This window comes from Pongo abelii, chromosome 11 (assembly GCF_028885655.2).
Source record: "Pongo abelii isolate AG06213 chromosome 11, NHGRI_mPonAbe1-v2.0_pri, whole genome shotgun sequence".
In the NCBI taxonomy this organism is placed as follows: Eukaryota; Metazoa; Chordata; class Mammalia; order Primates; family Hominidae; genus Pongo; species Pongo abelii.
In genome coordinates, this window is record NC_071996.2 from 103,819,117 (window position 1) to 103,963,295 (window position 144,179).

The following is a 144,179-nucleotide window of genomic DNA, read 5'->3' on the forward strand; positions in this document are numbered from 1 at the left end:
CCCACATTATCAAGAGTAATCTTTTCTTAAAGTCAACTGATCATCAATGTTAGTCACATCTACAAAATACCTTTACAGCAATATCTAGACTAGTGTTGGACCAAACAACTGGGTACCATAACCCAGCCATGTTGACACACAAAGTTAACCATCATGCCCTGCCTGTCTGCCTGGGATTTCCCCCACATCCTCGCCTGACTGGGACCTTCTCACGCTTGGACACCAGCATAAAGGTCACATCTTCAGGAAGCCAGCTCTGACCCCTCAGCTTATGTAAGTGCCCACAGTTGTTCCCCTGGTAGCACCTGGTATTTTTCCTCAATTGCCCTCTTCCATTTCTAAGCACTTCTCTGTGTGTCTGTGTATTTCCTCATTGTATCTTTCTCCTAGTTGGACCTAAACTCCATCAGGGCAGGGTCATGTAGGTTTTAGTCACCACCGCAAGGCTGCTGTAGCCCACAGAGTGTCTCTGGACACATTAGAGAAAGGGTCCCTTCCTGCAGGTGGATGTGCCCCTCACAGGTAGGGTTTGGTGAGCAGAATGTGGGCTGGATGTCATCCCACTGCCTGGCAGCCCTTGTGCAGGAGTCAGACTGCACACCCAAGTGGAACAGTGGCAGATGGTGAGATGGCGCCCTCCACAGGGGATGGGATGAACGAGCATTCACCTGACACAGCTGTGCAGGGCCCAGGTTCTGGGATGCTTGAACTTTGCCCCAGGGACACCTAACCCAGAGACCCCTGATGGCAGGCAGCCCTACTAAGAGGACACATCAGAATCATCTGGAAGGGACATGTGTACCTTGTAGAAGCTTTGACTCAGTATAGCAGTCTGTTTATAATTTGAGCAAAGCTTTTTAAAGCCTGCTATTTTTTAAATTCCAAATACAGAGGATAAACCCTTGGGTAAACCCTTGGGCATGGGCCCAACTAGGAGCATCAGCCAAAAATAAAGACATTTCTAAACTCTCCTAATCCTTTAAAAGCCCAATTCATGCTGTGGGTAATACCTGAAACTCCAGCTGGCTTCGCCACCCCACCCACACAGTCCCCTTGGCCATGTGCATGCCGGGCCTCAGCCAATCTCTTGCTGTTTGGCAAGTTTGCCAGCTTCTGAATTGCTGTCTGGGCCTACCCTCTTCCAGGACAGGACGAGGCAGTTAGAAACTAAGCTCTGCAGCAGAGCTCAGCGCTGCCCTAGAACTGATCATGAGGGACATTTGAAAAGGCCATCATCTTAAATACAGACAAAAAAAAAAAAAAAACAATGACCCCAGGTAGGCATGATTTGGAAAAGGTGAGAAGCTGTAAGCCAGGGCTTACACGTTTGTTCTATCAATGGTGGATTTAGTCAACAAATATTTGCTGAGCCCCTGCATAAATCTGGTGCTGGGCAAGGCCCAAGGATTCAGCAGTGAACAAGATAGAGGTCCCTACTCTGGCTTTCTCAAAGGCCTACCAGCCGGATGCTCCTGGGATGAAAGGGAGGGAACAGCTTCAGATGCTTTTCTAAATCAGCTCAGGCAAAGGGTCATTGTGCCCACTGCCTCCCCGACTCCCCATAGGCTGGGTGTCCTAGAGTATGCTTTTAAAAATTCTCTTTTGGAATCTTGAAGATCATGGTGGATAGGAGGCAGCACTAGATTGCAGCTCCCACTCGGATGGACAGAGCAGTGTGTGGAGGCTCGCATCGTAATTTTTGCTCCAGAACGACTGCAGGAATAAATCAGGAAAGCCGAGAGAACCCACAGACCTTCTGAAGAAAGCACATTGCTCCTGCAGGACCTAGGAGACACCCCAAATACTTTGGGTGCCCAAACTGTGGAAGTGGGAAAGGGGGAGTGTCCATCCCAAAACACACACCATCACTGGGGAACCTGAAGATCTAGATCATGGGAGAAGATTCTGACTTCACCTGGAGCTGAGTCAATTTAAAGAGCCAAGTGAAATACAGGGGTAGAGGAAGTAGCAGGAAAAGCCCTGTGGGCTTGCTGGGTCCCCTAGCAAGCCATTTCTGCCTTGCCTCATGGGGTCCTTAAGGAGGGCTGTCAAAGGCCCTGGGGAAAGGCCAAAGGAGAGGAAAACCTACAGGTGAACTTTGAAACAATTTGAACCAATTCAGAACTTGGGGGAGGATGTGAACCGGGTGTGCAGACTCCACAGGTAAGGGAGGCATGAAAGCCCTAGTTGCTTTCACAGCTGGGAGACGGGTAGCCTGGGGCAAGTTCTCAGCCCTGCTTACCCACTGCCAGGAAACAGACTCGGTGCCATTAATGGGGCACAGTGGGAGTGAGACTGGCCCTTTGGGTTGTGTGGGAGCTGGGTAAGGCCTGTGACTGCTGGCTTTCCCCTACTTCCCTAACAGCCTGCACAACATGGTAGAGGCAGCCATAATCCTCCTGGGAACATAACTCCATTGACCTGGGAACTACACCCCCATCTCCCACAGTACTTGCAGCAAGACCCATCCAAGGAGTATCTAAGCTTAGACACGCCTAGCCCTGCCCCGACATGATGGTCCTTCCCTACCCACCCTGGTAGCAGAAGACAAAGAGTATATACTCTTGGGAGTTCTAGGGCCCCACCCACCACCTGTTCCTCCCCTTACTACCACAGCTGATGTTCTCTTGAAAGCGTCACCTCCCAGCAAGAGGCCAACTGGCACAAAAATAGTGCATTAAACAACCAAATCTAAGGACCCTCACAGAGTCCATTTAACCCCCCTGCCACTTCCACCAAAGCAGGTGCTGGTATCTACGGCTGAGAGACGCACAGACGGTTCACATCACAGAACTCTGTGCAAAGAACGCTCAGTACCAGCCTGGAGCCTGGTAGACTTGCTGGGTGGCTAGATTCAGAAGAGAGATAACAATCACTACAGCTTGGCTCTCAGGAAGCCACATCCCTAGGAAAAGGGGGAGAGTACTATATCAAGGAAACATCCCATAGGACAAAAGAATCTGAACAACAGCCTTCAGCCCTAGACTTTCCCTCTGACAGAGCCTACACAAATAAGAATGAACCAGAAGACCAAATCTAGTAATATGACAAAACAAGGTTCTTTAACACCCCTCAAAAATTATACTAGCTCACCAACAATGGATCCAAACCAGGAAAAAAATCCCTGATTTACCTGGAAAAAGAACTCAGATGGTTAGTTATTAAGCTAATCATAGAGGCACCAGAGAAAAGGTGAAGCCCAGTATAAGGAAGTCAAAAAAATGATACAAGAAATGAGGGGAGAAATTTTCAATGAAATAAATAGCATAAATTAAAAACAACAAAAACTTCAGGAAACAATGGACACACTTATAGAAATGCAAAATGCTCTGGAAAGTCTCAGCAATAGAATCAAACAAGCAGAGGAAAGAACCTCAGAGTTCGAAGACAAGGTTTTCAAATTAACCTGAGAGAGGAGAGAAGGAGACTCCCATATTGTTGCATATTGTTTTTACTCAGTACCTGTTTTAAGAAGAAACAAGGAAACAAAACCAAAGGCAGGCAGCCTGACGCCAGGCACCAGACCCAAAAACCAGGCCTGGGCCTGCCTGACCTTAGCCTGATAGTTAAAATTCAACCCATGACCAAGCAACTGATGTTATCCATAGATTCCAGACATTGTATGGAAGGACATTGTGAAACTTCTCGTTCTGTTCTGTTTCACTCTGATTACCAGTGCATGCGGCCCCTGTCATATACCCCCTAGATTGCTCAATCAATCATGACACTTTCATGCAAAACTTTTAGAGTTGTGAGCCCTTAAAAGGGACAGAAATTGTGCACTCAACAAGCTCGGATTTTAAGACGCTAGTCTGCCAATGCTTCCAGCTGATTAAAGCCACTTCCTTCACTATCTCGGTGTCTGTGGGGTTTTGTCCCCAGCTTGTCCTGCTACAAACCCAATCCAACAAAGACAAAGAAAAAATAATATGAAAATATGAACAAAGTCTCCAAGAAGTCAGGGATTATGTTATACAACCAAACCTAAGAATAATTGGTGTTCCCAAAGAAGATTAGAAAGTTTGGAAAGCATATTTGGGGGCATAATCAAGGAAAACTTTGGCAGCCTTGCTAGAGACCTAGACATCCAAATACAAGAAGCTCAAAGAACACCTGGGAAATTCATTACAGAAAGATCATCACCTAGGCACATAGTCATCAGGTTATCTAAAGTCAAGATGAAAGAAAGAATCTTAAGACCTATGAGGCAAAAGCACCAGATAAGCTATAAAGGAAAACTTATCAGATTAACAGCAGATTTCTCAGCAGAAACCCTACAAGCTAGAAGAGATTGGGGCCCTATCTTCAGCCTCCTCAAACAAAACAATTATCAGCCAATAATTTTGTATCCAGTGAAACTAAACATCACAAATGAAGGAAAGATACAGTCTTTTTAGACAAACAAATGCTGAGAGAATTCACCATTACCAAGCCAGCACTACAAGAACTGCTAAAAGGAGTTCTAAATCTTAAAACAAATCCTGGAAACACATCAAAACAGAATCTCTTTAAAGCATAAATCTCACAGGACCTATAAAACAAAAATACAATTTAAAAAAAAGGCAACAGGCAACAAATAGCACAATGAATGGAATGGTACCTCACATCTCAATAATAACATTGAAAGTAAATGGTCTGAATGCTCCACTTAAAAGATACAGAATCACAGAATTCACCGACCATCTGCTACCTTCAAGAAACTCACCTAACACATAAGGACTCACATAAACTTAAGGTAAAGGGGTGGAAAAGACATACCATGCAAATGGACACCAAAAGTGAGCAGGGGTAGCTATTCTTATATCAGACAAAACAAACTTTAAAGCAACAGCAGTTAAAGAAAAACAAAGAGGGCCATTATATAATGGTAAAAGGCCTTGTCCAACAGGAAAATATCACAATCATAAATATATATGCACCTAACACTGGAGCTCCCAAATTATAAAACAATTACTAATAGACCTAAGAAATGAGATAGACAGCAACATATAATAGTGGGGGACTTCAACACTCCACTGACAGCACTAGACAGGTCATGAAGACAGAAGGTCAACAAAGAAACAATGGATTTAAACTATACCTTGGAACAAATGGATTTAACAGATATTTACAGAACATTCTACCCAATAACCATAGACTATATATTCTACTCTTCAGTGCATGGAACTTTCTCCAAGATATACCATATGTTAGGCCACAAAACAAGCCTCCATAAATTTAAGAAAACTGAAATTATATCAAGCACTCTCTCAGACCACAGTGGAATGAAACTGGAAATGAACTCCAAAAGGAATCTTCAAAACCATGCAAATACATGGAAATTAAATAACCTGCTCCTGAATGATTATTGGGTCAAAAGTGAAATCAAGACGGAAATTTAAAAATTCTTCCAACTGAAGGACAATAGTAACAAAACCTATCAAAAACTCTGGGATACAGCAAAGGCTCTGCTAAAAGGAAAGTTCATAACCCTAAACACCTACATCAAAAAGTCTGAAACAGCACAAACAGACTATCTAAGGTCACACCTCAAGGAACTAGAGAAACAAGAACAAACCAAACCCAAACTCAGCAGAAGAAAGGAAACAGCCAAGATCAGAGCAGAAGTAAATAAATTGAAACAAAAAAATACAAAAGATAAATGAATTAAAAATCTTCTTCTTTGAAAAGATAAATAAAACTGATAGACTATTGGCAAGATTAACCAAGAAATGAAAAGAGAAAATTCAAATAAGCTCAATTAGAAATGAAAGGGGAGATATTAAAACTGACACCACAGAAACATAAAAGATCATTCAAGGCTACTGGGAACACTTTTATGCACATAAACTAGAAAACTTAGAGGAGATGAATAAATTCCTGGAAAGATACAACCCTCCTAGCTTAAACCAGGAAGAATTAGCTACCCTGAACGGATCAATAACAAGCAGCAAGATTGAAATGGTAATTTTAAAAATTACCAACCAAAAAAAAGTCCAGGTCCAGATGGATTCACAGCAGAATTCTACCAGACTTTCAAAGAATTGGTACCAATCCTACAGACGCTATTTCACAAGATAAAGAGAGAATCCTCCCTAAATCATTCTATGAAGCCAGAATCACCCTAATACCAAAACCAGGAAAGGACGTAACCAAAAATGAAAACCACGCAACCAAAAATGAAAACCACAGACCAATACCCCTGATAAACATAGATGCTAAAATCCTTAGTAAAATACTAGCTAACTGAATCCAAACACATATCAAAAACACAATCCACCATGATCAAGTGGGTTTCATACCAGAGATGCAGGGATAGTTTAACATAAGCAAGTCAATAAATGTGATACACCGCATAAACAGAATTTAAAACAAAAATCACATGATCATCTCAACAGACGCAGAAAAAGCATTCCACAAAATCCAGCAATGATTTATGTTTAAAACTCTTAGCAAAATTAGCATATAAGGGACATACCTCAATGTAATAAAAGCCATCTATGACAAACCCACAGCAAACATAATACTGAATGGGGAAAAGTTGAAAGCATTCCCTCTGAGAACTGGACAAGGATGCCCACTCTCACCACTCCTCTTCAACATAGTACTGGAAGGCCTAGCCAGAGCAATCAGACAAGAGAAAGAAATAAAGGGTCCAAATTGGTAAAGAGGAAGTCAAACTGTCACTGTTTGCTGATGATATGATTGTTTACCTAGAAAACCCTAAAGACTCCTCCAGAAAGCTCCTAGAACTGATAAAATAATTTGGCAAAGTTTCCGAATACAAAATTAATGTACACAAATCAGTAGCTCCTCTATACACCAGTAGCGACCAAGCTGAGAATCAAATCAAGAACTCAAACCCTTTTACAATAGCTACAAATAAATAAAATAATTAAAAATATACCTAAACTAAGAAGTGAAAGACCTCTACAAGGAAAATTACAAAACACTGCTGAAAGAAATCATAAATGACACAAACAAATGGAAACACATCCCATGCTCATGGATGGGTAGAATCAATATTGTGAAAATGACTATACTGCCAAAAGCAGAATTCAATGCAATTCCCATCAAAATCCCACCATCATTCTTCACAGAACTAGAAAAAACAATCCTAAAATTCATATGGAACCAAAAAAGAGCCCGCATAGCCAAAGCAGCACTAAGAAAAAAAAATCTGAAGGCATCACCTTACCTGATTTCAAACAATAGTATAAGGCCATAGTTACAAAAACAGCGTGGTACTGATATAAAAATAGGCACATAGATCAATAGAATGGAATGGAGAACCCAGAAATAAACCCAAATACTTACAGCTAACTGATTTTCGACAAAGCAAACAAAAACATACAGTGGGGAAAGGACACTCTATTCGACAAATGGTGCTGGGATAATTGGCTAGCCACATGTAGGAGAATGAAACTGGATCCTCATCTCTCACTTTATACAAAAATCAACTCAACATGGATCAAGGACTTAAATCTAAGACCTGAAACCATAAAAATTCTAGAAAATAACATTTAAAAAAAACCCTTCGAGACATTGGCTTAGGCAAGGATTTCATGACGAAAAACCCAAAAGAAAATGCAATAAAAACAAAGATAAATAGCTGGGACTTAATTAAACTAAAGAGATTTTGTGCTCAAAGGGAATAGTCAGCAGAGTAGAAGAAAATCTTCACAATCTATACATCTGGCAAAGGACTAATGTCCAGAATCTACAAAGAACTCAAACAAATTAGAAAAAAAATCCCATTGAAAAGTGGGCTAAGGACATGAATAGACAATTCTCAAAAGAAGATATACAAATGGCCAAGAAACATATGAAAAAAATGCTCAATATCACTTATGATCAGGGAAATGCAAATCAAAACCACAATGTAATACCACCTTATTCCTGCAAGAATGGCCATAATCAAAAAATAAAAAAATAAAAAAAAAACCAGTGGATTTTGGCATGGATGCCGTGAAGAGGGAACACTTCTACACTGCTGGTGGGAGTGCAAACTAATACAACCACTGTGGAAAACAGCGTGTGGAGATTCCTTAAAGAACTAAAAGTAGAACTACCATTTGATCCAGCAATGTCACTACTGGGTATCTACCCAGAGGAAAATAAGTCGTTATTTGAAAAAGATACTTGCACATGCATGTTTATAGCAGCACAATTCGCAATTGCAAAAACGTGGAACTAACCCAAATGTCCATCAATCAATGAGTGGATAAAGAAACTGTGGTATGGCCAGGTGCAGTGGCTTGTGCCTGTAATCCCAGCATTTTGGGAGACCAAGGCAGGTGGATCACCTGAGGTCAGGAGTTCGAGACCAGCCTGGCCAACATGGCGAGACCTGTACTTTTCTACTAAAAGTACAAAAATTAGCCAGGCATGGTGGCGGGTTCTGTAATCCCAGCTACTCAGGATGCTGAGGCAGGAGAATCACTTGAACCCAGGAGGTGGAGGTTGCAGTGAGCTGAGATTGCGCCACTGCCTCCAACCTGGGCAACAAGAGCAAGACTCCATCTCAAAAAAAAAAAAAGAAAAAGAAAAGAAGTTATAGTATATATATATATACATGATGGAATACTACTCAGCCATAAAAAGAAATGAATTAATGGCATTTGCAACAATCTGGATGAGATCAGAGACTATTAATTTAAGTGAGGTAATTCAGGAATGGAAAACCAAACAGCATATGTTCTCACTTGTGAGAGCTAAGCTATGATGATGCAAAGGCATAAGAATGACACAAAAGACTTTGGGGACTTATGGCAAAAGGGTGGGAAGGGGGTGAGGGATAAAAGACTACAAATTCAGTGCAGTGTATACTGCTTGGGTGATGGGTGCAACAAAATCTTACAAATCACCACTTAAAAAACTTACTCATGTAACCAAACACCACCTGTTCCCCAATAACCTATGGAAATAAAAAATTTAAAAAATAATAAATTTTTTTAAAAAAACTGAAAAAAATGCTCTTTTGATTTTGTCTCCTCCACCCCCAGGGTCTAGGAGAGTCAGGAATGTTTGCAGGGTCTTCTGTGTTCTTCACCATAACTGAAGCTGTGGGTGCAGCTTGCAGGGAGAGGGGCCTGGCCCCAACTTTGACAATGAACAGCCCAATCACACTGGAACAGATTTGAATGACCTGTGTGGATTGGTTTATGGACCTGATATGAGGTCCCTCCACCTTGACTATGAATTCTCTGCTCCTCTCTTCAGTAATTCTCAATGCATATGGGGGAAGGGACATATGTCAATTTAAAAGTCAGTTCACGATCCCAACCAGTATAAGGTTTTCATCTGGAAAATAAAATCACTTTGAATTTTCAAACAGAAAGCTATAGGATTTTTCTATTTATCAAAGGGGAATATTGATTTTAAAGGATTAAGAAATGGTCCTTCCCATCTGGGCCCTGAAAAGGTTGCAGGTAGGCCAACTACTGATTCTTCCAGCTGCACAGCAACCTTCAGCCAATCAACCGTCTCCATTTACCCCAGGTGTGCTATACCATATCATCACTTCCCAAGAGTGGCATGACCTGGACAAGGTTAGGAAGCCCTGCCTGTGGTTCCAGCCCTGTGTTGACCGATGTCATGGCCAGGACCCATATGGGGCTCGGGAGCCTTCTAAATGAGCCTAGTCCAAACTGAGATGTGCTGCAAGTGAAAAGTACACACAGCATTTTGAAGATGTAGTACCACAGAATTTAAAAACACCTCAGTAATAATTTTATATTGATAAGATGTTGAAATGATATTTTGGATATACTGGGTTAAGTATAAATCACTAAAATTAATTTTACGTTTTACTGTTTTTACATAGTTACTAGAAAAAATTAATGTTTTATACTTGGCTTCCACCTGTGGCTTGCATGGTAGTTCTGTTGGACAGCGCTGCTGTGGACAATCCCTTTTGCATCGTGACGTGAGGGAAAAAGGCAGAGGCACCGTCAGGTGGAAGAGATTTAGTTGCTGTGGGGAACCAGGAAAGGAAATCAATCATTTGATTAAAACACCTTCACAAGGTCCAGGATGTAAAAGTGAATACCAAGAAAGAAAGAGGGGAGTGGATAGGAAAGAAGAGAAGAGAAAGAAGGGAAGAGAAGGGAAGGGAAACAAAGAGGAAGAGAAGGGAAGAACAGCAAAGGAAAAGGCTCTAAACCTCATTAATTCCTCAGTTATCCCCCTCATTCCTGAGCCCCCCTAATGTCCCCAGCACAACAGACCATCCCACTTCTGCTCTGCTATTATATTTGGCTTCTGGAAAACCCCACTTGTCAGTTTGGTTCAGTTCAATAAGTACACTCTATGCACCTGCTATGTGCAAAGCATTGTGCTGGGCCAAGGAAGAACCACAGTAAATGGCACAAGTCCCTGCCCGAAGGAGTCCAAAGTCTAGTGGAGCGCCAGCTGTTAAAAGAGGTGATTACTGCACAAACTACCCAATGCTGGGGACCACATGCTGAGGCAGCACAAAGAACTGAAAGCGTTTATTCATCCAGAGGTTCCCTGACTCTGCCCCAGCTGGGTTGCAAGTTTCTCTAGAGCAGGCATCATGTTATATTTTGTCTGCATCTGTCATTGAGCTTCTTCTGCACTTAGAAAATCCTGACCAGTTGAAAAGGCTGGAGTGATGTGGTGGCTTTGAAATCAGATGGCAGGCTTCAAATCCCAGCTCTGCCTCTTAATAGCTGTACGTATGACCTTAAGCAAGATTTTCACCTACCTATGCCTCAGCTTCCACATCTGTAAAACAGCAAAAAGATCTACCTAGTCGTGTCTTTGTATTTAATGAGCTTAGCTCTATAAGTGTTTACCACAGTGCCAGCACATACTAACAGCTAAATGTTAACAATGATTATTATAATGACTATTGTTATTATTCCCCAACCAGTCCTTGGTGTTCCCAGCATCATGTTTGTTTTCGGTTTTTCTTAGCCTGCAACACCATCGTGGAGAAATGAGCGAAGGAAGACCTCTGATGGGGTCACAGGCACAGAAGGGGATAGGTGTCTGGGGTCTGGCAAGGATATTACAAACAATACTCCATTATTCCAACTTAATGTCAGCTGTAACTTCCCTTAGCCACAAGACCTGTGCCAGCCTCACCTGATTAAATATTAATACATTTTAATGCATTTGAAAAGACTTAGTACAGTTCTGTACTAAGATATATAAGATATATGGCAACGAATTTATAATTGTATGATGGTAGCTTTTTTGTGGCTGAAACTCTTAGACTCACTCCTTTTCAAGAACAAAGACAAAAGAGGTACAGAGAACAGACGGAGATGCATAATCATTTATACACTTATTCAACACATATTAATGGAACATCTAAAAAGTTGTGGCCAGGCACTTAAGGAACGGTAAAAATAAATTAGGGATCCTACCTCACAGAGCTTATAACTTAGTTTAATTATGTATGGCCTTATAATGAAAGCAATGCAAGTAGAAAGTATTGTACCAGGCACAGCCCAAATGCACTCTAATGGATGGTGATGAGGCGATGACATCCAGCTAATGGGTAGGATCTAGACAAGTGGACATAAAGAAAAAGAAACTCCAGGTGGAGGAAAACACAGAAGCAAAGGTGTGGGGCTCAGGAAGGAATCAGCTATGTCTCAGAATATAGACAATTTGGTTTGGCTGGGGGGTAGGCTGTGAAGGGGAAAATCTGGAGATACAATTAGAAAACTAGCCTGGATCAGATCTTAGATGGTGTATTAGTCTGTTCTCATGCTGCTAATAAAGACATATCCAAGACTGGGTAATTTATAAAGAGGTTTAATTGACTCACAGTTCAGCATGGCTGGAGAGGCCTCAGGAAACTTACAATCACGGCCTAGGGGAAGGAAACATGTCCTTCTTCACATAGCAAGAAGTGTGAAGTGAAGCAGCATGGCAGAGGTGGGTGGGGTGGGCAGGGGAAGCCCCTTATAAAACCATCAGCTCTCATGAGAACTCACTATCAAAAGAACAGCATGAGGGTAACCGCTCCCATGATTCTGTTACCTCTCACTGGGTCCCTCCCAGGACAGGTGGGGATTATGGGAACTACAAGATGAGATTTGTGTGAGGACACAGCCAAAACATATTAGATGGTCTTAAACATAAGTGAAAGCCTTCTTTACATAAGTTAAACATAGGTTTAACTTTACATAAGTCAAAGACAGGTTTTACCCTGTCAACTGCACAGGACTTTATTGTAATTTGATCAAGGAAACAATATAATCAGGAAGATTAATCTTGAAGACTGTGTAACATGAATCAGCATGAGAGAGAATAGTTGGGAAGCTGCTTTAATATTCAAGAGGTTGACAAAGGCTTGAGAGAGGTGGTAATGGAAAGATTCAAGGGACAGGACTTGCCCCCCAGCTGGATGGGGTGGCCAGGGAAGGGATCAAAGATAAGTCTAAGGTTGTGCTCAGGAGAGTGGGAGAACAATGGTGCCCTTAACAGAAGCAGGCACCACAGGAGGAGGAGCTGGTTCAAAGGGAACATGGTGACCAGGAGTTTAAATTTGTAGCCTAGCAGCCAGCCAAGGGATATATCCAACAGGCAGTTAGTCCAAGTTGGCAAGAGGTCTGGTGCAGACCGATTTATGAGTCATGAATGCAAATTAGTAATTAGAGCCATGCGATTGGTTCAGACTCACCGGAGGGTGAAACTGCAAAGAAGGAAGAAAAGCAAATGCAGAAGGTGAGGAGAAAAATGCAAAAAGAAAGGGAAAAAAACAGAAGAGGAAGGAGTGGGCCAAGGTGGCCTCCATGGGGAACACCAACCGAGAAGGCAGATCTAAGAGAAAGGAGTAGGAGTCAGGAAGCACTAAACGCCTTGAAACAGGATGGGGTCCTGAGGCTCCCGGCACACTCCGAACACGCTCACAACTTCAGACAGAGCCAGACCCCTGCAAGGGGAGGGGGCTTACCCTTAGACAGCCAGATTTTAAAGACCCTGAAAATTCCCCCAGTTTATGCCCCACCTCTGCCCCCTGTACACACCTACTGAAAACAAACTCTCCTCCACTGGCCTGAAAACCGCACCATCCTAACTCTGACAAGGATGAAGGCACCCCGAATTCCAGTAAGCCTCTGTTAATGTGTTCCCCGAATCCAGAAGTTCTCAGGAGCTGAGTGGAGACTGGAAGCCCCTCCCCTGGCTCCCGGCCCTCCCTTGCTGGTTGCCACATCCACAAGACTCATGGACTCCTGTCTGCTGCTGGGCAGTGGCATGGATGGCACCGTCCTAAACATGCAGACGGGCGGGTCACTGTGCGGGGAGGAGGTCGCCCAGGCCAGTCCTCATACGGAGGGAGCGCAGGCAGTATGTCGGGGATGGGAGGGAGAGGCCTTTCTTGAACGGGAGGAAGGGAACGAACGGCACAAGAAATGAGTAATGGACATCTTGGTGACCTTTAGAAAAAAATGCGCAGACTCAAACCGCCTGCCTGGGAGGCCACCGCTCAGGAACCTGGTGAACCGCAGCTGACCCTGAACCGGTCCAAAGCTCCTGGCCATTTTGACCCAGGTTCTCCCCGTTCCCAGCTTCCGCATCCCGCCAAGAAATCCGAGGCTGCAAAAGCGTTGGAGGCGAAACGCCTCGAGACCCACGCAGGATTACGGTTTGCCCTGGACGTTAGGCTCGGCTCAACGGACACCCTCCGCTTCCACGCGGGACGCGAATGCTTCGCGTTTTCAGATCAAGTCAGAGAGCGCGGCTGTCCTCCACGCCGCCCGCCCCAGACAGAACCTGGGAGAGACCGCCGGGCCGGTCGGGGCTCCTGGGCAGGTCTGCGCAGCCCGGCACGTGGAGGCCCTGTTGCGCCAACGTGCGCCCCTGGGACACTCAGGGTCTCCGCGGCGGTTGGGCGCGGCCGCCACATTGACCCCTCCTCCCCCAGAGCCGTCACTTGGGGACCAGGGCGACGACGCAAGGCCCAGCAGCAGCGACTCCACTTCTCCCTGCAGGAAATCCTTGTAAAGAGCACACCAGACGTCTTGATGACACAAAGCATGAGTGGTGGCATGAGTGACGGGGAGCGAGAGGGCGAGGCAAAGAGGAGAATTTAAACAAAATATGCGTAGGCCATTCTGATTGTTTTTTCCAGTTGATGCATAATTTCTTGGAAAACATCTGAGTAGGAACAGATGGAAAGTTTTAAGGAATCCATACTATAAGGAGAAGTACTCTAAATGGCTTCAAATAACTTGATGTTTCTTTCACCTGCATGTCAAACTTTAAAAAAAAAAAAAAAATAGTAATCTCGATATCCAATTCATCTGTGTTTTAACATAATGCAAGTACAAACTGATGTATACTCTGCTTTCAGGAAAGCAATTTCCTCATCCAGTGTCTGCTGTATGCCGGTAAAAGAGTTTAACTGAAGTGGATACCTGGCCTTCCAAGTGTAGGAAAGATAGGGTGTTGCCTTCTTGGAAACTGAGCAAGGACAAATACGTGCCCCAGTGTTCGTTTGAAGATTATTATATAACCAGTGGTCTGGCCTCACTGAGAATACTGGACAAAGTATTTCACTATTGCAGAAGGGCTGTCCTCGTTTTCAGAGCATTGGTTTGCTATGCTCTGCAGAGAACAAGGCGTGGGGCTGGAGCGAGGAAATCGGTAAGAAGAATTTGGAATGAATAGCCTGAGGTGCAGAAAGGTGACCCAGGATGGTGAGTACACTGGTGTGGACTGATGGATTCAATTTGACACATTGTTAGAATTATTTTTCTAGCACAAGACACTGAGTGAGCTATTTGGCAAATTTATATGCTTACCACCTTGAAGAATCAGTAGTCAGATTACATTAACCCTCTTTCAATTGCAGCGGAAAATGACCTTGGAAAACTGGATCAAATCCTTCCTCTTGAAATCCTTCCTTCCTATCAAGGACAGGCGGTGTTGAACTCAGCAAAATTCTGATCTTTGTGTGTCTGCTATAACTTTCTACATGTATATCCCGAGAAAAGAAGACTGCCAATGATTGTTAGTTACAAACTGCAGAAAACAGAATCTATCAAGCTGGAACTTTATAAACTTGTTATGCCTGCTGCTGAGAGGTGACAGCGTGCTGGCAGCCCTCGCAGCGCTCGCTCGCTCTTGGTACCTCCTCGGCCTCGGCGCCCACTCTGGCCAGCTTGAGGAGCCCTTCAGCCTGCCACTGCACTGTTGGAGCCCCTTTCTGGGATGGCCGAGACCGGAGCCGACTCCCTCAGCCTGGGGGGAGGTGTGGAGGGAGAGGCACCGGCGGGAACCCGGGCTGCGCGCGGCACTTGCGGGCCAGCTAGAGTTCCGAGTGGACATGGGCTTCACGGCCCCGCACTCGGAGCAGCCAGCTGGTCCCGCCGGCCCCAGGCAGTGAGGGGCTTAGCACCCGGGCCAGCAGCTGCGGAGGGTGCGCCAGGTCCCCCAGCAGTGCCGGCCCACCAGCGCTGCGCTCGATTTCTCACCGGGCCTTAGCTGCCTACCCGCCGGGCAGGGCTTGGGACCTGCAGCCCGCCATGCCTGAGGCTCCCCCACCCCCCCCACAGCAGGGTTGGATTGTTGAGTAGGGCACGTGATATGAGACAATGTTAGGAGCCCAGAAAGATGTGGGAAGGGAGGGACACAAGGGTATGGGAAGAAATGAAAGCGAATCCTCAGAGAAACCCCAGCAGCTCCTTGGTTGCCAGGGCCAAGAAATGCCTTTCTAGATCTACTCTTGATATTCTCTAATGGCTCAAGTGTTAGACTTAATATCATCTTTTTCCTATGTTATTAATCTTTTCATTTACTGGGTGAATTTAATTATTTAGCTATTTTCTATTAAATAGGAGGAATGGATTTTAACACTGAAATGTGCCAGGAGCCCAGGAACTGTTCCACTCATATTATTTTCTTCATTTAACATTCATTTTTGACTTCCTGTTATGAACACTACTGGGTCATATGATAAATACAAAGAGTCAACTTCTAAACATCTCACTTATTTACAGCCCATGCATGTATGCCGGTTCCCTTGTTGCTGAGCAGAAAGCAGCTACTCCCACCTGAGAAAGAGTAAAATAGCCAAGGCAGCAGTTACTTCTGAACCAGAAGAAAATTCCGTAAACCTACCATCTACCTGCAATACCACAACTGCCAGGAGAGTAGGGGAGGAGATGCCACTCATTAGCCCTTTCTTTCAATGGGGCTTTTAATTAATTAAGCTGCCCAGAAATGTCATGGCATTCACAAGTCTCCAGGGTGGTCCTGGCACATAGTACTTAGCAGCCAGGTCACTGGAGCCAGGCTGCCTGAGTTTGAATCCTGACTCTATGGCTAGAGTATGATCTTGGGCAAGTTTCTTAAACTCCCCATGTGTCGATTTTGTTTTGTTCTGTTTATTTTTTGACCTCTAAGTGGGGGTTGTAATACTACTTGCCTTTTTAGTTTTTTTTTTTTTTGGAGATTAAATGAACCCATGTTTAGAACAGTGCCTGGTGCAAAGTAAGCACTCAATATAACTCTTCTTATTGTTATTCCAGAATGGAGGCGTCCTCACCAATGCCCAGTCACAGACAGTGCTGGCCCCACAGAGAGAAAGCAGCTGCCCGAGAGAACACGGATACAGGTGCTCAAGTTAGACAGAGCTGCAGCATCACTCAGTCATTTGCGTCAGAAAGTAAAGCAGCCGTTCAAAAATTTGCAAAGCAAATTGGAGAGAAGCCAAGACTTCCATAGAAATCAGTTGATGGGGATTTCCTACATGGAGACTTTTCCTTCAGCAAGTGCATAAACTGCAGCACAGACCTGTCTGTGATGAGCATTAAGAGCCCTGAAATAAAGTGTGGGACTCAACAGGGACTTTGAACAATGTGGACCACCCAGAAGAGGGAGTCCAGGAAGAATGCAGACTGTTCTCTCAGCCACATGCTGAGGTTTAGTATTAGTTCTTTAATGAGGAAGAACAAGAAATTGAGGGCAAAACACTCTGAAATCTTTAGTTATAAAGACTTCATTACAGTATGGATTTAGTTATTCTTTTTAAAAAATCCTCGTGTTCTTTATAAAGTCATAGTGAAATCATTCTGGTGCTCCACATTGAAGAAACAGTTGACCCAGACATGGACAGACCCTGCCCTCATGGAGTTTGCAATCCAATAGGAGAGACTGACATTCTACAAGTAATCACACGAATGTCATTGCAAGATTTGATAAGTGTGTAGAAGAAAAAGAAGGGATCAGTGAAGATAATGTCAGAGGACTTTTGGATTTAGGAGTCAGAGACAACTTCTTTGAGAGAGCAACAGTAATGCCGTGCCCTGAAGGATCAGGGGGTATTCGCCAGGAGAAGAGCTGCAGCAGACAATACCAGGAACAGCACGCTGAGGCTTGGGGATGGGAATTGTGGGGTGTGGTCCAGGGACTGGGAGAGACATATACTTGAAGCATCCTCAGTGAGATGGAGAGCTGGGGTGGTGGGGACACTGTGGGATGTAAGGGAAGAGCTGGACCCCCAGGGATTGTGTGGGCAATGTTAGCATCTTCATTTTTTCCCAAACACAGGGTAAGTCATGGAAGGGATTTAGGCACACAAGTGACGTATTCCAGTTTATATTTTTAATGGATCATCCCAGTTGCAGTGTGGAAAACGAGTCTGTGGGTCTAGAAAGGAAAAGAGAAGTCTATCAGGGAGGCTTTCAGCCTGGCCATCAGAGTCAAGGTCATGGTGAACACAACCAAATACAGAGACCCCTTTGCTAATACTAGATCCTGAAAAGGTCATGTCTGTCTTGGTGAGGGGACTCCCCATTCTACAAAATAGCACCAAAACCACAGAAGACATCACTGAAGTAAAGTTCCTCAAGCAGTAAAACATTTTCTGGATTAAATTTTGTTTAATCAAAAAGTATCAAGAATGCGATTTAGCCATTATGAAGTTTATGAAAAGGACGAGTGGGTTTGACCCACTGAAGTAAGTAGCTAGGAATGTGATGCTGAATGCTGAGGGGCCCCCTGAATTCAGGACAGTTAAGCAATAGATAGAGGAATTAGGGAGACAGCAAATCACTGCAGCAACATTATTGAAAGTAATATTGACGACTTTGACTTCTGCTGGTAAACAATGCTCCAAATATTTCACTGGTGAGTTCAGCTTTCCCCGATTGTAGTCAGCCCTGTTGCCCTCGGAGGCAGCACAGGATCTGGCCCAATCAAAGGACAAGACAGAGGTAGGGTTGCAACCTTCTTGGGTCCTCAGTGCTTTTGATTTGTGGGCCCCTTCCTCCATAAACACAATATTATGGATACTAAGTACGTCTGCTAAAACACACAAATTTTACTACTGCATTGGTTTTTTATATATATATCATATATATATGATATATGTATAACCATATGTAATATATGCATAATATTTTATTATTTAATATAAATATATAATATATAATATTAATTATATATAATTAATTATAATTAATTAATTATATATAATATATAATATATAATAATAATATATATATCTCTCTCTCACCCAGGCTAGTTTATATTCATTGTTTTCTTCTGATTTTAGAAGAAAGGAAAACATTTTTGTGGGCCCTGAAAGTTAATATGTCAGCCCTGCAGAGGGCAGACTCCAGGAATATCAGGCAGGTGAGTCCCCAGAGAGGAGAGGGGTATTTAAACATGCCATTACTCTTAGAGGGTCTCTGCCCATGGAAACATAACTGGTTGTCCCTCTGAGTACACTAGCATCCCAATAAATGTTCTGGCCGTAGGTGGCCAGATTCATGTACCAACAGATTTGCGTCCTCACAGATCTATGTACCAAGCTGCACTAAGAGAATCAGTCTGGTAACCTAAAATAATGTGAATGTTCTCCAACTGATAAAAACTTCAGCCAAATTAAATTTAAAGGAGTTTAATTGAGCAATGAACGACGGGCGAATTGGGCAGCCCACAGAATCACAGCAGATTCGCAGAGACTCCACGGGTGCCTCGTGGTCAGAACAAATTTATAGACAAAAAAGGTAAAGTGACGTACAGGAATTGGAAGTTTGGTACAGAAACAGTGGGATTGGTTACAGCTCAGCGTTTGCCTTATTTGAACGCAGTTTGAACATTCAGCAATCTATGAGTGGTTGAAGTATGGCTGCTGGAATTGGGCAGCACTCAGCCACTGTTACAGGTGCATACTATTTAGGATTTCAATTTTGTCTGACTTAAGCTAGATTACAGTTCATCCGCAAGGACTCAAATATAGAAGTAAGGAGTCCTTCTTAGGCCATATTTAGTATGTTTTAACACAACCTTTGTATCTCTTGAACGTTAATTGAAATCTAATGTATAACTTGTCACAACACTTCTAGAAAAAGATTTTTCCTCCTACTTCTCTCAAGCCCACAATGGCTTCTCCAAAACCCACCAAATTCTAACCCCAGTATCACTTCTCTGACTCTCTTCCCCAGAATGTCTGTCTTCCTTTTGTTTCCTCTCTACCCATTCCCCAGCTTCCTCTCAACAAGACACAGAGAACAGTCTAGAGAGGAAAACATACCTTCTCTGAGGGGTAGAGAGAGGGGAAGAGGGAAGGCTGAGAACACGCCTACCTTGTCAGTCTTTGCCCTGTCACAACTGCAACAGCTAAAAGCCCTTTAAAAAATAAGCCATTTTGTTACAATGCCAATACAGAATGTACTTCTAAAAAGGCCCTTTGCTGAGACCAGCTTGTCAGGAGGCTGCTAGGAGAGGCAGTGAACACAGGCGAGTGGGTGCAGTGCTAGAGAGGCTAGTGCTGTTTCTCAGTCCGACACATGGAGAACTGCTGCAGGAAGACCCCGTTCCTGAGTGGAAGGAGATTGAAGGGCAATGTCATCCAGCCCTCCACGTGGAAGTTTCTTTCAGCTCCTGGGGTACGGAATTCTCCAGCCACTTGGTGGCAGAACAGAGGTTTCCTTTCTTACAGATGAATCAGAATTGAGAAACACCAAAATTAAGTACAGATTGCAAAGTATATGCAAAAGGCATGGAAATATTTGAGGAAGGCAGTACCTTTTAGACAATCTGTCTGAAGGAAGCTTATTCCCATCTGGAGGATGTTCTATTTGTCACACAGGGACAAGTGGTAAGTGTGTGTTTAAACAGCTGGTGCTTTTAGACTCAACAGCATGGCCTCAGGATCAGGTCTCCAGCACTGCAAGCCATGAAACTCCCAACACGACCTGCATTTCCAGGGAGGATGAGGCTTCCGCACTCAGACTATGAGAAGTCTGTAGTTTTACATCTTTGGGGAAACAGATCCAAGCCTGCTGATAATGGAGAAGCTCAAGAAATATCTAACTTGAAGGTATAATTGCTGATTCTCACAGGCTAGGAGTGACAGGTCATCACTGTATCATTACAAGCTTGAACAAAGAGCTGCAGGGCTCCAGCAGGGGTCTCTGTGCTATTCAATCTTTCAGAGCAGTTCATGTTCCATACATACATATTTCTGTTCACCAGGGAGACTCTGTAGCTCCATCTGCTTGAAAAAGGCGTCAAAATAGCCTGGACTCAGAACTGTCAACACATCTCTGGAGGGTCGTGCTGGGTCTTCCTGTGAAGCATTTCCCGTCAGTGGCAAAAACAAAGCCAACCCAGCTAATGATGAAGGTATCTAAGGTCAGGCTCCACAATTTTTGAAAATTTGATGGATAAATTGCCCTGACATTTAAAAGCTGCAATAGTTTCACACGTAGTGGAAACTATTACTCTCTTAGGGTAGACTATTTCAGCATTCCAGGGAAACAGAATTATTCAGTATCTCACCAGGTGGTTGAGGAAACAAGCTGTGTGATATTACAAATAGGACTTTCATAGGGCACAGACTCAGGTGTGCAAAACATGTGACTGAATCTCTGGGTGCCTCTGATCCCTCATTTGTGAAATAGGGATTGTATTCCTATCTCAAAGATTGTGATGAAGATTAAATAAACTAATACAGGGAGACATTTTGCCTGGCATATACTTAAGTACTGAATAAAGATTAGCTATTACCCACAGTTAACACACACATGTGCATGTGCACACACACGTATATATTTAGATTGTATCTCAAGCCCAATCCACCTGGCAGCAGAAACTCAGTCCTCCTCAACTGAGAGGAAACTCAAAGTTCTTGTAGCAGCTTGGAAGAACAATAGAAGCTTGGAAGAACAATAGCATTGGGACTGACATTCACCTTAGGCATCCCTGTCTGCTCTATTACCTATCTTTGTTACTGGCATCTCTGCCAAGAGTTTTAAAGGTCTGTTCTGAAATACTGCACCGAACATTACCTAGTTTGTTTGTTTTTGTTTTTTGGGGTTTTGTTTTTTGTTGTTGTTGATTTTTGTTTTTTTGTTTTTTGTTTTTTTGCATTCCTGTGATAAGAGCTCGACTCTGAAGGCAGGGAGTATGGGCTGTCCTCACTGATATGTGCAGAGCAAGAAAAGAAATTGCATGAGGAAGGCACATCAGATCTTAGTTCAAATTATCCTGACACAATAGGATCATGACTTTTTTCTAATACTTTACAATTCCCATGGAGTGTTTGCTTACATCATCTATAAGCTGGTGACCGTTAAATTGGCATCTCCAGTGTGGACCCCTCCCCTGACCTCCAGATTCCTATATCCAACTGACATGTGCACTTGGAAGTCAAAAATGTCTAAGAGAGAACTTTCAATTCCCCCAGTCTTCCCATCCCAGCAAACGGCACCAACTTTCACCCAATTGTTCAAGCCACAAACCTAGGATTCAACCTTGAGTCCTCTCTTTTCTTTACCCCCTCCCATCTAATCTATCAACTGGTCCAGTTGGATCTACCTCCAAAATTTATCCCAAGACTTTCACCTTTTCTCCATCTCTGATGCCACCATCCTATACCCTAGTCCAAGCCACCATCACCTCTAGCCCAGGGTACATAAAAATGGCTTCAGATCTAACCTGCAACTGCCCTCCTACCAGCAATAGTACATTCTCTGTACAACGGAATGCTCTACTATAAATAACATCATGTTGCATCCTAGTTCAAAACTCTCTGATAGCTTCCCTTCCCACTAGATCCCTCCAAGACCCTTGTCCTGGCCACCAAATTCTCTCTGACTTTCTGTCACCACAACTTCCCCAACTCCCCACACCCAGCTGTGCTGACCTCCTTTCTGCTATCTTGACACACCAAGCTCCTTTCTTCCTAGGGGCCGCTGTATTTGCTGCTCTTATCCCACGCCTTCTCTTGGTGAGCTTGTCCTTTAGAACTCAGCCCAAGTGCATGCCTGTACTGACTACCTAAATCTAAACTAGTCTCTCAAATCACCTTGCATCACCTTACCCTGTCCCCAACAACTATTTTTTTAATTTAAAAAAAGTCCTTTTTTTACTAATTTACTAGTCCTTGGCTTTATAGACATTCTCCTGGGGAAATCGGTCTTAGACTCCAAAGGAAACACGTGAAGATGCTGGTTTGACTCATTGATGAAAGAGAAAGAAATGGTGCTTCCCAGAGCTGCTGAAAGTGCTCGTGGGCTGGGCAGAGGGAGCCCTGGTTGGTATTCCTGGTCTGGCAGTTCAAGCTATAAACCACCCACATCAGGCTGCCACTGTCAGTTTGGGCTTCCTTGGGGCTGATAGGCATCCAAGTAATTACTCTAAAATATCTGCTCTTTAAAAGAATGGAAAGCAAACACACTCTATCCCAGTGAAGGCTTTGTGTGTGTGTGGCGTGATGCCTTCCCTTCCCCATTCTGATGAGCTGATTTTTTTTGTGAATGGAAGAAAGGTAAGTTTTTGACATAATTATTATGAATTTTCATGTATCGAGGTTGAAAGCCAAGCTTTTTTCACTGTGATGCCACTTCTTATTTCTTTAATCTTTCTCTTCTGTCATTTTCCAGTCATATATAGTGGTATGAATTTGAACATGGGTTGTTAGTTCAAGTTTCGGTGCAAAATTATTAAATTGTGGGGGCTTCTGTTTGCTTTAATTTTTCTTTTGAATCCATAAAGAACTCTTTTATTTGTTATAGTGGGAGTGATTTCTGACAGCTGAGCCTCAGGGCATGGTTGTGAAAAACTGTTATCCCCTCTTTATTTGGATATTAGCGCTAAGTGAGTTCACCTGTTTTCATAGAAGGTATATATGACATCGAGAATGATAATAGCAAAGAACTCTCAGATGATTTTGTTTCACCTTAATAAATTCCCACAGGCTGATCAATTCACCTAGAGGTCAGTGCACCCCATGCCTGGGCAATACCAAAAGTCAGCAATTTCCCCGCCAATAAGAGAGGTGGCAACGTGAATGCTTAGCTTGTGCCAGATGTTCTCAACTCAGTGCTGTAATGAGTAAATGAAAAGTTTGAGGTGCTTTAAAGTCAGGATGCATATCTAATTGTTTGAGATAATTAGAAAAAAACTAGAGAAATAATAAAAGTAGAAAGTTATTTTAGAAAGTAATTTGTTGTAATGGGTTGGGCGTGGTGGCTCACGCCTGCAGTTTCAGCAGTTTGGGAGGCCAAGGTGGGCGGATCACTTGAGGTCAGCAGTTTGAAACCAGCCTGGTCAATATGGTGAAACCCTGTCTCTACTAAAAATACAAAAAAAAAAAAAAATTAGTCAGCAATCCCAGCTACTCCAGAGGCTGAGGCAGGAGAATCACTTGAACCCAGGAGGCAGAGGTTGCAGTGAGCCAAAATTATACCATTGGAAATTTTGCCTGTCAAATAGCAAACAATGATCATTTTTAGGAAGCCTATGAACTAATAAACAGAAAAATGAAAGAGAAAGGACAGAACAAAGAAAGCATGAGGTTAGTGATCCTGAGTGAACTGAAGCCAACTGGAACATCAGAAAAATAATTGCTGAGTGACGATTTGCAATAATTCCATACCTGGCATGTTGTATCGGATAAACGGATGTCTTTATAGCACAGCATAGTGTCATCAGGCCATGCTCCCCGAGTGTGATGGGGGCAGGATGAAGGCATAGTAGACCTGGCATGCTTATCAGCAAACCCTACCCTCCGTCTTGTTCCAACCTTGAAATAATTTCCACTGCCACACAATTGTGGTGTGAAAGAAAATACAACTATAACACTTTCTTTTGCTTCTGCGGTGCCACTATACTTAGTCCCCTACACACACAAGATTTAGAGCGGAAGGTTGCTGAGCTCATCTCTGGCTGAGTAAATCTTCTGAGGACTTGAAAGGAAACTTGGAAATAGAAGGCATTGTATGAATAAATAATGTGGTTTTTTGCCTTTTTCTGAGATGGTAAAAATAAAAAGAATGATGTCCTCTTTCTCTGGGTTCAGTGTTGCTACCCTTCCAGGCAAGTTTCTGTAATCGCTTCCCTAAGTTCTTGTGCTTATACCCAACACGAGAACTGCCTGCATTCCTCCAGGGCCAGGGAGGGCAGATGCACCCGCTGTAATCCATTGGCAGGAGCAGCCTGCAGCAAGATGTGAGGGGCAGAGCCACAGTTCACATCCCTGGCACTGGCACTCCCACCTCACTGGGGGATCAGGAGTGGCTCCCTGGGACATGCTTAATTAGTGGCAGAGGCAGGCAAGCAAAACCCTGTATTTTAGAAATCTCCGGCTCACCTTTTTGATGACTTTCTACGGCCATGAGTTATCTGAGTCCTTTTAGGAACTCAGTGTTTCTGTGTATCTGTTCCCATTTGGGTCCAGATACAAATGGACCCAAAGCCAAGGAGGAAAAACAATCTGGAATTTATAATTGTTATATATATTAGAAAATTCAGAGACATTGGCATAATATTCCACTATTTCTTCAAAATTCTACTTCCACTTGTTAACAAAAGGTTTTTTTGTCGTTGTTGTTATTTTTTCCTGTAAAGTCACCATCTATCAAAAACATGACTCCAAAACAATGGACTGAATTGCCCTAACTTATTGATATTATCCTCGTAAACTCTCTGCTCTCATTTCACAATGTAGGTGATACAGAGGAATGCTGATCCTGAAGTAAATCTACTGTTCTACGTGAGGAAAAGACGTATCCTTTTATTTTACTGTGATCTGTCTGGACTGGGCAGTTAAGAGAGAACGTGCTGAGACTTATCTAGGAAGTTGCCTGTGTTTGGTCTAGATAAACGGTCTCGCATTCCATTTGTACAATCTAGTTGGAGTGCGGAGAATGCATCTAAATGTGATAGATTCATGTGTAATTTGTTGTATTTTTTACTTGAACAAAACCCAAAAAAATCATCCAGTGACCCATGAGTGTGCTCACTTTGGAAAGAGCTCTATGGCCTTTGAGCCCCGACATCACCCTGATAACAGCTTCATATTCAGAGGTGTTAATATAAAAAATGTCTAGCCAAGCTTTTGTCCAGCCAAATGTTCAGGGGTGCATGTCACTGACAATAGTATCCCAAAAAGACATTTCACTGACTGGTCCTATACGCTTTCATAATCCTCATCAAAGAAAACAAACTTTTATAAATATATTTAAAAATTCCAAAGTGTAGCTAATATACTCCCAGCTCTCCACCACTGGTCTTGACTCCCCACTCCTCCAAGACCTTCAATAGACCTTCAGTAAATGCTTCTTCCTGAAGAATTTCTGGAGTTTGGGTACAACTATAAAGGAGTAGGAGGTAGTGACTGTGGTTATACGAATCTGTCTATGAGACAACATCATGTAGAACTACACACAACACATACACATATGAGTGCTGTATGAGAGGTGAAATCTGAATAAGTTCTGTAATCTAGTTATCAGGATTGTAGCAGTGTCAATTTCCTGGTTTTGATGTTGTGCTGTAGCTCTGTGGGACTTTATCAGCTGGGGGAAGCTGGAGGATGGGTATGTAGGACAGCTGGTACTATTTTTGCAACTTCCTGTGAGACTAAAGTTCTTTCAAAATAATAAGTTAAATACATACTTATTGAGCACCTACAAAGTGCCATGCTCTGTGTTAGGCTCTAGGGATCCAGTGGTGAACAAGAGAGCATTATCCCCTCTCTCTGTCCTTTTGTCTCCCAACATAAACATCTAAAAACACTACTTCATTGCTCCCTATTCTTTCCTTGCCAAACTTATCTAAGAAATTGTTTGTACCTGATGCTTCATTTTCTTTCCAGACTCCATCTCTCACGACATAACTCCTTGTAGTCCCATTTCCTACCCTACCATTTTACTACTCTGTAGGGGACTGCCTCCTAATGTCCCAATCCACTCACATTCCAGACAGGCCGAATCACCATTCCCTGCTCCTGCTGTCTCCCGTATACCCAGCTTCAACAGCTCACCAGTAGTCAGTCAGCTCTGCCACTCCCCTTTTATATCATTTCTAAATCCACTACATTCTTCACCATGCTTTCTCTAGACATTCTAAAATGAAGACGTTCATCTATATTGGGAGTGAGCTGAAATTTCACAAACTCCCGAGTAAATGTGGCAAGAACCAGCTTCAGGCAAAACCAACTCTCAGCCTCCCACTTCCCCATCTTTCCAGCACCCCCTCTCTACCTTTCTTTCTGGTGCCTAATATAAATAAGTAGTTCTGGGCAAACAAGATTCACCTGGCACTTCCAGCCCCCAACTTCTGATTAGAGTCAACAGTTCTGGGCTGGGGTCAGGGATATTGTTTTTAACTTATCTCTCCAGTGGGTGGTTTTGATGGATGGCTAGTATATGAGAAATGAATATTGGTGGATAAACAGATTTTCTGCCAGAGTCAGTACCCAACTACTTTCACAGGACTCCCGTGTCCCTTTCCAAAGCCCTGTACCTAAATGTATATTCATAATTTTATATTTTTTTTCTTAAAGCAGATCCTTCATATTGCAAAAACTTCAGGCTCACATAAAACCCTAATTTCCTGCTGACTTGGGGCCCTGGCTTATGCATCATTCCCGGAGTGGAACGCAGCCACACAAAGAGCAAAGTGTGTTTGGAAGCATCCCCATCCCCCTCTCACCATTCCACCTGCTGCCTTCCCAAGGTCAGAGGACCCTGCGGAGTCCCACAATCTTCCATTGAGTCACCGCAGCAGCCATCCCAGCTTGCCCTGCCCAAACCTGCTGGGGCACAATCCTGTATCCCTTACCTCTTCACCTGGCTTTAAGCAATCCGATCTGCGGAACCAGACAATGCACCACCAAGAGGGAACGGCCCACAGCTACGTGGGGCAAGGAGGGTGTAGCATGTTAGGGTTGTTTAATCTTCGTGAGATCCTGGCTCTAGGACAAAACTGGGACATGGGTGTCTCAGAGGCACCCCTAAATGTTTGCCCTCACGGACCGTTTGCTGCAGCCCTGACGTCTCTTGCAGTTCTCAAAATAATTCTGACTTCATTTAGCTAACACATTTTACCAAGCACCAGGTGTTCAGAAGAAAGCTGGACAGACACGGCCTCTGCCCTCAGTCTAGTGAGGGAGACTGCCAGTGCAATGGCAAATAGAGCAAGCATGGGGAGAGCCATGCTGTGGGTACAGGGAAGGTCACGCAAGCTGGGCGTGGGGAGCAGAGGAGGAGAGGGTAGATGAGTGGGCGTTTTCAGGGCACACCAAAGGCCTAGGGTGTTCCAGTCAGCAGCACAGGGGCCAAAGGCAAAAGAATAGAGTGCTTTGGAGGAACTGGGAGAAGTTGATCCTGACAGATGTAGAGAATTCAAGGTGGGAGTGGGAGGATGTGACAAGAAATGAAATAAGCAATGAGACCCTTGAAGCAAAGGACCACGTCTGACCCTGATGTCACGTTCCCTGCCTGGCACAGAGGGACACAAGAACTCAAATGATGAATGACCAGATTCCATTGTAAATCCAGGTTCCGCTGCACACGCTGGCTGCCCCATTTAGTCTCAGGACAACTTCTAGATATACTGTGGGGCTGTGAATCTTGGGGGCACTAAGAAAGCTCTCCTACATAAAGGATCAAGAAACACATTTCTGGCCAGGCACAGTGGTTCGCACCTATAATCCCTGCTCTTTGGGAGGCCGAGGCAGGCGGATCACTTGAGGCCAGGAGTTCGAGACCAGCCTGACCAACATGGCAAAACCCCGTCTCTGCTAAAAATACAAAAACTTAGCCGGGCATGGTGGCTCATGCCTATAGTCACAGCTACTAAGGAGGCTGAGGCAGGAGAATCACTTGAACCCTAGAGGCAGAGGCTGCAGTGAGGTGAGATTGTGCCACTACACTCCAGCCTGGGCAACAGAGTGGGACTCTATCTCAAGAACAAAAACAAAAACAAAAAAAAACAAAAAAAACAAACAGACAAATTTCTGATGTATGGGTTGTATTTGACCTAAGTAGAGTTGCCAGAGTCAGCACGTAAACATGCAGTACACCCAGTTAGATTTGAATTTGAATGCAAAGGACATGCTTATATTTAAATATTATTCATTGTTTATCTGAAATTAAAATGTCATTGAGCATCCTATATGTTATCTAGCAATCTTACCTAGGATGAGTCAACAGAAGATAGAAGCAACTGAGTCAGGCTCTTCTATTGAGGGTGGAGGGAGGGGGCACCAAACTAGCTGTTGGGGGCCCAGGGGAGAAAACAGCATCACAGAGCTGTTTGAAGGCCTGACCAAGCCAGAAGTGACCTCCATCTTTGAGCTAGATAGCACCTGGGTTCTTTGATTGGAAATTTCGGGACACCAAAAGGAGAAATAAAGGATTTCCTTGCATTCTGCACCCCATTCAATAGGCCCTTTAACTAAGGTATGACCCACATTACTTTTAGCCTTCTGACTGCAGGTAGAAAGCAGGACTTGCCAGAGCAGTCTAGTGCCCAGGGATGGCATCGCTGGCTCAAGCTGGGGACAAAAGAACAGAGGAGAGGGATGTTCAGCCCCTCTAGGATGCTGCAGAAAATTTCTCAGCTCTTTGCCGCAGCTACCAGGAGTATCCTGACCCTGTATTATCTCTTCATGGGCAGCGATTTCCAAGATGAAAATTAATCTTAACCTCTACCCAAGCCAATTATAACCTCCACTCATAAAATCCTTTTTAAACTTCACCCAGAGAAGGTTTCAAGTGAATTCCAGTACATGCTTATAGAACCTAAAGCAGGGGATTTAGGTATAGTATTTGTTCTCCCTTTGTGAAAATATGTAAACGTCTTACAGGAAAAAAGATACTTAGTGATTGTTGACATAACTGGTTCAGGAGCCATGGCTATTAAATAAATAATGTCTAGTCCCATAAAAATATAATAGCATTACATTGTAGTACTAGGGAAAGTTAAGCCTCACAGGTGGGATTTTTCTAAGTTCTGCACACAAACCACATCCCACCACCTCTACAGAAATAATGTTATATGGGTCCAGAATCCATTGTCCACAACTCAGAATTCAGCAGACTTTTTCACAACTCATTTGGATGCAAACCCCGACCTGACTGGCATGAGGCTCTGTGTAGTTTTCCTGTATCCTACTTAATGTGACTGTGCACATGTTTCGCTGAGGAGACATAAATGTGTTTGATTATAAGGTGCTGCCCTAGACCACCTGGGAGTGCTATATTATTACCTTTCTAAAATCTGAACAATTTTAAATTCAGAAATGCATCTGGATCTGAGGTTTTCAGACAAGGCAGGGGAGGCCTGCAAGGATTTCTTCTTACCTTTCATCAGTGAGCTCATTCATAAGAAAAAGCTGAACAATCTCTCTAGGCAAGAAACCATGGCCAACTTGGTACAAGACTCAAGAAAACATGTTGCTTGTTATAAGTATGCAAAGGGGAAAATGTAGAAACCAAAGTGGTCTGGGCCCCCTTTTCCTTGACTCCCTTCCTTTGAGTCCATCTTACAGGCACTAAATACGCCTGTGGAGGAGGTGGCTGCGGTGCCTGCACAGTGATGGTGTCAAGATACAACCCCACAACCAAGACGATCCAGTATCCTTTGTGTTGGCATCAGCCCCTGCCTGCTCTGGGCATGCCTGGGAAGGGTGTGGAACTGTCACTTTTCTTGTCAATGTGCCTTCTGCCCCTCCTCTCTCCAGGTGTCTAATGCACTCATGCTGCCTCTAGGCCTGCTCTCTCTGTAACTTCCCAAACTCCAGATCTTTCCACAGATGTTCTTCCCATCAGAATGTATCTATCCTGTGTGCCTGTCTATCAGGCTCTGCTCTCTATTGCTGTAAAAATATTTTATTTGCTTCTGAGTAGATTTCGGGGTAAGATCAGGCAAGAATGGCTTAATACAAAGAAATTACCAGGAATATCTTGACCCTGTATTACCTTTTCATAGGCAGCAATTTCCAAGATGAAGATTAAATCTTAACCTCGACCCAAGCCAGTTGTAGTCCTGGTGGAAGATTCAGGTATTCAACATATACTAAGAAGAGTTGTTTGCCTGTAAAGGCTGAATGAGACCTTAATTCATGCTACATGATTGAGTCAGCATCTCCTTGACCTAAAAATATAGTTTTGCTCACTGATTGAATGTGGTGCTGAAGGAGTTGTCTAGCACGATTCCCAAGTTTTTGCCTTAGGTGCCTGGATGGTGCCATTCACAAATTAGGGAATTTGGAAGAGGAGGAGCAGGGAGGGGAAAGTGGTAAGTTTAGCTGTGGAGTAATTATGGGGCACCTACAAGGGACTGTCCAACAGGCACCAAGATAGACAGGTCCGTTACTTAGAGAAGAGATCTCATCTGGAGCTATAACTTATTGGAAGTTATAAATAATAACAATGATAATAAAAATAGTATGTATTGAATGCTTATTGGGTACCAGGCACTGTTCAAAGAAGCTCACATATGTTATCATATTTAGACCCCCAAACAACTTTGAGACAGGCATTATGATCACTCACATTTAAAAAAAAAAAAGAGGAAACTAAGACAAAGAGAGTTAAATAACTTGCTTAAGGTTCCATGGGCCAGGTAATGGCAAAGGCAGGTTTTCAGCCCAGGCCACCTGGAAGGTAGCGGGAACTGTGGGAGAGCATAAAAGTGTAGGACACTATAGAACAACAAAAAGAAAAATGGGCAAAGAAAGAAGGCCTCACAAAGGAGACCAACAAGGAGTAGCCAGAGTTGAAGGAGGAACATTGAGAGGAGAAAGCTCCAAAAAGATAGAGATGGTCACTAGTATGAAACACTAGGAGTGGTCACGGGACATTGGATTGCTCCCAGAGCAATGACAGCTGAATGGTGGAGATGGAAGGCAAGGTACAGTAGGTATAGATGTGACTGGAAGTCAAGGAAGCTGTAGACAGCTCTTGAAGAAACGACCAAGAAAGGAAAGAAAGTTGGGCCAATGTTGGAGGGGCACATAGGTTTTTTGGATTTTTTTTTTTTTAGCATAAAGGCAAGGTAATTGGGGAAATGAGAACCCTAGGCGGGAAGAGGGTAGGAGGACCATTGATGATGGGGCGAATCTATGTGGTGCCAAGAGTAGATGGGATCCTGAGATCGGGGGAAAGGGAGGAGGAAGGCTTCTGTATGCTCTAAGCCTTGAATGGAGGTGAGACTGATTGCAGATATGAGTGGCCACAGGCTAGGCGTGAAGGGAGCTCATGCCTCTATTCCCTGCATGAGGCATAAGGGCAAGATTGAGGAGAGCAATGAGCACGGGAAGAGTCATTGAGAGAAAAGGCAGAGGGAGGTGAGTTCAAGAGGAAACAAACCTTAACAGGGAGGGAAGTGGAGGACATGAAAAACAAAAATGTATCTGTTGCATGAGGTACCCGGGGCCCACCCTCGTTCTGTACACTAAGCACTCTTCCAGGGTCCCTAGCTAGTTGGCTGGGTGGCTTCCAAAGAGCTTTGTTGATTCAATGGGCTGGGGAAACCACGATCAGCACTCTATCTTTTCTTCAGAAGAATAGCATTCATACTCTCAGCCTGGGTAGGGAAAGAAAGGAAACATTCCCTGGGAAAGGGGCAATTTCCCATACCTGAAAAGAGGCTGGGACTTAGCCTGAGTGGGAATGAAGAAGCTAAATTTAACTAATGAAGCCTGTACTCCATTCCCAAGCAGGGAGATGGGAATCAGGGAGACTAGCCAATCTGCCACGTCGTTAACACAGGCACCAGTATGGGAGAGATGGTCAAGGCAAGGCACAAAACAGTGACTTTCATACTTGGCCATTCCTCAGTTGGAATCGTCTGAAGAGCTTTAAAAAGTGATTAATTGATCCCTCACCAGAAGTTCTGTTTAATTGGGCTAGGATACAATCAGAATATCCACAGTTTTTAGAGCTTTCCATGGTTAAGAATCGCAGGGCCAAGCTACCCCTCAGTGGTTTACTAAGTCAATAGATCATTTTTATGGTGAATAAAAGGCTTCCTTTCCCTGGAATGAGAAAAAAAAATGGAGAATGAGGGTGTCTTGAAGGTCCTACACAAGGTCTTCCTTATTCTTTTCTTCCATTTCTTTCTGCCATTCTGCACCAGCCATACATAAGTTTTTTCTTGCGCACATCCGTAAATTTATGGTTTTCTATCTAGCCTGCTTATTCTCAGGGAAACACAGTCTCATGACTCTCCTGAACTGAAATAACTCCAGAGCTATGTTACCCACTCCCCATGATTCCAGTGTGTTCTCTTTACCTAATTCCATCACAGCCATTATCCAGCAACGGCGTGCCTGGTACCCGTCTGCTCTCTGTATGGGGCTGCAGTCACCACCGTGGAAGGTGTGGGAAGCATCAAAACCAGGATTCACCCTGCGCAGGTAAGAGCAGAACGCAGTCTGGACCAGCTGATGGCATCCCACACAGTCTAATGTACTCCATTTAGGTCACCACCTTTGAACTGTTTTGTGCTTTTAAATTCTTATTTTGTAAGATTCAATGCTTCATAGCTACGGATCTTTTCAGAGATCTTGTCAAGATCCTTTCATTGATTTTAATATATCTTAAACCCAAGACTTTCTCAGCCCTATCCTTGCCCTAAAGTGAAAAAAGAACAATCCAGTTTGACAAAAGAAGAAAATGAGATAACAAATCAGAAGTTTATGGAAAATACTAGTTGTCCATTCCATTTCAAAATTACTAAACTCTGATGGAGAAGCCAGTTATGTGTACAAATACTCCCCAGGTGCTCTCCAGATGTCTAACAGGTAACCATACACTATGCTCAATGAAACACAACTAAAATAATGACATGTTTACTAAAACTTCAAAAACATTTAAAAGAAATGGTAATGTAATTGTTATAACTAGAATAGGAACTTCTGCAAAGGTTGAGTTTTAAAGGCAATGTATAGAAAAATTGATTATAAACAGCCATATTTTCCCATGAGATTCCGTCTCTTGGAAGGCTGTGGTTAGAACACAAAGCTGTCCTTTCAAGAGCTTTCTACGATGACAATGTCTTACCTTTGATGGGCACTTGTTAACAGTAGAAGGTATTTTTTTAATTAGAATTCTTTTTTAAAAATTATTATGGATGCACAGAAGTTGTACATGTTTATGGGGTACATGTGATATTTTCATACAAGTATATACAATGCATAATGATCAAATCAGAGTAAATGGTGTCCATCACCTCAAACATTTATCATGTATTTGTGTTAGGAACACTCTAATCATACTCTCTTGGTTCTTTTGAAATACACAATAAAATATTGTTAACTGTCGTCACCCTATTGTGCTACCAAACACTAGATCTTATTCCTTCTATCTAACTGTACTTTGGACTTATTATCCCTTCTTTATACCCCCATCTCCACTAACCTTCCCAGCCTCTGGTAACCATCATTCTACTCTTTGTCTCCATGAGTTCAATTTCTTTTTTTAGCTGCCGTATATGAGCAAAAGCATGTGATATTGGTCTTTCTGTGCCTGGCTTATTTCACTTAACAAAACATCCTCCAGTTCCATCCACGTTTTTGCAAATGACAGGATCTCATTACTTTTTACAGCTGAATGATATTCCATTGTGTATATGTACATTTTCTTTTTCCACTGTTAAAAGAAAACTTCAGACAAATTAAATTAAACAGTTTAATTGAGCAAGGAAAATAAATGATTTGCAAATTGGGCAGCCTCCAGAGTCACAGCAGATTTAGAGAGACTGTAGGGATGCCTTGTGGTCAGAGCAAATTTATAGACAAAAAAAAGGAAAGTGATGTATAGCAAAGGAAGTGAGGTACAGAAACAGCTGGATTCAGCTGGGTTGGTTACAGCTTGGCTTTTGCCTTGTTTGAACACAGTTTGAACAGTCAGCAGTGTATGAGTGGTTGAAGCATGGCTGCTGGGATTGGCTGGGACTCAGCTACTGTTGCAGTAGCATACTTCTAAGTTAGGTTTTCAGCCTTGTCTATTGCTAAGTTAGGTTACTGTTCCTTCACAAGAGCTCAAATATGGAAGTATGGACGTTTCTCAGGCCATATTTAGTTCAATTTAACACTATTTATGTGTTGGTGGACACTTATTAATAGATTGATTCCATACCTCAGCTATTGTAAATAGTGCTGCAATGAACGTAGGAGTGAAGATATCTCTTTGATATACTGATTTCCTTTCTTTTGGGTATATTCCTAGCAGTGGGATTGCTGGATCATATGGTAGCTCTATTTGTAGTTGTTTGAAGAACCTCCAAATAGTTCTCCATACTGGTTGTACTGAGATTCCCACCAACAGTATATGGGGGTTCTCCTTTCTTAACAGAAGGTATTAATTAAGTCATTTTACTCTAAATCCTGCTTTCTTTATCTGTGAACTAGGAAGTGTAATTTAGAGGAACAAGTAAAATACTCTGAAGCCATGTTCATGTGAGTTTTGGTCCTTACTATAACTCATTAATTGTGTGACCTTGGGTGATTTTCTTGACTTTTCTTCATCTTCAAAATTAGGATAATAATAGTATCTTCTTTAGAGGATGGTTATGAGAATAAATGAATAATCATAATAATAGGTGTCTTTCAGCCATAAACTTAATGACTTTCTTTCTCGTTAAGATCTTATCCCACACTTGACTCATCCCCTTAACAGTCATAAAAGCACTTTATGCTGTACTTGGTCAGATTTCTTTCTCTCAAATCTTGGTAGTACGGGTGATAGGTTTGTTAAGTAGTACCTTGCAGCAAGCTTGTACTGGCTCATCAAAACCAGTAATAAATTTTGCTTGTACTGGCTCGTGAAAACCAATAATAAATTTTCAGGAATTTTGCAAGCCAGTCTTGGAACACAGCCATTATTAAAAATTAAACTATATAAACTTACAATTAAATCATTTATAAAATAATATCAGCCATAGTGGAAATATTTGTACTACAAAAATTAACAGAAAATACAAATCAGGACTTCTTTTTCCTCCAGGAGAGCCAGCTGTTAAATATTCCCCAGCATATTTACAGCCATGTTAACATGCCACATCTGAAACAACTTGCCATCTAGCAATAAGTCCAACCACAGCCATACTTCCCTCTCACATTCAAACAATGGCTGTCCTTTCCATTGAGCCACAGGTGAAGTCTTTGGCTTTCATTTTAGGAGCCATGCTGTTTGGAAAACGTTTATTTAAAAGCATTTGAATCACACTCAAGCCCGCCAGCTGAGCACCCTGAGAGGCATAGGACTGACACACAGAGGGACCCCCAGAGCTGTGGCTCACATCTGTATCTTCATGGAATAGGGTCTCTGTATAGAGTAGACAGAGTATATTGTCATTTATCACTCTCCTTTTTCATTGTTTTGTGTGTTCTGTCATTGCATTTGAGTGTATAAAGTTATATATGCATAAATTAACTATGTGACTAGCATGCTACTAAATAGCACTTCACCATTCTCAGAGCATTTGTATTGATTATGGCATTTAATTAACAACAACTTCTATCATATAGATGGAGAAAGGTATAAAAATGACTTGCCAGAGACTACATTAAATGATTTGTGCACATTCATTCATTTATTCCTATAACCATCCTATAAAGTAGACACCATTATTATCCTAATTTTAAAGATGAAGAAAAGTCAAGTAAATCACTTAAGGTCACACAATGAATGAGTTGAAGTAAGGACTAAAACTCACAAGAACATGGCTTCAGAGCATTTTACTTCTTCCCCTAAATTATACTTCCTATTTCACAGATAAAGAACTGAGGATCTAGAGAGTAAAGTGACTTAATTAATACCTGCCACTAGGCTGTTCTTCAGGACAAAAATAATATGCATATGGTTCCAAGAAATAAAAGTGTTTTTCTTCCAGGATATACCTTTCATCTTTTACCCTGAAGTTATTTCTGGAAAGCTAAATATATAAGCTCCACTGCTTGTTGTTGTTCAACGCAGAGAAGCAAGAGGTCTAAAGCATAAATGATGTACATTGTCTCCCAGGAAAGACTTGCCAAGTGTCATGGCATGCAATGTGGATTCTGCAGCCCAGGGATGGTGATGTCCATCTACACACTGCTGAGGAATCACCCGGAGCCAACCCCTGAGCAGATCACCAAAGCTCTGGGAGGTGAGCATTCTTGACCCTCTGCAGGCAGAGCCCAGGTTAGAAAGTGCCCAAGTAACTAAAGAAAGATGTCCCAGCCCATGGAGAGAAGTCATAGCACAGCTTTGGGGTTCCAGGCACCTGGCCAACAGGTAGGCCTCCGTAGTACCTGTCTTGACACGAGTCCTTTCCACTTTGTCTTAGCAACAGTGATGCCAGAAATTGGGGTGATATTGGTTTCCTTACAAAACTTTTTCCTCTAGTAAAGCCCTTTGTAACTCTGCAAAGGCATTGAAATGCGCTGCTTCTAATACTTTTAACACAATATTTTCCAAATGTGGAAATTTGGATAGTGTAGAAAAATAGAATTTTACTGGTTTTTTTGGTTTGTTTGCTTGTTTGTTTGTTTGAGATGGAGTTTCTCTCTTGTTGCCCAGGCTGGAGTACAATGGCGCAATTTTGGCTCACTGCAACTGCCTCCCGGGTTCAAGCGATTCTCCTGTCTCAGTCTCCTGAGTAGCTGAGATTACAGGTGTGTGCCGCCATGCCTAGCTAATTTTGTATTTTCAGTAGAGATGAGGTTTCTCCATGTTGGTCAGGCTGGTCTCGAACTCCCGACCTCAGGTGATCCACCCGCCTCAGCCTCCCAAAGTGCTTGGGATTACAGACGTGAGCCACCGCACCCGGCCTGCTGTTTGTTTTTTAATTAGTCTGTTAAAATCATTCATTAACTTTACTTACTAAAATTAATTTGCTGGCAGGGCGCGGTGGCTCACGCCTATAATCCCAACACTTTGGGAGGCCGAGGCGGGCGGATCACGAGGTCAGGAGATCGAGACCATTTTGGCTAACATGATGAAACCCCGTCTCTACTAAAAAATACAAAAAAATTAGCCAGGCGTGGTGGCGGGCGCCTGTAGTCCCAGCTACTCGGGAGGCTGAGGCAGGAGAATGGCGTGAACCCGGGAGGCGGAGCTTGCAGTGAGCCGAGATCGCGCCACTGCACTCCAGCCTGGGGGACAGAGCGAGACTCCATCTCAAAAAAAGAAAAAAAAATTTGCAAAGAGGAAAGACTTTCAGATACTCTGCATTTTTATGTTCTGGTTGGGGTCATTTTATGTAATAAGATCAAGAAGATCACAGACAATGATTAGTTATCACAAATAAGCTTAGAGAGCAATTCAATCTCCTGTGGCAAAATAGCTATCAAATTTAAATGAACAGGGCTGGGCGCGGTGGCTCAGGCCTGTAACTCCAGCACTTTGGGAGGCTGAGGTGGGAGGATCACCTGAGATCAGGAGTTTGAGACCAGCCAGGCCAACATGGCAAAACCCCCTCTCTATTAAAAATACAAAAATTAGCCGGATGTGGTGACACCTAGTAATCCCAGCTACTCGGGAGGCTGAGGCAGGAGAATCGCTTGAACCCGGGAGGCAGAGGTTGCAGTGAGTGGAGATTGTGCCACTGCACTCCAGCCTGGGCAACAGAGCAAGACAATGTTTAAAAAAATATTAAATGAACATAATTTTCCACTAGAAAAAAAAAAAGCATGTTAACAAATGTAGTCTCCTGTAACAAACATACAGAGTTCCAAGGTAACTCATCACTGGTTCTTAGAACAAAGCTGTAAAAGCAAACATCTGAATATTATAGGAAAGCTCTTTGTCCCTTTCAATAAACAGACCAAGCAGAAACTCAATTTTATGATAAAAAGATGCAGAATAAAACTAAGCAAAATTTTAACTTAAATATTATAGTAACTTGTATATAAATATTCTTTAATATTTTCCCTTACTACTCAACAATTTCTTCAGTCAAAATTTTTTGGTTTCTCATTCAATAATATTAAAGCTTTGCACTGAAACCTGAATGGATGTGAACAATGGATAATCTTTTCTCAATAATTTAATCCACACTAATGAGGTATTTGGAACTTTGAAAAGCAGAGATCGTATGATTTGACATACTTTTTCTTTGTTTGCCTGAGATATACAGGCAGTCTTACTGAGATGGATTATTTCCTGCCAGATTCTATGCCTGTAATTCACATTACAACTATCAATAGATGGTATTGCCAAGTTTGGCTAAGTGAGTGAAGTAGATAACCTCATTCTAGGTGTAGAGAACTTGGAGAGTATATTTTGTTTCACAATCCATTTACTTGTGCTCTTTCTAGAGTTAATGTTAGGTTCACTGATAATCTTCATGTTCATATTTTAAGAAAAACAATAATATAAATTAAAGTTCAAAGAAATGTAATTAGTGTAAGCACATAACTTCTCAAATGATTAGCTGGTACAGATCATTGTTTCATTTAATCTAGTCTTTTCAAGACTAAGAGAATAGAAGAGAATTTTTGAATTTCTTTTTCTTAGAATCAGGAGAATTTCTGCAATGTATGCAATTAGCTTTCCTTTGGTGGGCCTTTAGTAGGACTTATAGACTGAACACTGACTATGTGGCTAAAAATAAAAACAAAACAAAACCCTAGTGCTGGCTCACACCCGCCTTTAATGTTTGCTTACAGTTTATCAGCAAGAAGGTATTCACTGCCTCTTAAATACTTCTAGTTCATGTCATGTAGTTATATTCTAGGCATTGTAGCTCCATCCTTCTACTCTAAAGAAGAATTCTGAGTTCACGGCCTTCTGTATTTTTTCTTCTTAGCAAAACGAAGAAATAGATTATGGTGTCTTCAGACATTCTGTGTATGCAGTTTCTTCCTAAATTATTCTCATTATAATAAAAAGAAAGGAGTATACCTGTTACTCAGGTTTCATATGACTCACTGCATCAGGTTCTACAACACTTTACTTATAGATGTTTAAACCTGCCCAGTCCTCACATTGTTTTTAAAATGTTTAATCTGAGTTGAATGTAATTTTATATTTACTTTTTGGTATAAAAATAATATACTCATATTATTTAAAATGTCCAAAAAATTAAAAGACAAGGAAAAACTCATTCATAATTCTGCCAAGACACAACCACTGTTAAATATGTCTGTGTTTTCAGTCTTTTTTTATATATCAGTTTTGTTGCTTATTTTAACTTACTTGTGACCATTATATATACAATTTTAAATTATGTGTACAATTTTAATAGTATAACATAAGAATTTTCCCATGTTATTAAAACCTCTTCATTAATATCATTCATACTGGCTGCAAAATATGAAGTTTTTTTTAAAGACAGTGATTTCCCTCACCCTTTCCACCATATGTGGGAATTGTTGACTGATCAAAACAATACCACGTATTTATTGAACACCAACTGTGCTGTTCTGGAGAGGTTCAAAGACATCTAAGTCAACTTTACCTTCTTTAGGAGCTTAAGATCCACTGAGGGAGACATACACACATAAATGACCCTAATCCTCAAGCATAGGAGATGCTAGGTCTACAGAAAGATCCAGACAGTAAATGGTATGGCTCTGGCCTGGGGTTTAGGGCAGACCCCATGGAGAAGGGGAATGGAGGTCTTGAAGAATGTTTCCAGTCCCTCTTCCCCTAAGAAAGCACTTGAGCTGGGCTCAGTGGCTCACACCTGTAATCCCAGCACTTTGGGGCGCTGAGGCGGGTGGATCACCTGAGGTCAGGAGTTTGAGACCAGCTTAGCTAACATGGTGAAACCTCATTTCTACTAAAAATACAAAAAATTAGTTGGGCGTGATAGCGTGCACCTGTAATCCCAGCTACTCAGGAGGCTGAGGCAGGAGAATCACTTGAACCCGGGAGGCAGAGGTTGCAGTGAGCCAAGATTGTGCCATTGCGCTCCAGCCTGGGCAAGAGTGAAACTCTGTCTGAAATAGAAAAAAGAAAGAAAGCACTTGAAGGAGAAGAGACTACATGAGAAAGGCTTGACGAAGGGCCACACATGAGATGTTATAGGGTGGCAGATACGCGAGTTATAGGGTGGCAAGTATGAGATGTTACAGGGTGGCAGGTATGCCACTGTGCTGGAAATAAGACAAGAAGGGGAAAAAAAAGCTTTGTGGTATTTAAGAAAGAAAATGTAATCACAAGGTCTATTTTTGAAGACCATCTCCAGGGGAAACATTTGTTCCAAAGAACCAACTGGCTGGGTTTAGGGAAAAAAAAGAATCTAATTACTAACATAGTTATTTTTCTGAAAACATTAAGGAATGATATGCAATACATTCTTATGTTATTCATTAAAATGTGATCCCTTCTTAATCAGGTAATTTGTGCCGCTGCACTGGATACCGACCAATTGTAGAAAGTGGAAAAACTTTCTGTGTGGTAAGTTTAAAAAAAAATTCATTCTATTGCCTTGACATATTAATGAACCTTTGCATAAAATAATCTATTTCATTCAATAATTTCTAAAATAGCCCCACATTGAACTTTCTAATCACTGAAATTGCTTAAATGCCCACTGTTGGTATTTTCTTATATAAACTCTTAGCATCTATCTTGTTTATAGCCCCAAATTTGGCACTTTCCTAAGAAGTATAATATATTGCCCATGACTTCAAGAAATGAAAACTCTCTTGAAGAAAATGAAACATAGAAACAATAAAAGTGTAATTTAAAAGCAAGATTTTAAAAGTTCAATATATCCTATATGTTATATACATAAATTTCAAAAGAACCTGGATTAAATAGAATTAATGAATGAGAAGAAGAGAGACAGAGGGGACTTATTGAAGAAGGGAAGTTTTGAGCTAGGTCCTAAAGGAAGTAATAGAAATGAATGGCTGAAGAAAGGTCAGTAGAAAATTCCAACTCATAAAATGTATGGAAGTAGGAAAAAGAAAGCTAACCAAGGTTCTGGTAAGAAATTGATGCAACTGGCCAGGCACAGTGGCTCATGCCTATAATCCTAGCACTTTGGGAGGCCGAGGTGGGTGGATCACCTGAGGTCAGAAGTTCAAGACCAGCCTGGCCAACATGGTGAAACCCCTTCTCTACTAAAAATACAAAAAATTAGCTGGATGTGGTGGCACATGCCTGTAATCCCAGCTACTCCGGAGGCTGAGGTGGGAGAATTGCTTGAACCCTGAGGGCAGAGGTTGCAGTGAGCCGAGATTGCACAACTTCACTCCAGCCTGGGCAAAGGAGTGTAACTCTGTCAGAAAGAAAGAGAGAGAGAAAGAGAGAAAGGGAGAGAGGGAGAGAGGGAGGGAGGAAGGAAAGAAGGAAGGAAGGAAAGGAAGGAGGGAAGGAATGCAACTGAGGCATTGGAGAGAAAAAAGATACTGCTTGAGGCTAAGAACTTTAGCCTTGGCTAGGCACGGTGGCTCAGGCTGTAATTCCACCACTTTGGGAGGCCAAGGCAAGTGGATCACTTGACATCAGTTCGAGACCAGCCTGACCAACATGGTGAAATCCCACCTCCATCAAAAAATACAAAAATTAGCTGGGTGTGATGGTGCCCACCTGTAGTCCCAGCTACTCAGGAGACTGAGGTTGGAGAATCTCTTGAACCTGGGAGGTGGAGGTTGCAGTGAGCCAAGATGGCATCACTGCACTCCAGCCTGGGCAACAGTGAGATCCTGTCTCAAAAAAAAAAAAAGAAGAAGGAAAAGAAATGTAGCCTTAAAGCTGATAAACAACATGTAGTCATTGTCTGTTTGCAAACCAGGAGTAACACAATGGCAATAGTATTTCAGGAGGAGAATTCTTGGCACCTGCCAATGGAAGGATAAGCCTGGGGAGATGTGCTGGGAAGTGAGGGCATGGACTAGTGCAGTACCCCATGCATGAGGAGTGACAACCCAGGCCAGTGTGGCATATGTAGGGACAGAAAGATAACTTCCTAGAAAGGAATTGCAAGAATCATAACCACCAGACAGTCAAGAGTGCAGTGAGAAAAGAATCCAAGTCACCTGCAAAGTTCAGAGATTAAGGAACAAAATAGGACAAAAGAAGGTGGGAAAAAAATCATTTCATGTAAAAAGGAGACGGAGACATACTTTTTTTTTGAGACTGGGTCTCTCTCTCTGTTTCCCAAGCTGATCTCGAACTCCTGGGCTCAAGCCATCCACCTACCTCAACACTGCAAAGTGCTGAGATTACAGGCGTAAGACACTGCACTTGGCCAAGACATACTTTTGGGAAGGTTTCAGTTAGGAAAATTAATTTGATATAATTTTTGTTAACCAAAAACAATTCTAGGTGCACCAGGTCATTCCAAGTACTATGAAGTCTTTGAAAAAAAAATGTACTTTTTATGCTAGTAATGAAGAATTTCAAGAAGTTTTACAAACTACAGGCTAGTTTATTTTAAATCCTGGGCAAGATACTATTTATTTTAAAACATATGAATAGCCAATATTTCACCATTTTGACCTACAAAAAATAGCAACTTCTTCATATGATTTGCACCATTGTCACGAAATCCAAATCCCTTGTTAACTTTGTAGAAAACGACCTTTCAGGCTGGGCACAGTAGCTTATGCCTGTAATCCCAGCACTTTGGGAGGCCAAGGTGGGTGAATCACTTGAGGCCAGGAGTTTGAGAACGGCCTGGTCAACATGGTAAAACCCCGTCTCTACCAAAAAATGCAAAAATTAGCCAGGCATGGTGGTGCACACCTGTAGTCCCAGCTACTCAGGAGGCTGAGGCAGGAGAATCACTTTAACCCAGGAAGCGGAAGTTACAGTGAGCCAAGATCGTGCCACTGCACTCCAGCCTGCGGCAACAGAGCGAGACTGTCTCAAAAAAACAAAAAGAGAGAAAAAGAAAATGACTTTTCAAGTAAAAGTATCAGCTGCCGCTTTTGCACCTGTTCTTATGTGTCACACACTGCGTCAAACTTTTCTCATATTTAAATCTAACAAACCTGATTAGGATGGGGCTTACTATCCTAATTTAACAAGTTCAACCCAGCTTGTTAAAGCAGGAGCTAGAACCCAGGTCTCCCTGATGCCATGTAAGAAGCACAGTGTCTCCAAATCACCACAGATCATTAGACAATGTTTGCACATTGAACAGGGCAAACAAGAATAATTAGTCCGGCTGGGTGCAGTGGCTCCCACCTGTAACCCCATCATTTTGAGAAGCCAAGACTGGTGGATCACTGAGCCTGCGAGTTTGAGACCTGCCTGGCCAACATGGCTAAACTCTGTCTCTACAAAAAATGCAAAAATTAGCCAGGCATGGTGGTGTGCACCTGTAATCCCAGCTGCTCAGGAGGCTGAAGTGGGAGGATTGCTTGAGCCCATGAGGTCGAAGCTGCAGTGAGCTGAGATCATGCCATTTGCACTCCAGCCTGGGCAACAGAGTCAGACCCTGTCTCAATAAATAAATAAATAATCTGATAGTTGTAACTGACAAATGAATTCAGGCTGAAAATACTACTGTGGGTCTGCATGACTGTCTTGAAAATTAAGGTTAAATGGTTTGGGACTTGAGTCATCCAAATAATTCAGAATGACTCTAATACCCAAACAAACTCAGGTTTTCAGTTATTTATATGTGTGTATAGAAAGTCTTAAAGGCTGTTTTTCTTCCCAGGACTTTATTAAAGATACATGCTGTAGCACCACTAAGATAAAGAAGAGCAATCTGTTTGGGTTTTGGGAGTGGATTGGTTTTGGGAGGTTTTTTTTAGAGATGGGGCCTTACTATGTCACCCAGGGTGGAGTACAGTGGCTATTTACAGGCGTGATCATAGCTCACCATAGCCTCAAACTCCCAGGCTCAAGTGATCCTCCTGTCTCAGCCTCCTGGGTTGCTGGGATTACAGGCACATGCCACTGCACTCGGTGTTTGGGTTTTTTAGTTACCACATTACAACTGTATTCCATATCTCTCTTCTCGTAGGAAGCCTTAGCTGGCTGACCCCACCACCTCTAACCCCTTTTGTCTTCCCCTGAGACTTGAGTGACACCATTTACAAGACTCTATCATGAGCTTGGTGGCACATTCCCTATAATTTTTTCTAATTGTTAAGTGACAGTATAGCTTGTTACCTTCCCCACCAGGTACTCAAGTAGGTGTTTAAAGAATCAACCAGTGAATTTTATTTAAACTGCTTTACCTCCTAAGGAATCAACTGTTTGTCAACTGAAAGGATCGGGAAAATGTTGCATGGATCAAGAAGAAGGGTCTTTCGTGAATAGATGGGAAAAAGTAAGTATCTGGTTTTTCCACCTCTCTTGGGATTGACTGAGAAATACCCACATAAATCCAAATTCATTCAAGGTGTCTATCCTTTTGAGTGAATAAAGTACAAAATAAGTTAATACAAGGCATAAATATCTTAAAGAGCTCCCAAAATTGTCCAACCCATGACTCCCGTAAGACTAGTCACCACAGAAGGCTGTTTTCCTTCAGTACAACTTTTTGTGGCTTCATCTTAGTTTGCCAATCACCCTCCCCACACACGCCCAAATCAACAAGCACTAAGAAGGTCTAAGCAATGGTGCACTTTCATGCTTATGGCAGATGAAATCCACAAATATCTGAGACCCAGCACAGGAGTTTAAAACCTTTGCCAATTCCCAGCACCAGAGGAGGAAAATCAGAATCCAGTTAATCTTCAGGGGAAACCAACCAACGGTCCTGTGAGGGTGGAAAAAGTTTCATTCAGGAACGATCTATGGTTCTGGCCCCTGCATTTTGTGTTGGGGGTGTCAGAGATAGAGGCCCTCACTCTGAAGTCTCACAGTTCCTGTACCTCTCTCAGTAACTCTAAAGTTCCATTTGTATTTTGCTTCGTTTCGTTGAGATGTGCACCAAACTGTATGATGAAGACGAATTCCAGCCTTTGGATCCATCCCAGGAGCCTATATTCCCTCCTGAACTGATAGTAAGATACTTTGCTTTTGTTGTCTCATAACATGATGTTGTATATGCCTTTTTGTATTACACTATAGAATTACCGAGTTTTAGACATTAAAAGTTGGAAGTGTGCCCAAAGCGACAATGGAGCCATAACCTATTTTTAGAAACTTGTTCAGTTCTACTATAAATAATTTAAAGCTGGCCGCTTAGAAGAATGGTGCTGCCAGGATCTCAGAGATGCTTTGGTTCAACCCTCTCTGCTGAAGATCCTGAGGTCAAAGTGTAGGTGACTTTCTCAAGGTCACACAGTGACACTGTAAGATATCTTACAGGCATTTTGGAAGGTTGGTGAAGTAAAAATCAAATGATACTTGGAATAATGGCATTACACTATTCATACAATTAACCTCTATGGTTTCAACTCAGTGGAAAGAGAGACAGAGAAAAATAATGTTAAGTACTGTGGTATGCCCACCATTCCATTCCATGACTATGCCTTGGAGAGAGTATGAGATGAGAGATAGGATTCTACTAGCTTCTCAGAAAGTTTCAGTGCCCATACACCATGCATAGTGTGAGAACTTGGTATTTTTAAATTATAGGTATAGATACAGATGTATACATGTGTATATATGAGGGGTCTTCAACAAGTCCATGGAAAATTCATATTATGAAAAAACTGTACATGGATTTCAACATTTTTTTCACCAAAATAAACTCCTACTAACTTGTTATAACACACCTGAATAGGATCTAGTCTGAGGCACTAAAAAGAATATGACATCTGTTTAAAAAGAGCCCAAGTAACATGAATTCTGCTCAAATTGAAGCAAGAACAAACATCAAATTTATGGTGAAGCTTAGGTGGAAAATGGTGAAATCATCAATGCTTTACAAGAAGTTTATGAGGACAATGCCCTCATGTAAATCAACAGTTTACAAATGGATAACTTTTTTTAAGAAAGGACGAGATGATGTTGAACATGAAGCCTGTAGCAGCACACTACCCACATCAATTTTCAAAGAAATAATTCATCTTGTCCATGTCCTGATTGAAAAAGACTGGCAGTTAACAGCACAAACAATAGCCAACACCATAGACATCTCACATGGACATCACCATAGATATCTCACATGGACAACACCATAGATATCCCAGTTTACACAATCCTGACTGAAAAATTAAAGTTGAGCAAATTTTCCACTCAATGGGTACCAAAACCGTTGAGCCCAGATCAGCTGCAGACAAGAGCAGAGCTTTCAATGGAAATTTTAAACTAGTGGAATCAAGATCCTGAAGCAGTTCCTCAAAGAATTGTAACAGGAAATGAAATGTGGCTTTACCAGTATGATCCCAAAGACAAAATCTAATCAAAGCAATGGCTATCAAGAGGTGGAAGTGGCCCAGTCAAAGCACAAGGGGACCAGTCAAGAGCAAAGGTCCTAGCAACACTTTTTTGGGATGCTCAAGGCATTTTGCTTGTTGACTTTCTGGAAGGCCAAAGAATGCTAACATCTGCTTATTAGGAGGATGTTTTGGCATCCTCCTAAGAGATTTTTTTCAAGCTTTAGCAGGAAAATGCCCAGGAAAGCTTCCCCAGAGAGTCCTTCTCCACCACAGCAATGCTCCTGCTCATTCCTCTCATCAAACAAGGACAATGTGGGGAGAGTTTTGATGGAAAGTCATTAGATATCCCCCTTACAGTCTTGATTTGGCTCCTTCTGACTTCTTTGTTTTCTAATCTTAAAAAAAAATCTGTAAGAGGCACCCATTTTTCTTCAATTAATAACATAAACAGACTGCATTAACATGATTATTTCCAAGACACTCAGTTCTTTAGGGATGGACTAAATGGTTGGTATCATCACTTACAAAAGTGTCTTGTGATGGAGATTATGTTGAGAAATAAAGTTTATTTTTTATTTTTATTTTTTAATTCCATTTCTCCACAAACTTTATGAAGTCCCTTCATATCTAAATATGTATGTGTGTATATGTATACACATATGTATATACTTATACATGTATATATGTATATGTATACATATGTATACTTGTATATATGTGTATGTGTATACATATATATATGCACACACAACACACACATATATATACGACACAGTTATAAAAAATTCCATTTGCACTATTCCTTGTGAAAGATTTAAAGGATTTTTTTAAGGTTAATTTTGCCTATAAGCAATTTTGTCCTACAAAGAAACAAAAACAAAAACAAAAAAAACCCACCTAATCCCCCTAATCCCCAAAGATGAGCCCGCTCTGAGTCACTGTTAGAGTAGAACCAGAACCAGAAGCCTGTGATTTAACTCCTGACTAAGCCGCTTTCACAATACCCTGCTGCTTCCTCTTCACACACTCACTTCACAGACAGAGTTTATTCTATATCCAGTCATCAATGGACACCTGTCATGATCCTTATTCAGTAGTACCCACACAGATCTTATTAGTCTCGGTAGTTTCAAACAGACCACCCTTTCCTGATCCCTAGAAGTTAGGATTCTTCAGAAAGTTAAAATGACCAGCAGCCTACTTGGATGCCCAGAGCAATAGATAACACTCACAGCTTGTTGTTCAAGAGCCTTACTTGAAAACAAATTGGCTTTGCTTCTCTTCAGAGAATGGCAGAAGATCCAAACAAGAGAAGGCTGACCTTCCAAGGGGAGAGAACCACATGGATCACCCCTGTGACCCTGAACGACCTTCTGGAGCTGAAAGCCAATTTCCCCAAAGCCCTGCTTGTCATGGGAAACACAGAAGTGGGTAGGTGGTTGCTACCTATGTTCTTTAGTCTAGACTAAGTAGCCCAAATATCTGTGTTTCTTTTTAAACCGTTCATAAATGCAATTCATTTTTATTAATGATATTTATGGTCCTTTATAACGCTTTGGGTCTTCTTTTGCAAATGAATCACTTAAGTCACAATTTGCCCTCTGGCTTATCAGTAAACGACATCTACTGGCATCCATTGTCCTCTTTTTCAAATGTTTCTAATTACTTTAAACACTTTTCCCTTCAGGACCCAGCATTAAATTCAAAAATGAATTCCATCCAGTTTTTATATCTCCACTTGGGCTTCCAGAACTATATTTTGTGAACACCACAGATGATGGTAAGCACCTTCTTTTTCAAATAAGATGTAATCTTTGGTGTTGGTGGGCTGTTGATAATGGATTACATGCACTGGGCAAATGTGAGCACTTCATAGAATATCTTACTTCATTGATTCATTTATTCAGTCAAAGCTATTTGTTGAGCACCTACTCTGTGTCCTCTATGAACTTTTCCAAACTGACCCACTCAGCTGCGTCACTGGGTTCTACATGTCATAGGAGTCATAGTGGTGGGAAGATGCCACATAGCTCGGCCAGGTATGGAGGGGTTGAACAAATAAGAAAATTTAAGACATTTGCTAGCAGTAGCAAAGGTTCTTGCCACACATTACTCCTTCATTCACAAATTTGTCGAAGCTATTCCTACACCCACACACACTCACTCACACACACACACACACAAAGTCTGGGCCACAAGATTTGAAATATAACTGTGAACAACAGCATTATTTATTTTTACACTCTTTTCACAGCTTACCAAGTGCTTTCACATCTCTTATGTCTTGATCCTCATGATAACCCTGGGACGTGGACAAAGCAAGTAGCCTTGGTATTTCCATTATCCTACCAAAGATACAGAACCAAAGGGCTTAGGTAGCTTCCCCCAGCATCACACAGCTAACGTATGGCCAAGTCAGGACTAGATCCTAGGTCGCCTCACTCCTTCCACACCACGCACTGAATAAGGCTGTCTGAAAAACATATCCCACCATCCACTACCCACACTAAACCTTTAAATGGAGAACAGGCTATAGGAGCTAAAACTCCAATAAAACAGGGCTCTCTCAACGAGCAAATGGAAATCAAGTGGATAATGTCTTGCTATCCCCTCTAACCTGCCAAGCTGAAGTCAGTCTGCTTGTTCATTTTTTTACCCATTGGAAAGTCTGTATTAACAGACTCACAGGAAGCGATGGAGCAAGGGGAGGCCAGCCAGGTATGGGAGAGGGTTGGGAGGATGGTGTGGGGGGTATTTAGTTATTTTTAGTTATTTTTAAAGTTATTTTAAATAAATTTATTTAGTTAGTCATTTTAGGTTTAGTTATTTTTAGAAGGACAGGGGAGGTGGAGCCTGTACAACTAGATCAGCGTTTCTCAACCTTTTCTTCATTATCACCCCTGTAAGAGCAATAGGCTTTGGTTCCCGAATCATCCCTCCCTGAAATTTTAATACCACAGATAAACTGTATATCTGTTTATGTACATTCCTTAGGTTAGAGGCAACCAGGTCCATGCACGTTTGTGTCTTTCCACAGAGTCAGGCTTTTGTTGATGCTATTTCAATCACAAAAGCCACTAGCTACACGGAGTTCCCAAGGAGGCAGTTCTCCTTAGTACCTCCCGTTCACTCAGTAGTCAGAGCTGTGGGCACACAGGCTCAAGCCACTCCACAAGACAGTCAATATTGTAAACCATACATAATAATACACTTAGTCTATATGTAAAAGTTGTAAGTTAAACATTCCACAATGAAGTAACATTTAACAGCAAGAGGAAAAAGATGGAAGAAAGGTCTAATGAACCAGTGCAGGTGGAGGGAAGAAGACAAAAGGAGTCATTCTCTGGGCTGGGCAGCCCGTTGGTCTTGCAGGGAAGAGTCTGAGGTGCCTTCAGGGCAGACGATGAGTTTTTATCATGAGTGACTGAAAGCTGTTGTCAGTTAAAACTGCCGTTTGGAGCTACTGAAAGCCAAATCTTTTGTAGTCAGAGTGTTCTGGCAAGAACTGATAGTGGAAGAGTGTGTTTGTTTGTGTCGTTATCTGGTTGGATGTACTCTTTATTTTTTTTATTTGTTCACTAAACAAAATATCTTATCCTTGTTGGCAAAGTGCCCTATGAAATATAAAATGGAGTCTTCTTCTAAGACGGAGTTAGTTATGTCAAGGGTGTTGAATGCAAATAGGTGCTTTATACAAAAGAAGAGTGAGATTTTGGGCTGGGCACGGTGGTTTATGCCTGTAATCCCAGAACTCTGGGAGGCTGAGATAGGTGGATTACTTGTGCCCATGAGTTTTAGAACAGCCTAGGAAACATAGTGAGACCCAGTCTTTACAAAAAGTGTAAAAATTAGCGAAGCCTGGCTTGCATCTATAGTCCCAGCTACTCCAGGAGGATTGCTTAAGCCTGGTAGTTGAGGCTGCAGTGAGTTATGATCGTCCCACTGCACTCCAACCTGGCAACAGTATTGCCCCCATTGAGAATACATGGAGTAGATGGCATCACTACTCAAATCATACTCTGTAAGCACACCCACAAACAAAACTCTGACCCAAGGTACAGGAAGGTATCTATTATTGTCATCTATTATTGTCATCTTTTTGATAAGAGAGAAATAGGAAGAGATGGCTGGGGAAGAAGGGCTCATGGGCAACACACATTGTGCAGGTCAACTCCCACTTAGACTTGATGATCTTTAAAACATCTTATAGAACCATGGCTGGAATTTTCATATTGGATCAATTTATTCAGGAAAACTAAATTGGAAATCAAGGAAGTAATAAATTTCAGATATCTGTGGTTGGTATGGGCTAAAAATGTATGGCATACATGACTGTATACATGACTGGGGAAAAGGATTTGGTACTTAATATTTGGAAATAAAGCAAGCTGCTAGAAATATCTTTAATATCTTTGGGTTTTGTCATTCTAAGTAAATATGAAAAGAGGAGATATATTGAAAAGACCATTTGCATGCAACCCCTTCTGGTTACAGTTCCTTTAAGCTGACATCTCACTACCGTGTTTTCAGGGGTGACAATAGGTGCGGGATACAGCCTGGCCCAGTTGAATGATGCCTTACATTTTATCGTTTCGGAGCAACCGAAGGAGAAGACTAAGACCCATCGAGCTCTGCTGAAGCATCTGAGGACACTTGCAGGAGCCCAGATTAGGAATATGGCCATATGTTCTCTATTGTTCTATGAGATAAGTCACAGTTATAGACAGTCATACAGTTCTGTTCAGTTTAACAAACATTCCTCTGAAGAGGAATGTCAAGTCAATGTTGAACAAGTCTGTACAATATGAGTGTGAGCATGTATATGCCCAAGGTGAAGGCATCACGTTGAGTGTGTATGTGTGTGTGCAAAGCAAGTAACACATGGTACAGCAAAATTATGGTGCTGGAGCCACAAGATTCTGGAGAATCCACTTGACCTCTGTAAGCTACTGTTTCTTCATTTTAAAAATTAAGGCCCAGTGTAAGGTGAGATGTTAGTTAAGGGGCACAGAGTTTCAGTTAGACAGGAGAAATAAGCTTTAGTGATCTGTTGCCCAACATGATGACTATAATTGATAATAATGTATATTTCAAAATTGCTAAAAGAGTAGATTTTAAATGTTCTCACCACAAAGAAATGATGAATACACGAGGTGATAGACACTTTAATTAGCTTGATCTAATCATTCCACTATGTATACACATATCATAACAGCACATTGTACCCCATAAATATAATTATTGTCAATCTAAAATTTTTTAAATAAAAGTAAAGACTATAGACAAAAAACATCACACCAAAATTTAAGATTCAACCAAATAGACTATCTCTAAGGTCCCAATAGACGATTTCTAAGGTCTCTATTTAACCAAATAGACTATCTCTAAGATTCAACCAAACAGACTATCTCTATGTCCAGCTCTAAAATTCCACGAAATATGTCTTATCCAAAGTATAGTAAACACAAGCCCGCATTTCCAAAATACTCTTGTATGGCTGGTTCTCCTCTTAGGCCTTTGCACCAACGTGAATTTCTAAACATGTGTACCCCACATGTCCATTCTTGGATACCCCCCAGTTGTTTAGCTTTATGGAGCTTTCTTATTATTTAAGATTTAAAAATGATTAGTTTGAATCATTCCTCATTTCACACATGATGGGCAGTTCAGCAGGATTTAGTAGGGCCAGGAGACACTTCCCGTCTCCTGATTTTCTCTGGCCCTTCGGCTGATTCTCAAAACCCACTATGTGTTTTCACCTTCTGCATCTTCTGTCCCTTTTCTGAAGCACGTTGCTCCTCTCAACATCAACTTGTCCCCTTAAGTCTTTCAAAGGCCCACTGTTCAAGGCTGTGTGTGAAGCAGCCTTTACTGAGGCTTAGGACAGCAAAGCAGCCTCTACTCCCCAGCAGCACCGCAGGCATTTTGAATGCGATGCTCCTATTCTGGTTCTTTAGGTTTCCTCAGGCTCCAGTCTCTCCACCTACCACATATTGGTGAACACTTTCTTCCCTTTAGCTATATCCCCTCTTCTCCCTAACCTGCTGGCACCAGCCCCTTTTCCCATTCATTTCCCTTTTTGTCTATCCTCATAAGTAAACATGCCTATCAAGGAAGGCTTCTAAACAAAGACAAATGCATACTAGGGTCAGTTCTCAAAGAAATTTTCCTCTTCATTGCACATGGAAGAGGAATATTTTCTCAAGCTGTGAGTTTGGATGGGGTCAGGAGTGGGAATCTTGTGCAATATATTATCTATTTAACTGCCCCCAAACCCTGCCAGCTCTTTCAATGAAGCAAAAAAAAAAGAGAGAGAATTAAAAACTTAATACAAGAACGCTGTATACATAATTCTGTATTTGTCAAATAGCTGAGCATAGCTTTTAAAATGCCATCTTTTTTTTTTTTTTTTTTAGACTTTAGGAGGACATGTGGTGAGCCGGCCTAATTTTTCTGACCTAAACCCCATTTTAGCAGCAGGAAATGCTACCGTCAATTTGATATCCAAAGGTAAGAGACCAAGCTTTACGCATTTATTTTCGTACTTATCACTATCAGTTTATATAGCTCCTGCTGTAAACTATGAACTAGGGATGAAAGTACTTCTAATTTAGATTCATAGACTATGTTTACATTACCTCAAACCTAAGGGTGAAACTGTGACCAATTATCCTTCTCTCCGGCTGTTCTATGTGTAGTAGGTCAGATACTTTACTGCATCTGACAATTTTTCTTAAATATTTGGCCACATTTATGAGCAGTCTAAATTGCAGTATCAAAGCAAGTGAAGAAAAATTAATGAGAAGTATCTCTGTGGCTTTAAAGGTTTATGCCATATTTTATTGCAGAGATTCATAAAGATGGCAGTTTTTCTTATAGGACTTTTTGTTTTAAACAAAATCAAGTTTATGGGGCATATTACTTATTCCTCCTCTCTTTATTCAAAGATACCATGAGCTTTGTGGAAAGAAAATGATTTAAACTTCAAGAAATAAAAATAACTGCATATTATTCATTGGGCTATTAATGTAAGATATCTTCTTGATTAAAATTACATTTAAAAATTATGGGTCAAATAACAGTATGGTAAGCTGTGTAAAATATATGTATACACACACATATATGTATACATATATATATACACACACACACACATACAATCATGTATAAAAATTTTTTAGCCAAAAACAGACCACATACATGACAGTGGTTCCATAAGATTACATTAATAACACCATATTTTTGCAGTACCTTTTCTGTGTGTTTAGATATGTTTAGATACACAAATATTTACCATTACATTGTGATTGCCTACAGTATTCACCACAGTAACATGCTGGGCAGGTTTGTAGCCTAGGAGCAATAGCTACACCCTGTAGCCTAGTTGTAGCTATTACTACACAAACCTAGATGGTATGGTAGGCAGTACGCTACACCATCTAGGTTTGTGTAAGTACATATTCTATGATGTTCACACAACAAAATCCCCTAACTACACCATTTCTCAGAATGCATCCCCATTAAGTGTCGCATGACTATCAGGAATCCCATCTCTGCCACCAGTCCCACCTCTGGTACTTTGCAAAGGTCACTCAACCTCTCTGGAGCTCAGTGTTCTCATTTGTGAAATGTATACATTGTTCTAGGTTGTTTCCAAATAGCTCTAAAGCTCTTCGAGGCCAAATTTTGTGAGTAGCATATAATGGTCTATAAGAACCAGAAATGACTTTGCAGCTTATCTGACCAACCCTGTCACTCTGAAGCTGAGGACCCCAAAGTTTCCATGACTTGCTAAAGGAGGCCCAGCTTGGGAGCTGGAGCTAGAACCAGACATGGATCCCAGCCTGCACCCTCTTTCCACCACACATCACATCTGTCACTGGCAACATATTTTCCAATTTGATGAGCTCATCCTAACCAAGGGTGATTTTCTCAAACAGAAGGACAACGGCAGATTCCTTTAAATGGTCCTTTCCTTCAGAGATCACCTGAGGCCGACTTGAAATCAGAAGAGATTGCGTGGTCTGTTTATATTCCCTACTCTACTCAGGTGAGGGTTCCCTGACTCACTGCCCAGCCCGAGGGAAGCCCCCCTGACCTGTGCAATGAGCCTGCAGACAAGTTTCCAGGACAATGCTCTAGGGAGATTTTCTGGGCTGCCACACAGGGAGGGGCAAATTTCCAAATGACCATTTGATTTGCTTTCATATCAGGGCCATATTATGACTTTTATGGGCCCTAGGCACTTTTGCCTTTGTGAATCTCTTCGTCCATAAAAAATAAACTGTATGCCTATATAGCTATACCTATATATAAAAATATGATTGTAACAATATAAATCCACTTCAGCGTCTTATATTCACTTTTTTATTTTTAAAGATTTTTTTAAATTTCTACTTTTACTTTAGATATAGGGGCTACAGGTGCAGGTATGTTACATGAGTATATTGTGAGATGCTGAGGTTTGGGATACGGACTCCATCACCCAGGTAGTGAACATATCACCCAATTGGTAGTTTTTCAACTCATGCTTCCCTCCCTCCCTTCCCCATCTAGTAGTCTGCAGTGAATTAAAAGTAAAACATTTCCCTGGGCCCCTAAAAGTATCCTAGGCTCTATCTCACATGAAAGGTTCTCCTTTTGCAAAGCCAGTCTACCTAAAGGGCACACTGGCAGTGGTCTGGTAAGATTATATTACCTAAAAGGCACACTGGCCTTGCAAAAGGAGGACCTTTCATGTGACTTGAATTTTCGGTCTCAGATAAATACACATCTTACCCAAGATTAAGTAAATCCAGTCAACATCATCTACAGCAAGTTTCTGGCAAACTGAAAGTTCATTATCGTAAAATTACCTCCAAGTCAATCAACATTTATTAACCAAATAGTTTAAATAAAATTATTTACTTATTAACCACCTACCAATCTATATCCCAGGCACAGTATGGTAAACCTAGAAGACACTAAGGGTTTATGACACAGAAGGGGTCCTGTCCTTGAAGATCTCTAAATCTAAGAGCAAGAGCTTGAAGTAGGAAATAACTAATACCCTCAGACAGGAAATGAGTGGACAGCGAGCCACTCAGAGTAGCTCTGGTGATGGGAAGAGCCTGTCCCTACATGGAGAAAAGGGGAGGAAGGGTGATGGGGTGAAGCATAGAAGATGGTAACCTTTGAATCAGTGGAGAGAAGGGAGGAGAACCTGAGAGCTGGGGATAGCAGTTTGGGAGGCCAGGGAGTGGGGCACGGGGCTGGAGTAGCCCATGAGTGAGACTGAGAGGGCAGCTGGGCTCCATCACTAAACACATCCATTGCTCCGTCAAGGAGTTTGTATGTGTTCTAACAGATGGCCGCCTTTGAAGGCTTTAAAGCAAAGTAAAAATTAAATGAAAGTGGTATTTTAAGAACATAAATGGAGTAGAAAGATAGAGGATAAATAGGATGGGGAAGAGACTGAAGATTGAATGACCAGTTAGGAGGCTAATGCAGCACTTCGGGCAATAAATTGGGAGATGGTGGTGAAGACAGTGGCAGCAGGAATGGAGAGGAAAGTCCCCACCCATCAGTACAGCAGAGTAAATATGATCAGTGTGTCTCAAACACTTCTCTGTCACCAGTATTTTGTATGACAGAAATGTTTTATCCTTGACAAGGTCCATGGTGGTAGGATTTAATCTCTCCCCAGCACCCGCCAAGATGCTGGCCACACAAAGAGGCTTTCCCAGTTCATGGCTCCAATGTTCCACTCTAGTCATGAGATTCAACCAAGAATAACAGGCCTACCCCTAGAAAGAACTGGGGAGACCAGTAGTCCAGTGGTTTTCAAGCTTTTTCTTTTTTTTTTTTTTTTTAACAGTACAACTCTTTATTCTAATGAAATTTACATAGAACAGCAAACTAAAACAGATGAAACTGAAGCTGTGGCAGTTCCATCTAAAAGCCATCCCATCTGCCGATCTTCCCCTCATTCCACTCAGCAGCCCCTAAGGCACCACCTGATCTAACCCAACCTTTTCACTTTAAAGAAAATTAAGAGCCAGTTTTTTACGTCACTTGCCTGAGGCCACATGTGACCATTCAGAGTTGAAAGGCATAAAGCTTAGCCAATAAGCATAGACTCTGGAGTCAGGCTACTTGGCTTTGAACCCCAGTTCTGCCACTTGTTGTGTGACCTTGTGAAAGTTACTTAACCTCCCAGTTTCCTCATCATACATTGGAAATGGGCAGACTTGTAAGGACTAAGTGTTAATATATATGAACCACATCAGACAGTACCCGTATATGGTATATATGTCAACTATAGTCAATCACAGTGCGTAGAGATCCACTCATTGAAGGCGTTGCCGTATGGCAGACAGTAGAGTAAGCACTCAATGTTCTGAGTGTTTTCCTGTCTCCAGTGGCACTTTGTATTTGGACTCCGAATGGCCCAGCGTCAGGAGAATGCATTTGCCATTGTCAATGCTGGGATGAGCTTGAAGTTTGAAGATGGCACAAACACAATCAAGGAACTTCAAATGTTCTATGGAAGCATGGGCCCCACTGTTGTCTCTGCAAGCCAAACCTGCAAGCAGCTTATTGGGAGGTATGTGACAGTACATCTGGGGCATGAAACTCAGGCCTTTCTAGTTTAGATTTTTTTAATGAAACTAGCACTTGGGGAATTTTTTCTGATTATAAAAATACATACAATCATTTAGAAAATTTAAGCACTGAAGAAAAGTATAAAGTACAAGCCACCCAAAAGCCGCCCTCTTTAAGGTACAATGATTCTTTTATTACAGGTTTCTGCAATGCGATTAGTGCACAAATTACTTGGTTTGAGTAGATATTATCTTTAAATTTTCACTTTTAATTAGCCTGTTCAGTAAGTCTCCAATACTGTATCCTAAGACATCTGAAAATGTCCTTAAGCCACATTAAAAAAAGATGAAATGTTTGAAAGTTTAAATGGCCTCCCTCCTGTCATTCTCATTATCGCTAACATTTGAAAAGTAATTTTTAAAAATGTTTCCAACTAGTGCTTCTACAATACTTTTTATCCACTCATTGTCAACAATTAGAACTTAATGTGAGTTTTTTCTCAGATACAAAGATAACTTCATGCTTCCAAAAATTTATATAGAAACATTGATTTCTGAAATATTTTACTGCTATATTCAATAATTTGGTTATTTACCTAGCACAGTGTGTATGCCAGGCAGCCATCTAGTTGCTAGAGATATAGCAGTGGACAAGATCAACAAAGTCCCAGAACTCAGGAAGCTTTAGTTTTAGTGGTTTTTTAACCCAGGTATTTAAGGTAAATCAACATTCCCAATCCTGGAAATGAAAAATAATAATATAGGAGGACTTAATGTGGAAAGTTTGGGAACCACTGCATCAGATACTGAAGAGAGCTAACAAACTCTCTTGAAGGTATTTTGTCTAGACTTCAAAGGTGGATACAACTTGCTCTCCATCTTGCCTTGCATGTCAGTTTAGTGTCTGTCTTTGCCTACAAGGATGCTCAATTGCAGATTATTTTTAACAGTAAAGAAACTAAAATTAAACTAAAATCCAGCAACAGGGAAATTGTGAGACAAATTATGGTACATTCAAATATGATATTCTGTCTTTGCGTCTTCTATGAAACATTAACATTCTTTCCTACTAGGCAATGGGATAATCAAATGCTGAGTGATGCCTGCCGATGGGTCCTGGATGAGATCTACATCCCACCAGGAGCTGAGGGTGGCATGGTGGAGTACAGGTGAACCCTCATCATCAGCCTCCTCTTCAAATTCTACCTGAAAGTGAGGTGAGGACTGAATCAAATGGTAAATGGCTTCTCTGGGTTTCAGGGTGCCTTGACATTCTCAGCATACATCTGCACATGAAGGACTTCCCCTGCCTGCCTTTGATAACACGTGGAGGCTTCCTGGGCTGGGGCCCTCAATGTGGTGCTTCCCAGCCTCCAACATCTCCTCCTGGGCCACTTTGCTCCTCTCCTTCCCTCTCCCTTCCTCACCCCTTGGCTGAGAAAGGGACAACTTTATTACACCATTTGCCTTATCTGTGTGACAAACACTAACATGCAAGATCAGATTGACATACAGTAGTGAAAAGCCTTCAGTAAGTAAATCCATGTCTTTTCCATTTTTAAAGAACATGTTCTTATTAAAATAATAAGTAAAATTAAAATAATACTTTACTGTTTAGAACATGTGAATAAGTTAAAAAGGAGGAGAAAGTCTTTTATAATCCCATCACCCATAGATAAACACTATTACTATTTTGGTGTGCGTCCTTCGAAACCCTTCATTATGGATGTATATGTATATGTGTATGTATCTGTATAACTGTGTAGTATAGCTTGCTTATTCCATTTAGTAACGTAATCATCTTTCAATGACATTAAATATTCTTCAGTGACATCATGACATAATGGTTGCATGGCATGTTTTGGGATAGATGCACTATTCATTATTTGATCCATTCCTCATTTTTGACATTTAGATTGTTTTTACTTTTCTGTTAACTATTTTTTTAGCCTAGCCTAGTTTAAAATAACCCCACAGCAGTGTTTCTCCGAATATGATCCATGACCATGACTGCCCCCTTGATGAGCCATGAGGTGATCCCAAAATGGCAGACAGGTGACTACACCTACATCCCTTTTATGACTGAGAGCTTTGCTCTCTTAGTTCAGTCAGTCCTTTTTATTATTTTATTAACCTTATTTATTATTATTATTTTAGTATATTCTGTTATACATTATATACTCTATTACGTATTATATAACATATTCAATCGAAAAATATATAATCAGTATATAATTGTATACATATTCAGTCTAAAAATATTAAGTATATATTTCATAGATTATATCACATATAAAATCCATATTAATGGTATTGATAATTAAACTTTATCAATATATAATACATAATAGGTATAAAAGAAAAACATATTCAATCGGTTATCATACATTTAATAGATTAACATATTTAATAGATTATCCTATATTATCTTACATATTACCTTCTATTATATATTCTATCATTATAAATGAATTCAAAATATGGAGAAGCAAAATTTTTTAAATGAACTGTAATCTAATAATTCTACCATAACCACTATTAACATTTTGGAATACATACTTTTACATTTTTATTTTTTTTATAAGACATGGGATCATGCTGTACATAAATTTTTGTAACTTTTTTTTACTTAACTATCCATTAAAGACATTTCTGCAAAGTTATTTTTTATAACTGCAGAATATCGTACTTGGATGTACCATAATTTCTCTATTGTTGGATATTTGGTTTAATTCTAGTTTCCTTACTATCACAAATAATCTGCAATTGAACATCCTTGTAGATTAATCTTTCCCTACTCCCTCAGTTGTTTATTGGAGATACATGCCCACAAGACTGGCCCAGGTTTGGAAACACAACCTCCATTTAGAAGTGTCTATATTTCCATTCATTCAAAAAAAGACCTTGTCCTGAAAGGAAATCTTTACTTCCTGGAAATAACATTTATTTTTCTGTGCACATAAATAGATGTAATTATTATTCAAGCAACTGCTACTAGCTTAGGGAACTTGAAGCTCAGAGCTTTCTCCCAGAAGAACTGGCATCTAAGATCTAAAAGAATAGATTGGATAACTTTATTTCCATATGTGTTTTTCCAAGCTACTCACTCAGATTGTAAAATTAACTGTGAAATAATCTTCGGTTCAGGATCCCCAGAAGTTTCCCGACATCCCAGAACAGTTCATGAGTGTTCTAGAAGACTTTCCCATTGAAACACCCCAAGGAATTCAGATGTTTCAGGTTGGTGGACAGGGTTTTTTGTTTTTTAATGTTTATGCATTCAGATGTATGCATTATGCATACTTCTCCTTCTTTTCAATAACTGTATTTAAGATAACGTCTATTGAAGTCAGCTGATGTTACCTATTACTATACACACAGAACTTGCTTGGTTTAGCTTCTATGCTTTTGCCCAAGGCTACACAGGAATTAGATTCTGAATCATTGTTCTCCACTATTTTCAGTTTAGTTACCTCTTTTGCTTGCCCAATACCTGTTCTTCCTTTAAAACCCAAGTCAATATTTACTGCCTCTAGAAAGCCTTCTCTGCTTTTTTACAACCACCCTGAATCTAGGATGTCTTTTTTGGGGGGGTAAGAGGGGAATTGTAACCAGAATATAATCCCTTACCATAGTACTGAATACTTAATGGATATTTATTAACCTGGACTCATGGATATGGATACCCAACTGCCTATAATTTTTTTGTTTTTTGATTTTTTCCCTAACACATGAGTAAGCCAGATATATCAGACCTAATTTTCAGAGCATGAGAATTCCTCTTGGCAAAATAACTTGCTTTGTCCCTTAACAGTGTGTGGATCCCTACCAACCCCCACAAGATCCAGTTGGACACCCAGTCATGCACCAGTCGGCCATTAAACACACCACAGGGGAAGCTATATATGTTGATGACATGCCCCGCATCGACCAAGAACTCTTCCTGGCTCCAATCACCAGCACCAGAGCTCATGCAAAGATCATGTAAGGAAGTAAAAGAGATTCCTAATGTTACTGAAACACATTCACAGTTTCACATTCAAATCAAGAGCCTATTATATATTTAATTCAAATAAGAATATTAATTTCCAGCATGGTGGCTCACACTTGTAATCCCAGGCCGAGGCAGGCAGATTGCTGGAGCTCAGTAGCTCGAGACCAGCATAGGCAACATAGTGAAACTCCATCTCTACAAAAAATTAGCCAGGCATGGTGGCAGGCGCCTGTAGTCCCAACTACTGAGGAGGCTTCAGTGGGAGAATTACCTGAGTCCAGGAGACCAAGGCTGCAGTGAGTTTTGATAGCGTCACTGTACTCCAGCCTGGGCAACAGAGTGAGACCCTGTCTCACAAAAAAAAAAAAAAAAGAATACACATTTATTTTTCTGGTTGAGAATCAGTCATTTTTTAAGCATAGTTATGAAAGAATCCAAGATTATGAAAGAGTTAGAACATCTGCTAAATACTGGCATTTTTCAACATAGAATATTGCTCCACGATTTAGTTATGACGTCCATTATAGTTTTTTCCTGTGTTTGAGGAATCACTGGGAACTTGCCCCTGCAACTTTAATATCTACCTTCAAATTTTCTCTCCTAGATCAATTGATATTTCAGAAGCCCTGGCACTTCCAGGTGTTGTTGATGTGATAACAGCAGAGGATGTTCCAGGAGATAATAACTATCAAGGAGAGGTTTTCTATGCACAGAATGAGGTGGGTGATTTATGTGTGGCTTATTATTCAAATACCTTGCTGGAGATGCCAAAATGATTTTTAGTTATGACTGTAGCCATCCATGGATCCATGTTCACATCACAAAGACTTGTTGGAAACCAATGACTCCGCCTCAGTGATTCTCAACTTCTCTCTTGAATTGTGGACCCTTTTGAGATTCTGATAAAAGCCGGAAGTCCTCAAAGAATACTTTTCAAAAGTTATGAGAGTCATAGAAGCAAGACAGATCATAGGACATTGAAAGAACAAGCAGAATATTAGGTTAATTGGATCACTGTGTATGCTGCGGGAATGGTGAGTAATGTGGCCAAGGACAACCAGAAGGGAGATCATTAAAGCCAGATAATTAATTTCTACATTCAACTTTTGTGCCCCCTAAGTCCCACTCAAACTGCTGTTGTAAATTTATTCTCATAGGTAGAAAATAATCTTGCTTTTGGTCACAAAAACCCAATAGGTAAATGTAAGAATGTGGGAGCAGTAATTTCTTTTTAATGAGTCTGTGTTTTCGCTAATTACAACATGTGGCTTTTCTGCAGGTAATTTGCGTGGGTCAGATCGTCGGCACTGTGGCCGCTGATACCTATGCTCATGCAAGAGAGGCAGCTAAAAAAGTGAAGATCGCTTATGAAGACATAGAGCCAAGGATTATCACAATAGAGGTAGTCAGACCGTTTTGTGTCTTCTAGAATGACTTGAGTGGTGGACTTGCGGCACAGTTCAACCTATGGACTCATGAAATAGTATAAGTTGGGCTCCATCTACACTTTGTTCAGTGTTACCTGTAGTTTTAGAGTGAAGGCTCCAGCAATTGGCCCCTCAAGACAGAAACTGAGCCCTTTCCTGCTTAGACTCCTCCTTCCCACCACTGCTTCTACAGGGACCCGTGGAAATGAAGCATTCTGTGCCCACTTCTCCTGTAACCTCTTGCCAAGGCATGGGCTAAGAATGCAGATAAGCAACACCTGAAAAATGTCTTTATAACCTCATATACAAAAATAGTCAGTGGGAAAATCTAGAGCACTGTAGAAATCGGAAAAAATGTAACATTTACTTATTACAACTATTGGGTCCTCTGTCTCCCTGCCCACTTACTACTTAAGCACAGACAGGCTCTGGAGACAGACTACTTGGATTCATCATCCGACTCTGCCACTAGTAGCCTCTTAATAGCAGCAAAAGCTTTAAACTCCTCCTACCTCAGCTTTTCCATCTGTAAAATGGTAACTCTAAAAGTACCTACACCAAAAGGTCATGATAGGTTTAAATGAGAGAATCCAAGTACAATGCTTAGAATAGCACCTGGGACAGGGAATGCATTCAATAATCGTTACCTCTCATTTTTGTTTTAGTTGTCATTAATGAGGGCAGGGACATGTTGTGTGGTCTTGTACTTTATATTCCCAGTGTCTAGCAAAGCTCTAAACCCATAGTAGATGCTCAATAAACATATGTTGGATGATGGAGGGGTGGAGGAATCAATGGATAGGTGGATGCATAAGCAATATGGACACCACCCCTCCCCCACCACCACCAAGTAGATTCAGTCTTGAGCATCCACTTCAATTCTCCCCTGTTCTTCCCAACAGTTGCCAAGTTCAAGTTTTTTCCAGTTATCCTTTAAATGTCCCCCTAAGGCTGACCCTTTCTTTTCATCCTCACTTTCACTCCACCGTCCAGCCTAGTCCTCACCATCTTCTTTTCAGATTTGCTACAAAAACCACTAAAAGAGGCTCTTTTCTTCCATTTCAGCCCATCTACCTAACATACTAACTTTCCTAAGTCACTAAGTTCATTAGGTCACTTTTCCTATTTAACACTGTGCCCTTAAATAAGGTCCAAACCTTTTAGTATCAAATCAAGGTCTTTAATAGTCTAGCCACATTCCACCTTTCAAAACCCATCTTCCACTGTCCCTTGATAGAAAACCTGTATCCTGGCCAGTCTGGCCTTGTGCTCATTTTGGCCCCTCAGCTTGGTTTCAACGTCAAACTATTGTTTTATGATACGCCTTTGACTTCAAATGATTCAGGATCCAACTCAAGTCACCCATTCAAGGCCATTCCTGAGCATTCCGGGCCCCATCAGCCTCCTGCTTCTTGACCTCTCTTTACTCTTGAGTAACCCCCTAGCCCCAGAGTCAACACCTAACTGCCAAATTGCTCAGATCATCACTCAGCAATGGAGAGGTGGGAAGCATGTTTATATACCCTTGTGTCTCCCTCAGCCCTTCCCCAGAGCACTGTACAAATGAGCCACCAATGCCTATAATCCATTTGAATCCACCTTCTGCTGACTCTTCATGCTGCCCTGGCTCAGATTTTCTCAGTGTGATGAAGATCTGATACAGTAGGAACATGGAGCATGGAATTTTGATGGGAAACAAATAGTTTACTAGAATGCAAAAAAATAAATCTTTTGCTGTTGTTTTCGTTTGTTTTTCCACTGCAGCAAGCCCTAGAGCACAATTCATTTCTTTTTGATGAGAAAAAAATCGAGCAAGGAAATGTAGAGCAAGCCTTTAAATATGTTGACCAAATCATTGAAGGTAAGTAATCTTAGTGAGAAAAGGGAAGCTTCTGAAGCTGAAGACTCTAATTTCAATCATCTGGATTGAAAACTACTGAAACTATAAGGCAGTATTTCTCATTCAAGTGTGATTTTTAAACAGTAATTTAAAATGCAGAGGAAATTTACAGCTTGGTGAATTTTTGTATATGTATAAACATGTGTAAATACTACCCACATCAGGACATAGAATGTGGCTGGGCACAGTGTAATCCCAGCACTTTGGGAGGCCAAGGCAGGCAGATCACTTGAGGTCAGGAGTTCGAGACCAGCCTTGCCAACATGGTGAAACCTCGTCTCTAATAAAAATACAAAAATTAGCCGGGCGTGGTGGCACATGCCTGTAGTCCCAGCTACTAGGGAGGCTGAGGTATGGGAATCACTTGAATCTGGGAGGTTGAGGTTACAGTGAGCCAAGGTTGCACCACTGCACTCCAGCCTGGATGACAGAATGAGACTCTGTCTCAAAAAATAAAAATAAAAAATTGTAAAAAGACATAGAAAATTTCTGCACCCCCGGCATGCTTCCATGTGTCCTCTCTTAGTAACCCCCCAAGGTATTATTCTAATATTTATCACCGTAAATTAGTTTTACCTCATTTGAACTTTATATAAATGGAATCTTATAACCTCTTTCATGTCTTCTGCTTTTATTTAACATTATGTATGAAAGATTAATCCATGTTGTTGCATAGATTAGTTTTTTTTCATTGGTAGTATTCTATTATGCAAATATTTCACAATTTATTTGTTCATTCTACCATTGAGGACATTGGAGTTGTTTTTAATTTGGGGCCATTATGAATAAAATTTCTATAAACACTATTATGCTTATATTTTGGTGAACATAGCACTTATTTCTAATGGAATGTACCCAGGAATGAAATTGCTGAATAACAGCATTTTTTTATTTTTATTTTTATTTTTTTGAGACAGAGTCTCACCCTGTTGCCCAGGCTGGAGTGCAGTGGCGTGATCTTGGCTCACTGCAAGCTCCGCTTACCGGATTCACGCCATTCTCCTGCCTCAGCCTCCTGAGTAGCTGGGACTACAGGCGCCCGCCACCTCACCTGGCTGATTTTTTGTATTTTTAGTAGAGGCGGGGTTTCACCATGTTAGCCAGGATGGTCTCGATCTCCTGACCTCGTGATCTGCCCGCCTCAGCCTCCCAAAGTGCTGGGATTACAGGCGTGAGCCACCGCACCCAGCCAATAATAGCATATTTTTGTTTAGCCTTAGTAGTTAATTTCAAGCATTAAAAAAAAATAAAACTTGTATCAATTATACTCCTGTTAGCAATCAAAAGAGGTCCATTGTTCTATTGTTATCAGCCTTTTTAGTTTTATCTGATCTGATGGGTGTGGGTTGATATCTCATTGTGGTTTTAACTGGATTTCTTTGATGACTAATGATGTTGAGCTTTTTCATATGTGCATTGGTCATTTTTATATTCTCTTTGATGAAATGCCTGTTAAGTATTTTGCCTGTTTTTTAATTTCTTAAATTAAAAGTAATAATTAATTATAATTAATAATATAATTATGGCATTATAATTATATATAATTAATTTTAATACAATTAATGATATAATTTATTTATAGGAGGTTTTTAATATATTTTTGATTGGTTATGGGTATTGAAAATACCTTCTCTCAGCTGTGCCTTTGCACTTTCTTCATGGTACCTTTTTATAAACAAAATTTCTTTTCTTTTCCTTTTTTTTTTTTTTTTTCAGACAGGGTCTTACTCTGTTGCCCAGGCTGGAGTACAGTGGCACATTCTCCACTCACTGCAGCCTCAACCTCTTGGTCTCAATCAGTCCTCCCACCTCAGCCTCCTAAGTAGCTGGGACTACAGGCATGCACCACCAAGCCCACCTAATCTTTGTATTTTTTGTAGAGATGGGGTTTTTCCATGTTGCCTAGGCTGGTCTCAAACTCCTGGGCTCAAACGATCCCCCCTCCTTAGCCTCCCAATGTGCTTAGATTACAGTGTGAGCCACCATGCCAAGACAATTTCTTCCATTTATTTTATTTATTTATTTATTTATTTATTTATTTTTGAGATGAAGTTCCACTCTTGTTGCCCAGGCTGGAGTGCAATGGAGTGGTCTCGACTTGCTGCAACCTCCACCTCCTGGGTTCAAGCAATTCTCCTGCCTCAGCCTCCCTAGTAGCTGGGATTACAGGCTTGCACCACTACGCCCAGCTAATTTTTGTATTTTTAATAAAGATGGGGTTTCACCATGTTGGCCAAGCTGGTCTCAAACTCCTGACCTCAGGTGATCTGCCCGACTCAACCTCCCAAAGTGCTAGGATTACAGGCGTGAGCCACCACGCCCAGCCTAATTTCTTCATTTTAATGAATGTCAATTTATCAGTCTTTTATTTATAGTTAATGATTTTGTGCTCGTTGAAGAAATTTTTGCCATCCAAAGGTCATGAAGATATTCTCTTAAGTTTTCTCCTAGAAACTTGATTGTTTTAGCTTTTGCACTTAGGTCTATGATTCACCTCAAGTTAAATTTTCTGTATAATGTGAGATAGGAGTCAATATTCCATTTTTTTCATGTGGATATTCAATTGACCCAGCACCATTTATTGAAGACTATCCTTTCCCTTACTGAATTGCAGTGCAGCTTTTGTTGTTTTCCAGATGTCTACATATGTGTTGTTCTATTTCCGAGTTCCCTATCATATTCTATTTGTCTATTTACCTATCTTGCTAATACCAGTGTCTGACTTGCTGTAACTTTATAGTGAGTCTTAAAACCTGATAATTTAAGGTACTTTTGCTGCTGCTTCTTCAATACGACCTTAGCTATTATAGGTCCTTTGCATTCTCAGATAAATTCATCATTAGTTCATAAATCCCACCAAAAATAATTTGTTGGGATTTTGGTTGGGATTGTATTGAAACAATATATCAATTTGAGAGAACTGAAATCTTAACAATATTATGTCTTCTAATCCATAAGCATGGTAGACATTGCCTTTTATCTAGGTTTTCTTTAACTTCTCTCAGTAATTTTTAGTTTTCACTATAGAGATCTTGCACCTCCTTTTTAATATTTATTCCTAGTATTTTATGCTTTGTGATACTAAGGTTATTTTTATTTAACTTTCTGCTTGTTGTGTCTAGTATATAAGAACACAGTTAATTTTTGTATATTGATCTTATATCTAGCAATTTTGCTTAATTCATTTACTATTTTAATAGACTTAGAGATTCTCTTGAATTTTCTGTATATACAGCAGTATGACAGTTTTATTTATCTTTTCCAATCTTGACACGATTATTTGTTCATTGATTTGTTTAGACTTAATGTTCTGGCTAAGATTTTTTTTAAGTTCTAGGTTTGTGTGTGTGTGTGCATGTGTGTGTATTTTAATTTTATTTAAGTTCTGGGGTACACATACAGGATGTGCAGGTCTGTTACATAGGTAAACATGTTCCATGGTAGTTTGCTTTCCCTATTAACCCATCACCTAGGTATTAAGCCCAACATGCATTAGCTATTTTTCCTGATGCTGTCTCTCCCCTCACCCCCCAACAGGCCCCAGTGTGTGTTGTTCACCTCCCTGTGTCCATGTGTTCTCATCGTTCAGCTCCCATTTATGAGTGAGAACATGCAGTGTTTGGTTTTCTGTTCCTGCGTTAGTGTGCAGAGGATAATGGCTTCCAGCTTCATTCATAACCATGCAAAGAACATTCCTCATTAAAAAGTGGGCAAAGGACATAAACAGACACTTCTCAAAGAAGACATTTATGCGGCCAACAACCAGATGAAAAAATGCTCAACATCACTGATCATTAGAGAAATGTAAATCAAAACCACAGTGAGATACCATCTCATGCCAGTTGGAATGGCTTTTACTAAAAATTCAAAACAACAGATGGTGGCAAGGCTGCAGAGAAATAGGAATGCTTTTACACTGTTGGTAGAAATGTTTATTAGTTCTACCATTGTAGAAGACAGTGTGGCGATTCCTCAAAGATCTAAAACCAGAAATGCCATTTGACCCAGCAATCTCATTACTGGGTATATACCCAAAGGAATACAAATCATTCTATTATAAAGATACATGCATATGCATGTTCATTGCAGCACTATTGACAATAGCAAAGACATGGAATCAACCCAAATGCCCATAAGTGATAGACTGGATAAAGAAAATGTGGCACATATACACCACGGTATATTATACAGCCATAAAAAAGATTTTTTATATTTTAAAAAATAGCAATATTGGCTGGGTGCATTGGCTCACACCTGTAATTCCAGCACTTTGGGAGGCCGAGGGTGGTGAATCACCTGAGGTCAGGAGTTTGAGACCAGTCTGGCCAACATGGTGAAACCAGTTGTCTACTAAAAATACAAAAATTAGCAAGCCTGGTGGCAAGTGCCTGTAATCCCAGCTACTTGGGAGGCTGAGGCAGGAGAATCACTTGATCCCAGGAGGCAGAGGTTGCAATGAGCCAAGATCACACCATTGCACTCCGGCCTGGGCAGCAAGAGCAAAACTCCATCTCAAAACACACAAACACACACACACACACACACACACACATATTACCTAGGTCCCACCTCAGACCACTCAAATTAGAATATGGGAATACGGAAAAAGGGTATTAATATTTTTTAAAAAGCTTCCCCAAGTGATGCTAATGTGTGGCCAAATAACCACAGCTGTCTTTACTAACAGAATCACTGCTGGTCTTTGGTAAGAAAAAAGAGTAATTTTCACAGGATCTATTACATTCTTCTAAGTAACTAGAATGGCAAGTGGTGTAAGCTTTTATCTTTTATTAAAACCTGAGAGACCTTTAGAATGCATATTTCCTAACATCATTCTGTTTAAATGAAAAATGTAGACTGCCTCCCAATTATAAAAACAACGCACTACCTTGTAAGAATAGTTGGACACAACCGATAAACTCATGAGAGATGTTCAGATGTTTTACAGTAACTACTACTTATACCAAACATTCATTACTCCATGGGACTTTATTTTAAAAATTAAATGAGATTTTATAAAAACTATAAATTTGAGTCAAAGATGATTTAATAATAATAATATCAGCTAACACTTGTCAAGTACTTACTGTGCCAGACGCCATGCTAAGCATTTTACATGTATTATATTATTTAATCCTAATAACAATCCTAGGAGATTAATATTATTATTAAGCTTATTTTAAGCTACTATTTACTGCTTACTATTTAACATGCAAGCAGAACAACTCAGCAGATAATTGGCTGAGGTCTCATGTTCAGTTATCAGTAGAACCAGGACTGGCTGATCCCAAGGCCCTAGCTCTTAAGCACCATGGTATATATGTTTTTAATTATTATTCTCACCCAGAGGGCAGCAGACAGACAGAGTACCATTTGGAACCTTTGCCATTTGGGATTTCGGAAATTGTGAGAGTTCAGAATTTTGGCGCAAGTAGGAAATTTGAAACATGAAAGGAATTTTGGCAGGAATGACTAAGAGTCACACAGCAGTCTAATATGGAGAAGTGTGGTGTCATGGTTCATAACATGAGTCAGTCAGGCTGCCTAGGTTTGAATCCCAGCTCCGCCACTTACTATCTGTGTCACCTTGAGCAGCTTACTTCACCTTTCCATGTCTCAGCTTCCCCATCTGGCAAGATGGGGGTAATGACACATGCCTCATAGGATTGATATAAGGATTAAGTGAATTAATTGTCTATAAAGTGCTAAGCCTTAGAAAAATACCTAGTGTATTGTCAACACTATCTAATTGTTAAGTAAATAAATTTGGGTTTAAAATATGCCACTTTCACATAAGGATTATTTTGAGCTGAAGGCAATTAAGAAGCAGCAGACACAGAAAAAAGTTATCTACTCTCCTCCTATTGACCTAAAAGTAGGGCATAAATGTCCCTTTATGAAGGTGTTTCCTGACCCCTCTCTTATACCAGGATGAGCAGAACAAGAGAAAACTCCAGACTCTTATCAGCCCAGAGATGGCACTGAGAGAAATCTGCATAACAAACCTCACTAAAATAACCCTTATCCTCCATTAACTTCCCCTATATATTTATCTCTCCACAATTTACCACCCCCAGAAGCTCAAAACTCATTTCCTTTGCCTTCTCACTTCTCCACAAATGTATTGTCCTTTGTTAAAATAGTATATACGCTTCTGGGTCTAACCACCTAATCACCTCTTTGGGATTTTCCATTCATTTCTGTGACCCCCTCCCATATGCATATGAAAAAAAACTTTTTTCTGCTGTTAAAGAAAAAACAGTCCAGCTCTCCATAAGCTAAAGCAACTCACTCTTCATAAGCAAAACACCACCAAGAGCTCCCACGTTGGAACTTATGATTAAACATTGCCTTGTGTTTTGTGCTTTACAGGTGAGGTCCATGTGGAAGGACAGGAACATTTTTACATGGAAACATCATCTATCCTGGCTCTCCCAAAAGAAGAAGATAAAGAAATGGTATTACACCTTGGAACACAGTATCCAACCCGTGTGCAGGTAACTGGAGGAGATACAGGCTTCACCCCTAAGCAATTGTGTGATCTCCTAGAAGTCAGTGGGCATCTACATCCTTTTCTATAAATTGTGGAAGGTGATAAAGATCACCCCTGAGGTCCCTTTTGGTAGGGGGTATGTGACTCTGGGTTCCAATGAACAACATGTATGTCCCAAAGTCACCATTGCCACCTATTATTAACATTTCCTGAGTAACAATCAGTCAGCTCCACAACAGCAGACATTTCCTTGAGAGTAACTAGGGCACTGGGTACCCACAGCCTGCCATAGCCCAGAAGCTAAGGCAGTATCAAAAGCAGTCCCAGTAAAGGATTTGAGTAGACATTTCTCCAAAGAAGATATGTGAATGAACAATAAGCACATGAAAAAATGCTCAGCATCATTAGTCATTAGGGAAATGCAAATCAAAACCACAATGAAATACCGTTTTCCACCCACTAGAATGTCTATAATCAAAAAGACAGACAATAACAAGTGTTGGCAAGGTTGTAGAGAAACTGGAACCTTCATACATTGCTGATGGGCATGAAAAATGGCACAGCCACTTTGAAAAATAGTTTGGTGTTTTCTTAGGATGTTAAACATAGACTGAACATATAATTCAGCAATTCTGCAAGTAAATATCTACCCAAGATAAATGAAAATATATGTCTACAAAAAAACTTATGAACAAATGTTCATAGCAGCCTTACTCATAATAAACAAAAGTGTAAACAACACATTGTCCAGCTGATGAATGGAGAAACAAAATGTGGTATATCCATGCAGTGGAATATTATTTAGCCATAAAAAGGAATGGAGATTTTGTCTTGTTGGCTCCTGTGGAAAGGAGACTTTTCAACCTGAGAGTAGGCTGAGGAGGTTGGTGTCAATGTCGCCAGCATTTTTGTTGCTGGGTGCCTGGGCTGGTGGGAGAAACTGCCCAAAGGAAGCACTTTGATTTTGGCTACACAATTGGATGAGTTAATGGGCTGGGACCAAAACATCACCCTGGACAAGAAGCACAGCAACATGTGGTGGGACCACAGAACATTTATAAATATTATCTCTGTGGTTTTTGTCCTGCAGAATTGTTCACATATACACATTCTGATTTTGGTCCATGTGAAAAAATTCATACTAAAAAGCTACAAAACAGTATGAGAAAAGCTCTCATTTTAATGAAAGTTGGCTATGAGAGAGGTGTTTTTTGTTTGTTTTTTGTTTGTTTTGCCGTACTTACAGAGCTTACTTGCAAAAGTAGAACGTGGAATCAGATGAGGCCATGCTCATTTGGCATTGTCTCAAAACCAGCAGTCTTCTGGGGCAGCTGGCTCAACAGGCAAAAATGAAGAAAAAATTCGGGTTCTGACAGAAAACATTGATGTACTTCTGCAGAAGATTGAAGAATTAGGGTCTGAAGGAAAAGTAGAAGCCCAGGGGATGATGAAATTAGTTGAACAATTAAAAGAAGAGAGAGAATTGCCTAGATCCACAACCTTGAAAATTGAAAGTTTTGCTGCACACACACACGAAAAAAACAAATGGAAGTTTGTAAAGTGTGTGGAGCCTTTTTGATAGTAGGAGATGACCAGTCCTGGGTAGATGACCATTTGTTGGAAAAACAACACATGGGATATGCCAAAATTAAAACTACTGTAGAAGAATCAAAAGAAAAGTTAAGAAAAAGGACTCAAGAACCTGATCGTGATGAGCGTCTAAAAAAGGAGAAGCAAGAAAGAGAAGAGAAAAAGAACATGAGAGAGGAAGTGAAGGAGAAAGGAAAAGATGAAGGGAAGGGGAAGAAAGAGAAAAAAAGGGCTTATGACAGAGAAAGAAGAAAGAGAAGTTGTTCATGAAATAGGCAGTTGATATGGTTTGGCTGTGTCCCCACCCAAATCTCACATTGAATTGTAATAATCTCCACATGTCAAGGGCGGGACCAGGTGGAGGTAATTACCCATACTGTCCCTGTGGTAGTGAATAAGTCTCACAAGATCTGATGGTTTTATAAATAGGAGTTCCCCTGTACAAGCTCTCTTGCCTGCCGCCATATAAGACATGACTTTGTTTTGCCTTTGCCTTCCACCATGATTGTGAGGCCTTCCTAGCCATGTAGAACTGTGAGTCAATTAAAACCTTTTTCCTTTATAAATTACCCAGACTCGGGTATGTCTTTATTAGCAGTGTGAGAACAGACTAAGATAGCACTCAAGCCAAACTTCAGACTGAAGATGCAGCAGGTCTCAGGACCACAAAAGATCATGAAGCAGAGAAAGAAGGTGAAGCAGAAGTAGAAATCAATGAAGAAGCAGAAGCTATGATCAATCAGAAAGAAAACATAGATCTCAAAGTCGGTATCAAAGAAGATCAAAAAGACAATTGAAAGTCATATAAGCACAGGAGCGAAAGTTGGGACAAAGAACAAGATAGAAAATCCAAGGAGAAAAAGAGGATTTGATGATTAATAAAAAGTAGCGTGAAGTCTGGTAGTCGAGAAAAACAGAGTGAAGACACAAACATTGAATCAAAGGAAAGTGATACTAAGAATGAGGTCAATGGGACCAGTGAAGACATTAAATCTGAATGTGACACTCAGTTCAGTTAAAACCAATCTGATAAGACCTCAGATCAGACAGAAGACTACTGTTCGAAGATTTTTGGAAGAATACTGAAAATGGCATAAAGTGAAGACTGACATTTTAAAAAATGAGGTGAAAGAAAGCTATAGTGGCATAGAAAAAGTATAAAGCTCAGTTTTTTTAATTGTTATGATTAAAAATTAATTCAGGACTGATGTAACCTACCAGATTTCAGAACATATGTTAATAGTATATATGCCACTGAAAACTTAGGTCCTGTATCATTTTTTTTAAGACTTTTTAAGAAATTTTACTTAAATGTGTGGCTTGCTCAGTGTTTAATTACAAGTTTTCATTCTTGGACTTTGAAAACAGGATTAAACGTTAGTACTTGTGTGAATCAGACTAAGTGGGATTTCATTTATACAACTCTGCTATACTTAGCCTTTGGATTTAGAAGTAAAAATAAAGTTTTCCTGACTTTCTGTTACAAAGTTGATTGTCTCTGCCATTGACAAGCTTTAGTATTATTCTTCTTCCAATAAAGTTATTGACTCTGAACTAAAAAAAAAAAAAAAAAAAAGGAATAGAGTACTGACACATGCTACAACATGGATGAACCTTGAAAATATTATGCTAAGAGAAAGAAGCGAGTCACAAAAGACCGCATAGTGTATGATTCCACTGACATGAAATGTCCATAATGGGCAAATCTATAGAGACAGAAAGTAGATTAATGGTTGCCCAGTGCTGGGGGTTTGGGGAAGATGAGGAGCAAGTGCTTAATGGATACAAAATTTCTCTGCAGATGCCGAAAATGTTCTAAAATTAGATTATGGTGATGGTTACACAATTCTGTAAATATAAGTATTTGTTGAATTACTAGATTTCTTTTACTGGGCAGAGGGGAAATACAAGGATGAGAAAGTAAACTATTAAATTGCGCTTACATAACTTTGGGAACTTATGTCTTGCAGGAATATGTGGCTGCAGCACTGAACGTCCCAAGGAATAGAATCGCCTGCCGCATGAAAAGAGCTGGAGGAGCGTTTGGAGGGAAAGTGACCAAGCCTGCTCTGCTAGGAGCTGTCAGTGCTGTGGCCGCCAACAAGTAAGAGTCACAGTGGCATCATTATCAGTCCAAGTAGCACTGATGCCATCCGCATTCTTTCAGCCCAGCAGCCCAGCTTTCGTCTCAGCTTTCAACTCAGCTGAGGTTGGCCACGTGGAAGGAAGGCCAAACCCCAGCCCCAAAAGAGACAGAGTTTGTCATGAAATAAAGCAGCGTCTCTGCAACCACCTGGGAATGTTCACTTAGCCTCTGTGTCATCCAGCTGGAATACCCAAACACTGGAATAGTCATGACTTTTGCGAACCTTGTAACTACCAAAGTTCACTTATTCAAACTAACTTATCCCAGGCTACTTCTACAAAAAGAAAAACCGTGAACATCTTAGCTCATTGGCACTTTCCAACAGTAGGAAAGACTGTCCTGTAAATTGCAGGTTTGCAGGCACTGGGAACATTCCATCAGAAACCAGAGGAGTCCTCGATGGGCATTTTATGAAAGGGGAGTCTGAATGCAAGGAAGGTTATGCTCGATGGAGCATTGGAGCTCGACACTTTAAGCCTCAACATCCCCTTTAAGGCAAATATTTAAAATTGCAATTACTTTTGCACCAACCTAATATTTTAATGCTCTATTAACTATCTCAAAGTGAAATTCACAACAGTAAATCCTACTAGACGTAATTGCAAAACAATAATACAATTCCTTAGTAAAATATAAAATAGAAAGTAACTTATAACCAAATAATGTGTCATTGCAATATATAAGTTCTCAGACATGACTAAACCAGAATAATTATGATCTTTTTAAAGAATACTAATGCCCCACACACTTCCAAAGAGTTTGTCTAAGGAATGTTACTACCCTCACTGAAAACCAATAAGCTAGATTATCTCAAGTCCCCCTCCCCCATCTCTATGTTTCTACAACTTTATGAAGCATCCAGTGTGTTAACAGAGTCATTTCCTGTAGGACTGGCCATCCAATCCGGTTTATCCTAGAACGTGGTGATGACATGCTGATAACTGCTGGCCGCCACCCACTCCTCGGAAAATACAAAGTAGGTAAAAGCAAAAGTTTAGCAAACTGCCTAAGACATTGTTCAGTGTTAATCAACCAATAGTAAAGACAATTACTACATCCCACACCACTTGAAAGGGATATTTAGACGTTGCCTAAAACTACCCAAAACTTTCTATTGGTATCATGTTCAACTTGGGCACCATCATTGATATTCCTCTGGTTACTGTCACATCCAATCATGTATATAAGCTAAGTGTGCATTGACAATTGTGACAAGATGTGTTTGTGTACAGCGTGATTTCATTGCAAAGAAGGACTATTGAGAAAATTGTCTTACTTGCCATCACTTTGCAGATTGGATTCATGAACAATGGTGTGATAAAAGCTGCTGATGTCGAATATTATGTCAATGGCGGGTGCACTCCTGATGAGTCTGAGACGGTGAGAAACATGCCTTTCCCATAGGTTACCAGTTGAGCTGTATGTGTTACACTTTATTTGCGTAAAGATTTGTCTTACAAATCAGATAACTTCTGTGACAGGTTCAAATTAGATAAAATTCAGATAAGTGGTTTTGAATATTTGTCAGATGTGAAATTTCACTTTGTTTTGCTTCAACTCGGGTGGTGGAGTTCATTGTGCTGAAATCTGAAAACGCATACTGTATTCCTAATTTCCGGTGCCAGGGTAGGGCTTGCAAAACAAATTTGCCATCCAACACAGCCTTTCGAGGATTTGGCTTTCCTCAGGGTACGGTGGTGGTCAAAGCTTACATAACTGCTGTGGCATCTCAATGCAACTTACCCCCTGAAGAGGTAATAAGTCATAACGCCCTAATAAAATGCTGAGATCATTGTTCCAATATATCTTAAATGCCTATATATGCATTATATCAACCCCTATGTGGATTCAAAAAAAATAAAGCACATCATCTATGTATCAGTTAGCTTTTGCTATGTGGTAAGTCAACCACAAAACTTAGCGTCTAAAAACAACAGTATTTTTTATGATTCTGTGGGTCAGCTGGGTAGCTCTTCTGGTCTGGGCCAGAGCAACTGGAGCTTCATGGTCTAAGGTAGCTTCATTGACATGTCTGGTGGTCATCACGCTGGTTCGTCTAGGATGCCTCAGCCACGAAGGCGCATCTCCATGCCACGGAGTCTCTCACCCTCCAGTATGCCAGCCCAGATTCGTTCTCATGGTGGTGGTCACAGAGCTGCCATGAACAGCATGGCAAGCCCTGGTGTACAAGTGCTTTTCAAATCTCTGTCCACCTCACACACTTATTGTCCCATTGGGATTCTAAAGCAAGCCATGCTTTCGAATCAGTGTGAAGCCACCCAGGGGATAGACAGCACAGAATGGTTGCGACCATTTGTGCAGATAATCTACCACAATTCAAGACTTTGAGGAGCTAATGTGAGAACAGTTAAGAATGAGGCAACATTGTGTGGGTGTAAAAGGATTTTGAATCAGGAGAATTTTGTCTCACCACTGACAAACTTGTGACAGTTCACAATGGTTGGAACCTACTATTTCTCAGGGTGATCGTGATGTTAACTAGACAATACACTTAGTCTAGAGCCTGGTGCATATGGAATGCTCAAGAGTAGTTGCTACTGTTATTATTATTACTCTGATGTTTATACATGTACACTTGCACTTGCATATTTATAGCCATTTAAATAGTTTTCTTTCTTTAGAAAGACTTCCTGCATATCAGGCATATAATAAAAACACATACTGCACATGGGAAACAAGCATCTATGCCTAAAATCCATTTTATTTTCTCATCTTTCAGGTTAGATAAATAAACATATATAAGAGAATTAGCAAAACAGCCTTTAAGCAGACATTTAATCCAGAGCCATTGTGAAGATGCTGGAAAGAATGTCTGGAGAAATCTTCATTCTATGCTAGGAAACTGGCCGCAGAGGAATTTAACAAAAGGCATTACTGGAAGAAGAGGGGACTTGCCGGAGTCCCCATGAAATTTTCCATTGGGATCCCCACAGCTTACTACAATCAGGTGAGACTGGGAGAGGGGTCTTCTCATCAAAAGCTTTTTTCCAAATGACCTGCTGCCTGAGAAGATCAATCATGTGCAACAAGGGATGATCCCCTCTGGGAACAGAGAAAACAACTGGGGCAATTTCCTTAGCAGGAAACAGAGTGGGTTTAGGCAAGCATTGGGGACCGCAAGTGCTAGGGCAGACCTGGCAGTCACACTGAAAGCAATCAACAGTAAAGTCCAGCCCAGGGGTTCTGGGCTGGTATAGAATGTCCCCAAACATGGGTATTGGGGTATGGGGCCAAATTTCAAATCCATGAGAAAACTGGGAGTAACAAGAGGATCACTTCCTCCTTCCTAGTTCCTTAGTGAGAGCAGCAGGGTCATCTGAAGACAGTTTTCAAAACTACATGAGAACAGACAGAGCACTTGGAGCTGCTATAATGAGGCTCAGTGACTACCTGGCCTCCTTTTAAGTTTCACCATAACTAGTTTGTTTCTGTGTGTGTGTGGGGTGGGAGGGGTGGGGGGGAGGCGGCGTCCAGTGTCTGATTCTTTTATTTTTTTCTACTCCTATTAATCTCTGAAATGTCCCCATAACCAAACCCACGCAAAGGAGAGAACACACGCCCCCTTCATGGTGTGAATGAGGTAGGCCCAAGCTCTCTCTTAGCAAATTACTTCCTGTGCACACCCTTCCCCAGAGTCCACTAACAAGGTAGGAGGCCAAACAAGAAGTGGGGGAAAGGCCATGAGCACTGCACTCCCTGGAGCAGGTGTTCATGTTTCCCCCCAGGTAGTACTTCTCAAGCCAGAGTAACACTGAGACCCCCTTTAAGAAGAACATTTTTGTGGACTCTCAAAAGTTGCTTAAATTATTTATGTTAATGTTCATCAACTATATATAACCAAAAACCAAAGAATAAGCTTCTTTTGCTCATGCCTTTATAAAACACAAGCAAATTTGCAAAATAACTAAAATTAATCTATTAATGACAGTAGCATTCAAAATAATAACATTAATTTAACGTGGTGAATGATGTTGCTTTTCTAAAACCAAATCCTCACTCACAAAATGACAATGGCTCTGGCTGCTGCTTCACAAGTCACTGTGAAGTTTTTAATTCTAAAAGTCTATGGGTCACTGTCTCACCTCTTGGCTCTAATATGCTCCATCAATTAAAGTAATCGTACTTGGTGCTTATACAATTATCAACACAAAATCTAGCATGGTATCTGAAAGCAATACTCATTTATACAGGGTCATCCACTACCCTTGTTAGATTGTCTTGGAGGTGAAAACACAAAGTTTAAAAGTTCTTGTAGAGGACTTAATGATTCCGCAAATACAGTGTCATATTCTGGAGACTGGAAGAGATGAGTTCGTTGATATTTGAATGCTTGGTGGCAGGGGTACAAGCATCAACAAGGAAGTAGGATCCTGGCCACGTGCATGAGCATATATGGGGATTGCTCTAAAGAAAGATTCCAGCCACTTGCAGAACCACCCTACGTAGCCAGCCTCCTTCTTCCCGCAGTCTGATCCCTGGAACCACATGCACATTCTATAGATCTTCAGTTAGAACCACCAGCCCCAGAGATAGACAACAGCAATTAGTTTGAAAAGGTAGCATGGCATGGTCACCAAGATCACTGGGCTCAAATTAGGAGCTGTGGGCTCCAGTCCTGATTTTACCACACATCAGACAGCTGAGTTTTGCCACGCCTCCCCCTCTCTAGGGTTCTATTCCCCATGTGCAAAGTAAAGAATTTGGACTAAATCAGTGGATCCCAAACCTGGCCAATCATCAAAATCACCTGGGAACTTAAAAAAAAAATGGGTATTTGGAATTCACCTCCAACCTGTCATTCCTGCCACCAAATTGGAATTTCCAGAATGAGACCCCAACCATGTGATTCTAAAAGATCAGTGTTTGGAAACCATTAAAACATCTCAAGTTTCTTCCAGTTTCTCTAGTAGCAAGAAGAGGCTGTGCCTGGAAATTTACTCATGTGAGTTATATTTGCTTTAAAATTATATTTTCATGCCCAGGGAGGGAAGAATTATAAAGTGTTTGTGGGTTGGGGCTTTGGAGAGGCAGCTCCAAGGCAACCACACAAGACCTCCAGTAGGCAGAAGACTGGTGTGATGGACAATAAACACATTCATCTATCTACATTGATGATTTTGAAGCCTTGCAAGAGGTTGTCTGTAGCCACTAATAATACCTTTCTTCTCCAGAATAATATAATATTCTCCGGAATATTTTTAATGAAATAAAGATATTTAAATTGTAAAAGAAAAAATAAAAGATTGGCTTAATGAAGCAAGACTGTTCATCCAGCAACCTAGGCTACACTCACAACATTTGGCTGAATCAGTTCCCAAACTGGTATAATTCTTTCCCTCCAGGCGGCTGCTCTTGTTCACATCTATCTAGATGGCTCTGTCTTGGTGACTCATGGTGGCTGTGAACTGGGACAAGGCCTGTACACCAAAATGATTCAGGTGAGATCAGTGTCTGTCTTCTCCAATATAGAAGAATATGCATGTTACATTCAACTTAACAGCTTTTTCTTGAGAAATACCATCACACTAAATGCATAAGTCAATTGTAAGACTTCTGACTTTAGGAAGGCAAAAATGCAGGGGACTGAGGGAGATAAGTGTTAGGATGAGGAAATTATTATTTTTTTAAGACAGGGTCTCACTGTGTTGTCCAGGCTGGAGTGAGTACATTGGCACAATCACAGCTCACTGCAGCCTCAACCTCCTGGGCTCAAGCAATTCTCCCATCTCAGCCTCCTGAGTAGCTGGGACTATAGGTGTGTACCACCACACCCAGATAATTTTTGTACTTTTTGTAGAGACAGGGTCTCACCATGTTATCTAGGCTGGTTTCGAACTCCTGAGCTCAAGCAATCCACCCCGCTCTGCCTCCCAGAGTGCAGGGAATACGGACATAAGCCACCATGCTCAGCCTAGAATTAAGGAAATACTTTCTATTGTTCTTCCTGCATACAACAGAACCAAGGCCACAGGTCTTCTGAAAAATGTGATTCCAGATTTCAAAGATAAGATACTTGTAAGCTTTCTGGCAACTGCTCAGAGCAATACTGTGTTCATCCAAATCCTCAATTAGAAGTGAGTGCATTTAGTAGGATAAAAAATTATGCTCTTAGAATTAACAATCTACTGAGGAACATTACATGACTGGCCCTTATGTGTGCCAATTGAAGAAAATGTTTCGAATATGATTGAAAGAGCAAGAGATTACTGCATTCAGAAATTTGCCCTTTTTTTAAAATGTGAAATAAGAAATTTTCCCTCTTTTTAAATGTGAAATAAGACATTTGATTAAAAAACATGCATGGGAAACAAAGCTTCACTCCCAATGAGAGGTAGAGAGAAGACATTTTCTTTAAGGAAAGAATGTTATTTAATAGTATACTTGGAATTAGGAAATCACACAAATCCACAGGGCCTTCTTTGCATATATCTTGCTTCTTCACAACAAAAGCCTTATGCCTCCAAAATGTCCCATGAAGGAAACATAATCTGTTAAATTATCTGTAAACCACAAGGAGAAGATGAAGGTGAAACATTAAGACAAGGGCCTCGAGCTTGCCTGCACCTGTCCTACTACACTAGATGTCCCAGAGTGACCATCCTGGCACATGGCTTCCATGAGAGTGGCATTAAAAGAAAGCACCAGTTGGCCACATGTCTCTGAAAAGGAATGTATCTTTAACAATGCCATTTAAAGTCTTCAAGTGCACTAATCTACATGTAAACTCAAGATACCAGCTAAAATGTTTGTCTCTATAGAAGAATAGCCAGGTTTATACTCAGTTCTAAAAAGATTGTAACTTTTAATTTGGGGGAGGGTCTTAAAGTCCATACAATAAATGTTTTTCTTCTGCTTCTGGCAGGTGGCTAGTCGCGAACTCAATATCCCCCAGTCATACATACACCTGTCCGAAACAAGCACAGTCACGGTGTCCAATGGCATCTTCACATCAGGATCAATGGGGACAGACATCAATGGAAAGGCTGTGCAAGTGACTTTTCTTTCATTTTCCAGTAACTCAAAGACAGCGCTGGAAAGAACATTGTCCCATCCTTTCTTTTGTGGAAGATGAAACTGAGGCCAAGAAAGGTCAAGTTCTAGGACATTTGGCTAATGACTGACAGAGCCAAGGCTCCGCATCGGGTTTTCTGAGGCTCCCATTTAGTGCTCCTCCTGCCGTGCTGAGCTGTTTTTATAGTTAATTGTTCTGTTGAATGTGAAAACCTGCATCTTCAGCAACCTCCCTTCATCTTATCTGAGACTCTCTCTCTTCTCTCACCCCAGCACACCAGAGCAATGCAGGGTTATCCCATCCTGGTTCCACAAAGGGCTCGGGCCAGTCATTAACCTCTCTAGGTATCTGTGTCCTCTTTTGCAAAACTGGAGATATGAACACCACCCACCTCATAGAATTGCTGGGTGGATTACAGGGGTTATAGAGTAAAGCCACCACCATCTTCTTCTCCACCAGAAAACTATTGATTGGCCATTAGTCACCCATAGAGACCGTCTCCACAAAATGACAAGCACCTGGATGAAAAGAGAAGCTTTGAGCCTATGAAATATATTCATATATCATATGAACCATGGCTTCCCAAATTATGCTCTTTGGGATAGTGGTCCCATGAAATGCTCGGTGGAAAAAACAAAGGATTCTACAGTCAACAAATTTGGAAAATGTTGCATGCTTACTACATCCCACTCATAGAGGCATATAAGGCATATTGCACTTTTTTTTTTTTTTTTTTTTTTTTTTTTTGAGATGGAGTCTTGTTCTGTCACCCAGGCTGGAGTGCAGTGGTGCAATCTCAGCTCACTGCAGACTTCACCTCCCAGGTTCAAGCGATTCTCCTGCCCCAGCCTCCCAAGTAGCTGGGATTACAGGCACTTGCCACCAGGCCTGGCTAATTTTTGTATTTTTAGTAGAGACAGGGGCTTCACCTTGTTGGCCAGGCTGGTCTCAAACTCCTGACCTCAGGTGATTCGCCTGCCTCGGTCTCCCAAAGTGCTGGGATTACAGGCATGAGCCATCACTAAAGCATATTGCATATTAAAGGCTCTGAGAGTTTTGCAATAAAGAAACCTGCTCAAGGAAAATGCTCTGGAAAACTCAAATTTTGATGAAACCATGTAAATGACTAAGTCCATTTTTTCACCTTTCATCCAGATGTTAATTGCCTTGCAAGCACACAATGCAAAGAGACACCAATAAACAACTAGCTATGGTCTCAGGCATGGTAAGGCAGGGACACCCAAAAAAATGAGGAAACAAAAATATTTTTTGAAAATTTTCCATATTTTATGATGATTTTTGATGAGTCATCATATGAAAGTCATAAATTTGTGTGACTTCACAATTATTTTATTGATTCAACATGGGTTTAACAAACATTTACTGAGGCTTACCAGGTGCCAGATCCTGTTCTAAGCACTAGGGGTGTCACAATAAATGAAACAGGACAAAATCCAAAGAGCCCGAGCTCACATTCCAGCAGACAATAAATAAATACATGAAACTGTTACTGTGAAAGAGTGCCATGTGACACTCCAAGGCATGCCGCAGGAAACAGCTTCACGCTTTCTCCTCGCAAGCCTGGTTCAAGTTCCCTCTGTGGGCTTCCTCTTTCTTTCCCCTGAATAAAATCTACCCAGAGCTTTCTATTTACTCTAAGATAATTAAAACTCCATGGATCACTTTTATTCGCAGAAATAACCTCATTTCAATAATTAAAATGTCTAATTCAAAATTCCAAAATGTACGTCAAATTGCAGTGTCTCTGCTACCTCCCATCTGGGCCTGCAGGTAGAAAGAGGGTGGGGATGGCTTCTCCCCATCTCCCTCCCTGTACTTTTTCCATTTCCCTCCAGCCCCTCCAGCTTCTTAACCTACTTTTCAGACCCATGTAGAGTCAGAGGAGAGAAGGGCATAGAGGTAAAAAGCAGAAAAGACCTACCTGGCTGGCATCAGTGTAATCTGGCCATGTTACATCTGATGCCTTCTGAGAGTCCCTTCCAGGCATCTTGGGCATGGGCAGTGCCTCTCCTCTGGCTTTAGCCTCTTGTGCCCTGCCCCAGCCCTATCCTGAGCACCAAGTCCCCTCCAGTCTCATTCTATTAAGGCACTTCACCCCTTGCGGGAAGCCCTTATAGATAGTTTCCTTTTCAAACCTAGAGATTAGAGGTTAGAGGAGCTGGAGGGAGGGACCAGGTTGTAGGGTCCAGGAGGGAGTTATTGCTTAATGGTTGTAGAGTTTCTGTTGGGGTTGATAAGAAAGTATTAGAAACAGATAGTGGTGATGGTTGCACCAAAAAAAATGCATGTAAGAATAAGATTGTTTTTATAATGGATACAGTTCAAATTACAGCATGAAAACTTCTTTTAGGACTATGTGATCATTGCCAAGCCACCTTTGAAACAAAGTAAAATTCTTCATCTGGAGTCCAAAAATCTAGGAAAACTCTAAAGGGAACAGAAGACTTTCCGTACACTAGCTTCCACCTGGCTTGGGAAGAAATGCACCCAGCAGATTGAGAGAGTGCTCCTTGGAATGAAAAGGGTGATGACTGGTCATCTGCGTGTCCTTCAGACAGCCTGCAGCTCCTCAGTGGGCTTTCATGGTGGGTTGATTATGAAGAGATTTCAAGGCTCACCAAGACCCACAGCAACCCAAGTCTCTAGATTTTTTTTCAGCCAACAATCACATCAGATTTTCAAAAGAAACATACAGCAAAAGCTGAGGGGTTTTTTTGTTTGTTTGTTTGTTTTGGGTTTTTGTTGTTGTTGTCGTTGTTTTGAGATGGGGTCTCACTCTGAGGCTGAGATAAATGAGTAAGGGCAAAGATCAGAATGGATTTGTATTGGAATTACAAGTGGAAGCCATGCTGGGGTCCACAGACACTCAGGAGTCAGCAGGTGTAATCTCAGGAATCCAAGATTTTACCTCAAAAATTTTTATTTTCACTTTAATGATAAACTTTTAAAAATTAAAATAAGTACAGGTATATTTCATATCATCTGAATGACTGCTTTATAACTGGAATATTGCCGTGAGATCTCTGTCCACATTTGAGACCAAGAGTATGCTTTGTGCTAAAGCAACAAGAGCAGAGATGGACTTCATATGTAAAGGATGTTTTCTTGCCCAGTGGTGAGCGGATGATGGCAAGATTAAAATGCAAATGAATATAGTGGCAATTTCAGTAGGAAGAGTGGGGAGAAAATTGATCCACCCACTAGCACATAATAGGCATGTCAAACTCCAAAGTACTTGTGCCACAGCAGTCAATACTTTTTCCACATTCCGAGCAGCAATTTAGCTCCAGAAAACAATATCATCGATCAACTAAATTAGTGTTGTTATTTTGAGTTTCATTGGCATACAGATGGGTGTGCACACTCTGTGATTATGTGTTTGTTTTCTAGTTATAAAAGAGCTATAACTCTAAGGAGACTCCACCCAACTTCATTACTCAAGTTTAGGAAACCCTGTCTAGATGACTAGGAAGCAGGTTCACCAAACTGATGGTCTGCATTTGAATCAATTTAAAGAGTTAACATTTTGATATTCCTTGTGCCTTTTATTTCTGACATTATTTCAAATGTTTATTTTTAGAATGGCTGCCAAACTCTTATGGCCCGTCTTCATCCCATCATCAGGAAAAACCCTGAAGGAAAATGGGAGGATTGGATGAGTGTTCTCTACATTATCCCTTTCCAGAAAGGCAACTACATCCAGATAGGAAACAGTCCTAGACGCATGGGCTGATGGGTGGTGCCCCTTCAAGAAACAAAGCATGTACTGGCATTTACTTCTATTTTTTCAAAAGGGTAAAAGAGATGACTGTATACATTGAAACCTGGCTTTATTTCAGAGCCTCATTTCTCACTGAGCATAAGAGCAGGACGGGCTCTAAAGTAAGGCACACCTAGGGTTGCTGTCCCTGTTTCATCACCACTAGCCTATGGGGCAAGTCACTTACCCCATCTGAGTCTGTTTGGTTGCTGTAAAAGAAAAAAAAAAAAAGCACTGTAGGCTGGGTGGCTTATAAACAACAGAAATTCATTTCTCACAGTTCTGGAGGCTGTGAAGTCCAAGATTACAGCCTCTGCAGATTTAGTGTCTGGTGAGTGTCCGTTTCCTGGTCCACAGATGAGGCTTTCTCGCTGTGTTTTCACAGGATGGAAGGGGCAAGGTAGCTCTCTAGGGCCTCTTTTATGAAGTCACTAACTAATCTCATTCATTAGGGCTCTGCCCTCCTGACCTAATCACCTCCCAAGGACCCCACCTCTTAATGCCATCACCCTGGGGGATTGAGATTTCAACATTAGAATTTTGAGCGAACACAAACATTCAGACCATAGCCTCAGGGTCATGGAGTTTGTTTTCTTACCTGTACAATGGAGATAATAGTAGTCCTAAGATCAAAGGATTATTGAATTTCTAATAATAATAGTTATTATTACCATCTTGATTATTATTCCCCACTCCTATACAGTTTACTCCAGCAGGAAAACTGACATAATCATATATTGAGACAGCCAAATTATTTGGGAACAAAGCAGGGTAAAAATACCTATGTGCATACCTATACAGAAGTACTTAAATATAGCCTAGCCCTCTCCCTAATTTAAAAAGCCAAAAAGTGGCCAGTCACAGTAGCTCACACCTATCATCCCAGCACTTTGGGAGGCTGAGGCGGGTGGATCATTTGAGGTCAGGAATTCGAGACCAGCCTGGCCAACATGGTGAAATCCCACCTCTACTAAAAATACAAAAATTAGCCAGACAGTAGTGGTGTGTGCCTGTAGTCCTAGCTACTCGGGAGGCTGAGGGAGGAGAATCCCTTGAGCCTAGGAGGTGGAGGTTGTGGTGAGCTAAGATTGGGCCACCGCACTCCAGTCTGGGTGAGAGAGCGAGACCCTGTCTCAAAAAAAAAAAAGCCAAAAAGTGTGAAAAATAATAAACTAAACTTTACACTGTGCAGCAGCCCTGCAAAACAGAGTCCCAGAGTACAGCTAGCAGCTGCCCTTAAAAACCTCCATTGAAAAGCATGACTTGCAGCTTGTACCCAGGCCTAGGTCTCACTGCAGGGAAGTGTGGGTGCAGAACTTGGGACAAACAAGAGAAGGCAAGCCCAGCATGGAAGGCATTTCCATTACTTTCCCCAAATTTATATTTTTTTGTAACTCATCATCTCTTTCAGATTGCAAAAGCCTTTGAAGAATCCATCAGTCTCTCAGCTACTGGATATTTCAAGTAAACGGCATTTTTACTTTGGTTTAAACTACACTTGGGCAGGGGTGATGTGCACTCATCAGTCTGGACAGATGTCCAGATAGTGCCGGAGCTCTGCTGTGCTCAGTGTTAACTCCTTAAGTCATGGGGTCGTGGAGGGTGGGGAAGGAGATCTGGGGGAGGGCCAGGGGCTGGGAACAATCCAGAGGCAGCAGCTGTTCAGCAGCCGGGAGGGACACCAGGAGGGACACCACAGCTGTCTATACATGTCCTGGCCCATCCCAGGAACTGTGTACTGGAGGGCAGGGGTCCAATACCAGCTGATCTTCTCCCCGTGTCTTCGGTGGAGCCTTGCGGCCCTGACCTCGTGGTCCTTGCAAGAGAAGATGGGGAGGCCTCCAGCCACTGGGTGCAGATGCTGCCTGGAGCCCCTGCGGGGCAGCCCTTCTGCTCTGCTCATCTCCAAGATTCCACACCATGGGGTGATCCAACCACGAGTGGGAAAAGTGCCTCTTCTCCTCACTCCTGATTTCTCTTCTCAGAGGCTACCAAACAAATATGGACTGGGAGAAGGGGGAAGGTAATGCTTACCCGTATTATGTTTATGGAGCAGCCTGTTCTGAGGTTGAAGTCGACTGTCTCACGGGGGCTCATAAGGTAAAGACTGATGTTTCTATTACACCATCTTCCATGTAAACACTAACACGGTAAAGAATAATCAACATTGTAAATAACAATAACCTTGATCCTCCCAATGAAAAACTAGGGATAGGTACATAATTTTAGTAAACATTTATTTTAAATAAGTAATATTTTCCATTATCTATTTTCTCTGGCACAGCTTCTTAGGACCGACATCTTCATGGATGCCGCTTTCAGCATAAACCCAGCCCTGGATATTGGACAGGTGAGTGATTCCAGAACCACCCCACAGGGACTTATGCTCAATCCCATTTAGCAGCTATTCACTCAGAATACTATTTTCCAACATGCTCTAAACCTTTTTTGAGGGATGGAGTCTCACTCTGTCACCCAGGCTGGAGTGCAGTGGCACAGTCTCAGCTCACTGCAACCTCAGCTTCCCGGGTTCAAGCGATTCTCCTGCCTCAGCTTCCTGAGTAGCTAGGATTGCAGGTGCCCACCACCATACCTGGCTAATTTTTGTATATTTAGTAGAGACAGGGGTCTCACCATGTTGGCCAGGCTGGTCTTGAACTCCTGGCCTGAAGCAGTCCTTCCGCCTCGGCCTCCCAAAGTGCTGGGATTACAGGCATGAGCCACCGCATCCGGCCATGCTCCAAACCTTGTTCATATCTAGTGCAAATATTCTGTAATACGTACTGTCTATTATGCACATGCATACAACACGTAGAAAAAATACTGAAAGTAAATTCAAGAAAAAGTTAATGGTTTATCTACATGGCAGGAATATATATGATTTATTCTGCTTTATGATTCTCTGTGTTTTCTAATTTTTCTTCAATTAGCATTGATATGTTCATAATTAGAACATTACATCGATATAATAAAGTTACGTTAGTGTTCATATTAATATTGAGTTTAAACAGACTGCACAATTTACAGAAATTTAAGAAAAAAAAAGTTTAAACACAATTTCCCCCACTTGCTGAATTTAATTCTGATTTTTATCTTGCAAATAAATAAAATTAACTCACCCAAAGTCTTTTTAAACTTGGTGTTGAAACCTTCCCAGCTGTTGGCACAGCCTTGCTTTTTTCTAGCCCTGTTACTCAAAGTGGGGCCAACAGACCAGCCACATTGGCTTGCCCTAGACCTGCTAACCAGCTCCCAGGTGAGGCCAAGACAGTTGGTCCACAGTCTGCAACTAAGTAGCAACCGGGAGCGCTTAAGTAGCCTGGCGTCAAACCCTGACATATGGTGCTTTCGTCTGCCAGCAGCTTCTCACCATCCTGGGTCCTAAGAGACTGGTTTACCTCGCTAGCTGGGCTGATGGGCTTTACAAGGAACAATTTGATTGGTCCCCCAGTGTTTCTCAAAATATGGCCCTTAGACACTGCAACAGAAGCTCCTGTAGTGCTTATTGAAAACACGAATTCCTGGGCCCACCCCAGGCCCAGACGTACTCCATCATAATTGTGCCGGGCTGTTATGGCCTAGCACAATTTTGTTAGGTGAAAATTGCTCTTAAGCCTGTAAGTTTGAGAACTACTGCTAGCCCCAGGCCCTACCTTCTCTCCCCATTTCTTTTCCCCTCCTCCCAGCTAATTCCTCCCTCGTTATTGCTTAAGCAAATGCAAAAAGGAAGATGATCAGGAAAACCCTACATTTACCCCATCAGAAAAGGGAAGAAAGCCAGAAGTGTGTTAGGCTGAATCTCTTGGGCTTTGATCTTTCCCTTTAGAGACACGCATTGTTATTTCCAAATTTAGCATTTAAATTTACTTACCTTATTCCTACATTTCATGTTTTAATAAAAATGGAAACTGTAACTCTCCAATTTGTTAACTCTCCAATTTTTTTAAAAGGTCGCTTTAAAAGCAACCTTTTTCCTAAAGCAACCTTTTTCCTGGAGCATAAATGTATGTAAATAGAGCTCATCATGGCTTTTAATAAATATAGTTATTTCTTCCAATCTACCCTGTTTAGCATTGATCTAGTCTCCCTGGTAACATGAAGAAAAGTCAGCCGGGTGCGGTGGCTCACGCCTATAATCTCAGCACTTTGGGAGGCCAATGTGGGTGGATCACCTGAGGTCAGGAGTTTGAGACCAGCCTGGCCAACACATAGTGAAACCCCATCTCTACTTAAAAAAATACAAAAAGTAGCTGGGTGTGGTGGCACATGCCTGTAGTCTCAGCTACTTGGGAAGCTGAGCAGGAGAATCGCTTGAACCTGGGAGGCGGCGGTTGCAATGAGCCAAGGTCGCACCACTGCACTCCAGCCTGGATGACAGAACAAGACTCCATCTCTCAAACAAAAAAAAAAAGAAAGAAAGAAAGAAAAGAAAAGTCGACAAATCCAGATATTATAATGAATTACAGTGTCCTAATTCTATTTATTGTACTTCGTATTCCCTCAATGTTAACTTCTTTTTCATCTACTTCAATAGACATTTATGGAGAACCTATGTGCCAGGCACCATGCTAAGAACAGAATATAAGAAAGCCAGGCCTGAGATGCTCATAAGCTAGTGAGAGAGGGGAGGAGAGTGAGAGTGAGAGGTGAACAATGAAATACCCTCCAAGCTCCACCATGGGCAGGAGTGTGTTCCAGGTGCAGTGAGCCTGGAGGAAGCAGTTCCTAAATCCAACTAGGGAGTGCTGGAAGGATCTTAAGATGCCAAAGGGGCCCTAATCCTTTAGCTGAAATGTGGAGGAGGAATAGGAGTGTGCCAGGTGGACAAGTTGGGGTGGGAAGGGGTGAAGACAGTCAGGAGAAACTGCATTTACCAAGACTCAGAGATGAGAAAGAAGCTGGTGGGTTTGGAGAATTAGCAGGAATGTAGCCAATGTCAGGCACCTGGAGTGTGAGGTACCTGAGGATGAGGCCAGGCAAGGTGGCAGGCACCAGTTCTAAAGGACCCGTTGTAAAATCCACTGCAGTGCTTTCAAGAATGGCTTATTGGCTGGGCGCGGTGGCTCACGCCTATAATCCCAGTGCTTTGGGAGGGTGAGGAGGGCGGATCACAAGGTCAGGAGTTCGAGACCAGCCTGACCAACATGGTGAAACCCCGTCTCTACTAAAAATACAAAAATTAGCAGGGTATGGTGGTGGGCGCCTGTAATCTCAGCTACTCAGGAGGCTGAGGCAAGAGAATTGCTTGAACCCAGAAGGCAGAGGTTGCACTGAGCCGAGATTGCACCATTGCACTCCAGCCTAGGTGACAGAGCAAGACTCCGTCTCAAAAAAAAAAAAAAAGAATGGCTTATTATGATCCAGAGCTCCACATTTATTCACACTGTAATATTTATTCAACCAATATCAAATTCTTATAACCTGTGAAATTTTTGGCCGTAGATTGAGGGAGCATTTATTCAAGGCATGGGATTCTATACCATAGAAGAACTGAAATACTCCCCAGAAGGTGTGCTTTATTCTCGGAGTCCAGATGACTACAAAATCCCCACTGTCACTGAGATAGCAGAAGAGTTCTATGTCACTTTGGTGCGTTCCCAAAATCCCATAGCCATCTACTCATCCAAGGTAAGAACTTAAACCTCTGTGTTAGCTGGCTGTGGCTGCCATAACAAAGTACCACAGACTGGGTGGTTTAAACAATAAAGATTTATTTTCTCACAGTTCTGGAGACTGGAAGTCCGCTACCAAGGTGTTGCCAGGTTGGTTTTCTCCACGGCCTTTTTTCTTGGCTTGTAGTCAGCCATCTTCTTCCCTTTTCTTCACATGATCATCCCTCTGTATGTGTCTGTGTCCAAATTTCCTCTTCCTATAAGGACACCTGTCATGTTGGATTGGGGCCTGCCTGAATGACCTCATTTTAACTTAGTCATCTCTGTAAAGCCCTCTTCTCCAAATACAGTTCCATTCTGCAGTGCTGGGGATTGGGACTTCACCAGGTGAATTTGAGGAGGACACAGTTCACCCCATAACAATTTCCTCTTGCAAGAAATTATGAAACCATCCCCTGAATTTACTATGTCCTTTGAACTGCAAATCCCAAAAGGAGAAAGAGAAAAGAAAAGCATGCTTGTGGCAGAGTGACACTGACTCCAGAAGCCTAAGCCGGATCTTCATGTTTTGCTAGAGACCATGAAACAAATCTAAACCAAACAAGGGTCAAGAAGGCAATGAACAACTTGGCTCATGAGACTAAGTGCCATTGTGAGATAAACTCACATTGTAGGCAAATTCCATCCACCCAGAGCTTTTCTGCACTGTTCCCACCTGTCCTCCAGACACAGTTCTTGCTGACACTGCCTCTTCCACACCATCTGCAAGTCAAAATGGGCTTTTGACCAACTTTCTCCCTGACTCTTTGCTCTGAGGTGTTCATAGCCATTGATATCTGAGGTGTTGGTGCCATGCTTCCTGGAGCAAGAGGCCTTCAACTGGCCCATAAAGACCTTGGCAAGAAAGGGCTCTCACATACAAGTGTGAGAAAAAACACAACTTCCCCAACTTATGTTCTGGTCTGAGCCCACATCTGGACAGACAGGTGGTAACTTTAACCTCAGGTTTCCAGAGGATTCCCTCTTTCCTGGGAGTAGCTCGCGATTGCTAGGAAGGTGAGACTTCCTATCTGAATGGTCTCTGCCTCCACTTCTACACCAGACTTTGGCCATGGGCATTTCTAAGCTGGCCCAACACAGCACACAATCCTGCCACTTGGGGTCTAGCTGCCTCCCTGCCAGTTCTGCTCCAACTAGGGAGCCAGACCCCTCGACTGTCACCCCTTCTCCCGGCCTCAGAGGAACCCTTCTGCCTACCGGCCCCCTTTCTCCCTCCATATTTGCCTCAGAGGAACCTGGAATTTTGACAACAACCAAAGCCTGGGGAAGCCTTTATCTGCTTCCAGCCTTTGTCTCATCCCTCCACCAGGACCTTGGACACAGATCATAGACCAGATTACCTGCAAGAAAGCAGGAAGAAAAATCAGTACAAAAAAGCATTGGTGAATCATTTGAAATATAATGTCACCATAATGGTAACTCAAAAGCATTTGTGTCTAACTCAAGGCCAAAATGAAACAATCACAATCTTTGCAGTTGAACTTGAAAGACAGTGAGGTGGTTGCCTCTTTTCATGTGTGGTAACTTCCCTGGCATAGATTGGATGCTTTCAAGTTACCATTATGGTTGGAGCATCCTACAGGGCACTAAAGGCAACAGGAGTTTTAGCCCCTCCCCTCACATCAGCTGATGTGGTATTTTGATTAACTCAGTAACCAAATTGCATTTTCACCAGCTACTCTGAAGTGGACACCCAAATCACCATGCGGGGGAATTTGATTCTGGCAATTTGGAAGCACTTATAAAGCCAGAGGAGAATGTGTGTGTGTGTGTGTGTGTGTGTGTGTGTGTGTGTGTGTATATACAAATTAGTCCTAAAAGAACCGTGCATTCCTGACAGCCTTTTGTTCTTCTCTCAGGGATTGGGTGAGGCTGGAATGTTCTTGGGGTCCTCCGTGTTGTTTGCCATATACGACGCGGTGGCTGCTGCCCGCAGAGAGAGGGGGCTCTCTCGTCCTGAGTAGCCCGGCAACCCCTGAGATGATTCGGATGACCTGTGTGGATCAGTTCGCCGACATGGTAAGGGAGGCCGCTATTGTTGTCATGGACTTTCAGGTTGTTGGTATGGATCTGACAACCATGACGATGTTACAGGGCAGGTTCATCTTTTTCAGTGAAAATTCTCACTTTGCCCTCACCTGCCACTTCATGTGCGCTTTTTCTTTTTTTTTTTTTTCAAGATGGAGTCTTGCCCTGTCACCCAAGCTGGAGTGCAGTGGCACGATCTTGGCTCACTGCAACCTCTGCCTCCCGGGTTCAAACAATTCTCCTGCCTCAGCCTCCCAAGTAGCTGGGATTCCAGGTGTGTACTACCACGCCCGGCTAATTTTTGAAGTTTTAGTAGAGACAGGGTTTCGTCAGGCTGGTCTTGAGCTCCTGACCTTGTGATCCACCCACCTCGGCCTCCCAAAGTGCTGGGGTTACAGGCGTGAGCCATTGCGCCAGGCCTCCATGTGTGCTTCTTAACAACTGCAAAGTGAGGAAGCCTCTTCAAATTATGATTTGATTCTTTCAGACCCCAAAGAAAAACACACTTAATTGAGCCAGTGTTAGCAGCAAATGGGCATGGTAGGTTGCTTCTTTAAACATTTTATCAAAATGTAGCTGATGTGGTATTTTTGATTACCTCAGTAACCAAATTACATTAACTAGACATCTGATCTGGTCAATCATGCAGAAAGTATTTGTTAAGCAAACTAATAAAAATAACTTAAATGAAAATATCAAGTCACTGGGCACACCTTGATATGCCTTGTAATCACAGAGTACACTTCTATTTTCCAGTGGCTAAAAATATACCCGGAACTAGCATTCAAGCCTAGTCCTCTATTGAACTGCTTTCTGTAGCCCTAAGTGAGACTTTGGTTTAAAATTAGATTGCACTTTATGACTTGGAAATTACGGGGCTTCTGAGTAAGTTGCATCTTATCCCAAACAGAAGTTTATGAGGATAAGAAGGTTTATGATTCAAGGACTGAAACAAATATGAGAATTATATAATTTTGATATGAATAAAATGGACATTGACTTGTTCATTTTTAAATAACATAATTTGTCTTCCGGCCAGGCATGATGGCTCACGCCTGTAATCCCAGCAATTGGGGTTGCTGAGGTGGGTGGATCACTTGAGGCCAGGAGTTTGAGGCCAGCCTGGCCAACATGGTGAAACTCCATCTCTACTAAAAACACAAAAATTAGCTGGGCATGGTAGTGCATGCCTGTAATCCCAGGTACTCAGTTTGCTGAGGCACAAGAATCGCTTAAACCCAAGAGGTGGAGGTTGCAGTCAGCCGAGATCATGCCACTGCACTCCAGCCTGGACAACAGCGAGATTCTGTATCAAAAAATAATAATAATAATTTGTCTTCTGAATTACAGCATTTTAATATAATAACGTTTTATTAACAACTATCTTTCTTCTTTTGATCTTTTTTAGATTTCCAGAGATGACCCTTCGACATTTACACCTTGGTCCATCCGTGTGTCTTAAGCCTATGTTTTCTAGAAAATGAAAGAATACATGATTGACCTTAAAAGCCTCAAATCAGAACAAAATACAGGTTGGCTCCCAATTGTCAATGATAATTTTAGCATCGTTTAGGTATTCTCTGTGGTTTAGATCACTACATGACTATATTTTAGGATGCAAATTTTCACCAAAAGGTATAATAAAGCTTAGAATCAAAAACTCAAAAATTCTCATTTTCGTTTACATTATCCTGAAAATCTACATCAGCATGATTTGAAAGCATGATAGAGTTTTTATTAATCTGGAACAACTTAAGAGAGACTATTCATGCTTTGTTCTTCAGAAATCTGCCCAAAGTTCAGTAAAATTGTCCACCTGCAAAACTCTGAGGAATGGATTCCCCCAAAGCCAATGGTGTGCTAGTAATGGAAAAAACCCTGATTTATGCTGTTTGGCCATTTCTATGGTGTAAATACCCCTACCCTGGCCAAGCCACTGATGTGAGGTCTCTGAATGTGAAGTTGAAAGCTTGCCATCAGCTCTTGGGAGTGGGTAAGAGCTATCTCCAGCACTACAAACGCACCACAGTCCTTGGGTTCCTGCCACCCCCACATGGTCCATTTAGAAGAGGCTTTGGGAAGTAACCATCCAAAGCCTCCAACTGGTCCTCATCTGCCATGAGCCATGTCCATGGTACAACTTCTTCCTCACCTGGGAGGCCAGGGGATCATTGTTCATGCTGAGTAAAACAATGATCTCAAATCACTTTTGAGTCCCTTGTTTTGGCTTAGTGTCCAAAAGGTGAAATCAGCACTATCTTCCTTTTGCCATCAAAGGGGCACGAAATCCTCAGGGTTATTTTTTGGTTATTTCTTAGCTGTTTTACATTGCATTTTCCTGCAGAAATGTAGTCTTATACCAGAGATGATGTTCAGACTCATGTGAGGTTTGCAAACACAAATAAGAAAAGAAACTTCTGTACTGAAAACACAAATAAATAAATAAATAAATAAATAAATAAATAAATAAATAAGCATTTGTCAGGGATCTGTGTGCTAGATATTAAAGCTCTGCAACTATTAATAGTAATTTTATGACAGAAGGATAAGTTTAGATGTGTGTCAGACCAGGTTAGAAGAGAAGTCGGGTGGTAGAAAGGAAAGACTTCTTTCCAAAGAAAAAGGCTCACCAAGCCATGTCTCATTCTGTTTTTTTCAATGTCTCTTATTCTGAGAGGAGAGAGAGGGAGTCTTTAAGTGTTTGAATTCATTCAATAATCTAGATTGCCCAGAACCTAACCCACAAAAACTCATTGTGCCAGACAGAACAGCAAAAATAGGGTCACTGGTATATTTTTCTAACAGTAAAATAGGAAGACACATTTACCACAAACATAAATTAATTACAGAAGTGTTATACTTCATAGACTGTAAGGACAAGGCCTCTGATATCACAGAAATTGCATTTTTACAAAATAAGTCTGATCATTTCAGCAGTATTTTATTAACTTGAAGAATTAGGATGGGAAAGTATTCAAAAAAATAGTGCGTGTTAAAGAATAGCAGGTTTCAAACATAGGATTAATATCCTAATGCCTTTAAAAATTAGATTGACAATTTAGAGTGCCTGTTCTATTACACACTTAATTCATGTCACTAATTTAGATAAATATCTATCATTGTGTGTCCAATTCTAAAATGTTATTACAGTGAGAGCTGGGCTAAAAGTATAAGATGCCATCTTTTTAACCAGTAGATTCTGTAAATGATCAAGCACCCTTTTAATGATAAAAGCCTTTGATCATTAACTCTGGGCAAAACTGCTAGTGCCTGTTACTGGTTATCATTACTGATGCTTCATTGTGGATTTAATAAAAGTTTATCAGAAGAGAAACGATGTGTGGCAGTTACCACACTTGCTGTGCTTCTCCTTTCAGGTTAAAGTGCCTGTGTGGCCAAAGATATCCTAATTCTTCTGAGCCAAATTTTATGATGGAGCTGTTTTGCATCACCTTACAAAAACTGGGAAAATGAAGCTGAGTGAATAGTAGTAGGGATGGAGTTGATTTCCTTTCAGTATCTTGAAACTGCCGACACTCACATGCACTCAGGTTTTGGAAAAGTTCAAGAATGTCTGGGACAGGGTCTTAGAGGCCTATGTTGCTTCTCTATTTTTTTTTTTTTTTTAATATTTAAGTTCAGGGTACATGTGCAGGTTGGCTATATAGGTAAACTTGTATCATGGACGCTTGTTGTACAGATTATTTTGTCACCCAGGTACCAAGCCTAGTACCCAATAGTTATTTTTTCTGATCTTCTCCCTCCTCCCACACTCCACCCTCTCAGTAGCCCCAGTGTGTGTTGTTCCCCTCTATGTGTCCATGTGTTCTCATCATTTAGCTCCTGTGTATAAGTGAGAACATGCCATATTGGTTTTCTGTTCCTCTCAGGGTCACACTGCTGTTCAATTTCTGCCTTTAATCAGCTCTGCTTCTCCCATCTTCCTCTACCAGGTGTTGATCCCTAAGAAACATCCTACTCCCCAAACTCTATCTCAGCCTTTCTGAAATGTGCCCCAATGAGACTGCCCTGGGAAGGGCATGACCTTGAGGAAGAGGCTGTCTGCCCTGAGGCAGCCCCTGAAGGAACTGGCAGCTGAGGGTATGTGCGGACCTCACTCCCGGGCAGGGCACAAGCCCTTCCTCATGGAAGATTTGAGTGGAAATGGATCACACAGATCAGTGGGTCACTTCCTGGCCCACCACACAGATCTATCAGAGTTATTCTTCCTAGTAGTTATTATTCCTTAGTTTGCTAAGGATAATGGCCTCCAGCTCCCTCAATGTTCCTGCAAAGAACATGACCTCATTCTTTTTTATGGCTGTATAGTATTCCACTGTTTATATGTACCACATTTGCATGTACACATATGTTCATTGCAGCACTATGTGCAACAGCAAAGACATAGAATCAACCTAAATGTCCATCAATGGTAGACCAAATATGTTGTTTCTTTTAAGGAAAAATAATTTATCTGTACTTGATACTTTCAGTGATATAAACTGGCCATATTTTTCACACTCTTAGAACACACAGTACCATAGGTGGAGTTCTCCAGAGGCTGACACAGAGTTTGGAGAGTAGGATGTTTCTTATGGATCAACACCTAGGAGAGGAAGTTTGAAGAAGCAGAGCTGGGCAAAGAAACTGAACTGCAGTGCAGCCTGAGAGGCATCAATAACCCAGCAAGGACTTCTGGGAGCAAACACTGCCCCACACAGTTGCCCTACCTAGGCTGAAATGTGCCATCAGGGAATGGGACTTCCCTGGGTTTCTTTCTGCAGAGTTCTAAAGCCCTGAGCCCCGAGTTGACACAAGCTGAATCTATCTGTAAGGCAACAGTATGAGAAAACATAAGTTTATCCCAAAATGTCATAGGAATGCCTAGGTGTTAATTGTAGTGTTAATAGCTATTTAATATCTAATATTCCCCAAAACTTACAGTCAAAGGACTCTGGTCACCAAGTCAGTCATTTAATTCACCTGCTAGGGAATATCCTATGAGACACTTCCTCTTTGTCATTTATTAAATTCATATCTATATATAGTGATTTATTTTTAGAGTCTTTCCTTAGTTCCAATTATCTAGTTGTCTATCCTTATACTAATACCCTATTAATATGGACTGCATGGCATGTTCTTTTTTTTTTTTTTGAGACAGAGTCTCACCCTGTCACCCGGGCTGGAGTGCAGTGGTGCGATCTCAGCTCACTACAACCTCCACCTGCCAGGTTCAAGCAATTTCCCTGCCTCAGCTTCCCGAATAGCTGCAACTACAGGCACATGTCACCACGCCCGGCTAATTTTTTGTATTTTTAGTAGTGACGGGTTTTCTTCCTGTTATCCAGGATGGTCTCAATCTCCTGACCTCGTGATCTGCCCGCCTTGGCCTCCCAAAGCCCTGGGATTACAGGTGTGAGCCACCGTGCCCGGCCACTCCCCTTATTTTTTTACATTCTTGTTAGCTATTTGGTTTCATACCAAAAAAAAGAGTCATTTTATCCAATTTCTCCTAAAAACTTAGGTGGGATTCTAATTCAAATTGTAAATATATTTATATTTACATTTATAAATTGTAATACATAAATTAAATTTATATATTAATTTTAATTGAACTTACTTTTTTATTAACTTTGCATCTAAGAACATTATATGTCTTTTGATTTGTGCAGATTTTGTTTCATAAGTAGATCCTATACTTTTGGAGGGAGGAGGTTAATTTTATTCTTACGTATTCTACGTTTGGGAGCTACTGTGAATGGAATTTTTTCTACTTCCATTCTTAAGTGCTTATTTATACAGTAGCAAAAGCTATTAATTTTTTAATATTTATATTATATCCAATCACCAGTTCAAGTTTTCTTCTCTGTCAATGTTTATATTAATGTTTACCAGCAGTTATTTCACTTTTTCATTATTTTACTACATCTATTACATTACAACCTCCAAGGCAATCTTATACAACAATGGCAAGAAAGAGAATCCATATCTAATTCCTGATTTTAATTGAATTTTTTGGTTATTGGTTATTGGTTATTGGTTTTTGTAAACAGCCTTGTTACATTAGTTTCTTCCTGTTTTCTTTAGAGTTTTTCTTAGGAATGGCTGCTGAATTTATCAAGTAACTTAACAGCATCTATTGATTTAATCACAGTTTTCCACCTTTTTTTGATGTAATGGACTAAGTTAGAAGTTAGTTGACAGATTTCTGACGAACCACCCTTGTGTCCCAGAAATAATCCTTATTTGATATATTATCCCTTGATACACTGATGGATTTTATTCACTAATATTTTACTTAGAATTTTTCTATTTATATTCATAAACAAGGTTCTTCTGCAACTTTTTTACTATCTGTGTTGGGTTATATTTAAATTTTACTAGGTGTATAAAACAAATTAGGGAGAATTTCCATTTATATATGCTAGGGAGTGTTTAAATAATATTGCCATTATCTTAATGATTACATGAAATTCATCTGTAAGTCCATTTGTTTCTGGTTCGTTATTCAATGACATTTTTAATCTTTTCCATTCTCTTCCATAACAAGTTGTCTTATTGTTTACATTAGTGTGTTACCTCTTTGACCAGTCTATATTTTTATCCTCCCTTTTATCACTTCAAGTGATTTTCTTATAAATAGTATACAGGATACCTAGATTTGAGGATTTCTTATCACTAAATCTGCTAATCATTATTTTTAAGTGGTAAGATTAATTTCATTTAGATTTCTCATGATGGTTAAAAATTTTAATTATTTACTTCACACCCATTATATTTATTTTATACATATTATATATCATTTCAGTTACATGTATATAATGTATATTATATGTTTTACACTGTGGTTTCCATTTTTTCCTTTTTGTTTCTTTGCTGGTGTACTCAGGCTATGAGCAATTCTGTTTCTTCTCTTGTTACTTTGGAAGTTCAACTGAACCATAAGTTGTTCACTTCCATTTACCTGCTCTGACAGACATGTATTTCTCCACCTCTATTTGAAAACAAGATATCGAATATTTCCACTGCAAAAAGTTACTCTTTCCTGGCCTCCTGCTCCATCTGTCCCGTATTTCCAGCCCTTTCCCCAGTAAGCTAATACTTTGGTAACTCTTTTACTTTTCCTCCTCCCCACAGCTGTCCCCAAGCCTTAAGTTACTGCAGTTGTGTGTGTGTTCATTCTAGACTGTTAATTGAATTTCCCTCGCCATATGACTCTTTTTAGCATTTATATGACACATTCCCAAATAGCCTGCCCTTATCCGTTTAGACTTTCTCTCCCCTTCACCTTCTTATCTGAGCCGGGTTTTGTTTGATTTTTTTTTTTTTCCTGAGGTGGGGTGGTCTTTCCCTGGGCGGGAAGTTTGCTCCACTTACTGGGTCTCCAATGCCCTTGTTGCCTCTCCGCAACCAGCAGGTGCTAGTCTACTGCCCTCTAGTGTCCACTGTGGCAGATGAGAGCTCCATGCCAAGTGATTCTCCTTCATAGAAAACTTGTCAGCCTAGTACATTGTAAGAGTCTATTATCCTCAGAGCTTAAATGTGGTATCAGGTGATACCATGTGGGTGTCCTTTCTCTTCAATCCAGCCATGAACTTGAGGAGCATTCCAATCTGTAGACTCAGATTGCTCTTCAGCTCAGAGAAAATGGTTCATGTTTAATAATTATTTCTCCTTTATCTATTCCTCTTTCTACTTCAGCTATTCTATTTACGCATGAGGTCTCTTGCATTTAGAGACCTCTTATCCTGCTCTTCATGGTTCTACTGCTGTACGTCTTTGCCCTGTGCTAAGATATTCACTGCACTTTGTCTTCCAGGTCCCTAATTTGGGTTTCAACCATGAGCATCCTCATCTGCCGGACTGTTTATTAGCTAGTTTACGTTTTCTTCAGAAAGTCTTTTTGGGGGATGCAGTTTAATGTTCTTGTTAATATTCAAATTGACAGTTGTCCCCTCCAACAGCTCTCTTTTGCTAGGGGTGAAGATTATTCTATTTTGAATCATCTTCTCTCAGGCTCTTGGGCCTGTATTAGTTCCCCAGGGCTGCCCTCGCAACATAGCACACACTGGTGGGCTTAAAATGACAGAAAGTTGTTCTGTCACAGTTCTGGGGACTAAATGCCCAAAATAAAGCATCAGTGGGGTCATGCTCTTCTGGCTGTCTAGGAAAGAGTACTTTCTTGCCTTCTCCTCAAGTGTGGTAGTTACCAGCCATCCTTGGTGTCCCTTGCCTTATAGATGCATCACTCCAACCCTTGCCTGCATCTTCACAGGCTTGTCTCCTCCACGTGTGTCTCCAAACCTCCTTCTCCTTGTAAGGACACCAGTCATCAGATTTAAGGTCTACCCCAATCCAGTACGACCTCATCTTAACTTGATTACATTTACAAAGACCCAGTTTCCAAATAAGATCACATTGGAAACAAAGTTCAATCCACAACAGGCCGCCTTAAATTTTTTTTTATTTGTCAGCTCAATGGGCTCCAGCTTAGTTAATAGGGTACCCTAAGAGGCACTGGCCAAGGCTATAGAAATGACCCTAATTCACTCTCCTGGCAGGGCAGAAGCAGGAAGGCTGCCAGGGCCCTGTTGAGGCAAGTGGTTGAATCGCCTCAGCCTCACAGCCCTCCTGCTCCTGATACTAATCCTTGCCGAGACTCTGGGACAGGAAGGGTTCGGCCCACCCATCTGGCTGTCTTGACATCCTATTCACACCAATGGCTTTCTCTCCAGGTGCCCTGCTCCCACCCCCATGACCAAGCTCTCCTCCAGATTTACAACTTTGGGGGTGCTGATCTCTAAGCACCACCACTTCCAGCCTGAGGAGGAAAGAACCCCTCTCCTACAGAGCCCAAAGCCTCACTGGCACTCAGCTTTCCCTAGGTCCAGCTGTGCCTGGCTCAGCAGAGGCAGGAAGATGGGAGCTGGGGGAGAAAGAGAAGGAAACTTGAAGTCAAAAAGGCTGAGAACAAAAGATCTGGAACACAGATAGTTAATGATCAGCCCAAGCTCTCACGGTCCTATAAAGCCCCCGCTGTCAGTCTATTACCTGTGTGTTCCATCTTTGGGTTTTCAGAGCTCACAACAGAAGGTAGTGGCCCAGAGACACCACAGCAGCGGCTGGTACTTTTCCATTTACATCAGCAAGAGGATGTGTTACAGGGCTTTTTTTTTCCCAGAAGTAAAGTTTGTTTGACTTTTGGAAGAAGACAGTGTCATTTCCAATATTAAGTCTTTCACTGAGTACCAGGGATTCTTTGATGTAAATCATAAGACCTTTTTTATAATAAACATACAAGCACCTGGGTCAATATATGTGGAATTTCTCTCACCTACCAGAAAAAAATCCATTTCAAAGTGAATAAATTCAGTTTTCCCTTTTCATTAAAGAAGAAAAGAAGAGGCCAGGTCCAGTGGCTCACGCCTGTAATCCCAGCACTTTGGGAGGTCGGGGCATGCAGATCGCTTGAGGCCAGGAGTTTGAGACCAGCCTGGTCAACATGGTGAAACCCCGTCTCTACCAAAAATACTAAAATTAGCCGGGTGTGGTGGTGCACACCTGTAATCCCAGCTACTCGGGAGGCTGAGGCATGAGAATCACTTGAACCCAGGAGGTGGAAGTTGCAGTTAGCCAAGATCACGCCCCTGCACTCCAGCCTGGATGACAGAATGAGACTCTGTCTCAAAAAAAAAGAAGTAGTAGAAAATAAGAAACAAACAAAAAAATGTAGTGGTTGCGTTCTTCCATTGTCCTGAATAAGAGCGGAGGGTCAGAAAAACTTGGCAGAGACTGCATCCACACCCCCTTACTGTGGGCAACCTTTCATTTACTCTGAAGTAAGTGGTTTTCAAACTGAGCTCCCGAGAGTTCTAGGGGTTTTTTGAAGGAAAGAAAGCCAGAAGACTTCAGGCCTTTACCCCAGGCCCCTCAGCTAGGGCAGTAAACTTTTTGTTTAATTTGTTTACACTTCACAAGATGTCATTCAAACAAAGGTTTTCCTGGCTCTAAGGAGTTTAAAAACCCTTCTCTATAGCCATTCACGGTCAGTTTTCAGTTTCCCAGCAATTGATGTATTATGTTCCCTAATCCAAACTACTTTTATATCTTCCAAATCTAATACCATAATCCAGCTTTAGTACTCTAAAACTGTTCTACCTGTCTTGCTTGAATTTTATGTTGACATTGACGGATTTATTCTGATAAATATTTTGAGGCACCATAATTCATGCTCCTACGGTCATTACCAGCACATGCTCCTGTTAACGGGAACCGTGTGCTTTTTGGGTTTAGCAGTTGCCCTCTTTTATAGGGAAGAGTCAGAGGGGGAACAGATTGTGGACCCTTAAAACCCAGTCCCTGTGTTGTTTTCCCTTAAATGGAAGCAGCCATAAGAAGCCTGTGTCTCTGCACGCTCCCTTCTCCCCTAGCCCACCTCCCCCTTCATCCCCGATCCTCACAGAATCAACTCTAGTCATCTTTCAAGCCTAAATTTCCCTTCCTTAGGAAGGCCTTTTCTGATCCCTGTCCCTGAAAAAACAGCTGATTTATCTGTGCGTGTCCCAAGCATAAATCTTTCATCGCATGTTACTGTGTTACTAAAACTTAAGGGCCAGCCAGGCGCGGTGGCTCATGCCTGTAATCCCAGCACTTTGGGAGGCCGAGGTAGGTGGATCACCTGAGGTCAGGTGTTCGAGACCAGCCTGACCAACATGGAGAAACTCCGTCTCTACTGAAAATACAAAAATTAGCCGCGCGTGGTGGCACATGCCTGTAATCCCAGCTACTTGGGAGGCTGAGGCAGGAGAATCCCAGGAGCTTGAACCTGGGAGGCAGAGGTTACGGTGAGCCGAGATCGTGCCATTGCACTCCAGCCTGGGCAACAAGAGTGAAACTCTGTCTCAAAAAAAAAAAAAAAAACCTTAAGGGCCTCAGAGGACGAAAACTTGTAGCTCTTGTTTTCCGCCATACTCTACCACTTAGCATAGTGCCTGGTGCAAGGCAGAGGCTCAATTACTACTGGTTGAATGAATGAAGAATGAATGAATTGCTAATGTCTCCTTCATTTAAAGTACTTTGGGTAATCAGTCAAGCCCCTCCCATGAATGAGTTGCCATTTATGCTGCCCATGGTGGGAGATACGACCAGCTATTGGAAACTCCAGGAGCTAATTGCCTAGCTGGGAACATGACACACAAACACTGCAAAGATAATCAACTAATCAGTGGCACATTCGAGACAGGTTTCTTGGTTCTTGGTTTAATAAATGAAAAGTAAAGAAGCAATGGGTTGGATCTGCAGGTGCTTTTGGATTCCAGAGAAAGGCAAGGAGGGAGGTTTGGAGCTGCTTTCTGATGGTAGCTAAAAAGGAAGGGAGCGAAATCACCATGGGGCAGGGACAGGGTCTTCATCACTGCAGACATGGGAGAAGTTTCTTCAGTCATTCAACAAGCAGTACTCTCTGGTAGGCACCATTCTAGGCCCTGGGATATAGGGGCGAATTGAAAGTAACATCTGTGCCTTCACGGAGCTCATATTCTAGGGGAGAAAGCAAATAAAAAGATACAAGTGTCCATGTCAAGTAGTAATGAGTGCTATGGAGAAAATGAAACAGGGTGGTAGAAAATAGAGGGATGGCCCCATCTTTACAAAAAATAAAAGATTAACCAGGCGTGGTGGTGCATGCCTGTTGTCCCAGCAACTTGGGAGGCTGAGGTGGGAAGATCACTTGGGGGCAGAAGGATCACTTGAGCCTGGGAGATTGAGGCAGCAATGAGCCATGATTGCACCACTGCACTCCAGCTGGGGCAACAAAGCAAGATCCTGTCTCAAAAAAGAAAGAAAAAGAAAATAATGACGGGAGTGCTACTTCAGACTACCTGATCAGGGAAGAGCTCAGACCCAAATAACAAGAAGACACCAGCTAACAACATGGTCAAAGGCCTGAGACGTGAAAGAAGTTAGCATATTGTAGAAGCAGGGAAAAGGCTAGTGTGGCTGAAGGTACACTCACAGAGGGGGGCGGCGCTTGTTCCCATGAGGCCTTTGTGGCAGGCGTGTGGGGTTTACTCAGTGCACTGGGAGGCACTTGGAGGGTTGTAAGTTGAGAAATGCCAGGTTTAAGCAGAAGAAGGACATGAGAAGAGTAGTTTGACCGGAGCAGGAGATTTTTTTTTGTTTTTTTTTTGTTGTTGTTGTTGTTGTTTTGTTTGTTTGTTTGTTTGAGACACAGTTTCACTGTTTTTGCCCAGGCTGGAGTGCAGTGCTATGATCTCGGCTCACCGCAACCTCTGCCTCCTGGGTTCAAGCGATTCTCCTGCCTCAGCCTCCCGAGTAGCTGGGATTACAGGCATGCACCACCACGTCTGACTAATTTTTGTATTTTTAGTAGACACGGGGTTTCTCCATGTTGGTCAGGCTGGTCTTAAACTCCCAACCTCAGGTGATCCGCCCATTTCGGCCTCCCAAAGTGCTGGAATTACAGGTGTGAGTCACCATGCCCAGCTGAGATTTTTTTTTTTTTTAAGAGCAAGAGAGTCAAAGGCCAGAGACAGGGACAGGTTGCGGAAGGCTTGGCACACTGGGCTAAGGAGTTTAAACCTATGTTCCAAGCAGAGAGCTATTCGGGGGTTTTGAACAGGAGTAACATGATCGAAAAAGTCCTGATAGCACCAGGAGTGATATGATCAAAGTATGACCTGAAGGTCCTTCCTAATTCACAGCACGATCTTTAACTTCTCTCACAGGACTGTTGCAGATGTATTTGGCAACTGTTTAATACATGTAAAACACCCATATACATACTCAAACCAACACACAGGCATGTGTGTAAACACTCGTCTCCATGGGTACATGAAAACTGGAATGCTTGAGCACCTAGGCATTAGAATTGTCAAGAAATTTGGAAGCTGCCAACTCTATTCATTGAGGAGTAGCTCTAGGAAGGATTCTGAAGTCACATCGGGACCAGGGGAATGACAGGACCTTCCTCAATTAGCCAGATCAAGAGGATGCCAGGTGTTTGCCATTCTGGCCTGAAAGATACACTGCCACAATGCTCATCTGAAGACAAAGGGTTGACTCTAATGATGGTGCCAGGGCTCCAAGAACTGGTTAAGGAAGTGTTGGGGAACAGAGTGGCCTTGCCAGCTCTCCTGAAGCCAGGCACATAAGCAGCTACTTGCTTCACCCACACATGAGGCCAAGTGCTAGGCATTACTTCAGCTGAAAGAATAAGAACTGCTTCGTTTTATCTACACATATCTAATTGGAGATGTTCATAAAGAACAAAGATGATATTTTTCTTTTTTATTTTTTGAGACAGGGTCTCGCTCTTTCACCCAGGCTGGAGTACGGTGGCGTATTCACAGCTCACTGCAGCCTCAACCTCCCAAGCTCAAGTCATCTTCCTGCCTCAGCCTCCCGAGTAGTTGGGACTACAGACATGTGCCACCACACCTGGCTAATTTTTGTATTTTTTAGTAGAGACAGGGTTTTGCCATGTTGCCCAGGGTGGTCTCAAGCCCCTTGGATCAAGCAATCCTCCCAAAGTGCTGGGATTACAGGTGTGAGCCACACCACACCTGGCTGGGTTTTTTTTTAAATCAAGGATTCTGTTTATACACTCTACAGGTGTTACAAGGCAAATATCTCAGTTTTAGTTCCTGCTTTACCACTTACTTCTGAGTGACTCCAAGCTACCAATCTCACCTCTCTGGGCCTACCAATCTCACCTCTCAGTTTATTTATTTGTATAGTGGTTGCCTTAACTAGATCACTATTTTCCAGTGGAACAATTCTGGGGGTGGGGAGGAAGTAGGAAGGCACCCCACAACTCCACTTCAACTATGGCACAGACTGGATTTGATCATATGATCTCCTATGAGGAGACATTTCTGCAGCTAAAATTAGAAAAAAAAAAAGTTGGGGAAAGTAGGAGGTCTCAGAAAGCCCACTTCTGTCTTTGAAAAAAGTGAAATCCATCCAGGGTCTGTTCCCAGGGCTGAGGCAGTGTGCAGAGCAGGCTTAAGCTTAGATTGTTGTTTATGGTTTTCATGCTGACGCCCTCAAACTTCAGAAAAAGCATGAAGAGGTGTGGGCTGTGTACAGAGTCAGCTTCAAAGTCAGGATTGGTGGGAGGCAGAGTGAGGCTCAAGTTAAGAGGCTGGACTAGACAGGGGCCCTAGACTTCAGCTGTGAAACAAGGAAGTCTCCAGCTCTTGTGATCCTGAGGCTCCAGGCCACCTGCTTCTACACAGGGAGAGATTCTAGTTGCTTAGACCTAAGTCCTTACCACTCAATTCTGTGGCTGGGGCAAACTGCATTCTCACCTTGTCTTGTAAAGCAGAGCTTATTTACAGGTGCAATGCCTTACGCATCAAATCAGATGAGCTGGTTTTCTTCGTGAACGGGAGGAAGGTAAGTGATGGGCATTCCTGCCGTGGTTTGCAGAGGCAGCAGGAAACCACAAGCTGGAGGGGAGTTCTTGTGGCCCATTTGGGCTGAGCCCCTGTAGTCAGGGGCAAGAAGCCAGGTACTAGAAAGCCATCCTAATGTGACCTGTTTCCCACTCAGCCAGAGCTCAGCTCCTGGAAATGTGGGGGGGATGCAGCAAAGCCTTGGTGTCGGATGAATCTGGCTTCGCCATTTACTATATAATGTTGTGCACCCCACTTCCCCTCCCTGAGTCTTGGAGTCCTCACCTTTGGAATCCACTTCTAGGACTATTGTAAAGATGAAAAGAAAGCTGCATCTTTCCTTGCTTAGGAACCCCCCCTTGTAAAGCACCTGGTGCCAGACCTGATCCATGGACACACTTTATTTGGTGACACATCTTGATCCTCAAAATTAGGAGGACAAGAAATGGGACCTTTTTTATTTTTTTATCAACTTAATTTTTCTGTTGAGTCCTCATCACACAGAATTGGCTAAAATGTCCTCACAGTCGATTGGAGTACCCTTCTTTCCCTGGGTTGTAGCTAAGCTCCATTTTGGAGCCTATATAACAAGGGCAGGGACTCTCCGTTGCCAGTTGTCCCAGCATCCTCCCTCCAGTCCTGACCATCCACCCATGCAGGCCCCTAGTTAACCCTAGTGCCCTCTGCAGGTCCTTCCCTTCCTGAGTCCCTGTCTGTCTCTCAAATGAACCATTCTGCAGCTCCTAAGGCACACGGCTTTTCTAGGGTCTTGTCACCTCTCCCCTAAGGACCCTCAGCCCCAGGGCTTGGTCATTGTCTACCCCCAACCCCAGAGCTTAGTTCAAGAAAAGAACCTTAAAGTTCTCATCGTTGCCATTCTGACCCACTCTCCTGTATGCAGACTCCATAACCAGCAACTGCCATGTTCTTCCGAAACTGTCGTTCAAGGGTCTGCGTCCTTACTTGCCTGACCCACTGGCCTAGGTTTTGGAGATTCAAAAGCCAGAGGAGGCTCCTTCCTCTACTTTCCACTCCACATCCCCTCTGCGCCATGAGCCCAGAGTGAAGTAGCTGCAGTCAGAACAGGGAATAAGTCAAGGGTTAGAAGAAATGCAAAGAGGGTGTGGTAGGGGTGGGACTCAATCACACAACAAAAATATCTGGCTGGGCGTGGTGGCTCACGCCTGTAATCCCAGCACTTTGGGAGGCCAATGTGGGCAGATCATCTGAGGTCAGGAGTTCGAGACCAGCCTGGCCAACATGGTGAAACCCCATCTCTACTAAAAATACAAAAATTAGCCGGGCGTGGTGGCAGGCATCTGTAATCCCAGCTACTCAGGAGGCTGAGGCGGGAGAATGGCTTGAACCCGGGAGATGGAGGTTGCAATGAGCCGAGATCATGCCATCGCATTCCAGCCTGGGGAACAACAGCAAGACTTCATCTCAAAAAAAAAAAAAATCATCCAACCACACTCTCAATCCATGTGTTTAAAGGACCAGCAGTGGGGGTATGGGCAGGCAGAGAATAGCCTCTTCTTCCATTGATTCAGATCCCCTGGAGATCCAGAAAGCCGCTGAATTTTAACATCCCAGCTTGGATGCATCTTCCTTGTTTTTTTAATTCTTTGAGATCTACAAAAGTTTATGTCTTCCTTCTAGGGAGAAAGGAAGACCCTAACATGGATAGTTCACTGTATCTTCCTTTCCTCCAATGCAACAGAATGGCTAGATGTGTTTGCAGGACACCCCAAGACAAAGTCAAAGGAACTATCCCAAAATAAGCAAATGGGAAAGAGGCACAAAAGAAGGCTCCTTGTGGCTAAAACCTCCACTTTTCTGTTTTTGTTTTTTTGTTTGTTTGTTTTGTTGTTGTTGTTTTTTGAGACAGAGTCTTGCTCTGTCTCCCAGGCTAGAGTGCAGTGGTGCCATCTCGACTCACTGCAACCTCCACCTCCTGGGTTCAAGTGATTTTCATGCCTCAGTCTCCCAAGTAGCTGGGATTATAGACATGCACCACCATGCCCAGCTCTTTTTTTTTTTTTTTTTTTTTTGTATTTTTAGTAAGACAAGTTTTCGCCATGTTGGTTAGGCTGGTCTTGAACTCCCGGCCTCAAGTAATCCACCTGCCTCAGCCTCCCAAAGTGCTGGGATTATAGGCATGAGCCACTGTGCCCGGCCAAACCTCCACTTTTCAAGGGTGAGGGGGATGCTAGTGTCCACCAGGGCCACCTGGGTCATCAAGTCTCACCACTGGCCCCACTGCTATTGAGGGGAGTGGCAGGCTCCAGGGCCTCCCCAGGATGGCAGCAATTCTCCATCTCCTCTTCCTACCACTCTTCAGACTCCCGCTGTGGCAAATGCATTCCCAACCAGAAGGATCTCAGAGGGGCCAGAATCTCTGCCTAACCAGCTTGCCTCCCTACAGGACCCTTCATTGCATACATGCACACACACGCACACACAAACACATAATGCGCTCACACAAACACATAATGCACACACACGCACACATGCACACACGTACACACAGGCACACACACACACACACACATGCACACAATCCGAGTCCCTCCCAGATTTGAAATATTTCAAGGCTTAATTGGAAGATTCCACAAAAATAGATAGTGGAGCAAATATGAATAATACCCTCCCAGAGGCATCTTTACACAGCAGTGGTCCCGGCTGTACACATATATCACAGCATTGTTGCCACACTTGCCCTGTGAGTCTTCTGTCCTGTTAACATGTGTGAACATCATGTGCCCTCAGAGCACCAAAAAAACAGGTGCAGATGAAATCAGGCCTATTATGCCCCAATCCCTAAATCAAACAGATTTCGACAGATGTTCCACAGGGTCATGGATTCAAGCCCCATAATCATCTCTCTTCTGTTCCCAACACAGGTGATAGAGAGGAATGTGGACCCAGAAGGGACTCTGCTGACCTTCCTACGAAAGAACTGGACCCTTTTGTCAAAGTCCTGGCCTTGTCTGTGTTTGCCCTAACACTTAGGCCAGCTGAGAATTATGAGAATGAATCAAATCTCTCCATTCAGATAGTGAGCCTCCTTGGCTCTTCCTCTCTATTTGCTTTTGGCCGTGGTTTTAAGGCTATTAGGTTAATCGGGCTATTTTGGAGAGGATGAAGTTTCCCCAGAGTTTCCTGTATCTGATAATGTAGTGAAATAGAAGCTAAGCTCTTTATTTCAGCACTAATAATTCCCTTACGGGCTTTCCAGGGCCCCACCAGGGTTGTTATGTAATAGAGGCTTGTGTTGCATGTGCCCTGCCCTTTTTCGAAACCAAATTCCCCAGATTCAGTGAGAACCTGTATCACAGGGAAAGATTTCCTTTCCCTACATGTGTCTTCTTACCCTAGGTTTTCCCTGCCATTTCATATTCTGGAATATAGATCCTCTTAATAGCAAACATATTTTAATTGGTAAATTAAAATATGGATCTCTCAGTTCTCTGAGAACCAAAAATAAATAAATGACAGAAATTACTAATTAATGAAATCAGCTTCTGGGCAAGTTTTGTTTAAAAGCCCATGGTTTTTAATTGGTTGTTGATGTTTAGAAATTAGAAAAGTTCATATCTTTTAAAATCAAGATTTTTCAGTTTCTCTTGAAAAATGGGAGATAGCCATCCCCGCATGGCAACAGTCTTGCTTAGAGCTGAGCAGGACTGTTCCCAGCCCTTTCCTAAGGGGCTTGAGCTCACCAGCAGCCCCCCTTCATTTACATCACCACTCTGATAGGCATTTTAAATTTTGACTCAATTTCGATGAATAAGCCTTAGGGTTAAAAAAAAAAAAAAAAAAAAGGCAATAGCAGTAAAGAGTTGGGCATTCTGAAATCTTTTTGGCCAGTATAGATAATTACCTCCAATTCTATAAATTGCATGGAAATAAACCACAGTTAGGGAGAAGGATGAATAAAGATAAGGGACTGGGGCTGAGCCTAGGTTTGGGACTGGACCTGGGCCAAGCCACAGCAGAGAGACACTTGGTGGGATCTGTAAATAGGGATAGAAGATTCCTCCAAAAATTCACCAATTTGCTTTCAAATGCAACACAAATTGAGTTGCTAAAAATAACCTTCCTCTCTTCCAATTACATGATTGAAACTCAGAAGAAGACATATAAGAATACCCTATAATAAAATAGGATTTTTCAAAAGGCTTTACACCCATTATCCTACAAGACGCCTAAAATAAGCCTGTGAAGATAAAATAGTTATTGCTTCTCCCTCTTTGTGAGAAAACAGGCAGGGAGAGGTTAATATGCCCAGTGTCACACTAAGAACTGAAGGCAGGTGAGTGGCTTCTCAGACCTGCACTCACCCCCCAAAAGACCTTCTTCAGAAGTGACCTCCTAGGGAGGCAGCTATACTAAAAGCAAATGTTCTCCTTGGCATCTTTTCCTTGACTGCGCCCCTTCCAGTACGTCTCACAGGAACCAAGTACGCCTGCGGAAGAGGAGGCTGCGGCGCCTGCACTGTGATGATGTCCAAGCATGACCCCATGTCCAGGAGGATAAGGTATCCCAGCCCAGAAGCCAGGACAGCACTTTGTTTCTTGCTGGTGTTCTTAGCTAACAACTTTAAGAAAGGTTCTTAGATTCTTGCTGTATACGGATCTTAGATGCCTCTGAAAAATCCAATGAAAGCTGTGAGCCATCTACTCAGGTAACACATAAACTAACTACGTTTCACACACCATTTCAGGGAGATCCCCCAAGGCCCATCTATGCACCCCAGATTAAGAAACCCCAATGTAGGTTAGCCATTGATTTTATAGATGAAGAAACTGAGGCTCAAAGAGATGAAGTGACTTGTTCAAAGTCATACAACTAGTAAGCTTTAGAACAAGGACTGGAACCCCACACTTTCTGGCTCTTAAGCTAATGCTTTTTCTTTCCCTTTTTTTTTTTTTTGTGGCGGAGTCTCACTCTGTCATCCAGGCTGAAGTGCAGTGTTGCTGTCTCAGCTCACTCTAACCTCTGCCTCCCAGGTTCAAGTGATCCTCCCACCTCAGCCTCCCAGTAGCTGGGACCACAGGTGCCTGCCACCGCATCCAGCTAATTTTTTTGTATTATTGGTAGAGATAGGGTTTCACCATATTGCCCAGGCTGGTCTCAAACTCCCAATCTCAAGCAATCTGCCTGCTCAGCTTCCCAAAGTGTTGGGATTACAGGTGTGAGCCACTACCACCAGCAGCTAATGCCCTTTCTACAGTAGGGCTGGACCAGCCCTACAGAGCAAGGACCTGGGCCAAGATTTCATCTTTTGATTAAGGACCAGATTCTAGAAGTTGGGGTTCCCCCAAGTCCATTGGCCCAACAAATCAAGAGATGGCTTCAGAACACAGGTCATCCTACACTATTGAATGACCTTATCCAGAGAGTTTTAAATTTGGAAGCAAAAAAATTCCCAAATGTGTCCATATGGATAAAACCTTTTGCTTGTTATGAAGTCAATGCCCCAGTGAATACTACTGAAGTCCAACCACACTTCAATGAACCACACACAACGAACCACACCCAAGTTCATTCCCGTTACTCCCAGGTGGGTCTGTTCTGGGCTTGGAAAGTGTTTCTGAAGTTCAGAATGCCTAGGTTCACCTTAAGGATCCCTATTCCTACAGACAGTGTGAAGTCAGCAGAGAGGACTGTAAATTCTTCCTTTCCCTGTCACCTCTCCAGTTCCCCATCCCCTCAGTGATGGGCTTTGGAGGTTTTCTGCTGTTCTTCCTGGTGCCAGCCTTCCCCATGAGGCAGGACTGTGTTACTTCTCTTGATTTTCCTTGTGTTTCTTATACAAAGACACTTCTCTGTCACCGCATGCCTGATGCCCATCTGCTCTCTGTATGGAGTTGCTGTCACCACCGTGGAAGGTGTTGGAAGCATCAGAACCAGGCTTCACCCTGTACAGGTAAGAGCACATCCTAATTTTCTCACTTCTTAACTTTTTCTTTTTGCCAAATGCTGTGTTGGCTGTACTGCCTGAGGCTTCTAGGTTGTGATCAGGTAAGTAGAACCTTTGGATGCCTATCGACCAGGGTAATAACATTTGTTAAGTTATTTAAAAGGAAACTGAGAACTCCATCCACATTTAATTAATCTTTTTTTTTTCACTTTTTCTGCTTGAATGAAAAGCAGAATTATTGAAGCATTGATTAATGGTCTGGAATAGGTATCATACAAAGAATATTTCACATAGAATAAAATGTCCCTGAGGCTAACAGAATAAAATTTACAGTTATTCCCTGTGGTGCAGAGGTCTTAGTAGTAAAATCAGAATTGGGGGTAAGAGGAATCTAAAACTTCACCAGAACATGAGAACAATTGTTCCTCTGAATCTTAACCTAAAGCTGGAACAAAGAGGTTGGATTTAAGAGCAATGTGGCATGTGTTGACAGAGAGCACAACTATTCCTCCGACATTGTTACAGAAGCTTAGGAGTCACAGGACCAGATTAACCAACACTGAGTCTTTCTAGACAGGCGGAGCCCAGAGGGCCTCTGGGTTTAACTACATGATCTCATTGGAGAATGAACTCCAAGGAGATGAGCAAAGACAAATGACCCAGCAGAGTGTAGCAGAGTCTAGTAGGAGGGCAGAGAGGATGCTCACAGCAAGTTTGATAAACCCAAATCTTAGGATTACATTACATTCTGCAATCTAGAACAGGGCTTCCAGATTTAGACACAAACTTTAATGTTCCTAAGACTCACCCAGGAGCTTGTTAAAGATGCAGATTCTGAGTAAAGAGATTTGAAGCAGGAGCCTCAGGTTCCTCATTTCCTGTAGGTGGAGTCAATACTACTAGTCCATGTATGACACTTTAAATGGCAGCGACCAGGACATGGACCAAAATCTCGGACCTTTGACAGGAGAGCTCCCTTTGTGCCAACACGGAAGAATTTAAGGAAGAAAGCAAAGTGAGATCAACAGTGGGATCAACAGCCTCCAAGTTAATCAGAAAGAGGTAGCCTCATAGAACTAAACTGTGCCACATGCGGAGGTGTTGGAGAAAACTATTTTTGAAACTCCCACACACTCTGTTTACACTTATTGATTTCTGGAGGATTCTTTGCACTCTGATAGTAAGGATGCATGCTACTAATTCCCAATTAGAAGGATTTGGGCACTTGACCTTGGAAAGTGATTATCATAGGACATTGCTTCTGGCCACTTCCTACAGGAGCAGCCTAGGGAAAGGAGCACAGACAGAGTCTGATCAAAGGGAAGGGAGTGGGTTCTACCATTGCCAGGGAACTGCAGGCTGTGGAGTGTGGTGAGAGTTGCTGGCAGAGAGAAGGCACGGCCGAAACCATTCATGTCTCTTTCCAGGAGCGGATCGCCAAGAGCCACGGCACCCAGTGTGGATTCTGCACCCCTGGGATGGTGATGTCCATGTACGCGCTGCTCAGGAACCACCCGCAGCCCTCGGAGGAGCAGCTCATGGAAGCCCTGGGGGGTAAGTCTAAACAGAGAAAACCCACCACCCACCTGGGGCCAGGTAGGAAGTGTGTTTCTGGATAGATCGAGAAACTGCTCCACACCACCCCCAATGTCATCCTAGCCCCTCTCAGGCCTCTGCTTCAGTTGGTTCTAAAGTAGCTACAGCACCCAGGAGCAGAGAATGCCAAGCTTCTCCTTGCTTATCAGAGCATGTGCTTGGAATGGCCTGCACAGAACTAGCACAGTGCGTACACTCCACACCACCCACTTAACACCCCATTTTCTATCCAGTAACTTATTTGGCTTCCTTTGTTAAGGGCCTGTATTCATTTCTCAGGGCTGCCCTAACTCAGTACCACAAACTGCTGGTCTTAAAATAGCAGAAATGGGCCAGGTACAGTGGCTCACACCTGTAATCCCAGCACTTTGGGAGGCCAAGGCGGGCGGATCACCTGAGATCAGGAGTTCGAGACCAGCCTGGCCAATATGGGGAAACCCGTCAGCCTGGCCAGCATGGGGAAACAAAAATAAGCCGGGCATGGTGACGCTTGCCTGTAATCCCAGCTACTCAGGAAGCTGAGGCAGGAGAATCGCTCGAACCTGGGAGGCGGAGGTTGCAGTGAGCCGAGATCGTGCCACTGCACTCCAGCTTGGGCAACAGAGAAAGGCTCCGTCTCAAAAAAAAAAAAAAAAATAGCAGAAATGTATTCTCCCCCAGCGCTGGAGGCTTTAAGTCTGATAGCAAGGCATCCGCAGGGCCATGTTCTCTATGAAGGCTCTCTGGGAGGACCCTTCCTCACCCCTGCCTCACCCCTGCCTAGCTTCTGCTGCTTAACAATGGCATTCCTTCCTTGGCATTTCTTGGCTTGTAGATGCATCACTCCAATCTGTGTTTCCATCCTCATATGGTCTTCTCCCCCATGTGTCTGTGTCCAAATTTCCCTCTTCTTATAGGACACCAATAATCAAACTGGGCCTACCTTAACCCAGTATCACTTCATTTTAACTTGATTACATCTGCAGAGAACCTATTTCCAAATAAGTTCATATTCACAGGTTCCAGGGTTTAGCACTTGAACATGTCTTTTGTGGGGACATAACTCAACCCCTAACATGGCCCTTCACATACCAAAAGAATCCTTTAGGCCAGGCACGGTGGTTCATACCTGTAATCCCAGCACTTTGGGAGGCCAAGGCAGGCGGATCACTTGAAGTCAGGAGCTCAAGACCAGCCTGGCCAACATGGCGAAACCCCATCTCTACTAAAAATATGAAAATTAGCTGGGCATGGCAGCGTGCACCTGTAATCCAGCTACTTGGGAGGCTGAGGCAGGAGAATTGCTTGAACCTGGGAGGTAGAGGTTGCAGTGAGTCGAGATCGCACCACTGCACTCCAGCCTGGGCAACAGAGCAAGACTCCATCTCAAAAAAAAAAAAAGAATTCTTTAAAATCTGCAATGGGTTTAAGTTACTGAAGAGGAGTCCATAATCATATCCCTTTTGAAGAATCAATAAACACCCATTTCAGGTGTTAATAATCCCTAAACAAGTTATCTGTTAAATACACAAATTCTTAGGTTGAGGGCTGATCGGGAGCACAGACACACTCCCCTAATCTGCCAGCTGCTGGTGGACTTCCCCACCCTCCTTAGGTCCCTCCCCTATTTGAGATCCCTCAGCAGCTCCTTATGCCTAAAGCATGGCCAAGCCTAACCTCCTTCACCAGGCATTCAGAGAAGTCCAACTACTTGACCTCCCTAACTCATGCTTCCTCCTACTCTCCATGGCTCCCTGCAGGCCAGTCCCCTCCCAACCCCGTCTCCTCTGCACCTGTGCCTGCTGCTCCGAGAACCCAGAATGCCTCTCCCCAGCTCTCTACCATTCCACAGCCTGCTCATCCTTCAAGCCCAGGCTTCTCTGTGAAGCCTTGCCAGATGAACTGCCACACTGACTCTCTTTCACTCCCACCCCCTAGGCCTTCATCTTTGGAAACCTGAGGTTCTCAAATGTTATTACATGAAACAGCAATAGAATGGAAAGTCCATGCAGTAGAATTACCTGCAGACATCTGGAATGCAGATTCCTGGGCCTACCCCTAAATGGCTGATTCAGGAGAATTGGAGCAGGGTTAGGAATCTGCATTTTTTAAAAATGCCCCCAGGAGATTCTGATGTAATAATCTAAAAGCATCCGAGGAGCATCACTGACAAACCATCCAAGGCATGATGGCCTTAGAAACCGCCCAGGTTTTCTCTTTGAGGATCCCCGTTATCTTACCTAGTATCTGAAATATAGTTGTCAATAGATCGACATTGAATTAATGAATTAATAGATGAAGAAAGTGAGCTCGCCAACTGGGCTATCATCTTTAAGACAAAGAATAAAACTGGAATTGAGGTAGTGGGCAGGATAATATTCCAAGTAGAGGAATAAAGCATTAAACCACTTGGCAGATGTTAAAATATCCTTTTTAAAAAAGTTGGGAACCATGCTCAGTGCTGCATACCTGTAGCCCAAGCTACTCAGGAGGCTGAGGTAGGAGACCAGGAGTTTGAATACAGCCTAGGCAACATTGTGAGACCCCTTTAAAAAAAAAAACCTAGATCTATTTAACTTTCAAAAGACAAAAGAAACCAGTAAATACAAAGCCTACTAACAACCATACTTCTTCTCTGATTGATTAGGTAATCTATGCCGCTGCACTGGGTATCGGCCAATACTTGAGAGTGGAAGGACTTTCTGCATGGTAAGTAGGTGACTGTGGGGACACTTTATGCAGCAAGAATGACAATGACAGCTGATCAAGGCCAGGGACAGAGGAATTAAAAATTTTTAGACCATCTCAACAGACTGTCAGGGAGACCTACTGAGTTAGCTCCAACCAACTCACTGGAGTTTTAGCTTTTTGTTGAGGACTGGGGGAATGTTGTCACACCTTTGATGTTGTCCAATCAAAGTCACAGAGGGAAGTCAGATATCCAACCAGCTGCCCAGACATTTTCTGTAACTAGTTCAGCAAAGCATCTGGACAGGCAAGTCAGAGGGCATCGGCAAACCCAAAGGGACAAAGGATGCAAGGGGGTGGAGTTTGCTTTGGTGAGGCAAGGTCAGTTCCAGAATCCAACCAGCTGAGAAGGTGTGAGCAGACAAGAAGCTGAATATATAGAGTGGAACCCAAAATTCCCTCCAAATACAAGAGCACAGGGAGTTTCCCCTACAAAATGGGGATTCTTCACTGGGCCCTTGAGAAAATCACATAAGTCTTGCTTGGCACTTAGTAAGAGTTCCACAAATAGTCACTGCTATCATTGAGGACGTCATTGACATGTGAATAGTGTTTGACAGGGAGACCAAACAGGCACATCTGGTGGTTCTCTGCTGAGGGCAGGATGAATGTGGACAGTACAGCCCTTAGGACCAAAAAAGGGGACCCATACTTTAGAGGGCTCCTCTCTGGTCCTCCTCCAGCGATTCTCGGGAGTTCAAGGCACCAGGATGACTTGCCCACCTGAAACCTCACCCCTTTTCTAGATCATTCTCCATGGATGGCCTTGACCCCACTGTTAGACCACACATAAGCCTCTTATCTGAGTCCGTCTAGGGCAGATCATAACAGCAGGGTCTGCACCCCTAGGTCAGAGGGTGGCCAAGGAGCAGCTGTGTGTGGAGGGAGTAGACTGAGCTTGGCTGTTCAGGCTGCAGTGCTCAGGCTCCTCACAGCACAGAACAGAGCCAGGGTAGAGGAGAAGGCCAGCAGGCACCAGGCTGGGGGCCTTTGTTTGCACTCTTTGCTGAGGCTCCACAGATCGTAGAGGTGGGCCCAGAAGTAGACCAGGAGGTGTGTCCCGTGTCCTAGAACCAGGCAGGTCACCGTGCATGCATTTCCCAGATGTCTACTGCCACGTGAGGGAGCCGAAGTTAACATGCTGAGAAGTAGATGAAATCGCTTGTAAGCCCAGCAAATGGCTGGTGTAGAGTGAAAAAGCACTTGTGAAATACAAACGAAAAAAGCTAAAGGAAGCATCTTTGCCTGTGGATACAGATGTTATTATCTACCTTTCCAGGCACGTCTGGGGATAAAGGCAAAAATGTGTTCAGCCACCCAACCTGGTAGCCAGCATGTCTTACGGGACTTTAGTGGGTGAAGCAACCCAGTCTCAGAGGGAATACACAAGGCTAATATCGAGTGGGCCAAGAGATGACTGGCTTTTTCCGTTATTGGTTCATGGTGCACCGTGGAAGCTCTCAGAGCTTTGAGAAAGACGGGTGCTGCTTGCTTGGCCCAGCTGTTTTTGCTTCTTGGATAAAATTGGAAAGATGGCAGCTCAAAACATTTAAGTAGAGACAAAGAACTGAAGTGTCTGGAAGAAAGTATTGTGGTAGGGACTTAGGAGAACTTACTCAAGGAAAAAGACACAAGAGGTAAGTTTAGAAGAAATGGGAAGTGAAAGAGCCAGCAAAGGGAAACCTGCTTTAAAACTCATTGTCAACTCATCCCCAGACAGCTCCATCCACATCCCAAATGTCTGGGAGATCTGGTTTCTAAAATGGTTTTCTTTTTTCTTCTTATAAATTATTATTGCCCTGTAAAGCATCTATCGATTAATTTTCCACTAGGAATTAACCTAAAAATTCATATATGTACACAAAGCTGTACGTGTAATGAACAAAAATGTTCACATACTATGTACTATATAAATGTACTAATACAATCCCAAATGTGAAACATTATCAGTGGAATAGAGTAATGATAGTTTATTTCTTTTACACCTCTCTATATTCTATATTATCATTTTATATTATATATTTTGTATATTACCTATCAAATTATGTATCTTATATACTTTATATGTATTATTCTTAAAAATAAGCAAAAGAAGAAATACCTTGTGATTATCCGTGTTCCAATAGAAACCAAACAGTGGCTTAAAAAGTCTGAAGTCTCATTTAAATTGCCAACTTTTCAAGGCACATTCCCATTTACCTACTCAAAAGTTTTTAATCTAAGGCATTTCACCTTCTTAGGAGTCAAATAGCTGTCAACAGAAAGGAATGGGAAAATGCTGCTTGGATTGGGGAGAAAACGACTCTTCCCCACTTGGCAAGAAAAATGAAGTGAGTCCTTTTGTTTGTTTTGTCTGCTCACTGTGAGTCTTGCTTAATGCAGACCCAGTGTTGAAACTGTGCTTGCTTATTTTCATGGTCATTCTCTGCTTACAGCTGTCCGAGGCGCATGTGCAAATAAAGCTCTTTTCCTCTGGGAGCTGCGGAAAGTGGTAATCAAAGCCCACACTCCGATTTTCCCCTTCGTAGTCAGAAAGGCTGGAACAACAGGAAGACAAAAACACTCAGACCAGAAACAAAGCACTTCCGCCCACTCTGGATGGGTCGCATTCTCAGGTGGAAGTGGATTCCATACTTGCCCCTGCAGAGCCGTCTTCTGTCATGTCTCCTCCTTTGTAGACAGAGGGCGCTGGAGTCCCAGAGGGCTGAGGAGCCGTCCACAGTCACACACGAGTCAGTGGCCCCCTAGCTAGGAAGTCCAGCCTTAAACATTCCGGTCTCTGGCTTTGTTCCCTGAGAGATGCTCCTTTCCAAGAAAAAAACGGCACTGCCATATTCTTAAAGATATTACTTAGAGAACTTGAAATACAGGATAAAATACAGAATCAGCTCCCAGTAAGCGAGGAAATCTGAGAGCGACCACAGACAAACCCGCGTGTTTCTATCCTTCACACATACCTTTTTCCCATTCTTGGCTCCCACCGTCACCTTAATTGTGTCTAAAGAAAGTGTGCCGTGACACAGAGGAATGCTGCCCAAGGGAGGGGGCTTCACCCCTCACAACCGCTTTACAGACGATCAATGCCTTGCTGGGGTCAATATATCCTAAAGTCAATTCTCAGTTTTGTGGTCTCGGGAATTCTATTTGGGCAATGACTGGGCTCTAGGGACCACCTGACTCACTTTAACCAAACTCAAAAGACCATGACGTTTAAACTGGAATGAGCCCCATATTCATTTATGAAGAGAAACACAATTATAAAGTGGATCTTGCCATCACTGAGCCACAGATCCTTTCCCTATAGGAAAACACAAAGAAGCCAAATTACAAGGAGAAATTTGCTTGGTGAGCATGGACACAGAGCAATTGCATAGCCTTAAGGGGCAGCGCCATAGAAGACCCTTCTCTTCCAGCAGACTGGACCTGCGTAAGGCCAGGTGTCTGCCCGAGCGGCTCCCCCTTCTCTTTAAGCGGTGTTAAGATCTTCCACTTGGGTAGCCGTTAAATCTTGGCCTGGGATCTGTTTAAGAAAACTTTTCATTTCTCAGCGTTCATTTATTATGTTTGTTTTATATTTTAATTCCCCAGCACAAACTTATTTCTAGTTTTAGATATATACCACATTATTGCCCTCAGGCACTGCCTATACTTCTAATGCCAACTAACGCAAAAACAGATGTCATCCTGAAATGCCTAACCTGTGGCCCTACTAAGAACCTTATCAAGGAAGAATTACAAGTGTTTTTATTTTTTTCTGGAGCCTGGGAAAACCTCAGAGAGATAGAAAAAGAGGGGAAGTGTTGGACAAATATCAGGTCATTTTACCTATTATCACAATTACCCTTCAAAATATGGGTTATTTTCATTTAATCCTTAAAGAGGTTAAGGACCTTTCCATTGGAAAGGTTAGAGTGCTGACCTCAAAGTGAGTGAACCCTGATCTGTCTACCTTTCAGCCTATATATTCTCTTCTCCAGCACACCCACATCCACCTCTGTGCTCCACAGTTCTCTCCCAGTTTTCCTTATCTCTTCAGGAATGTTCTTCTGGCAAGAAGTGTTTTCCAAAGCTAAAACAGATCTGATTCAGACAGGATTACAGTTTGGGTAACTTTTCACTGTGCTTTGGTTTCCTACAGGGTAAAATGGAGATAATTTACTTTCTTTATTCAATTATTGTGAAGATTAAATAAATTACATGTAAAAGCATTTGGAATGCAAGCACTTAATAAACGTTAACTATTGTTATTAAAGTCAAATTGTGTGTGTGTGTGTGTTTAAGCGTGGGCATGTGGGGCACAATGGAGAGGATTTTCCTAATTTATTTAACCTCTCACAGTTTTTCATAGACTGTCTTGGTGTTTTCCAGAATACTCTTTGTACTATTTCATAGAATACTCTTTTCTTTAGTGTTGCATTAGTGGCAAATCAGTATTTCTCTTAAAACAAGATTCCTATTTTAAATTATTTGGTTTGAACTATTTACCTGTCCAGGGAGACTAGGAGAGTTATCACTACGTTCATGTTGCCTAATTCCTATAAAGAATTACAAGGCTGTTTCCAATTGAGCTGGGCTGACAGAGCCATCTGTTTCTTCCTTTTATAAAGATTTGCACGAAGTTATTTGCGAAAGAGGAGTTTCATTCCTTGGATCCAACCCAGGAGCTCATATTTCCCCCAGAACTCTTGGTAAGACGAGCTGGATATTTTACATACTCGTTTAAATATCATTGGTTATAAACTCGGTTTTATAAAGTCTCCATTTTCCTTCCCTTGAAATTGTCAAATTGTGGAAATGTTTGATCAGATGAAGATGACTGCTTGCCTCCCCGCCACGCCCTGCCTGACCCTGAAGCCTCCGCTTCCCTGAAGCCTCCGCTGTGGCGATTTTGTAAATGATTTCTTCATTACTCTCATCATTGTCATTTGGAATGTGTCACTAGTGGCTGTCCAGGAGACAGCACTGCTAAGCTTCTCCTTGGTCTTCTGGCCCATTCCAGCACATTGACCCCAAGGAACACTTCCAGGAGACACCCCTACCTTTCAGCCTTCCTCCCATCAGCATCTTTCTTTGCAGAAATTCAGCAGTCCTATTCTATCAAACACCTATTTCTGAAGGGGTTCTAATGTGTTTGTTTATTCATTCAACCAGTATTTATCCATCCAGCAACATGCCAGACGCTGTTCTAGGTACTGAATATACAGCAGGGAACAAAACTAACAAAACACCTGCCCTCAAGGAGCTTGTAATCTGGTGAGAGAGGCAGATAATAAGAAAAATAATAGATAAAAGATACAGTGTGGCCAGGTGCGGTGGCTCGTGCCTGTAATCCCAGCACTTTGGGAGGCCAAGGCAGGCAGATGGTTTGGGCCCAAGAGTTGGAGACCAGCCAGACATGGCGAAACCCAGTCTCTACAGAAAATTAGCCAGCTGTGGTGGCACTCACCTGTCGTCCCAGCTACTTGGGAGGCTGAGGTGGGAGGACTGCTTGAGTCTGGGAGGTCAAGGCTGCAGTGAGCCAAGATCGTGCCACTGCACTCCAGCCTGGGCAGCAGAGTGAGGCCCTGTCCTCCCAAAAAATAATAAATAATTTTTGAAAGGATATAGTCTGTTAGTGATTGAGAAGTATTAAGGAGAAAAAAATAAAGCAGAGAAGGATAGGATGCATGGAGTTGCAATTTTAGATATCCTGCCCAAAGAAAACTCTGAGAGTATAACATGTGAAGAAAGTCTGGAAGGAAGTGAGGGAGCCAGCCCTCCCAGCCGAAGAGGGAGACGAGCAATCCAGGCCATAGGAACAGCAAATGCAAAGGCCCCAAGGGCAGGAGAACACCAGGCCTGATCAGAGACAGAGCATGGTCCAGCCTGGCTGGGGCAGAGTGAGCAAGGGGAAGGCCAAGGAGCTGTCAGGGGCAGACCATGCTGGACTTCATGCTGCTCGGCTTTTACTGTGTGTAGGGTGAGAAGCTAACAGGCTGGATAGAGGAGGGGCATGCTCCAATTGAAGTGGTAACAGGATCATTCTGGCTGCTGTATTGAGAATGGCCTGCAGAGGGGGAAGGAAGGAGCATGAACCTTGTCAGAGGACTAACGCCATCCTGAGAGATGGTGGTGGCTGTGCCAGTCTGCTCGGGTGGAAGGAGTGAGAAGCGAGTATATTCGGGATGTATTTTGGTAGAAAAGCCAGTAAGATTTGCTGGTGGATAAGCTGTGAGGGTGGAAGAGAGAGAGGCTTCAAGGCTGACTCCAGGGCTTTGGACAGCTGGGAGCATGGAATGGCCATTTACAGAGATGGGGAAGACCTCCGGAGGAACAGGGGAGTTTTCCTTTTGGAGGTTTCTCTTTGGGGGCTTGGAAGGGGATTGGATATGAGGAGCTCAGTTTCTGAAATATTAACTTTTTACCTTTATAACTCTAAGCCAGTCCAAGAGACATATTAAATTTGAGATGCCTATTACACATCTAAGAGGTAACATCAAGTACTCATTCAGATATGAGCTTGGATTTCAGAGGAAAAAGCCAGGCTGAAGATATTAATTTAGGAGCATTAGTGTAATTATGATTTTTAAAGCCATAAGACTAAATTATGCTAAATTAATACACACTGAATGGTCAATAACAGGTGCCAGTTTATATTGCTACTTGTCCCCAGAAAGCCATCCAATTATGAAAATTCAGGCATTAGCCAATGGGTATAGTGAGTATCTTTTTAGGCAAGTACACCCCAGAACCCCTGACATCTCTGTAGAGAAACACATTTCCACCTGGGGCCTTGAATAAGCCGGAAGGACAGGCATGCACACGGGCACACATACTTGTCATTTGCCCTTAGAGAATGGCAGAGAATCCAGAAAAACAAACGCTGACCTTCTATGGAGAGAGAGTTACCTGGATCTCGCCTGGGACCCTCAAGGATCTCCTGGAGCTGAAAGTGAAACACCCCGAAGCCCCTCTCATTCTGGGCAACACCTCACTGGGTAAGTGATTACCCAGTTCTCATTCCACCCTTAATGCTGGGCTGAACTTCCTGTCCCTTACTCTGTTCTCAGTCTACAGAAACTACTTTTTAGGGATGAAAACTTCATCCTTTATAATAAAGCCAGTGGTCTCCAAAGTTGGATGTGCATATACCCTGGACCCCAGAGATGTGGGAGGAAAGTATTAGAGGGTTTTTTGTGGGGTTTTTTGGTTTGTTTGTTTTTTTTTTTTTTGAGATGGAGTTTCATTCTTGTCACCCAGTCTGGAGTGCAGTGGCGCGATCTCAGCTCACTGCAACCTCCGCCTCCCAAGTTCAAGCAAATCTCCTGCCTCAGCCTCCCAAGTACCTGGGACTACAGGTGCACGCCACCACATCCAGCTAATTTTTGTATTTTTAGTAGAGATGGGTTTCACCATGTTGGCCAGGATGGTCTAGATCTCTTGACCTCATGATCCACCCACTTTGGCCTCCTGAAGTGCTGGGATTACAAGTGTGAGCCACCACACCAGCCTTTTTTGTATTTTTAGTAGAGACAGAGTTTCACCATGTTGGCCAGGCTGATCTCAAACTTCTGACCTCAGGTGATCCACCAGCTTCGGCCTCCCAAAGTGCTGGGATTGCAAGCGTGAGCCACCACGCCCGGCATAGAGGGTTTTTTATCATTGACTTTGTCTTATTCGTTTTTGTTTTTTGTTAAATATTGAATGAATTTAGTAAGAATTTTATAAAATATGTATAGGGATATTAACAATACAGTGCACACTCAGTTACCACCCACATCCACTTTAAGAACACAAACTTTACCAAGAACTTTGAAGACCCCTGTGGGCCCTCTCAAGCTACATCCCCTTTCCTTCCCTTCCTCCTCGAAGGTACTCATTAGCCTGAATATTGTGTTGGTCATTCTCTTCCTTATTTTTATAATTTTACCACATATATTTGAATCCTTAAACAATATGTTGTTTAGCTTTGCATATTTCTGAACTTCACATTAATGGACTGGAGGGAGAGTACTGACCTCTGGTCAGGTTACAACATCTCCCACTCCCAATAATAACAGTAAGAATCCCAGGGTATTATTCTTCTGCAATTTGCTTTTTGTTCAACATACTTGACCTGAGATGCATCCATATTGTTGCATGTAGCTGTGCTGTATTCCATCATATGAACATGGAACACTTTGACATCTGTTATATTGCTGGAGAACAGCTTGTTTTGGCATTACAAATATTCTTCTATATGTCTCCCGGTAACTATGTGCAGGAGTGTTTTAAGAGCATCTTGGCCAGGCGTGATGGTTCACACCTGTAATCCCAGCACTTTGGGAGGCCAAGGTGGGTGGATCACCTGAAGTCAGGAGTTCAAGACCAGCCTGACCAACATGGAGAAACCTCGTCTCTACTAAAAATACAAAATTAGCCGGGTGCAGTGGCATGTGCCTGTAATCCCAGTTACTCGGGAGGCTGAGGCAGGAGAATCGCTTGAGCCTGGGAGGCAGAGGTTGCAGTGAGCCAAGATTGCACCATTGCACTCCAGCCTGGGTGACAGAAACTCTATCTCAAAAAAAAAAAAAAAAAGGGCATCTTATCCTTTCTATTTCCAATTTTTATATGGACATAGTGCATAAATAGATACATACATATATAAATTTACTTGGCAGGGGTATATAACCACTGCTTTCACATTTACTGTCAATCTCTAATGTATCTGAATCTCTTATAAGAAAATTTCAAGGCCTGGAGCAGTGGCTCACACCTGTAATCTCAACACTTTGGGAGTTCGAGGTGGGCAGATCACCTGAGACCTGCCTGGCCAACATGGCAAAACCCCATCTTCACTTAAAAAAAAGAAGAAAAGAAAATATCAATGCATGAAAAAAGGCATTTTCTCTCTCCTAATTGTCTCTAAAATAACTGTCCCATTCCTAACTGTCTCTACTCTTCAGGACCTGCAATGAAATCTCAAGGACATTTTCATCCAGTTCTCCTCTCTCCTGCAAGGATCTCTGAGCTGAGTATGGTGACAAAAACAAGTGATGGTGAGTTCCTGGTATTTTTAGTAGGATGTCAATGGGGCGATCCCTGCACTAAACTAACACTTGCCAAACAACTCAGAACCTCCTCATCTGTTTGTCTTCTCCTGTATATTTCCAGTTATTCTTCATTTTTTAAATGAGTAGTGCAGAGTACTATATCAGGCAAGGCGGAACTCACAAAGAAGGCAGTAAACACACAAGACTTGGCATTTGAGATGCATGGCAAACCCTTTAGTAAAAGGAACCTTATTTTACTCCTTTCTTCATCCCCTGAGCTCCTAGTCCTATGCATGCAGTATAAGCACTCAGTCGGTGGCTGATCAATGAATTAACAGAAAAAAATGAATGAGCAGGACAGGAATTTGAATGCAATGGGACGCAGTGTAATGATGACTTCCTTAACACAGGAAACAGGTAGAGTGACTGAACTGAAAGCTTTTGTCAAGATTGAGCTGTAGGTCACCATGTGTTTGTGGTGGCTCAGTGAGGGCCAGTGGGGGACAGGGGAGGGGATCCGCTATGGTGGCATCACTGCCATCCAGAAGTCCCACCTTCCTGGCCGCTAATCATCACCAGCCAAACTAGATTGCACCGCACATCAGCAAGCTGGATCTTCCCTGGCCTGACCCCACCTGTTTGCAAGGGAAGGGATCCTTCCTGGTTTTGCTCAGCACCAAGGTTTCACAGCTTCAGCCTTGGGACAATTCAGGTAGCAAAACTTAATGCCATTTAGAAAAACAGGAATGTGCTTAGATTTACCTGAAATCTTGGTGTTGGCAGAAGGGAAAGGAGAGGGAGAGGGAATGGCAGAATGGACAGCTGGACACATAGACCGCCTGTCTAAGCAGAGGTGATGGCAGGAGGCCCTGGCCCAACCCTACCCCAGGCATCATTTAGCCCCATCTGCAAACTTCTTTTTAGCGCCACAACCCTATCCTCACACAAATATTAAATAAGAAGATGAAAATAAACTGATCTGTTTGAAGGAGGAGAAAGACTTTTCACCATCCCTCCCTGTCTCTGAGCCACCCTTATTTGTCCCTGAGAGGGCCCTTCAGAGCCTAATTTAATTCCCAATATAATCCAAGTCTCTCATCTTACAAATGAGGAAGCCAAGATGCAAAAGGAAAGTAGACTAGCCTAAGGTCCCTAGTCTGGCTGGAGGTGAGATTACAAGGTCTCCCACTCCCAATTCAGCACTCTTTTGTTTTGTTTTGTTTTTTGTTTTTTGTTTCTGAGATGGAGTCTCACTCTGTTGCCCAGGCTGGGGTGCAGTGGCGCCATCTCAGCTCACTGCAACCTCCACCTCCCAGGTTCACGTGACTATCCTGTCTCAGCCTCCTGAGTAGCTGGGATTACAGGTGCCCACCACCACGCCCAGCTAATTTTTGTATTTTTAGTAGACATGGGGTTTCACTATGTTGGCCAGGCTGCTGTCAGACTGCTGACCTCAGGTGATCCTCCTACCTCAGCCTCCCAAAATGCTGGGATTACAGGCGTAAGCCACTGTGCCTGGCCAACACTCTTTTTGTTACTGCCATTCCACCCCTCAGTTCCACCCCACAGCCTGTACAATTAGCTATGTGAGTTGACTGTTCAGTTTGGTCTCTGAAAAGCAGAGCTAAAACAAACAATGCACCTTCCTTTAGGGCTCTTAAAATTAAAGCATGAGTACCCTCTAGTGGCTTGCAGGAAAGTTTCCACGATTCTCGAACTTTTCCTAAGTCCCAGATGAGTGAAGGACACTGGCGGGGGTGGGATGCACTGGAGCCAGATGTGTTCCCCACCAGCGCACCCAGGAAATACATTTTTGCACAGCTGTAATTTTGACTTAAACATTTGTTTAAGGTTTGCATGCTCAACCATATCACCTACATGTTTGGCTCAGTATACATTTGTTTTCTCAAAATCTTTAGTATAGTGAGTGCTCCAGAAAGTCATTGCATGTTTACCCCATAGACCCATGAACTCTGAAAAGCATAGAGTTCCACTGAAATGCCCTTTCTGAGAATCAAAGTTGAAGTTCTTTTCACTTGCATTGGAAGAAAGCTAGATTTTGTGACCAGAGATGGAATAAAATATGAATAGAACCACAGTAAGTAGAATGTTCTCAGTATAGCCTGGCATAAGGTGTGTCGTGCCTAGCATGAGGTGAGGTGGTGATGTGTGCAATGGAAATGGAATTATTTGGCTTCAAACTGTGTTTGAACTCTTATGAGGATTCAGGCAATAGAGCAGACAGGGATACTTCAATCCCCACTGGGATTGAACTGCCCTTTTCCATCTGTGTCATATAAGAGGTGGTGATGCTGGTCTATGTGATGCTTCTGACCTTAATAATAATTATGTCTTTTTGTTTCTGGTTTCTCCTCCACTAATAAGGCTCTGGGTCTTCTCCTTAGGGAGAAGGAATTGTGTGACCAAAAAAAAAAAAAAAAAAAAAAAAAAAAGCTTGGTTTTCCTAGCACTCCTGCAAAGATAAGGCAGGCCAGGACGTTCCAGAAGTTAAAGAACAGGCTCCAGTGAAACCTGTGATAAGGAAGCAACACACCATCACTGATGGGTCTGGGATGAAATTAGATCCCCTGTTACAGAGTACAGTGTAGGAGACACTAAAACAGAAACAGGGTGAGAAATCCAGGCTGAGACATTCCAGCGGGGAGGGATAGTTTAGATTTGTTTAGCATAAGGATAACAAGGAGCAGCTCATGGTTCCCTCATCAACTAAATTATCTGAGATTACTGAGGCAGCGGGGTGTTGCATGAGTATGCTGGCAAGGTGGGGGAGCTGTCATGCCAAGTACATTCTTAATATTGACAAAATACAGCTATATAGGCAGGTGAAATATTCTCAAAGATTAGTCAACAAGAGATAAATCAAAGCCCCACCTGATAAAAACAGACTAACTGCAATTAGAACCAGCCCAGCCAGTAATGTCAAATCACTCTACGTTAGCGTTTCATTCTGCAAACCCCAGGGTGTGAAGGATTAATTTTAAAAGGCTGCCTAACTCATCTCCTGGGGGTTTGGGTGACTACTTCACTTTTGAAGACTGATTTGAACCCTTTCATCCTTACTGAAGAAAAACCCTGAAGCTCATGCTAATATCCTGCCAATCCTCACAACTTATGGCTCCAAAGTTTGTTGAAATTTTGAATTATTTCCTTGCCAGTTAGCAAATAACGTTACTTCGATCCTGCTAGATGCTCTCCCATTACTTCCCTGGACCCTTCCCAGGAGCCCCCAACTTCCTCATACCCAGTAATGCTCAACATAAATGGCTGGAGCAGCTCCTTGCATGGGCCAATTGACCAGTGCCCCTCACAAAACTGATTGTTGAAGATTTTGAGTATCAAGTGCAAAACCTGAAATCCAAGCATTATAGATTTTAGACAATGACCTGGAGAATTGAATGACCTTTGCCTTATTTTAATGCCATTCGATTTATCTCCCTTAATCACAAAGCAACTTTGCATAGCTTCACCACAATCAGTCAGGAGGAGGTCATGGAAAATTCTAGTAAGGTCTGCCACCTGCAAGTTTTTGCTGTCATTCCTTCTCTCTAGCCTCTATTTCCTTGTGTCTATCAAAAGAAGAATGTGGACCAGCCCAGGGGATCTCACTCTGGCTGTGTAAAAACACTTTGAAGCCTTTTAAAAAGCTGCAGAGATCCAGGCTGGGCGCAGTGGCTCACGCCTGTAATCTCAGCACTTTGGGAGGCCAAGGCGGGAAGATCACTTGAGGTGAGGAGTTCGAGACCAGCCTAGCCAATATGGTGAAACACCATCTCTATTAAAAGTACAAAATTAGGCCAGGCAGGTGGCTCACTCCTGTAATCCCAGCACTTTGGGAGGCCGAGGCGGGAGGATCACCTGAGGTCAGGAGTTCGAGATGAGCCTGACCAACATGGAGAAACTCCATCTCTACTAAAAATACAAAATTAGCCAGACATGGTGGCGCATGCCTGTAATCCCAGCTACTTAAGAGGCTGAGGCAGGAGAATCGCTCGAACCTGGGAGGCGGAAGTTGAGGTGAGCCAAGATCGCGCCATTGCACTCCAGTCTTGGCAACAAGAGCGAAACTCGGTCTAAAAAAAAATTAGCTGGGGCTATGGCAGGTGCCTGAATCCCGGCTACTTGGGAGGCTGAGGCATGAGAATCGCTTGAACCTGGGAGGTGGAGGTTGCAGTGAGCCAAGATTGCACCACTGCACTCCAGCCTGGGCAACAGAGTAAGACTCTGTCTCAAAAAAAAAAAAAAAAGCAGCAGAGATTCTAATTGAATTTATCTGAGAGTGGGGCATCTGTGCTGTTTTGGAGTTCCCAGCGATTCTCTGTGAGCCAATGTGGATACTCACTGCACTGGCCAAACACTGAGGTCCTCGTGCCATGATTACAATTCAGCTGCTCCTCTTATGTCACTAGTAAAAACAAGTTGCTTTCCAGGACTGACAACAGGTGCTGGCTGCAGCCTGGCCCAGATGCAGGACATCTTGGCTGAGAGGGTAGTTGAGCTCCCAGAGGAGAAAACACAGACGTACCGAGCCCTCCTGAAGCACCTGAGGAGTCTGGCAGGCCAGCAGATCCAGAATATGGCGGTATGTTCCCTGGTTTCAACCACTGGACACACCGCACCTATTTCTGAACCTCACTGAAATGTTGAGATATGCGTTGGCAGAATCAGTATGCAAAAAGGTCTCAGCAGACTGAAGCAACAGGCACAGTAAATGTTTAAAATTAATAAGCATTAATAAAAATATTTAAGAAACAACTATAGGCCGGGAGAAGTGGCTCACGACTGTAATCCCAGCACTTTGGGAGACCAAGGCGGGTGGATCTCTTGAGGTCAGGAGTTCGAGACCAGCCTGGCCAATATGGTGAAACCTGTCTCTACTAAAAATACAAAAAATAGCTGGGCATGGTGGTGCACGACTGTAATTCCAGCTACTCGGGAGGCTGAGGAGGGAGGATTGCTTGAACCCAGGAGGTAGAGGTCACAGTGAGCGGAGATCATGGCACTGCACTCCAGTCTGGGCAACAGAGCAAGACTTTATCTAAAAAAAAAAAAAAAGAAGAAGAAGAAGAAGAACTATAAGTCAAGCTCAAAAGAGTGGCTTAGCAGCATCACAGGTGAGAAAAGGAGGTTATGGTTTTGCTAGTTTCATGATAAGCTTGTCCAAGAACTTAGTTTAGTCTTAGGCTGCATTAACAAAATAGAGTATCTGAAACAAGGAGGGTAGCCTTCTCTACTCTGGACTGTTCAAAACACAGCTGGAGAAAGAAGGTCAGATCTGGGAGGTATACTTGAAGATCTGGTTGATTTTGACCTCAAAAGAAAGGAAAAGAGACACAGTTAGGTTTTTGAAACACATATGCTCCTTCCCCTGCATACCTTCAATTATAGAGCAGAAATCTTTGGGATATGGAAAACCAGGGAGGACATGTTTCCTTTAAAACAGCTCTCAAGTGATTCCAAAATGTTCTCTCCCCAGTCAGGAACTCTGACGAGGTACACTGGTGAGAAGAAGGTGGCAGGAGAATGAGGGGTTGGAAACCACCCCAAAAAGAGGACTAGGGGTGGGAGGACAGGCAAAGGGAACATGAGAGCTGCCTTGGACTATGTCTAGACTCCTGAGGTCTGATGTGTTATTACATATGAGCAGAGAGTAGAAGAATAACTGACAGATGAGGGTCCAGGGAGCCAGATTTCAACTCAGGGGAAACTAAAAAAAATGTAAAATGGAGCTGCTCATAAAGGAATGAGGATTCCCTGTCCTCACCTGTGTTCCAGTCCAGACCGCAGCAACCAGGTCACCGTAGATTCCTTCCCTGTGCTGGGAGGAGAATCTTGAGTTCAATGGCCAGTCATTTCCCTCCCAAGTTCTGAAATGCTACAGGCTCCATCAGATCTGAGTGAGGGCTCCCTAAAAAGAGTGAAAAGGCAATTCTCTGTCCAACTGTGTGGATGCCTCAGAACACTGACACAGCCCATGTGAAGTCTGGCCATTTCAGAAGCCCACAAGAGACGAGGCTGAGACCTTGTGCACCAAGGCAAGATGGCACCTCTGTAGCCAACACCATGGCCATCTTCACTGTGGCCAGGGCTGAGTGGGGTGGCTCAGAATAGGCCGCTGAGCCTCCCTGCTTGAATCTGAATCCCAGGCCTCCCCCTTCCTAACTGGGGACATTGGTCAAGTTTCATAATTTCTCTGTGCTTCAGTGTCTTCATCTGTAAAATAGGGATAAAGACACCCACCTCACTGGGTTGTTGTGTCAGGGGTTAGATGGTGCGTGGAACACACCGGTGTTAGGTAAGTGCTAGGCACCCTCGAGTCCTCTTCCCATCCAAAGAAGCCAGTGGGAGGGGCCCTCCCTGACGAGCTGAACCCACGCCCTCTGCAAAAGAGAGAAAGACTGAACTGACTGAGATTCCTCTTGACCCTTTCATGGCCACTAAGAGGACCATCAGCAGGTGCCTTCGGGGTAGAGAAGCTGAGAGATAGAATGACTGAGCTGTAACTCTCTCTCCTTAGTCCTTAGGGGGGCATGTGATAAGCCGGCATTGCTATTCGGACCTGAATCCAATTCTTGCTGTGGGCAATGCTACCCTCAATCTGATTTCAGCAGGTAAGCTGCCTCCAAACACTCTGAACAGCACCTAGAGATCTTTTGTCTTTTTTATTTCTTCTTTTAAGAAATTGCTTTAAGTCAGAGCCCAAGTCTGTGGTTCTCAATTCACCACGGGGAGCCCAGCTCATGAGGGAAGGTGCACTGATCCAAAAGGCAGCTGGTGTTTCCTTCTGACACCACACACGCACACAACCTGGGACCACATAGTTAGCTCACATGTTCGCCCACGTGTCTTGCTTGACCAGTAAACACCAGAGGTGACGTGCAGAGGCTAAGCTGAGGGCGAGGTTGCAGTGCGCACCCTCCCTATGGGCCAAGGGACTGCTCTCTGCTCCCCCGTTCTCATCATGGGCTCCCTCCGCCAACACACAGAGTCCGAGGCCCCCACACAGTGCCCTCAAAGCTGCATCCCCACCCCCTAGTTGCTGTGTAAGAAGCTACAAGGCTGGTGAGGACACACAGTAGACATCCATACAGGTCGTGGTGGGCCCCTGGGAAGGGGTAGGCAGTGATTGATTTTAATTGCTAGCTGAGAGGAACGTTCCCTTGGGGTGGCTGCCCACTAAACCTCCCTTTCATCTCCCCAAGCGCCCAGCACACTCACACCGCCCCCAGCTGCCCCCCAGATACTAATACCCCCTTGACTGGATGCAACTACATGCCAGGCTGTGCTGGGGCGTTGGTCGTTACCATTGGCTGAAGGCCTGCTTTCCCAGCTCAGCTAGAGCCATCTCCACCCACAGCACAGCCCCGGCTCCAGCGAAGGCAGTAGATCAGCTCGCTGGCCCAGCAGCAGGGAGGGGCCAGGCAGAGATCAACCGTGGGAGCCTCCTTTGGGGCACCCTGCTTCCTCACAAGCATACCTACATTCCAACCAGCACAGCGCTCACTGTGCCAGGGATCAAACGCATGTCACAGTCCCCAGGCCATAGTTTGATCTCCTCACTGCACTCCTGTGGGCCAGAGGGCACAGTTGTGGTCACCAAGAGGGGGCAAATGGGCTAGAAGGAGATTTCAGAATTTTTCACTTCGTTTTAAAGGTGTAAGTGTCTGTCTCAAGAGCTGACAACAGCAGGAAGAACAAAAGGCAAAGTCAGTGGCTTGAACTGAATTGAATAGTTAGAAGTGCAAACAAATCGTGTGTTGGCTTAAAGTTGTTGGCTTAACAAGTGATCATAAGCACTGAACAGGTTCTATGTAGTTAACCACAGGCCCAGTGAGCCTTCAAGGCAGAAGCGACCCCAGTTCACATAGCGCATATGCTGATGAGAGAATATAATGTCATGACGGTGCCACCACCTGGGACCCCATGATGGGACCCTGTGACTTTGCCGTGGACTCAGACCTCAGCCTTGCTCTGTGTAGAGGAAGCTGGCCTTTCCTTCTCCACTGCTGACATTTAAAAGAACAGAATAATCTTTCTCTCCTTGTTGTGACTGTGCAGAAATATCATTCTCTTCCACAGAAGGTACGCGGCGGATTCCTCTAAATGAACATTTTCTTGCTGGGCTGGCAAGTGCAGACCTTAAGCCAGAGGAAATTTTGGAATCTGTGCATATCCTGCACTCTTAAAAGGTCAGAATTCCGCTGGCTGCTTTTGAGGGTGGTTTTTCCTTTTTCATAAATGAGTCCAGTCATCTTTAGAAATCTAAAAACAGATGGAAAGAAAATAACTCTGCCCTGCAAACCTGTTTCCTGTCCAACTGCGGATTGGGCCAGCACCAAGGCCCTCCGACAGCCAAGAGCAGGCAGCTCCGGGTGTGGATGTAGGGCTGTTGTTCTAGCTGCAGGGTGGAGCCTGCTGAGGGCCTGTGGTCACACCACCACGCCCCTCATGGCCACGAGTTCAAGCTCTCGGGCTGTCAAATGGAGTGTCTCTAACTGACCCACAGGGAGATGGGGGCTAGGGCTCAGCTGTCCCACACCCGACTCTAGCCAATAGTTCATGGGCGCAGGAGGGCCTCTAGTTGTTTGCTAAGTCAGAATCCCTGCAGCTGATGCGGCCACCCAGTCAGCTATGGAGTTGACCTTCTGTCCTCACTGCCTGCTCCCTGTGCCTCTGCCAAAGCTGTACCTGAATCCAAGAGGATAGTCTTCCCAGAGAGAGGCAATGCTACACACACACACACACACACACACACACCCACACACACACACACACTAGCTCAGCCCCCAAAGTCCCAGAGAGGAGCAGCCAAGACTCTGGGGCACCAAGATGATGAGGATGGCCCACTCCCCATCCGGGGCCTTCTGCTACAGTAGCAGTAGTGTTCTTCTACAGGGGCATTGGTCGTTACCATTGGCTGAAGGTCTCTGCTTTCCCAGCTCAGCCACAGCCATCTCCACCTGGAGCACAGCTCCGGCTCCAGCCAAGGCAATAGATCAGCTCACCGGCCCAGCAGCAGGGAGGGACCAGGCAGAGATCAACAGTGGGGGGCTCCTTTGGGGCACCCCTGCCTCCTACAACCACGCCTACATTCCAACCAGCACAGCTCTGACTGTGCCAGGTGTCTTGTTAGATTGTGTCTGTGTGATTAATTAGTAGCACCAAAAGCCGGGGGGCAGCCTGGTTATGGAGGGAGTCATAAGTTATGCTTTCAGCCATGTGTGATCTTCATTAGTTTTTCCTTTGGAATGGAAACTTTGAAATGTGTTCCCATTTAAATCCATGAAAAGGCAGCAGACGGAAAAACAAGCCCACTCAAACATGTGCACCCTTGGTGGCGGCACAGATGGAAATGCACAAAGAGGCACAGGCCGTCTTTGTGGACCCCACCTCGGCTCACCAAAGGTCATGGTGCCAAGGGGTCAGCTGGGGCAGCCATCACCTTTGACTCTTCCTCCTGACACAAGATTCCCTAGCCACTGTTGGAAAGCTTTGCTCGGCTCCCTTTTGTGCTTTGTCAAGTGGAAAAGCAATCATTTCTACCAGCCAAGCAATGTGGTGGGTCTGCTTTGTACTTTCAACAAATCACCTTTAAAAGCCCCTGCATTAGGAGGGCTCCTCCACCCTCATGGGGAAAAGGTGTCTGAAGACTGGAGGGAATGGCCCCTGGCAATGCCAGCACATGGACGGGTGTCCAGGCGTGAGTTCCCACAGCATCCCATGCAGAGGCATACTGGCCTCCAAGGGAGAGTGCACGGTGGTCCCTGTTCCTTGAGGGTGTCCAAGGCCTTGAGAGTGGGCCTTGGGGAGGACGCTGTTCTCACTTTGAACGAGAAGTCAACCAAGGTGTCCTCTAATCGTGCCAACTGTCTTTGGTGTCTTGTTAGATTGTGTCTAAGTGATTAATTAGTGGCAACAAGAAGCATAAACCACGTTCTTAGTTTTGACATATCAGATAACCCCAAATGGTTTTTGTCTGCACAGTGGGAATTTGTGTCAGCCTTCCGACAGGCTCAGTGCCAGCAGAACGCCTTGCCCCACGTGAATGCTGGCATGCGAGTCCTTCTCAAAGAAGGCACAGACAGCATTGAGGACCTGAGCATCGCCTATGGAGGGGTGGGGGCTGCCACCATCAGTGCACACAGATCCTGCCAGCAGCTCCTCGGGAGGTAAGCCAAAAGCCCGCACCCTGAGGGGGAAGCTTGCTGTTAAATAAAACAAGTGGAGATCTGTCTCTGGCAAGCATCAGTGAAGCCCTGGGAAGATAGAAACTCTTACATGAAAATCACTGCTTGTTCTTTCTGTCATTTTGCTAAATGAATTAAACCTTATTTGACTTTGATTAATTGGATGCCAGTCTTTGGATGAGGTATACAACAAAAATGACCTGGCCTGAGTTCAGCCAGCAGGTGATTTTTTCCCATCTGCCCTCGTTCTCTTACACAGATCAACAGCCAAGCCATCCTGGTGTCATGGCTTATGCCTATAATCCCAGCAATGTGGGAGGCCAAGGCAGGAGGATTGCTTGAGCTTAGGAATTCAAAACCAGCCTGGGCAACAAAACGAGACCCCATCTCTATTTTACATATATATATATATATATATATTTTTTTTTTTTTTTTAATTAGCTGGGCATGGTAGCATGCACCTGTAGTCCCAGCTCATCAGGAGGCTGAGACAAGAGGATCACTTGAGCCCTGGAGGTTGAGGCTGCAGTGAGTAGCGATCATGCCACTACACTCCAACCTAGGTGACAGAGCAAGACTGTTTCAAAAAAAAAAAGTCTAGCAAACCCACACTGGGCAGTGTCCAAGCGGCACCTAACGCTCCCGCCATTAAGTGCACTCTACTTCTTCCTCAGTGAAGTCAGTCTCCAAGTCTGAGTCCTGTTCAGTTCACAATGGAATTGGCCCTCGTGGTCTGTTTTGTTGTTGTTGTTTTTGAGATGAAGTCTCACTCTGGCACCCAGGCTGGAGTGCAGTGGTGCAATCTCGGCTTCATTGCAACCTCTGCCTCCTGGGTTCAAGTGATTTTCGTGCTCAGCCTCCTGAGTAGCTGGAATTACAAGTGTGCACCACCACACCCAGCTAATTTTTGTGTTTTTAGTAGAGATGGGGTTTCACCATGTTGCCCATTCTGGTCTCAAACTACCCGGCTCAAACGATCCAGCTGCCTCAGCCTCCCAAAGTGCTAGGGTTACAGGCGTGAGCCATCATTCCCGGCCTGCTCTGCTTATTTAATACTTGATTCTAGCATGTCTGGCTGTGGAACGTGTTCATGTTCAAGTTGCAGGTCCCATTCTCACCCTGCCATGACCCTTGGGCCACTCGATGCAGCCTTCCCAGGCCTTGGTTTCCCTAAGCAGCTTGATTAGGTGATTTCTGAGTTTCCAGAGGAAACTCTGGGGTCTCTAAAAGGTCACTATCCCATATCATGCCATGCTAGAAACTGCCCTCTAACCAATTCCTTCCTGCCTTTGACCCTCCCGGGCGCTGGAATGAGCTGATGCTGGATGAGGCTTGCAGGCTGCTTCTGGATGAAGTCTCGCTCCTAGGCTCAGCTCTGGGTGGCCGGGTGGAATTCAAGAGGACCCTAGTCATCAGCTTCCTCTTCAAGTTCTACCTAGAGGTTCTGCAGGAACTGAAGAAGTTGGTGAAGCTAGTCTCTGTGCCTGTGGGTGATCTGGTGTATTCGCTGGCTGGGGCTGCTGAAACAAAGTAGCACAGCCTGCCTGGCCTGAACAATAGAAACATGTTCCCTCACAGTTCTGGAGGCGTCAGCAGGCCTGGTTCCCTCTGAGTGCTGTGCAGGGCACTCTGCCCCCTGCCTTTCCTCTAGCTCCTGCTGGTTTGCTGGCAATCTTGGGCACTCCTTGGCTTCTAGAAACATCACCGTGATCTCTCTCTTCACATGAAGTTCTGTGGGTACATCTGGGTCCAAATTTCCACTTCTCACAAGGACATCAGTCATATGGGATTAGGGCCCGTCTTAAGTAGCTCATTTTAACTTGATTACCTCTGTAGTAAAGGCTCTGCCTTATTTGGATAAGGCAACATTCTGAAGAACTGGGGCTGGAGTGCTGGGACTTCAACACAAATATTTAGAACAGACACAATTTGACCCATAGCATCTGGCTCTTATGTGTTCCTTGCACCCATAAGCTCACAGCTTTCCCATCACTTTGGCAAATTGTCTTGTGCACAGCCTGTGCTGTTACCTGTCACCTGCTCTGAGTCAGGCCTTGTCCGTTACCAGCCAGCCCTCCTCCTGGAATCCAGCCCTGAGGGGCTACATGAGGCTCATGGCGCCAGACTCTCTGCAGTCCGCAAATGTTGACTGCGTGCCCTGAACACTGAAACACTGTGGTGTCCCTGCTGCCAGTGTGCAGTTTTTTCTTTTAAAATCAACTTTATTGAAGTGTAATTTACACATCATAAAATGCACCTATTTAAATTCAGCGCATGTTGACAAATGTGTATATCGGTGTAGCTACCACCTCAAATTTTCCATTATCCCAAAAAGTATCCTATGCCCCCTTGTGTCACCATCTTGCCCCTGGCCCAGGCAACCACCAATCACTTTGCCGGCACTAGAGATTCATTTTGCCTCTTCTGTAATTGTATGATCAATCTGAAACATAAAATAATATTTTATTTTTCAAAACAACCAAAACTGCCCAGGCATGATGGCTCACACCTGTAATCCCAGCACTTTGGGAGGCCAAGGCAGGCTTGGGCCCAGTAGTTGGAGACCAGTCTGGGGAACATGGGGAAACCCCATCTTTATTAGAAATAGAAAAATTAGCTGGCCATGGTGGCACACGTCTGTAGACTCAGCTACTTGGAGGCTGAGGTGGAAGGATCTCTTGAGCCTGGGAGGTTGAGGCCACAGTGAGCCATGTTTGTACCACTGCACTCTAACTTGTGTGACAGAGCAAGAGCCTGTATAAAAAAATTTAAAAATTTAAAAACTTAAAAAAAAAAACACCAAAAACTGATGTGTATGCTAATGTTTAAATAGCTTTCTAGATTTTTCTGATTGTAAACTTTTGGAATAAGCTAAGCAAAGCAAAACATATTATCTCTCTCTTTTTCTTTCTCTCTCTCCTTCTCTCTCTCTCTCCACCCCTCCCCTGACCATGATTACAACTCACCCTACCTTGTATTCCCTTTTCCCCAACCACAGCTCACCCCAAGAGCCTGCTGTTCTAAGGTATCTGATTTTCACAGACTCAGATGAAGACCCTCATCAACCACACTCACCAGGATAATCCTTGCTGCCAATTAATTTCTGAATCAAGACACTTGACAAGTTTCAGTGACACCCAGAGCAGCCTCCCCACCTCTACTGCTCTCCCAGGAGAGTTGAGTTCCTGAGAAAAGCAATCTGGCTTTGAGTCCTTTTGTGTGCAATGGATACCTGCTTATTCTGGGATGGCTTATCTAGCCCATTTTCCTTGCTTCTCCTCCTGCCTCTGTCCCCACTCTCTGGCAGGCTTCTGCCTCCTCAGTGTGGCTTGAGGATCAGATTGCAAGCAGTCAGTCCAGGTCCTCATTATGTGGAGGGAGGAGGGGAACAAGAAACATTCATAAAACATGAAGCCGGGGCAGGTAGTATGGACCGTGGTTATCCACGCTATGCTGGATACATTAGCCAAGTCAGTTTCATGTAAACCAAAGCCCAGTTTAACCGTAGCTAACCAGCTTATCTTTATTGTTTTGAATCATCTTTCAGGACAGCCGTCATCATTCTGAAATTTCAGACTGATTCCTAAGTGCTCTCGAAGATTTCCCAGTCACAATACCCCAGGGAGTCCAAACATACCAGGTCAGTGAGTTTGATTTAACTGAAACCTGCAAACTGGAGCTGTGCTGAGCGAGCAAGCTTTTCAGAGCTGTGGTTTCAGGTCTGACGTTCTAGTCGTGGCTCTTTGCTTAGTCCTCGTCAGGGAGACGCTGGAATCTGAGGTCAGGCCCAAGCTGCTGCTAGATGAGCTCAAGGGTGAACCGTCTAGCTAATCTACAGTCTAATCATTATAGTCTCTTCAAAGTGATATTCTTGGGCATTTGTTTGATATTTACTCAGAAGAGCAACCGAGCTGGAAGGTTCAGCCCCCAGCTCTGATTGCAAATGTTTAATCTCCAGTCAGCAAACAAATGCCCTGCAAGTAACTGAACTCACCCTTTAAGCAGGACAGTTTAGAAATTATGGATTCTTGCTGTAGCACAAACCCTCTCCCACCCCACTTCCACATACATGCACGCACACACACACACAGAGCTTCCCTGAGAGGAGCTCCAGCATAAACACTATCTCCACCTCCTTACAGCCCAGTGATGTTTTTGTGCCACTCCCAAGGGCAGCCAGGACACCTTATTCTGGATCTGGGGGGACTCTGTTGCCATCCCCCAAACCCTGTGCCAGAGGCCCCAATCAAGTCCATACTTGGGCTTCTGGCTTGGATTTTGGCATCCCACCTTGGGAACTGTATCACTTTATGCCCCATCATCATGAGGACAGTACCCGTGAACAGATTGATCATTGGAAAGGTGAGGAGGCAGGACAGTGAGACCCCTGAGAGCACCACCAGGGAAAAGAAGATGCCAGAAGGAGAAGCTGGGGTGCCCCTTCGCCTACTTCGCCATTTATTGCCATAGAACTGAAATGACAATTCACTGTTCTAGTGGCATCATTAATGTGTCACACTCATCATCTGGCCCACTCCAGTGTTTGTCACCCGAGGGTGACTGTCCAATTTCTCAATCCTAGCTCAGGAGTGTTGGTGATAGGCCAGGCCACTTACGAAAATTAAAAGCTTCTGAGGCAACTCTTGTCTTCCTCTGTAGAGTGTGGATCCTCATCAGCCTCTCCAAGACCCAGTTGGACGCCCTATCATGCACTTGTCAGTTCTTAAACATGCCACTGGGGAAGCCATGTTTTGTGATGACATTCCCGTGGTGGATAAAGAATTCTTCATGGCTTTGGTGACCAGTAGCAGGGCTCATGCAAAAATCATGTAAGTAAACGAAGAGTTTTCAAGAACCTTTTAAAAGCACACCTGGTGACCCCTCAGAGGAATGCGCCCATGCTCCTGCCATGTCCTGAACTTAAAGAACCTAAAATGGAAAGAATAAAGAAAAGGTTGCCAGCTCCAGGAGGAAGGGAGAGCATCTAGAAATGAACATCATGGAGAGAGAATAAAAATCACTGGCCAGGCTCAGTGGCTCACATCTGTAATCCCAACACTTTGGGAGGCCAAGGCGGGCAGATCACCTGAGGTCAGGAGTTCAAGACCAGCCTGGCCAACATGGTGAAACCCTGTCTCTACTAAAAACACAAAAATTAGCTGGGCGTGGTGGCACACACCTGCAATCCCAGCTACTCAGGAGGCTAAGGCAGGAGAATCACTTGAGCTTGGGAGGCAGAGGTTGCAGTGAGCCAAGATCAAATGACTGCACTCCAGCCTGGGCGGCAAAGTGAGACTCTGTCTCAAAAAAAAAAAAAAAAATCACAGTTACAAGCCCTTTCTTTCCCTCCTAACCTCACAAAACCTCAGCTCCCTGCTACAGCCTCAGACATGACTCAAAGGCATAACCCTGATAGAGAGCTGGTATTGAGGTGGTGGTGAAATACCCAACTTCATGCCCAAGAATGAATGGCCCCGTCCCAACCTTCAAGAACGCCCCTTGCCAAGGCCACACTATCCCTTCTCCACCTGCCAACCCCCAACAGCTAAAGTGTTGTCTCCTGGCCCAGTGGGAGTCTCTTGGACCCTACTCCTTGGCAGGTCTGTTCTGACTGGTCAGGACCTAAGCTGGATTTGTTGTCATATATTCCGATTTTCAATCATGTTCTATCCCTCCCTCAAATTTAGGGCCCTCAAAGCTTGCTGATTTCTACTTCCTCTTTTTTTAATTCAGAGACAGAGTCTGGCTCTGTCATCCAGGCTGGGGGCAGAGGCACCATCATAGCTCACTGCAGCCTTGAACTCCTGGGCTCAAGCCATCCTCCCACCTCAGCCTCCTGAGTAGCTGGGACTACAGACATGCGCCACCGCCATACCTGGCTAATTTAAAAAATTTTTTTTATTGAGACAGAGTCTTGCTATGTTGCCCAGGCTGGTCTCAAATTCCTGGCATCAAGCAATCTCTCCCTTCTCGACCACCCAAAGTGCTGGGATTACAGGCGTCCACCACGCTGCCCAGCGTGATTTCTACTTCTTAAATATCTGTTTGTTTAGATCAATTGATGTGTCCAAGGCCCTTGAACTACCCGAAGTGGTTGATGTGATAACAGCTGAAGACATTCCGGGCACCAATGGCGCTGAAGGTGACAAATTGCTGGCTATAGATAAGGTACGTCCGGGACATGCTCTCCTAGATGATTCTGTGTAGACAGTCACCAAGGTACCTCTCCTGCCAGCTGTCCAGCTCCCAGCTCTTCCTGCCTTTGAGAGGTGGAAGCGCCGAGCCTTCTGGCACCTCTCTACCCTGCTTTTATTCAGCCCTACTAGTCCGGACTCAGGAAATAACATAGTAAAAGGAAATGTATTACAGAAAAGCAACAAGTCCTAGTTCTGCCACTGTGTGCTCTTGAGTCTATATGAATTTTTAGGAACACAAGTCAGTCCACAACAGGAGCCACATTATACAAAAACTTTGTTTATCTTTAAACTCTAAAATATCATGAAGGCAACACGTGTCAACCAAGCTGGACAGAAGACATGGTAGATTCGGGTTACGGCCAACCTCACATCCACTCTGAGCCTTATGTTCACTGAGTTACATGGCCAATGGAACTGTCTGTATTGTTTAAATTATTTTTTCATTAAACATATTTTTTAGCCAAGCATGGTGGCTCACGCCTGTAATCCCAGCACTTTGGGAGGCTGAGGTGGATGGATCAGTTGAGTCCAGGAGTTCTAGACCAGCCTGGCCAACATGATGAAATCCCATCTCTACTAAAATACAAAAATTAGCTGGGTGTGGTGGCACGCACCTGTAATCCCAGCTAGTCAGGAGGATGAGGCAAGAGAATCATTTGAACCTGGGAGACAGAGGCTGCAGTGAGCCAAGATGGCACCACTGCACTCCAGTCTGGGCAACAGAATGAGACTCTGTCTCAAAAAATATATATTTTTTTTATTTTTGGCGAAGCAGATGTAGTCAAATGTGACTCCAATGTGGTTACTATTGCTAAACAGCGACATCTAAGACACCAGCCACTGCTAAGGTTGAACTAAGCCTATTCCCACCCAAAATTTTGTATCTGCTTCATGTGTGTACCTTCCACAGGTAATCTGTGTGGGCCAGATCATCTGTGCTGTGGTTGCAGAAACAGATGTACAGGCAAAACGAGCAACTGAAAAGATAAAGATCACCTATGAAGATCTGGAACCT

At 42.8% G+C, this 144,179-nt stretch overlaps 2 protein-coding genes and 1 pseudogene across 2 annotated transcripts in view; all 3 read left to right on the forward strand.

Annotated features, from left to right (window-relative positions):
• The first annotated feature begins 22,690 nt into the window (after positions 1 to 22,690).
• Positions 22,691 to 94,547, forward strand: AOX4 (aldehyde oxidase 4). Its single transcript, XM_009237952.2, is given in 36 exon segments — positions 22,691 to 22,744; positions 24,926 to 24,983; positions 29,744 to 29,840; positions 32,518 to 32,626; positions 36,234 to 36,360; positions 40,537 to 40,598; positions 44,353 to 44,436; positions 45,035 to 45,115; positions 47,725 to 47,869; positions 48,126 to 48,218; positions 50,969 to 51,122; positions 52,857 to 52,948; positions 54,379 to 54,488; positions 56,839 to 57,023; positions 58,095 to 58,257; positions 60,169 to 60,261; positions 60,836 to 61,005; positions 61,620 to 61,734; positions 62,295 to 62,417; positions 64,207 to 64,303; positions 70,715 to 70,839; positions 74,396 to 74,529; positions 75,460 to 75,547; positions 75,865 to 75,948; positions 76,131 to 76,325; positions 77,312 to 77,539; positions 79,935 to 80,030; positions 81,455 to 81,583; positions 85,206 to 85,286; positions 86,797 to 86,849; positions 87,371 to 87,485; positions 87,670 to 87,735; positions 90,828 to 91,013; positions 92,917 to 93,008; positions 93,010 to 93,076; positions 94,494 to 94,547. Coding segments are annotated over 36 exon segments (4,005 nt in total).
• On the forward strand, positions 71,594 to 73,470 carry LOC103890012 (luc7-like protein 3; annotated as a pseudogene).
• A 12,903-nt stretch (positions 94,548 to 107,450) lies between the features above and the next one.
• The window catches only part of LOC129058096 (aldehyde oxidase 2-like), a 78,159-nt gene continuing 41,430 nt past the window's right edge, over positions 107,451 to 144,179 (forward strand). Inside the window, 20 exon segments of the mRNA XM_054549639.1 lie at positions 107,451 to 107,463; positions 107,466 to 107,503; positions 110,406 to 110,490; positions 111,946 to 112,042; positions 113,326 to 113,434; positions 114,856 to 114,982; positions 117,651 to 117,712; positions 119,992 to 120,081; positions 122,359 to 122,439; positions 124,584 to 124,728; positions 126,676 to 126,768; positions 131,211 to 131,362; positions 133,298 to 133,391; positions 134,860 to 134,969; positions 136,765 to 136,948; positions 138,269 to 138,453; positions 140,515 to 140,607; positions 141,627 to 141,796; positions 143,021 to 143,135; positions 144,075 to 144,179. The exon segment at positions 144,075 to 144,179 is cut by the window's right edge and continues 18 nt beyond it. Of these exon segments, the coding sequence (XP_054405614.1) occupies positions 107,451 to 107,463; positions 107,466 to 107,503; positions 110,406 to 110,490; positions 111,946 to 112,042; positions 113,326 to 113,434; positions 114,856 to 114,982; positions 117,651 to 117,712; positions 119,992 to 120,081; positions 122,359 to 122,439; positions 124,584 to 124,728; positions 126,676 to 126,768; positions 131,211 to 131,362; positions 133,298 to 133,391; positions 134,860 to 134,969; positions 136,765 to 136,948; positions 138,269 to 138,453; positions 140,515 to 140,607; positions 141,627 to 141,796; positions 143,021 to 143,135; positions 144,075 to 144,179 (2,148 nt within the window).